Source organism: Megachile rotundata, chromosome 4, assembly GCF_050947335.1.
Source record: "Megachile rotundata isolate GNS110a chromosome 4, iyMegRotu1, whole genome shotgun sequence".
Classification (NCBI taxonomy): domain Eukaryota; kingdom Metazoa; phylum Arthropoda; class Insecta; order Hymenoptera; family Megachilidae; genus Megachile; species Megachile rotundata.
The window spans coordinates 4,976,323-5,120,501 of record NC_134986.1 but is presented as its reverse complement, the minus strand read 5'-3'; the positions used below and the strand labels follow the sequence as shown (position 1 = coordinate 5,120,501).

Sequence of the window (144,179 nt, the reverse complement as noted above, 5' to 3'; positions counted from 1 at the left end):
ACATTCGCAGATTAAACTAGGTTATCACTTCATCTACTTTTCAAATTTTTATGCCTAGAAATTTAGCCGTAATAATAGTTTATTTGTTAAAGAACACTGATATTTTTAAGTCCTATTTTACGTTAACTGCCTACCTTCATTTTCTGAGTTCACATACAGTGGAGGACAAAAGTATTCGTACACTTGAAGTATAGAAATAAAAAGAACGATATTTCCTTATTATTAAGTATATTTAAACATATATAGAGGTATATTATGCATAACACTTACAGTAACAAACGACCCACAGCTGAAGGCCATAACATCATGTAGTAACTTGAAATGACTTGAAATTCACGAGACCGTAAGAAATCGGCTAATACACTTTGACACAAAAGTTACTCAAAATGTTGTCATTTGCAAGATATTTCAAACCGACCGAAAATTAGTCCAACTTATATTTTGTTTAATTTGTATTATAATTTAAATAATCGACGACGTCTTTCGAAACAACAGTCAGTGGGAAGCGAAACGACCTCGATTCGAGCACTCGAAAACAGTGTGGATGATAATTGAAGGAAGACGGGGAGGCAAACGATCTGAATTTGCAGTAGTCGGTCGATGATGCCGGATGTGGACTGCGGTCTGTGTCATGCATCAGCAATTCACATCTCTTTCGCAGCTTCGTTGTTTGTGTCAAGGAAATCCTGGAATCGCGCGTCAACGAGGTCCATCAGCGGCTGGCAGTGAAGGCACAGCTCGAGATTCGTCCCATTCCGGAAATGCGTTTTTACGATTTTGCACGTGAACGCTTGTCGTTCATTGTTTCTCGCCAACACTTTGTATCCTTCGTCTCGTCTTTTCCGTTGCTTTTATTGCCCGAACGTTTTTTGCCGCTCGCTCGAGTAACGAGTCGATCGAAGAATTTCAGAACGAACGGACCTCACGCTCGCTTGAAAAAAGCCGACTGTAATTTCGCTTAGGCATTAGTAGAAGGTGTGCTCGTAAACTTCGAAATCGATACAAAGAAACGTAATTAAAGAGAAAAAAATATGTTCGACATATTCGTTAGATAAGAGAAAAACCGTGATAGGGAACTAGCAGACCAAATTAATTTTGAACGTTTATCCGAGCCAGAAAATGGTGGAAATTTTCGACGAGAATTAAAAATAAAAATGAGGCAAACAAAAACAGTGGCGCACGGGGGATACTTTTGGTAGGAATACAGCATAGTAGCGGTGGCAGAGCAGGACGAGGATAAAGAGGTGAAGGAGGAGGAGGAGGCAGGGCCAAAAAAATTCATGTCATACTCGAGTGGTTTGCTCGAGTCGAATGCTCAGCGCGTTTTACTGCGCTCTACTGGGCTCTGCCTGGCTCCACTTCGCCAGAACAAGGAAGGTCTCGGTTAAATCCAAAAGCGACTAGCACGCTTCTACTGGCCGCACCAAAGCGAGCGTATTCCGCCACCAAACAGTCAGAGAAACGCCGCTCTACCAGACTGCACAGATCGCTGCATTAATGCCATTCTTTCCTGGCCCGTTCATATTTTTTCCCAACGTTCACCTTTTCCTACCTTCCTTTATCTCTGTTCCCCCGTTTGTTTTTATTTTCTGCTTTGCTTTCGAATCGAACTAACCGTGATACGACAAATTGCACGCTAATGCTGAATATCTCGGATGATAATAAAACCTTCGCTACGCACAGATCTGAGGAATTATCGATATCGATCTTCTGCACGATCGCCTCTTGATTTTCAGGGTTAGGAACCAGTTTTCTTGCGGTTTGTTGAACGTGTGATCGGTTTTGCTGAAATGCCGTTTGAAATGGGCGAACCATGTGATTTTTGGACACTTTGTTGATAAAGAGAAATCTCGAGGTAATATTAACGCTTGGACTGAGCGGTGTTAAGATAGATTTAAATCTTGTTTTTTGCAAATTTGTTATGGGAGATTTGGTTATATGTGAGGTGGTACACTTAAAGATTCATTCCTACAATAGATGCAGTTATATATGGTATGAAACATTTTGAGACGTTTAAGCAGATGCACTTATGTGTGATAAGTCACATGTGGTAGGGTTAGAAATACACGTATTTCGTGTGGAATATTTTTAAATCTTAATTGCTATAGTAGAAATGAACATATGTGACGTTGTATACCTTCATATGTTAATAACGACAGCAGAAATGATCATATGTGACGGAGTTAATCTTCATATGTTAATAGCTGCAACAGAAATAAACATATGTGACGTGGTATACCTTCATATGTTAATAACGACAGCAGAAATGATCATATGTGACGGAGTTAATCTTCATATGTTAATAGCTGCAACAGAAATAAACATATGTGACGTGGTATACCTTCATATGTTAATAACGACAGCAGAAATGATCATATGTGACGTAGTTAACCTTCATATGTTAATAGCTACAGCAGAAGTGATCATATGTGATGTGATTAATCTTCATATATTAATAGCTACAGCAGAAGTGATCATACATGATGCGATTAACTGTCATGTATTAATACCTATAGTAGAAATTATCATATGTAATGTGATTAACTCTCATATGTTAATAGCTATAGCAGAAATGATCATATGTGACGTGGTATACCTTCATATGTTAATAACAACATCAGAAATGATCATATGTGACGTAGTTAAGCTTCATATGTTAATAGCTACAGCAGAAGTGATCATATATGATGCGATTAACTGTCATGTATTAAAACCTATAGTAGAAATTATCATATGTGATGTGATTAACTCTCATATGTTAATAGCTATAGTCGAAATGATCATATGTGACATAGTTAACCTTCATATGTTAATAGTTACAACAGAACTGATATGTGATGTAGATAATCTTCATATGTTACTAGTTGCAGTACACACGATCGTATGTAGCATGGCAGGTATTAATATATAGACTGCTTCATTTATAATTATCATATGAAATATAACACATCTTTTATCGTTAACTGCTATAGTAGGGACGATCACATGTGATATGGTGTTCACACATTGACTTTTACAATAGAAATGAGCATATATAATACAGTATAACACACTATTTTAATAAAGATCACAATATATGTATGGTATGGTACATGATATGGTAAACATTGAATTAGTTGTCAATGCAAAAATGATCATATGTAACGTATCATGTGTAAATACATTGTCCACTACAGTAGAAAAGAATATATATGATATGGCCCCAATTAAAACACTGACTGTTGCAATAGAAGCAATATATGTCAGATAATTAAACATCAGCTATTACGATAAAAATCATCACATTTAACAGCACAATGAATACGTTGACTACGAGAGTAGAAACACGTCTCATACGACAGGATCCCTATTAACCCTTTGCACTCGAAGATAATTTTACTGTTTGCAAACAGCAACTTTAAAATATTAATTAAAATGTTAAATGACTTCTTTTGAAGTTATTATTTCTCTACTAATAATTTCCGCTATTGTCTATTTCACTATGTTTATACATCACATAAGCACTATTATAGAATTAATTAAATAATGCTTCTTTTAAATTATTGTATTAAATCGGATGGCGCCTAAGAGGCGCCTCTCGAGCGCAAAGGGTTAATACAATCAACTATTACAATAGAGGTGTGATATATCATATAGAGAATCTAACATCAGTAAAAAAGATGATGTGTAATATAACACATATGAGTACATAGACTGCTACAGTAGAAACATACGAATATAAAGAATCATACGTATGAAACATGCTAAAATAACTAACGAATAAATACATGCAATATACAGAATGACTGGAATACTATAAATTCCATCTAAAATATTGATAATGGATCCCAAGGGGTCGGTCACATGAATTCGGAATCGTTGACCCAGGGACAGGCTATCCTCGTGATCACCCTGTACGGACTACACACTTACGTGCATCCAACACACAATTCGAATCATAGGGGAGTGAGAAGCAAGTCCGTATGAGAAATACACACCAGGATACATCGGAAGGTTGTAGAGAGGAACAACAGATAGAAACAGATACCGATAGAGGGATAAAGAGGGAATGTAGAAGGGGTTGTAAGGAGGGATGAAATGCTACACAGTACGCGGACGGTCTTAGCGATATCTTGGCTCCCTCGCTGTCCTGGGGGCGAGCGGCTAAATACCTCAGGATTGTTACTATTGCCACCCCTTTTGCACCCTCTCCTCGTTCGACCACCTCACCCCTTTTGATAAGATGGAATGGGTTAATGCTATTGATTCACGTGCACAAGGTGGTTGGATAGAAGCGCCACTGTTTGACAGTAACGGATCTCTACCTCTCCTTTCTTCGTGTCTTATGGTTGTGCTTTATCTTGGTCCCTCTTGGGGTGGCGGTGCCACAAAATATTACTTCCGAATTGTCCTTCAGAGTTTTTTTACATTTTGCTAAATATTTCAGATTTTTTTCAGATTCTCTATTAAATATTCACTCGGAAAGTATTTATACAATTTAATTCTGTAACGAATAAATAGTTATCTTTGAGAAGACGAATACTTTGTGATGAAATAAGGAAGTAAACGAAGATCTTGAAAATTTGTAAGCTTTGGTAATGTAAAAATAGAAGCTTAGAATAGAAACTTGTTATAGAAATCGAGTATCTCAGAAAAAAATTAATTATTATTCCTTTTGATGTGTAGTCTGAGAATCTTCTCTTTCAGATATGCCAAAAATACCGTCGAGCATGATATTGCGTGACATAACCTTTAAGAGAAGCAGACGATCACATAACCTCAAATATTAATTGAACAATAGTAACGTAAAATAATAATAAACAAAACAGTAATAAATGACTTTGTGACAAAACACAAAATATGTGAATTTCTGACAAAACTCGAAGTAATCGAATTTATAAAGTTTGAAATAGTAAATGTGACATAACCTGTAAAAAATAATTAACTAAAATGCAAACAAACCTTGAATACAATATCATACAATATTTAGAAGAAAGTCTAAATATTTAGAGAAAGTCTAAATATTTAAAGTTAACAAGGTATTAACAAGGTTGTAATGTTTCTGTAAATGGTAAACATTAACAGTTCGAATGCATTTCTCTTTCTTCCGTCGCATTACCAGATACGACTATCGAGAGACACCCTTGTACTTTTCGTTTGTGTCGTTGGGAAAGTTGGAAAAGTAAGGATAGGACACCACGTTTAAGTGTCCAATGGAATGCTTTTGGAAAGGGGAAACGGCTAGCACTTTGACTTTTATCCTGGACCTCGGACGAGAAAGTTTTAGGCAACTGTGTTGGGTCGTTGGCTTGCGGATGCGTATCGATTTAACGAGGGAGATTAGAGGGCAATAATGTTCGACCATACTTTTATAATTGATTTTTATCCTAATGAAGATTGTGCGTTTCCTTGAAAAATAGTTTACATATTTTCCAAATTATCAAAACTGAGATACAAGTTTATTATTTACGTTACATATTTATCTGTGTATGTACATATGTGTTCATGCGTGGACCACATGTGATACTGTTAGAACAATCTGATTTAATATTTAGTATTTTTAAGATATATTTAATAAAATATAACATATATTTCAAAATGTATTTATAAAATTATCTAACCTAATCTGATAGTCGAATTGAGAACTTACATAACTTTTTTTAAATTGCTTCAATGAAGTTTCGGACGTTACAAAATAACTTGCACTTAACAATTTGGTGAGATATTAACCCAAATGTATTAGGAAGCCATTGAACTATCGTGCATTTACAAATTCGTTCAGTATCGGGTTAGAACTATCACAAAGTTGCAAATTCGGTCAGTATTAGTGTAGAACTATCATAAATTTGCAAATTCGATCGATGTCACTGTAGAACTATCACAAAGTTACAAATTCGATCAGTATTAGTGTAGAACTACGTTACATTTGCAAATTCGGTCAATGTCACTGTAATACTGTAAATTAGATCAATATTAGAGCAAAACTATCACTTTGTACATTCAGTTGTCTTTGTACAACTATCACAAATATGCAAATTCGAAAAAGTATTAAATTGCATAATAAAAAAATTACGAACATCATTAAATTATAATTGTATAATAGCATGCACTATCAATGATTAAATAATTAGCCAAAGGTATGCATTAATGAACGTCAAATTATTTGAGTCTATAATTTTTTATACGTATTCTGTTACGATTTGATAAAAACTTTAAAAATGATCGAAATTGACCTGCAACGACAGACACGCAGCTATGTAAACGCTATAAACGCTACATTAAACGCGTGGTGCGAATATCAGCCGTTCAACCCCTTGTACTCATCACCCCATTTTGGTACTCTTGAATCAGAACTCTCTCCTGCTGCAAGCGATATCTACTTCCCGTTCGCTGTTCAACTGTTACTTCGTTAGATTATATTTTCATCGATCTGTCAAACGTTAAATAGCTGTAACTCTCATTAAAAATTCAACGAATGTACTTAACATTTATAACTCGGCATATTTCATTTGCATAAAATTCTGTAACTTTGTAGAACTTTCGATTGGTAAAAAAATTTTATTTTTGAGGAAATTGAAAATATGTTATTGGAATTTTTAGTTATTTACTGTCTTTTCGATGAATAAATACAATGATGTAGTAATATGTAATTATAGTTGTATTTAAATAAATTAAATGAATATAAGAATGAAATAATATACAGCTATAACTGTGTTTATATAAATTAAATAAATATAATAATGCATTAATGCACAACTGTAACTGTGTTTATATAAATTTAATAAATATAATAATGTATTAATGTACAACCATAACTGTGTTTATATAAATTAAAAAAATATAATAATGTATTAATGTACAACTATAGCTGTGTTTATATAAATTAAAAAAATATAATAATGTATTAATGTACAACTATAGCTGTGTTTATATAAATTAAATAAATATAATAATGCATTAATGCACAACTGTAATTGTGTTTATATAAATTTAATAAATATAATAATGTATTAATGTACAACCATAACTGTGTTTATATAAATTAAAAAAATATAATAATGTATTAATGTACAACCATAACTGTGTTCATATAAATTAAAAAAATATAATAATGTATTAATATACAACTATAACTATGTTTACATAAATTAAATAAATACAATAATATACAATTATAGCTATGTTTATATAAATTAATTAAATACAATAAGATTGTATTTACTACGTTTTATTGACGTAGACGTTATTTGAGAATGTCATACGATAAGGCAGCTGTAACAATATAGAACGTAGAAACCTGAACAAGACAGAAAAGGACGTGTCAGTGGAGGACAAAAAGAGCAGAATCCAAATATAATAAAGCCTTTATAACCTTGACACAAGGTCATTCATGTGATAGTTACAGAAAAAATTGTGTAAAATTCTTTTATGGGATACCAGTAATAGATCATGTGGCCAGCAAAGACGGACAGGTGTAAATGTGCCTACTCTGTGCAGTTATTATTCAGTAACGTTAGATGCAGATTTTAATAAGGTAATAATATACGACTATAGCCATATTTAAAAAATTAAATGAATTATGTTCTATGCATAATTGTAACTATGAATTGACTCTGAACTTAAAACCGAGAAATTACATGTATTTCAGAATTCTACAAAATTTCATGAAAAGATGTTGCAAAATGCAATGTCGTTATAACTAAAAAGGACAATGAGCATTTACAATAATAAGAATAACGATTGCAGCATATGTGTAAGTTCCCCTTTGCCATGGTTTTTATGTTCACCAGATATTATTCCAACAAAGTGTAAAAAGCAGCGATTGCCAAAACTGATCTCCGTCGTTCGCAATCATTTTCATTCATCCGCGACTTTAACACTTTCACGAGCTCGTCGTTTTTATCAGCACGTAGTCGTGTTCATCCTACTACCAAGTAACCAATCATCGTTTGATATAACGTCACGATTTCACCGATAAACACCGTGTAATCGCAATAACGAGACATTAATGTCTCGAAGATGAAGAGTAAATGAACCGCGCCAAAATATGAAACAATTTAACTATAGCAAAATTCATGAATTTTTAAATTGAAAATTATAGAATTATAAACACGAGATCCTTTACTAAATCACGTGTGTATTGTATAATGTATTATCAAATAATGTTTATTTTGTTTAAAAAGCATAGTCTAACTTTCGAAATTAATGATTTATTATAATTGTTAATTAAATGTTTTTTCGTTTAAATCATTCTGATATTTGTTTTCAATGAAATATTCCACAATTCGTGATTAATTTTAAACAGTAAGATTCTTAATGGGTTTTGTAACACTAAAACAGGAACTGTGTCAACTTTGTTAAATATTTACTAGAAACTGAACTAGAACTTGCAAGCTGATAATAGAAGCAATGACACCTCGCTCATATTGAGGTTATGCCACCAATATACAATTTCTAGTTTTTTATGGTATTATCCCTATGACTATTTACTGGAGCTAAATACTGTAACATATTTGAAATTAATTTCAATCTAAAGTTATACTTTGGAAATAAACTTTTGCATACCATTAATCATCCAAACTTTCATCGTCTATCAATTTACCTATCGTTTATCTTATTATTATTGTCTTAATGAGTTTTAGTCTACTCTTAGTTAGATGCGAACAGCATCGAACAAGTAAAAAACAGAGAATCCCGGAAAAAGAGGGGACAAATAGATACACGTATACATAACTATACAGCCGCGTAGTCACGTAGTAGAATCGTGAGAAAACGTAAGGATTTTACAGCCATCATTCGATGCTTGCTCCAATTCCCATGATCTTTCGCGTACGATCCGTGACGCTCTTGTTGATACCAACAAGTGTCCAGAAAAACGAGGAACAAGTGACATGCGACGGAAATATGGAAGTCCATCAAAATACTAAGATGCTGATAAAATATGAGTAGGATGTAACAAAGGTTCTTTTATTGACGTAGACGTCATTTGAGAATGTCATATGATAAGGCAGCTGTAACAATATAGAACGTAAAAACCTGAACAGGACAGAAAAGGACGTGTCAGTGGAGGACAAAGAGGAGCGGAATCCAAATATAATTAAGTCTTTATAACCTTGACACAAGGTCATTCATGTGATAGTTACAGAAAAAATTGTGTAAAATTCTTTTATGGGATACCAGTGATGTCATGTGGCCACCAAAGATAGACAGGTGTAAATGTGCCTAGTCTGTGCAGTGATTATTCAGTAACGTTAGATGCAGATTTGAAGGTTTGAATTTTGGAAATTTCAGTATTTGAAAGTATGAAAAGGGATTTAGGGATTTGAACTTTTGGGGATTTAGGTATTCAAATTTATTTAAGAATTTGAAATTTTTCATATTGGTACAACTCTAATCTGACACCCAGCAGCTCAACGGAACCGTGGATCCAAGCTATAAATAATATGTGGAACAAATGTACAGCACATTAATCCAATATAATATTCAGATATCTGCAGCCTGCACATCAAGTCATTTCATCAAACAAAGTCGCATACAAGGTCCAAATCTAAGAGTTGATAAACGTCATTATATCTAGCGCATCCAAAGGGATGAGTGCCAGGCTAGATCCAAATCTGCTACCCTAAACCGATCCTCGGGTTATCGAATAAACAATTGATCCAGGCTATAAATAAAATGTGGACTCGATTGTCCAACAGTATACACGTTTTGTAATGCAACGTTCAAATAATTGCCTGCATATCAAGTTGCATCTTATTGAATAAAATTATGTTGTACCAAAGTCCAAATCTAAGAGTCTTTATCTTCATCTTATCTAAAGGGATATCGAATAGTAGACTAGGTCCAAGATATCCGCTACCCTAAACTGGTCGTAAGGAGATTATCGACGGAACAATAGATAGGTCCAGCCTGTAAGTATAATTTGGACTCGGCTATCCATCATATTTTGTAATGCAACATTCATGTAATTGCAACCTGTACATCAAGTCACATTTTGTTGAATAAAATTATGTTGTACCAAAGTCCAAATCTAAGAGTCTTTATCTTCATTTTATTAAAAGGGAGCGCAAGAAGTAGACTAGGTCCAAGACATTTGCTACCCTAAACTGGTCGTAAGGAGATTATCGACGGAACAATAGATAGGTCCAGCCTATAAAATGTGGACTCGGTTGTCCAATATGTTCTGTAATACAATATTCATACAATTGCAATCTGCACATCACATTTCATTGAATATAATCATATTATACGAAAGTCCAAACCTAAGGGTCTTTGTCTTGATATCAAAAGGGATCGCAAGTAGTAGACTAGATCCAAGATATCCGCTAAACTGATCGTAAGGCGATTATCGACGGAACAATTGATATGTCCAGGCTATAAGTAAAATTTGGACTCGGATGGCCAACGGCGTACATTATCGTGACGTGTAATACAATATGCAGATAGATATTTGCAACTCTCACACGGAGTTCCCGCAGGCAGGCAGGCAGGAGCAGCAGCAGCAGCAGCGGCAGCAGCACTGCCCCATACTGCTCTCGGAAGTGCGATTGGAGGGAAGGAAGATGCCTCTGTTCGTCTCTGTTGGGCAGGCCCTCCTTGTCGCGCGTTCTGCGGCCGGACACGAAGAGCTGGAAGGAGATGACGGTGTTCGTAGCAGAGAAAGAAAGGGACGGTGATGCAGGCGAACCGGAGGGGGTAAGAAACTGTGAAATATCGATTAAGTTTGCCACTAAGACAAGGAACGTCCGCGAGGCGAACCTGCAAGGTGGGAGGGACGTTTGGAAGGTGGCGTCGGTGGGTGGTCAGGAAGAGGGGAAGGTGATATGAGCATTGTATCGGGGAATTAACGGTACTCCCTCCCGTTTCTCTTGCCCGAACCTCCACCTCCATCCGCCTCTTCCTTCCACCTTGCCCTTCTCTTACCACGAACTCCTTGCCCGTCTTTCTAATTGTGTCTCGTTCTCTCGTCGTTTCTCTGTCTCTCTGTTATATGTATGTACGTGTACATGTACATCTTTCCGTCTTTCTCGAGGGTTGCTTCTCGCTCGACGTCTTACGATTTACCCCGCTACGGCCACCTTCGTATTCGCCTCTGCCCAGCAGCACACGTCCCAGATCGGCTCCCAGAGCAACCCTCTGTATCCCGACACTGGTGTGCACAACACAGCCACCAGGAACGAGGGGGGCTGGCGCGGGGGTGGGTCGTTTTAGATAGAGGGATGCAACGGGTTGAGGAGATGCGAACGTACATCCGACTCGCCTCGTCTCCGCTCCTTTCGTCTCCCTTTATCGCCTTTCCTTGGTCATCGGTGCATGCTACTCCTGTACTCCGTGGACACGTCCCTCTGTTATCTGGACACTCGGCCAGGGTGGTGATCAGGAATTGCATGTCGAGTACATGAATCACGCGAGGACCGCGGATCGATAAAGTTTCGGGGAAGGATTTTGATTGTCGTGTCCCGTGGCGAGCTTCACCCTCCTCGACGGATAAATTCCTTCCGCGAGATACGGACGATAATCCTCTGCACGGCCGGCTCTTTTCCCCTCCGTCTGACAAATAGACTCCTCTATTGGCTTAGCCGGGCGTTCGTGTCGGGAAAAGAACCAGTCCGCGATGAAGATTTTAATTAGTACGCTGCCCGCCGAAATCTAGCGTGCTTAGGTGTTAACTTCTTATCTTTACCCGGTTATCCGATTGAGCGTGAACACGTGCTTTCTATTCGATTCAGGGAATTTATGACCGTGTTATATTTCGATGAAAATCGTACGTATCGCTTATTTACTCCGAACGGTCAACGGTAGGTTAGGTTAGTCCGGTACCGAAGTACTTGTCACGTTATGCTCCATTTGCTGTGGGTGCACTTGAATTGCTTAGATCGCGCTCGCAACGAAAACCTTAATTAACACGGAGAAGGAATATGAAACAATTGTTTTTGAAGAAATCGAACACTCACGTTGGACGGAGATTTATGACCCGTTGTGAATGGAGGACTATGCGGTCTGATTCGTCGACGTGTTAATGTATTAAACTGGTATTTGACATCTTTAGACCAATTGTCTTTTAAAATACATTCAAGGATTATTTAAGTGAGATATTAGGACCTGTCCGGAAAGTCGGCGACGCAACGAGTTGTATCGAATCGCGTTAAATTAAATTGCATCGAATTGAATCGTACCAAATTATATCGCGTCAAATCAAATTGTGCCGAATTGAATCGTGTCAAATTATATCGTTTCGAGTCAAATTGCGCTCAATTGATTCGTGTCAAGTCAAATTGTATCAAAGTGTATTGTCTCAAATTATCAATTATTATATTTTCAAATTTTGTAATTTTTGATTTTGAATTTTTTAAATTTGAAATTTAAAAAGGTTTAAATACTAAAATTTCGAAATTTTTCAATTCCTTGATCTCTAAGTAATCAAATTTTTCATGGTACCAAATACTCTAGATTTAAAAATTCCTAAATTCTCAAATCCCTAGATATAAAATCCTTAATACAAAAATCTTCAGATCATAAATTATAAAATTCCTGAACCAGATCTCTAAATTCCTAGATCTCCAAATCTTTATATCCCCAAATCCCTAGATATAAAATTCTTGGATTTCCAAATACCTGGAACCACAAGTCCCTAAATTCAAAAATCTCTAGATTGCAGATCCTAAAACTAAACCACTAGATCCTCAAATTTCTACAGTAAAAAATTCCTAGATTCTAAAATTCTCTAGTTCCCAAGTCTCAAAATTCGTAAATTCTTAACTCTCCAAATTACTAGCCCCTCTTCGATAATTATCAAATCCTCGAAAATCCCTAGAAATGTTAACAGATCTCTATCGCCAATATGTCAATTAAATTTAAGTTTAATTCAAATTTTTTGTGAATATCTCCAAAACTAAGATCATGTGACAATTAATTGTATAGAGAAAAGTTGTTCAGAATATCGTTCTTGAAAACATATTTCAAGGTCTTTGAAATCGGCCCGTTGTGCTCTCTGATTTTCCTAAATCTTTTTATTTTCCTAATATCAGAAAAACGTAACCAAGCTTCATACTAGATTTACGGACTTTAATGACCAGCTATTTTAACATTGAAATGAGGTACAAATGAACCAAATAATATTATAAACTAGTTTATGCAATTATTAATCTTCGCGAAAGTCGATATGCAACAAAAACTTCCCGTTACAATGACTATACATAACGCACATTAAGTACAGTAAACTTCTATCATATTTTTAATACAAGAAAAAGTGTCTGAATCTTTAGCTCAGATCTAATTATAATTTGAACAGTCATGGATCGCTGAATAACCAACATGACATTTTAACTTTCTTCATTCATTTCAACATTATAGTCGATAGTTACATTTGACACTCTAATCATAGTGCAAGGTGTCTTTGTCGACGAGTTCTAAGTCTATCAATCTGTTAGGTTAAATATCCTTCGATGTCCAGAGAAATGCACTTCTGATGTGCTGATCAGGTTTTTAACCCTGCACTTTCGCATTCGTAAACGGTGCACGGTCGCTGTTTAAAAAGCGGTCGAAAGCTCGTACTCGAGCACAATTCTCACTCTCACGGGGCAATCTTTCACATTCTACGCATACTTGCGCCCACCCAGGCTATTCTACCAGATAGGTGGTATAACTGGAGGCAAGCCTCGAGTTCGAGCTACGCCGTAGGAGCCTTGGCAGTTTCGCGGAAGCAACAAGCTGTTTATGGCTGCTCCTCCCGTATCGTCTCTCCCTCTTATCCTCTCAACGGACGATGTTGCTGTTGCCGTTGTTGTTGTTGCTTCTCTGTTGGTGCATCTGTTTCGGTATCGGCTCTCACACACACACGCACACAACGTACCCTCTCCTTTTCTTACAAAAGGGTAGCACATGGAGGAAAGAGAACCGCGGGGAGAGAAAGTAAAGCAGACGGAGCAAGAGGTAGACCATGAGAGAACCCTCTGGGGAGTAATCTTCGACGCGAACAGCGTGCCAAGTGGCTGTTTACATCAATTTTATCGCCGATTTCTGAACCGTGCTGCTGTCGGGACAGATTTCGCGCGACCGCGTCTCGTCACCGTGCGTTCAAAATGATCGGTCGAGTAAATATGGGGAATTCGGGCTCTCCACTGTCTCGAAGTGGTACAACCAAGAAAAAGGACCTACATGTATAAGTATTTTTACCTACATGGAAAAACAGATACAATTTTTCCTTATAAGGTTTTCAGGGATAATATACAAAGTTGAAATCAACAAACTGCAATCATTTTGCAAATTAACTAATAATAATATTTATAAATTTGTAAATTAAAATTGATGATATCAAGTTCGATTAGTTAGTTAGTTTATGAAGATAAACAAATTTTTGTTATAGAGATTCATCCCTTTTTGTACCAGATAATCTATTGTATAGGAGGGTTGCTGTAGAATCTTTCGAAGTCGTCTGAATCAAAATGAACGCTGAGTCTTACGTGTAGAATATTAATAGCAATATTAAATTTATCTGTAGACATTCATATTAATACTAAATCGTTTGTACATGTTAATACTAAATCTTGTCAGTTGATATTAATACTAAATCTTGTCTGTTGATATTAATACTAAATCCTATCAGTAGACATTAATAATAAATTTTGTCGGTAGATTAACACTAAATCTTCCAAGTAGACAATACTAAATCTTATCTGCCGAAATAAATAATAATCCGTAGAAGGAAATAAAACATTGAAAGGTTTAATCAAAACATAAAACAAACGGTGGAAAAACGATACACGGAACGTATCTGTTGAATCATGCAGTTCCTTTATGTACACAACGGCCACGTGTAATTGTTATGCCATGATCGTACATGAGGGTTACAGGCGGAACGAATCACTCGAGATGAACGATTTCACGATAAGTAATAACGACTTTCACGGATTTACCTCGAACCGATAGCCTCGCGCAGGTTGAGCCCGGTGATTACCATGTAAATGCTCAATTACTCACTACGTGCACCGCCGGAACCTAATAACGATCATGCGATACGCTAATTCATTTCGCGGTGTCCGATTGTTACAAATGTTTAATGATTTCGATTTTGCTACCGCTCGAAAATCATTGTCCAAGACGATCTGATAATGCGAACGTTCTGTCGGACCTCGCGGTTTACTGGGCTTGATAAAAACTGACACCCGGCAAAAGAAAATGAAATCAATGTTGCATAAGCGAGATCGGCTAACGGAAAAATGCGAAACTTACGTAAACGCTGTTTTTCACTTCGTGTACATAACACACCACGAGAATAAGATCACTGCTGGACGGAACTTCCGGTATGATAACTGTACGAATTTTTGAGGTTATGCGGTGTAACGTAAGAAAAGATATACGGTTTTTAGACGCCAGCAGTTACTACTGAATTTGATATTCATAATTAGTTGTTTTTTGAGTGATTTATTTTAAATTTATTTGTGATTTATTTTAAAGTGTGATGACTCGCTATGTGATTCATACAGGTTTGATTTTAAGATTAAAATTTTATGTTTTCTAAGTAATACTTCTTCGGATGTTAGTTTTATCTGAGATATATAGATATTTAAACATTTAGATGTTTAAGTGTTTACATTTTACAGATATTTAAATATCGTTAGATATTTAGGTACTTTTCTTTAGACATCAAAATGTAATTGTCTATAGACGTTTGGATATAATTTTATTTAACTACTACTGTTTTCAGATATTTATATACCATTTTCTGCAGGTATTTAAGTATTCTATCTTTTGAATATTTAAATGTTATTATCTACATATATTTACATATAATTTTCTTTGGATATTTAGATAATAAGGTATTACTTTCTGTATAAATATTATTTTCATTAAATATGTACATAATATATTTTTAAATATTTAGATATTACTTTCTTCTATATAGTTAGATATTATTTTCTCATACCTCTGTTTACAGTTTTAAACATAATCAGACATTTAGATAATTACATATTATTTTCGTTAGAAATGTTGTGGTCATTTTTATTGACATTTATATATATTTCTTTTAATACTCAAATAATTATTGTTTCATACAATTGTTTAAATGTATAAATATTATTTAGGTATATTTTTTTGAATATCATTTACGTTACATATTTAGATTTTTTGAAATATTTACACATTATTTTTTTTACATATCTTACTATATCTTTATTTGATATTTGGATAATTATATTTTTATAATTATAATTATAAATAATTATGTGTGTACTTTATACATATAATCACAGAAAATCATGTATTTATTTCATCTTTAAAATAGTACATAATTATATATTTATTTGAAACATTTTTACAATTACATATTTCTACCTAATTCTATCGTTTCAATCTGCAATGTGTCGTTGTAAGCACCCTTATTCTCTCAAGCATGGGTCATAATTGACCTCAGCAGAGCAACGACTTTAGAATTGGAGATGTAAACGGTGATAAAAGCGTTTAACCTGAAGCAATAGTATGAAACGTATACAAGATACTTGTAGCGTCGGATTAAAGAGAAGAACACGTAGACGGTTGTAGTTTACGTGGCTCAAAGCAGACAAACTTCTACAACACTGGGCTTAAGAACATGAAGTTAAGTGCAGACTGAAAAACTTGTTGGATATAATTCGATCGATCGATCCAATTGACTGTAAACCAATAAATTCTAGCTGTGATACTTGTACTCCTGTTGTATAACGAAATTAGAATACCTTTTGAAAAATACAGTTTAATGCACATAATTCTATTATTTTATATTAAATGTAATACTGATTTATAATAACTTTTGTGACTAAATTTTGTAACAGAACATAACTCGAAAATTCAATACAAATTGATTAAACAAAAAAGAAAATTTTTTGTCTAATATTTAGCTATGTAGATAAGAAAAAATCTTCACCTATTAATTAGGTCTTGACTTTTTTGTATTTTATTAAATTTCATATTTTATTAAATCTTAACTTTCATACACTTTATTAAGTCTCAATTTCCTTGTATTTTATTAAATCTCAATTTTCTTTAATTCGAAATTGCACATTTTTCCTAACCCCACAAAAATCGTACATAACCTCATAGATAACATTTTTCTTAACCTCAAAATCGCATATAACCTCACAGTCTTCCTTTTCAATAAAATTTTCTAAAATTAGTTAAAAATGTTAAACAAGTGCTAATTTCGAGAATTAATTCTTTTTATAATTCTCCAAAAGAGATTCCGCGCCGCTAATTTTGTCAAGGTTTAGAAATTCCAGCGGAAGAGTAACCGAGAAGTAGAAACAATCATCGAGGTGATTATAGGTCATGTGAATTTCTTCCACTAATCGTTCATCCCACCCTCGTTTCTTCTTTTTTTTACGACTGACCCGAGAAGTAGCGGTGCGTCGTTAATGACGGTTAATGATACCCGTTATAACTTAGTTGGTGACTATTAGTTTCTCGTGTACCTGGTACACAAAGGCACACGCTTCGTAATTACGTATACATTCTGGAACGTAAAGGCACGTAGCCACCAAAACAGTATTAACTTTTCTTTTTGTTATTCGAAATAACTAATAATACCAAAATATCTTTTTATGCATTTTTCAATTTCGTTTTGGTTTCAGAATCAAGTTCGTTTTGGTTAATTAAATATATAACATTATATTGTAGATAATATTATAAAAGTATGTAGATAATATATGAAGAGAATAATAACAATAATATTACAGAATAATAATACTGAATTAATGAAAATACTAAATTGCAAACAGTGTTGCAAAAATTTATATTTTTATATAAAACGACTTCATTACAATATGCAACACAAATATATAGACTAAACATATATTTGTTTAATACATAAAGTTATAAAAACGAAGTGATCTAAAACAAAATTAACAGTCCAAAGATGGCAAGTCTTAAAAATCTGCAACTGTCATAATTAAATCCACAACGACTTCATCATCGAAGTCTGACTGCTAAAACAGTATAATCAAACATAAGAAAGCCATAAAGTTCGATCGGTACACATGATCGTACTTATTATATCTGGACCAGTGTTCGATGACTGAAGTCAGCAGGCCGCCAGTTGCAAAGCGAATTTATCGTTCGCAGGACGCTAGGCCAGAGGGTCGGTTGGGTTTCTGGGGTATAGTTCCATCGTTAAGGAGTCGGAGTGGTTGTGGGTTGGATAGGAAGAGATGGTTTAGGGTCCATACATAGAAGCAGCCAGCTAGCACCAGCACGTATAAGGGATAGAACGTGTGGGGTATTGACTAGCCGGCTGGTCCCGGCAAGGGTTGCGGCTAAGATGTAGCAGAAGAGAAGGAGCACCTTGAAGAGACGGAAGGAGGTGGATAGAAACGGACGGGAAAGTGAGAAAGGAACACGAACGACGGAGAGGGTCGCGATGTGGAAGGGAGAACGGTAAGAGAGAGAACGAGCTCTCTCATTGCTAAAGGTGGTTCTAGGGATGAGACGCGTAGGGTGGTTGGGTGGACTACCTAAGACTGATATGGATTGTAGATTATTCTGGACCTCGGGGTGCGGCTTGGCCAAGGGTTAGTATCTCAGAACCCTTGGCGTTCACCTCCACCTCCTCTCATCTTCTGCCTCTGCCTCGTTCTCAAGCCGCGTTACCAAACCTCTCGGCGTCCACCCACCCACACGCTCACCCTTCAGCATCCACCGATCTCTTCGTGCTTCCTGCCAACCCTCCTCGCGTTGCCCACTACCTATCTCGCGGCTCCTTCTCGCTGAAGTTCGTCTGTTCCGACGTGGCTAGGCCTGCGGCCGATTACATGCCTTCCCGTAATCCGATGTTGCGCGAATCCCGCCGTTTCAGGTCAATTCCCTGTGTTCTGCAAGATTCAAAACCTACGAAATTCCTGCGGCTAGCTTTTACGATCGCCGAAAATTCTACCTACCGTACTTGCACTTAGCGTTAATATTTCGACATGCTACTATCCATACGTTTCATTTTGCGTACTAGTTTTGATATATTATTTATTTTTAGAATTGTAACTTATTTATTGTGATATACGTACACTACCGTCCATAAGTATCCGGACACAAGCGAAATATGCATTCGCGTTGCATGAAAGTTATTCAAGTATCTGCAACAGTAACTAAAATCGATTTTTTTTCTGCGAAGGTCAGAATACTGGAACGTTTTTCGATTGATAATTCTCGTTTGGAACTCATATCTCGATGGAGAAGCTACAGACGAACTAAACCGAAACTGTCGAGTGCGTAGCGTTACCTCCATTCTTATCTCCATTGAGGGAACCTAAACATTTACCAACAGTTTACAAACACTTGAAACATATCGAAGAACCCTCTGAATACGTTCTGCACCATAGAAATGAAACACAGTAGAAATTAAAATTTTTTTTAGAATCGAAAGCGATTCATTAGATTCACAAATTCGGACTTTGTACTTCTGGATATGAATTTTACTTTCACACTTTCATTGTATAATTTGTACTTAAAAATTAATTCTATTACGTTATGACACCTCAAAAAAGATAATAATAATTATTACAAATGATATGACAACCCTAAATACCTTTCGTACAAAGTTCAACTATGTTTTATGTAACGAAACCAAGTGTCCGGATACTTATGGACGGTAGTGTATATGAAATAGATATAATTACCACGTGCTGCCGCTTGGCTCACACCATGCTCTCTAAACGTCGTTGCGATTAATAATAAAATAATTTTAAGAAAAAAAATACGCCGATTTCGAAATGCACTAAAAAGTATAAAATAATTTCTATTTACTAATGAAGTAATTTCTATTTCATTCAATTATACAATTACGTTAGAGATATGAATGAAATCTATTTACTCGTTAGGTAGTATATTAAATACATTTCAACCTTTTCGGAGGCGGCGTAAAATTAAAAGATTTTCTTGAACATGTCAACCTTTGGGCAGCCGAACATAAGCAAAGCTTGTATAGCTATTTTTTTTTCTATACATATAACTCGACAGCACGCCGCGAAGTAGGTGTTAGTGCGTGCAGAATGTAACTATGGTCTATCTAGATTCATAGAGTATGCGACGGAAAGACTCGATCGCTGCATATACTATAAAGATAGAGCCCATCTGCCACAAATTTGGTAATTCCCGCGTCGTGAGCTCCGTTTACAGGTTCTTAGATCCATGGCTTCCACATGCGAACGAAGTCGATTCAATTTCATTTATATCAGAAACGTTGCGAAATGAAGATGCAGTCGTTACATTTACGTATATTACCAGATATATCTATAATGGTTCGTATTCTTTCTCAGGATTTATTAATTTCCAATACGCCATACCACAATCAACTGGTTATTGGCAGCAACGTTTACTGAGGTATTTTTAATTATGCGCCGCCTCCGAAAAGGTTGAAATGTATTTAATATACTACCTAACGAGTAAATAGGTTTCATTCATATCTGTTACGTAATTGTATGATTGAATGAAATAGAAATTACTTCATTAGGAAATAGAAATTATTTTATACTTTTTAGTGCATTTCGAAGTCGGTGTATTTTTTCTCTTAAAATTATTTTATTCGAAGTCGGTTAAAAACATAAGAACGCTCATATGTATACATCGCGCGATTTATGAATGTGGGGAAGCAAACTTTCATTATATTTTACAGAAAGATTTATTATAGATAAATTAATTTCTTTTTTCTTTAATATTTAGTTCGATAAATTCTTTCAAGCCTTGCTGTATTTTAATGACTTGTTCATATTCGGACTAGTCACTTTCTATTACCTTGCAGTGATTACGCTTCTCGAACTGAGGGGTAGGTGTGTTTCGTATACAGACGTGTGGAACATGATTCTAAGAGGTTGTATTTCGAAGCGTACATAATTGTATATAACTGTAGTTAAGCAAGAGGGAAAGAATGCTTTGATGAGAAACTTGTAATTTATCGTAGAAGGAAGAATACTACTAATTTTATAGTTGCAATGAAATTGTTTATATAAACACTGATTAATTTAATAATTATAATTATATAAATAATTTTAGATTAATTTTTATAAAAGGATTTACCAAATTTTATTGTCTGGAAAGAATTACATTTGATTATCAAAATTTTTAGTTTTCTTAATTTGTAAACCTTAATTTACGAAAATTTGAAATTTAATTTTTTGCTATATAATTTACATTATACTCATATTCTCAAATTTACATGTTTTCAAATTTCAACACATTTAAGTTATGGGTTATCCACAAGTTTCTAAATTTGAATTTTTTAGATTCTGTAATATAAAAATTGTTAAATGTCCACAACCCCTATATTCTCAAGTTCTAATTTTTTAAATTATAAAATACTAAATTTCCAAATCTTAAAATTCTTGAATTCTCAATTTTTTAATGGTACAGAAGTTCAAATGCAAATTTTAAAATTCTGAAATTTCCAAATCTTAAAATTCTTGAATTCTCAATTTTTTAATGGTACAGAAGTTCAAATGCAAATTTCAAAATTCAGAAATTTGCAAATCTACAAATTTTCAAATTTCGAGATCGCCAAAATTCTAAATTTTGGAATTTTTTAATCCCCAAGATCATAAACTCCCGAATTTTCAAATCCTCAAGTTTCTAAATTTTCCAATTTCTCGATACCGCAAATTTCCTAAATTTTTCAATTTTCAAATATCTCAAATTTCCTAAATTGTCCAATTCCCAAATGTCTCAAAATTCCTAAATTTCCCAATTTTCAAATATCTCAAATTTCCTTAATTGTCCAATTCCCAAATACCTCAAATTTTCTCAATTTTCCATTTTCTAAATTCATAAATTTTCAAATTCTTGAATTTTTCATCTTCCAAATCTTCAAATTTCTAAATTTTACAATTCCCAAATCTTCGCGTTCCTAAACTTTCGAATTTCCAAATCGCCAAATTCTTAAATTTCGTAACTTAAAAATTCCTGAACTTGACACTGCAGAAAAATGTTCTGAATTGACTCTAAAATACATTTTCAAAACTACTGTATAAAACGTACTCAAAACTGCTAGGTAATGTGATAAAACAACGTTACCACTACCACTTTCATCACAACATTAATACACCAGACCAATATTAACGTTTAATAAAAAAAATACCACACAGATCTACCACCAAATCTCATTTATCATTAAATACATCTAGCACTATACTTCAACTCCAACCTAAGCCATATCTACCACTCTAATTCAACCTAAACCTAAAAACTTCCTATTACAAGTTCCAATTCTAATTCTACTCCTAACTACATAACCTACCCCTAACTACACATGCACCTAACCCAAAGCTCCAAAAACCGTCAGCCCACCAAAAAGCTAAGTATGAAGAGTCATAAACCGAATATCGGAGTTCATCGATCTCAATCTTCAAAAATAAATTGTTCACGCGTTAGACACATTTGGCGAGGGAACGATAGGGGTTCATAAATAATTAAGAAGCGAATTTCCTGAGGAGGATCTCGTCGCTGGATCTATTTCAATTATCAGAATCCTTTAACGGTTATATTTGGATGGTAAGATGCTATTCCAGGTCGAGGTAGAATGGCCGATCTCATAAACATGCATAGGTAAATGATTCATAGACGAAACTGTCTGGAAACGAACGATCAAGTTAGCCGGATTAAGAAGGACGAAACGACTGTCCTAATTATCATTATTAAGAACCTTTCATTTTGGGGAAGAGATTAGAGTGGAACGACAGGGAAGGGTTGAATCTAGCACGGGAAGCCGGTAGACGAGGTATTTATTATAGCACCACTTCCTGGCACAGCTATTTCTGTCTTCATTCATACACACGGAGATGGCTACAGGGATTCTACGACTCTATGAAACGTTGCGTAGGAATAGTTGGTTTCATTCAAGGATTGCCGTTCAGCTGGTGGCCTCGTGTCAAGGTTCATTCATGAACTGCCTTTTCCCTCGAACCTTCTGCACTAGATGCTTACCGTACAGTCACCGGCAAGCAAGGATTCCCTAGGGAAAATATGATATACGAGGGCAATGAGGACAGATTTTCGTTTATTTTTACGGATTTTAGGGAATTTGAATATTTGAGCGGCTTTGGAAGTTGGAAACGTTAGAATTTGGGGATTTTTGGGGTTTGGGGATATAAGGACTTGGGTGTGTAGGAATTTAAGGAATTTTGGATTTGAGGATATATGGATTTGAGGGTATAGGAATTTAGGGACTTTTGGGATTAGGGGATATAGGGATTTGGGGGTATAGGAATTTAGGGACTTTTGGAATTTGAAGGTATAGGAATTTAGGGAATTTTGGATTTGAGGATATAGGGATTTGGGGGTATAGGAATTTAGGGAATTTTGCATTTGAAGATATAGGGATTTGGGGGTATAGGAATATAGGAACTTTTGGGATTTGGAGGTATAGGAATTTAGGGAATTTTGGATTTGAGGATATAGGGATTTGAGGGTATAGGAATTTAGGGAATTTTAGATTTGAAGATATAGGGATTTGGGGGTATTAAGATTTAGGGACTTTTGGGATTAGAGGATATAGGGATTAGGGGACATAGGAATTTAGGGAATTTTGGATTTGAGGATATAGGGATTTGGGGATCTAGGAATTTGGGGGCGTAGGAGTTTGGGGATCTAGGAATTTGGGAATTTAGGAATTTGGGGACGGAGAAATTTGGAGATCTAGGAATCTGAGAATATAAATATTTAGGGATTTTGGAATGTGAAATCTTAGGATTTGGAAGTCTAGGGTTTTGAGAACTTATAGATATTTAGGAATATTTAAGTTTACAAAGTTTACAATGTTCTAATCTTAAAATCCCTAAATTTGTAAATTTACTAATATCAAAATCCTTAAATTTTTAAATTCCCAAATTTTCAAATTCCCAAGTTCTCAAATACCAAAGAGGCAAAATTCCCAAATCCTCAAATACCAAAGAGGCAAAATTCCCAAATTCCCAAAGTCCCAAATTCCCAAATTCCAAAATTCCAAAATTCCAAAATTCCAAAATTCCAAAATTCCAAAATTCCAAAATTCCAAAATTCTAAAATTCTAAAATTTCAAAATTCCCAAATCCCAAAATTCCAAAATTCTAAACTTCCAAAATTCCAAAATTCCAAAATTCCCAAATTTCAAAATTCCCAAATTTCAAAATTCCAAAATTCTAAACTTCCAAAATTCCAAAACTCCAAAATTCTTAAATTCCTAAACATTCAACTTCTCAAATTCCCAAGTTTCTTACTCTCCACATTCTCGAATCCCCAAATTCCCAAATCCTCAATTTCCCAAAGGCTTAAACTCGTAATATACCGAATTCCTAAATTCCCAAATTTCCTCATTCAAAATCCCAAAATCCTCAAATCTGCAGATTCCCAAACTTCCAATTTTCCATACCCCAAATTCTCAAATACTCCCTACTCTAAATTCCCAAATTTCCAATCTCTCAAAACCACATACCCAAATTCAAAATCACTTGCAACCAAAAACTTGCAAAAAAACCAAAAGTTTACAGAACTAGTATAATTGATCCTTAATCGATGCAAGTTCCATAACGGGTAACATTTACCCTAGTTCCAACACTCCAAAAAAAATGTCCCGTTCATTCTACGATACTTCATCCCTAAATTATGTGTTTCATCGAACACCCTGTATAGAGATGCCGGGGGACGAAGAAGAAAGTAGAAGAGAGACGGGAAGATGGAGTGCTTAAGGATGGCCCCAAGGCCTCTTGCCTTAACCTTACTCGACGATGCAGCGCCTCGTTTCTTCTTCTTCTCTCGAACGGGGTCTACACATCCACCACGGGGTCTACACATCCACGCGCAAGGCTTTGAACCCTTTCACGCACTGCTCCCGCAACGGAAGTCGAGTGGACCGTTCTGATTCCCCGGAGTTTTTCGAATTCAGATCGCGAGTACTAAGTAGAGGAGAAGTTAATTGTGTATTTAAGTATGCATAATTGCCGAGCTTGCGAGTGAATGGGGGATGGCTAATTACCAACGGAGGTGCCTTTTCTTTCTTTCTTTCTTTTCTTTCTGCTCCTTCCTTCCTTCTTTCCTTCTGTGTTTTTTTTTAACTCCGAAGAATTATGTGCACGTGTATATTATATAATACCGGTTAAACCTCGGGGTGTATCGGTGGTGGGTCGTTTAATCATTTTTCGTTCGAAAGCTCGGCGACGAGCGTGCATTGAATCGGGATCGTTTGAAACGCGGGCATGTGGAATGTAATTAAGAAAGTCGCTAAATGAGAAGGTATCCCGGGTGAATACAGCGCCCTCTGATTGCGAATGGATTGAATTTTTATTTTCGAGGAAACGAATTGAAACTTTCAGGCATTTTATCGCTTTATGAGAATTATTTTTAGTTCGCTTATCCGAGTATCAGGGTTGAGAGCTGCGAGCTTACTGCGGACACATCGTTTTTGTGCACGCTGATTTTATCGGATTTATCGTTATTCGGTGTTTGTTAAAAGTTAACATATTTTTACTGAAAATATTCTAAGTATTGTTTGTTCAACAATATTTGATTATTTGTTGAAACAATTTAGTACTGTACATGTTTGAATATTTCTATAATATTTGAATATTTAATTTACAATGTTGAACATTGAATATTCCAATGTGTGAATATTTATTAAAAATGTTTTTGTTTACTAAATATGTTCAATAATAATTGAACATTTATTGTATTGAACATATTGACTTTGTTCAGTATCTAAATATTTGACGAAGAGACAACTATTTGTATTTAACCCTTTTATTAAATATATTTGTATGTTTATTGAAAATGTTAAATATTTTTCTTAAGTATATTCAATACTATTTGAATATTTATAGTATTTACAATAATATGAAATTACTTAAATTTTGTTTAATTTATTTTTTATTAATTTCATTCAATTTTATTACACAATTTAAAAAATTATCAAATATGGTCATGGAATCTACAGTGGTTAGGTTAGGTTAGGTTTGAAATTATGTTTTGAAATTACTTTTTGATTACTGTTTTTTCAAATTACTTTTTGTTAAATTTAGTTTTTATTAGTTTTATTAAATTTTATTACACAATGTCAAAATTACTTTTTTATTACTTCTTTTTGAAATTACTTTTTGTTAAATTTAGTTTTTATTAGTTTTATTAAATTTTATTACACAATGTCAAAAATTACTTTTTTATTACTTCTTTTTGAAATTACTTTTTGTTAAATTTAGTTTTTGTTAGTTTCATTAAATTTTATTACACATATTTCAAACATGAAGTTTGTTATGGAATCGAAAGCGATTTATTTTTATAGGTTATGTAATTTATGTTTGCATACAGTTTTACGTAGCATCTCAAAATTGAAAAATATATAAAAATATTTCAATCCTCTCGAGTATGTTTATTTAAAATATTAGTAAATTTGCACGTTGTTAGTATGAACACAGGAGAAATATTTGATTTCATAGTGGTGGTGCATCTTTGTTAGACACTGTTATTATCTGATCAATTTTCTGTCATTGAAAAGGAGCTGCCTATTATCTTAAATTCTGTAGTTAATTTAAAAAGCTATATCACCGCTGATAAAATCTTCCATTAACTTGCGGAAAGAAAGCCATGCAAGCAAAAGACTCGATGAGATATGATAATTAAATATTCATTTTCTCCTTCGCACTTCGGAAATGTGTCACGCTGACAAACACGAATATAAATATCATAAATGAGGTCCAAATATTTTTTCTCAAATATATTATGAACTAGAAAATAAAATCGTACTTGAATGATTAAATAATTTAATTTCGAATATGATAAATCACGTTTACACGATTTCATATTTTCTCAAATTAGTCTTTTTAAATTATTAATTTAAATGCTAATTATTTTACTTCAAATTATAACTGTAATTTCATTTTGAGAAATAAATATAGCGGTGTAGTTAAGTATGATGTATTGTAGATTACTTCTTAAATTTAATATTAATGCTTATTTAATAATATTGGTATTTAGTCAATATTAACGTTAAATTCTTAATATTTGCTTGTTAGTTTTCAGTTATTAATATATAGATATTAATATTAAATTATTAATATTTAGTTGTTAATGTTCAGTTATTAATATGTAGATATTAATATTAAATTATGAATATTTAATTGTCAATATTTAGGTATTAATGTCTAATTATCAATACTTAGTTAACAATATGAAAATGAAGTAATTAACGACTCTATGTTAGGTTAGATTAGGTTAGGTTACGTACATATACTTATTTCATAGTATGTAAATATTCCTAAAATTTACGTACAAACTTTCAAATAAAATATGAAATTCATACAGAAACAATGTATCAATTAAAATACACAATTCTACAACAAATTCAATATTTAACATTCTCAATTCCTTTAAAAGTTTCTCAATCACACAATAACTGTCATTCCTCTCATTTACAACCGAAACAATAAATTTCCACTTAAAAAGTAACAGTAATATTCATTGTTTCCAGCCTACAAATAGACTCCCATAACCTATAAATTTTATAACCTAACATTGTCACTATCATGTACTATAAAATAAAAACGATCAAGAATTAACACCATAAACATCTAAATTACAACAAAATTGCAGATATTTGAAAAGAGCATTATTTTTGGAACTGCTTGTAAACGAGTCGCGTACCATCGTAAACGGTGGTTAGTTTCAGCGGAACATGAAATCTAATACGGTTTCCGACTTAAGGTTGTTCGAGCAAGGTGCTTCTCGCGACAGGTAACGTTATAAACTAATATACAGCTTCTTAGAAAGCTGTCCTAAGGGTAAAAGAATTATTTCCCTATGGAAGGCACTTGTCGAGTGTGATGAAAGTGAAAATTATGTGCCCTTCGATGTTTTATACGATTGCAGGCTTTCGACGACTTGTCACTGACACGCCATAAAGTAACCTGAGTTTTATTATTTACTTCTGTTAAATTTATTGTATCTTACAAAGTATATTATTTATTGTTCCTTTGTTTCGCTGTCTGACAACTTTATTTCACGTTCTTCAACTTGTATAAATTGTACTTCTTCCTACGTTTTTAAATTTTAAAAATTCTATGTTCCTTAATGGTCAAATACTACAGTCATCACGTTATTGGATCTACAAATGTTTGTCGTCTTAAGTTTTTAGATTCTCAAATTCCTAGATTATTGAATTCATAGATTTGCATGTATGTGGATCAGAGTTACTAAATTCTTAGTCCACTGAATCTCTAGATTTTCACAACCGTAAACCTCTAAGTTCCTATGTCCTCAAGGTTCTAGATACCCAAATTCCTCCGTTCTCAAATTTCCATGACTCTAAATTCCTACGTTTTCTAAGTTTCTACGTCCCCAAATTTCTAGATCTCTAAACTTCTACGTCCCCAAATCTCTAGATCCAAAAATTTTGACGTCTTCAAATTCCTAAATCCCCAAATTGCTACGCCCTCAAATTTCTACGTCTCCAAATTTCTACATCCCCAAATTCCTACGTCTCCAAATTCCCACGTTTCCAAATCCCTGAAATTCCAACTTTCGACATCCCCAAATTTCTGCATCCCAAATCCCTACGTTCTCAAATTTCTAAATCCCCAAATTCCTACGTCTCCAAATTCCCACGTCCAAAATTCCCATATCCCCAAATACCTAAATTCCCAAATTTCTACGTCCTCAAATCCCTCAAATTCCAAATTCCGACGTCCCCAAATTTCTGCACCTCAAATCCCTACGTCCCTAAATTCCTACTTCCCCAAATTCCTACGTCTCCAAATCCCTACGTCCCTAAATTCCTACATCCCCAAATTCCTACGTCTCCAAATTCCCACGTCCCCAAATACCTAAATTCCCAAATTTCTACGCCCTCAAATCCCTCAAATTCCAAATTCCGACGTCCCCAAATTTCTGCACCTCAAATCCCTACGTTCTCAAATCCCTACGTCCCTAAATTCCTACTTCCCCAAATTCCTACGTCTCCAAATCCCTACATCCCTAAATTCCTACTTCCCCAAATTCCTACGTTTCCAAATCCCTACGTCCCTAAATTCTTTCGTCTCCAAATTCCCACGTCCTCAAATCCCCTCATTTCCAAATTCCTACGTCCACAAATCCCTAAAACTCCAAATTCCTACGTTCCCAAATTTCCTAGATCCCCAAATTCTTACATCCCCGAAATCCTAGGTCCCCAAATTCCTACTCTCCCAAATTCCTAGATCCACATATTCTTACACCCCCAAATTTATTGCTCCTTGAAATATCCCAATGTTAAAATATCAATAAAGCCATTGAACCCAACAACATCCTATTATAAACTGATTTCCTCAGCTAAATATAACAGCAGAAAGAAGTTATTCATACACTTTTAATCCACAATATTTCATCTCTAAATTAAGTAATGTATCTAAACTAACTCTTCTACAAAAGAACAAACTCTAGTCCGAATATTAACCCTTTGCACTCGAAGGTAATTTAACTGTTTGCAAACAGCAACTTTAAAACTTAGTTAAAAAGTTAAATGAATTCTTTTGAGGGTATTATTTCTCTAATAATAATTTCCAGAATTGTTTCTTTCACTATGTTTATACATCACACGTGTCATATTATAGAATTAGTTAAAAAATAATTATTTCAGATTGTTTTATTAAATGAAATGGTTAGTTTAGGTTAGGTTAGGTTCTCCAATAATAATTTCCAAAATTGTTTCTTTCACTATGTTTATACATCACACGTGTCATATTATAGAATTAGTTAAAAAATAATTATTTCAGATTGTTGTATTAAATAAAATGGTTAGTTTAGGTTAGGTTAGGTTCTCTAATAATAATTTCCAGAATTGTTTCTTTCACTATTTTTATACATCACACGTGTCATTATAGAATTAGTTAAAAAATAATTATTTCAGATCGTTGTATTAAATAAAATGGTTAGTTTAGGTTAGGTTAGGTTCTCTAATAATAATTTCCAAAATTGTTTCTTTCACTATGTTTATACATCACACGTGTCATATTATAGAATTAGTTAAAAAATAATTATTTCAGATTGTTGTATTAAATAAAATGGTTAGTTTAGGTTAGGTTAGGTTCTCTAATAATAATTTCCAGAATTGTTTCTTTCACTATGTTTATACATCACACGTGTAATATTATAGAATTAGTTAAAAAATAATTATTTCAGATCGTTGTATTAAATAAAATGGTGACTGAGAGTCACCTCTCGAGCGCAAAGGGTTAATTTAAATACCCATATACATAAATCAGAATTTATATATATAAATGTTGTTTATCAAGCTTGAAACGCCACTTCATCATTCGAAAGTGATCGAATTACCTCAAAAAGTGTATAAAAGCCGATACAAGGTGTATAACCGATCAAGATACAAGGTTTCCATGTTCGCGACCATAAAACGAGGGATTCATCATGGGGTCGAGCATTGACGGTGTAGGTAGCGTAAAACAGGTACAATTACGAGACATAAAGTGACGAGCACAAGCAGATCGTTGAAGGGAATAAGGTTGGCCACGAGAAGAGTGAAAAGATGGATGACGTGCATGCAGAATTCCGGGAAAATGAGGGGTCGGCCTAAGACAATGTTGTGCTTCTCTTGAAGGTCCAAGAGGCTGCTGAGCCATTAGCGCGAGTTCCATACTGGTGGCCGAATGCCAAGTGCCCTTCGTTTTGCTAAAGCTTCGCGAAACAGAGAAAGGAAGTACCAAAAGAGGATGAACTTAACGGGAGTATCGTGAGAGTACGGTACATTGAGATGACGAGTGAGATTCAATTCTTTTTATGTTACTTGGGTATATTGGTGTGTTGTTTATTGTATTGATGTGTGGGAATGGTTAAATATTGAACTTACTAAATTTAAAAATTACAAGTTCATTGATTATTTAATTATCAGATTTATGAATGAGTATTCTCAGATTTATGTGTCGACAAAATTGATTTATGGATTTATGGATTTGCAGATATGCAAAATTAACAATTCGCAAATTTACGAAACGAATTGTACGATATGAGATAAACAATAAGATTCACCATATTGATATTAGTCGATTCTTATACGAAAATGAAGAAATTTTAGTAATAAATGAAGATTAATTTGACAATGTGGTATCTTCGGTAATTTGTGTAGTTTGGTGATTTGCTAAGTTGCTAATTTGACAACCTGATAATTTAGGGATTTGGTAATTTGATATAGTGGTAGTTTGATAATTTGATAATTTGATAATTTGATAATTTAGAAATTTTACAAATTGGTAATTTCATAATCCTAGAATTAGGGATGTTTAAAAATTTGACATTTCAAAATTTAGAAATTTGAAGATGTGAATATTAGAAATATGGTAGTTTGATAATTTAGAAATTAGCTAATTTAGTAATTTGATTATTTGGTAATATGATAATTTAGTTATTTGATAATTTTGTAATTACATAATTTAGTAATTTGGTAATTTGGTAATCCATTAATTTCGTAATTTTTAAATTAGAAAAATTTGAAATTTGGACATTGGAAAAATTCGGAACTTGAAAACATGAAAATTAGTAATTTAGTAATTTGGTAATTTGCCAATTCGTTAATTTAGTCATTTCATAATTTTGGAATTAAAGAAATTTGCAAATGTTACATTTCATAATTTAGGAAGTCGAAAAGGTGAAAATTAAGAAATATAGAAATTCAATAATTTTTTAATTTTACAATTTGTTAATTTATTAATTTGCCAATGTGCTGATTTGTCAGAGTGGTAATGAAACAATCTGGTAGTTGGCTCATTTATTAATTTATTAGTTTATTAATTTGTCAACATGTTAATTTGTTAACTTGTTAACTTGTCAACTTGTCAACTCGTCAACGCGTTAACTTGTCAACGTGTTAACTTGTTAACTTGCTCACTTGTCAACGTGTTAACTTGACAATTTGTTCACTTGTCAACTTGTCAACTTGTCAACTTGTCAACTTGTTAACTCGTCAACGTGTTAACCTGTTAGCTCGTTCACTTATCAACATGTTAACTTGACAAATTCTTCACTAGTCAATGTGTTAACTTGTCAACTTATTCACTTATCAACGTGTTGACTTGTTAACTTGTTAATTTGTTAACTTGTCAACTTCTTAACCTGTTAACTTCCCAGCCTGTTAATATGTTAATTTATCAACCTGTTAACTTGTCAATCTGTTAACTTGGCAAGCTGTTAACTGATCAACTTGTTATCTTGTAAACTTGTCGACTTATTAACTTGTTATCTTGTTAAAATGTTATCTCGTCAAGTTGTTATCTTATCAACTTGTTAACTTGTTTACCTTGTTAAAATGTTGTCTTGTTAACTTACCAACTTATTAGTTTGTCAACTTGTCAAGTTGTCAACTTTTCAACTTGTTAGCTAGTTAATTTGACAATTAGTTAATTTCTTAATCTGAAAACAGAATTCCACAGCCAAAATCTCAGAAGCGTAATATTCAACACACTTCCCTCAACCCGCATCAGCCCCATTCAACCCTTCCATACACATCTCCCAACTCCACAATTCCTAAACTTCAAATTTAAAACCTATTTCCAATATCCTCAAAAAACAGTGTCGTACAATAAAAATTTAGCGTATCATAATATCATCCATCCCCTGTCATTTCGTCAACGGTTCATAAGATTAGAACACGGCCCGCTCGTAAAACGTCCAGCAAATTAGTGTCCTTCGTAAGAAATACCCTTGAAGAGCGCGTTCTGCTTACCCTCGAAGGAGATTACAACGTTCACGTAGGTGCAGTTGCACCTGTACGAGGAACCGTGGTTACTACCTGGTGATCGGTGATCGAACGTCCGAAAGAAAGAAACGCGTTCGACGGTCGGGAACGGAAAGAAGGGGACAGGGGGCAAGTAAGCAGAGAACAAAAGGAAAGTGGATAAAGGATAAACACATAATACGGCTGAAAGGAAGGGTTTACGTGTTCCCCGAAGACTGACCGATCCAGCAAGGCCGAACGGAATTGCTGAATCGTGAAAAACGAGCCGCAATGAGAGAAACAGCCCGAAGAGCAGGCTAAACGACCGGTAGCATGATACGCGCTTTTCTTCCGGATCCTCGATAATTGCATCCGTAATACGGACAAGTATTTAGTAAATATTTGAATGACGTATTGCGGCTCATTGGAAATGCTAGATCGCTCCTTCCTTGCAAACGAATAAACGATTCCGAGACTGTCTCCTTACAGATTAGATGCTCGAAGGCGCTTTATTTTCGAGTTTAATTATTTGCAAATGTTTATTAATAAGAGGATGTGTGGCTGTTTGAAATAAAGTATTGAATGAAACTTGAGATAATTTTATTAACTGCAAGGTTCTCTGATAGATTGAAGAGAAGAATTAAAGGAAATTCGAGATCAAAATTGTCTTAACTTCAAGGCTATGCAGTAGGTTTAAGCAAAGAACTAAATGAAATTCGAGATAAAAATTGTGTTAAGAACTGTAAGGTTATCTGGTAGTTTGAAGCAATGAATTAAATAAAATTTCGGATAGAAATTGTGTTTAACAACTTCAAAGTTATATGGTAATTTAAAGCGATGAGTTGAATGTAAGTTGAAATAACTCTGTTAACAAATGTTAGGTTATACAGTGGTTTGAATCAGACAGTTGAATAGAATTGAAGATAACAATTTTTTTAACAACTGCAATGTTATTCGTTGGTGTGAAACGAAGAACTAAATAAAATTCAAGATTGAAATAGTCTTAATCACTTCAAGGTCATGCAGTAGGTTGAAGTAAAGAATTAAATGAAATTTGATATAAAAATTGTTTTAAGATCTGCAAGATTATCTGGTAGTTTGAAGCGAGAAACTAAATGAAACTCGAGGTAGAAATTGTTTTTAACAACTTTTATGTGGTAGTTTTAAGCGGAGGGTTGAATAAAACTCGAAATAGTTTCATTGACAACTGTTAAGTTATGCTGTGGTATGAACCAGACAGTTGAACAGAGTTTAAGATAATTTTTTTAACAACTACAAGGTTAACAGTTGGTTTGAAGCGAAGAAGTAAATAGAATTCAAGACTAAAATAGTCTTAACAGCTTCAAGGTTATACAGTAGTTTGAAGCAAAGAATTAAATAAAATTCCAGATAAAAATTGTCTTTAACAATTTCAAGGTTATATGGTAGTTTGATGCGAAGGGTTGAATGCAACTCGAAATAATTCCACTAACGACTGTTATATTATCCAATGTTTTGAACGAGATAGTTAAACAGAATTCGAGATAAAAATTGTCTTAACAACTCCAAGGTTATACAGTACTTTGAAGAAAAGAACTAACTAAAATTCGAGATGAAAATTGTCTGAACAACTATAAAATTGTTTCATCACTTTAACCAAAAAATAGAATAAAATTGTAGGAAACAGTTGTAATAAATTTGTGCTGGTACAAAGATTTAAGAAAATTTTGCTATAACGTAATCTACACTAACCTCTTATGTTCGAATTATTCTTCAAAGAATAATACACGAATTTTAAATGATATTCTATATATTTTGCAACATAATTTGGTGTTGCAGGAAATCTGTCGTTGAAGTGAACCAATGAAATATCTCAAGAACGAAAATTGTTTATTCAAGAAATGAAATACAATATGTTCAATTACGCGAAAAATGTAAAACACCAAAATTCAAATTTTGTTAATTTCATTGAAATGAAAATTCAACAGTGATATTTATTAAATACTTTTTTAAAACAGTCTTATTGATTAATATTGTCACCAGATTTGAATAACAATGATACAGTGTGATCAGTTTTGGAAATTGGAGCGAGAAATAGGTACCCATCTCCGACATCTCTGAAGCGACTTGAGGATGTTCTTCAAGGAGAATGGTGTAAAGTTCTGCTAGAGACCATTCGAAACTTGTACGAGTCCGTTCGAAGAATGATTGCAGATGTATTGCTGGCAATATGTGGCTTACTACTATATTGACGCTTTACAAGTTTTTCTAATGAAATTGAAATTCGTTTGTAATAAAAAAAATTCATTCTGTACTGAACTTGAAAATAATTTAAGAAAGAGAAAATTATTGTTGCGACTCTTTAAATGCTTTAAACTTTTTAGACTTTGAAAAGTGGATTGGTATATTTTCATTTTAAATTTATTGTTATATGAAGTAAATTGGATATGTTTGTGTTATTTTGGAAATTTAGAATTGTTCAATGATATATATTTTTTAATTATATATTTAATAATAATATTAAATTCTACAATTCTAGGTAAATTCTATAATTCTATGATTCTACAAATCTAAAACTCTAAAATTCTATAATTCTACAATTCTATAAAATTCATCAACACACCTGAACGGCAGCTAACACAAATTACATTGCTGATGCGAAACACATATGTATTATTAAACTTGCATAATAGTAATATTCACTACGAGTTTTAAAATAAATTTTGAAATATCTATACTTAATTACGAATCTATAGAAACTATTTACTATTACAGTGTTCTATTTTGTTTCTCACCCATCAACACACCCGAACGCCAGCTAACACAAATTAAATTGCTGATGCGAAACACATATGTAGTCTTAAACTTGCATAATATTAATATGCACTACGAGTTTAAAAATAAATTTTGAAATATCTATATTTAATTATTAATCCATAAAAATAATTTACTATTGCAATATTCTATTTCTCACAACTAACACACCTAAACCGCAGCTAACACAAATTAAATTGCTGAAGAGAAATACATATGTAGTTTTAAACTTGCATAATAATAATAATAACAGGTACTACGAAACCGAGCCTTATATGCAGAAATCGTTTATTATAGTTGAAGCAGCGTCGGCAAATTGACCTCCGTCGTAGCTAGAACTTTCGATACATCTTGCTCGCTGGTTGGACCGTGCAAAACAATTCTCCTATATCACGCGTCGACCACCCACGTAGGAAAGCGTTACTCATTATCTTGCAATTCGCGTTTCACCGACGAATACACTGGTAAACGTTCAAAAACGTATCGATACACTTCCTCGATTATGCTACTTTTTATGCTCGAACAATTGTAATTACGTTCGAAACGTATTGAAAGGTTGATCGCTTGCGCAAATGTGAGAATGTTCGATGATGAAATGATATATTTCATAATTTTAAAGAGTACAAGTTTCTAAATTTTTGTATCTTCTAATTTACACGGCACAAATATTGTCGAAAACTGCAAATTGACGATTTATCAAATTTAAGAAATTTTTGAAATTTGTCTAATTTCTCGAATTTCTCAAATATTGCAAATTTTGAAATTCCTGAATTCCTAAATTTTTGGATATAGAAATTAGCAAGTTCTCTAGCTTTTTAGCGAATCTTACCATACGTAAATCCGTAGATCCTTTTAAGGTTTTCAAGTTTTAAAATTTCTATATCGTTGAATTCCCAAATCCTATTGTTTCCAAATTAATAGATCCACAAATTTTTATATTCTTAACGTTTTAGATCCACAAATTCATAGATCACGAAGTCCATAGATTTTCATATTTATGGATCCTCAAAGTCCCTAAATTTCTAGTCCACCAAATTCCTAGATTTTCACAACCGTAAACACCCAAATTTCTAGGTCCCCAAGTTTCAGTATACTCAAATTCCAACGTCTCCGAAATCCTAGATCTCCACGTTTTCACATTCTCAAATTCCTACGTTCCCAAATTCCTACATCCCTAAATTTTTAGATTTCCAAATTTCTATGTGCCCACTTCCTAGATCCCCAATTCCAACATCCCCAAATTCCCATGTTTCCAAATTCCTAGATTTCCAAATCCCTACATTTCCAAATTCCTACGTCCCCAAAATCCAAAAAGCCCAAATCCCCACGACCCTCAATCCCTAGATCCCCAAATTCCTAGTCCTCTAAATTCCTACGTCCCCAAATCCCCACGTCCCCAAATCCCCACGTCCCCAAATCCCCAAGTCCCCAAATCCCCACGTTCCCAAATCCCCACGTCCCCAAATCCCCACGTCCCCAAATCCCCAAGTCCCCAAATCCCCACGTTCCCAAGTCCCCACGTCCCCAAATCCCTAGATCTCCAAATCCCTATATTACCAAATTCCAACGTCCCCAAATTCCAAGATCCCCAAATCCCCACGTCCCCAAATCCCCACGTCCCCAAATTCCCACGTTCCCAAATCCCCACGTCCCCAAATCCCTAGATCTCCAAATCCCTATATTACCAAATTCCAACGTCCCCAAATTCCTAGATCCCCAAAGTCCTACGTCCCCAAATTCCTAGATCTCCAAATTCCCACGCCCATATTACTAGACCTATAAATTCATATACCCCCCAATTTACTTTTCAAATTCCGAAATCACTAAATCTCTAAACTACCATATCTATAAACCCTCAAAGTTCCTAGTCCATTTAAACCCTAAATTTTAAGAACCCTAACTCCTGAAATCCCAAAATTCCCAAATTCCTACAAAAATCTCTAAAAATTAACAAACGTGAAATGTCCTCCTCTTCTTCCTTATTATCATATTTTGACATATTTACTATAGGGAAGCTAGATTTGCTCTGGACTGTACATCGTTCATCGTCGAGAGAAAGCAACTTAGAGGATAATGGACGATTTTAAATAATGCCCGGACATTAGAAAACGCCTCGGACCTTCGGATGCCTTTTAGAAAAGACAGATATATACCTGTACGCTCGGAGACAAGAGGGTACATGGACGCTTGCACGGAGGATTATAAAATTAGTGCCTAATGCACGAGACGTAGTAACGGTGTTGCACGGTTAACAATGGCACAGGTAAAGGGACGAACAGCCTCAATAGCACTCACGAAAGGTTGAGTGCGCCCATTCGACTGTTTGTACTTATACACTAACACCTGATCACAGATGTTCCGAGTCTTACCTTCGAACTAACCTCACGAGTCCGAAAGATCCTTGTGTTCTTCGAGAAACTATTTGGAGACGCGAACAACGTGACGTCACATACTGATGCGTACACAGGGTGTCTCAATATTTCGCTAGTTTAAATTCTATTGACATATGTGGCTATTTTGAGAGTGGAGCAAGTCTCTTTTTGTCATTGGGAGATTTTAGTCCTTCTGGAAATTTTTATTTTAATTTTATTTTAATTTCATTTGAATTTCATTTGAATTTTATTTTAATTTTATTTTAATTTCATTTGAAATTGATTTGAATTTTAATTTAGTTTTATTTGAATTTGACTTGAACTTTATTTGAATTTTAATTTAGTTTTATTTGAATTTTATTTGAGTTTTATTTTAATTTTATTTTAATTTTATTTTAATTTTATTTTAATTTAATTTAATTTTTTATTATAATTGCTGACCAGCAATAATAAATAAATATATTCAAAGGCAATTGCAAATTTGTAGTTCGACAAATTAAAAAATAATTGCAAACTAGTTACAAATGAATTAAAAAATGTAAAAAAAATTGATGTTGAATAAATTCAAAAATAGCTGTAAATTAGTAGTAAACAAATTCTAAAACAACTGCGAATTACTAATGAAAAAATTCCAAAATAATTGCAAATTAATAAAAAATAAATAAATAGTAAATAAACTAAAAAATAATTGAGAACTGGTACTTTCACAATTAAGACTTTATAAATTACAAATTTATAGCGAACAATCTTCAAAATGATTCAAAACTCGTAGTAATTAAATTCAAAACTAATCATAAATCGGTAACAGTCAAACTCAAAATTAGTCACAAATCAACAAGCAATCAAACTCAAAACTAATCACCAATCGATAATAACCAAATTCAAAATCAATCACAAATTAATAACGATTAAACTCAAAACTAATCACAAATCAATAACGATCAAACTCATAACTAATTACAAATCAATATACAATCAAACTCAGATCTAATCACAAGTAAATAACAATCAAACTCCAATCTAATCACAAATCAATCACAACCGAATTCAAAACTAATCACAAATCAATAATAACCAAATTCAAAACCTTTCAGCAATAAAACTCAAACCCCAATCATCAACAAACTCAAAATGAATCACCCATCGCTATCAAACTCAAAACTAACCCCAATCACTAACAATCAAGTCCAAAACTAATTCCCAATCACCAACAATAAAACCCAAATTATAAATCAATATCAACCAAACTAAAAACCAATAACAAATCATCCAACTCGAAAATAAACAACGAATGCACAGTAAACAAATCACTCGCTAATACATACGTACACGTACCTAACCTAACTCCCGGGCAGCAACAACGGTATAACAGGTAGAAAAGGAAAAATTCCTGACAAGGATTCTGTCGGAGAGGTCGAGCTTGCTCATCAGGGTGCCAAGGGCTCACACACGAGCACCTGACCACCTCCGGTCATCCCACAGGCGGAACCTGGCTCTTTCTTGCTGTTATCCGGTTCTCCGAGTGTACACGGATGAATGTGTGAGCACGTGCGTTATTCAGGGGTTCGAGTACCGTAAACTACTCGCGTCTGTCTACCTGTTTTTCTTCAAGCAAGGTGGCGATGGTCAACCGGGACCTCCTTTACCTGCCTCTTCAATGAGCAAATTTATGAAACTACCCTGCAAAGTGCATGCCCCGTAGGCTGCGTGCTTCCATCGCGTGTTACTTCGTGTTCCAACTACCGACACGTTTATTTATGGCCACGTACTATACAAAGTACGGCGATGCTTATTTGATCGCGGAAAAATTTGTCGATTTTTCTTTTGTGCTAGGTTTCATCTATGAGGTTGTTGCATATGAAATTGCAGAGTGCGGTGCATCGAATGTCCGGTACGATTTGATGACATAAACGGACTTGCAATCGGTACGTGTACGTCGCTCTGTAGTTTGTGGTTTGATAACAGATGATTAGGTGCAATTTTTATAAGGTGCTTTAGAGTTGGTTGTTGGAAAACTGTTTCGTGTGAATTTTTTAATTGGTGTGGTGCGGATGTTACTTAGGTATTTAGTTTTTAGGTTTTGTAAATTTGTAAATTTGGGGATTTGGGGATTTAGGGATTTGGGAATTTGGAGTTTTGCAAATTTGGAAATTTGGGGATTTGGGAATTTGGGAATTTGGAGATTTGGAGATTTGGAGATTTGGGAATTTGGGAATTTGGGAATTTGGGAATTTGAGAATTTGGGAATTTGGGAATTTGGGAATTTGGGAATTTGGGTATTTGGGGATATGGGGATTTGGGAATCTGTCAATGTGGGGATTTGGGGATGTGGGAATTTGGCGATTTGTACATTTGGGAATTTGGGGATTTGGGGATTTGAGGATTTGGGGATTTGGGATTTGGGGATTTGGGGTTTTGGGGATTTGGAGATTTGGGGATTTGGGGATTTGCGGATTTGGGGATTTGGGGATGTGAGGATTTGGGGATGTGGAAATTTGGAAATTTGGGAATTTGGAGATTTGGAGATTTGGAGATTTGGAGATTTGGAGATTTGAGAATTTGGGGATTTGGGGATTTGGAAATTTGCGGATTTGAAAATTTGGGGATTTGGAAATTTGGAAATTTGGAAATTTGGAAATTTGGGGATTTGGGAATTTGGGAATTTGGGAATTTGGAGATTTGGGAATTTGGGAATTTGGGAATTTGGGTATTTGGGGATTTGGGGATTTGGGGATCTGTCAATGTGGGGATTTGGGGATGTGAGGATTTGAGGATTTGGGGATTTGGGATTTGGGGATTTGGGGTTTTGGGGATTTGGGGATTTGGGGATTTGGGGATTTGGGGATTTGGGGATTTGGGGATTTGGGGATGTGAGGATTTGGGGATGTGAGGATTTGAGGATGTGGCAATTTGGAAATTTGGGAATTTGGAGATTTGGAGATTTGGAGATTTGGAGATTTGAGAATTTGGGGATTTGGGGATTTGGAAATTTGCGGATTTGAAAATTTGGGGATTTGGAAATTTGGAAATTTGGAAATTTGGAAATTTGGGGATTTGGAGATTCGGTGATTCGGTGATTTAGGAATTTGAAAATGTGGGGATTTTGACATTTGGAAATTTGGGGACTGAGGGATTTGGTAACTTAGGGATTTAGAAATTTAAGGATTTGAAAGAGGATCTGGGGATTTGAGATTGAAGAATTTGGTCATTTGAAAATTTTTAAATTTGAAAAGGAAGAAGTTCTTGTAGAAGTGCTTAGTTTCGATATTTAAAGATCTACGAATTTTAGAAATTATGAATTTGAGAATTTAGTATTTGATATGCACACATAAGTAACATAGTATAAAGTTATTCATAAGTAACAAGAATCATATTGTTACTTATATTATAAAAATATTTATATTAGCAGTAATGAACACGTACTTATGAATAATTATTTTGTTACAATATAATAATTCTTAGTTACGAATATCTTAATACTATGTTTCTTAGATATGTTATGTATACTACATATAATAATATGTAATTGTAATTTTTATAATTGTTTGCAAATAGTATGATTGAATCGTATAACAATGATTAATGGGACAGTTTAAATTGATAGGATAATTGAATAGTTTGGACAGCTTTTTATTTGTCTTCTCTTACAAGGTGAGAAGGTACAGCGGACTTTCAAGGAATTTTGACAGAATTTTTATAGAAGTTTGTAAGTTCGCTGAGTAGTCGAAGATAAGGTACGTATTTTTTGCAACGACAGGTACTCTAGTTTAAAGGATAAAATCGTCTTGAAAATGAACTCCACGGAAGCTTATAAATAACAAACTAGCGGACGCAGACAAAGTAAGTGTGTGAATAAACTTGATATTGCAATTCAACGTTTAGATTTCCAATTTAGAAATTTGAATACTGTAAAAATTTGACAAATTTCAAAATCTTCAAGGTTACAAATTTTGAAAGATCTTTAATGTTTAAAAATAAACAAGATTTGGAAAATTGGAAACATTTCAAACTTAAAAAATGTTGAAAATATAACAAAATTTATATAGCTGGTGTTTGATGAAGATTTATATAATTGTATAAAATACTTAATCTAAACTTAACCTGACCTCATAATGAGGATATAGATTCCTCCACTTCGATTTCACATTTCGATATAACAAAATATTCAATATACATTATATTGTGACATTACAATAAAAATATCTGTTCTGTTCAATTAGTCATATATGCAAAACAGGGAGAGTTTCATTCAAGTATCATTTCATATTTCAGTATAAAAAAATATTCAATGTATTACGTTGTGACAATACAATTAAAGTATCTGTTCTATTCAATCAGTCAAACATGCAAAACAAGGAAGGTTTCATTCAAGTGTCGTTTCATATTTCAGTATAAAAAAATGTTCAATGTATTACGTTGTGACAATACAATAAAAATATAAAATCACAAGATAGGAATGTTTCGTTCATGTATTATTTCACATCTCAGAAGGAAAAAGTATTCAATGTATGTTACGTAGTGACAATGGAATAAAAATATCTGTTCTATTCAATCAGTCAAACATGCAAAACAAGGAAGGTTTCATTCAAGTGTCATTTCATATTTCAGTATAAAAAAATATTCAATGTATTACATTGTGACAATACAATAAAAATAGAAATGTATCATGTATCCTTTCATATCTCAGGTGAAGAAAGTATTCAATACATGTTACGAGAATACAAAAATATAAACTCGTAAAATATGGAACGTTGTGTCAAGTATAATCTACCCAGTGTTCTTTCTGATAATGATGCATCGGGTTGTAATAATTTGACGGCCTCGTTCGCACCCTTGATACCGGCCTTCAGGGTTATCATCGGTATCTTGTTTTCGTTCGCGAAACAGTCCCTTAGTGTCACCGCAGTCTTAGACATGCAAGGTACACACTTTTAGCCGAAGTGTACTACCTTCCAGCTACGCTAATCTCTCGCAGATCTCTCACGGAATCTCATTAGAAATTCATAACCGTCGCCTCCCCCGTCCTCTACCCGTTGGCAACCCCCCCTCCGCCGTGCTCCTCGGAGGCACGGGGAAAAAACCCATGATACGAAAGAAATAAGCAGGCAAAGTACATTAAAAATTAATTACTTTGCTGATGGAAGCTAGAAGTGCCTAGTGCGCACTACGCCCCCTCACGGCATAACCAGACTACTGCACCCTCTCCCACCCTCTTTCACCCTGAGGACGAGGTGCTGCATTCCGCCTCCTTATTTCAAATACTTTCGAGTACCGCCGGTTCGTACACTTGTTAGCGAACATTTCAACGCCGGACGAATTTCGGATCTTGGACAAAATTTGGACAACCTTCGTATTACATTGACCCCGCTACTTATTAAATATCTTGACCTAAAATTTAATTATTTTTATTACTATATGTTGTTACAGATCGATGTCGAAGATAAGTGGGTAAAATGAAACGGGAAGTTTTACTGTAATGATCATTACTTAAAATTGAACTTTTGTATTTTTAAATATTAACCGCAGGGAGGGTCGCTGTAAGGGTCACTTAATGGTCGATTTTTAGGGATTTTCTAGAATTCGAAAATGAGGGATGGTTCAAGAATGTGAGAATATAGGCGTTTGGCAATTTTAGGGTTTGTGGAATTTTGGATGTGGGATAAATTTTAAGATGCATTTTGGGATTCTAGGATGTGAAGATCCAGGAATATTAAAATATAGGGAACAGGTGATCTAGGAATTTGGAGGTATTTAAGAATTTCGGAAGTTGGAATTACATCTCTTAATTTCATACATTTTATATCTCCCTCCCTCTGCGCTGTGTTTTAAAACACAGCCGGTACCAAACTTGCTGACCCTCCACTCTACATCTACCCCACCTCGAGATCATAAGTGCAATCACGAAATCCGCCCAAATAAACTTTACCATACCCTTTCACACCTGACAAATCCCAGACCTAGCTTAATGAGTATATTTTAATACTTGCATGTATCAAATATATTCGATAAAAAGATGGAGCTGCATTAGTAGCACTGGAGGTATATTTGGTATCCTCGCATATACCAAGTATATTTTGTGAAAAGTTAGAAGCAAGTTGGTTGAAAATGATGGATGATCAGTGATAAACCTGATCTAAAGCTCAGATCAAGTTTAATGAATATATTTGGTGTATCGCATATATCAAGTAGATTATGTGAAAAACTGAAAGGAGGACGTTTGAAGTATCTCGATGATGGTCAGTGATTTTGATCTAAAGTTCAGATCAAGTTTAATGAATATATTTGGTGTATCGCATATACCAAGTAGATTATGTGAAAAGCTGAAAGGAGGACGTTTGAAGTATCTCGATGATGGTCAGTGATAAATCTGATCTAAAGCTCAGATCAAGTTTAATGAATATATTTGGTGTATCGCATATATCAAGTAGATTATGTGAAAAGCTGAAAGGAGGACGTTTGAAGTATCTCGATGATGGTCAGTGATAAATCTGATCTAAAGCTCAGATCAAGTTTAATGAATATATTTGGTGTATCGCATATATCAAATAGATTATGTGAAAAGCTGAAAGGAGGACGTTTGAAGTATCTCGATGATGGTCAGTGATAAATCTGATCTAAAGCTCAGATCAAGTTTAATGAATATATTTGGTGTATCGCATATATCAAATAGATTATGTGAAAAGCTGAAAGGAGGACGTTTGAAGTATCTCGATGATGGTCAGTGATAAATCTGATCTAAAGTTCAGATCAAGTTTAATGAATATATTTGGTGTATCGCATATACCAAGTAGATTATGTGAAAAGCTGAAAGGAGGACGTTTGAAGAATCTCGATGGATGGTCAGTGATAAATTTGAGGTAAATCTCGGATTTTAGTGAGTATACCTGGAATACTCATGTGCCAAGTATATTTGGTGAAAAGTTCCAGGTAGATCGGTTGAAAAATCTCGATGGATGGTCAATGATAAGTTTGAGGTAAATCTCTGGTGAGTACATCAGGACTACTCATATACCAAGTATGTATATTTGTTGAAAAGTCGGCAGAAAAATCGTGATGGATGGTCGGCGATAAATCTGATTGACACCGTACGTCCGCAAATCATTCCGCAACTCTGCCGGCTAGCTAAGTTAACCAACCTCCTCCTGCCCTACCTACTCATTTTAATATCAGCTTATTACCTCTAGGCTGGGATAAATAGATAAATAGATTCCGTGGAAAAGCCTCGATCGGATTTGCCGAGCGGCGGGGCACTTAAGTCGCGACCCTCTTCGCCGCGACTCCGCCAGAAGAGATAGAACCGAGAAAGAGAGAAAGATTTCCTCTTTCTAGCTAACGTTCTCTGCATCTACATCAAATTCCAGCATCCGCCACTCCCACGTCCATCGTCCTACGTAGCGGCAGGACCCGGGACTCCAGGAGTAATTAACTCCTTAACGAAGTAAACACGACGCCATCTTAGCTTCCGCTGCTACCGGTATTCCGCCCTCTCTTCTTCGTCCTCGTCGTCGTCATCGTTCCGCTTGCGTCTAGTAAACTATACCTGCGCGTCGGCCTCTTTCGAATGGGAGGGTTGCAAGGCGCGAACCGCACTCTTCTTTCTTTTTCGCTATTTTTTTTTCTCTTTCTTTCTTTATCCAACGAACCACCACCACAGCCCCACGAGATTGCAAAAGCGATTATATTTGCAGCGCATTAATGCTATTCGTGGGATGCTACGTAGGCGACGACGCCTCGGGCACCGACTTGTGCGACTTCGGTTCAAACCGCGAAATTGAAACACCGCTGACGTGGACGATCCTCGTTTGTTTTACTGGATTTATAGCGGGGATATAAAAATTTGCTATTTTTTTTTTATCAGCGGGGAACAAAGCGGTTGCGGGTTATAGGTTAGGTTCGGGTTTGACTGAGGAGTGACCTTTAATGGTCATCGCTGCGGGAATTGAGGTTAATTCATGGATGATGCTTTATCTGACTAATCGGTACTTTTGTTTTCACTGTAATTTAATGTGGAGTTTTGAGCATTTTTTAGGGGTAATTAAATATTATTTAATATTAAATGAACTATGTACAAATTATTATTTATAATATTACAATACTGTCCAATTCATATAATTTAGGTTGGTTTTTATCTGACTTATCTATATTTTGTTTTATTTTATTTATAATTAGATGGAGACTTTTAAATATTGTCTATTGAAAGGATAATTAAATGTTTTATTATTTAAAATTATTTAATATTAAAAGAAGAATGTAAAAATTATTACTTGGACATGGAAATAGATTTGAGTGATAAAATTGTGTAGATCAAATTAGATCGGATTATATTAATTTTAAAATTTAAATTGGAGTAGATATATATTAATGATGAAATGGAGCATCAAGTTAGGTTAGGTTGAGTTAAAATAAGATTACAGTTTAAATAATTAATAAAATTATATAGTTTAAATAATTTAAATTAGTGAAATTTAAGTAGAAACAAACCTGAATGATATAATTCTGCGCCAGGTTAGGATAAATTAGATTAGTATTGAAATTCAAATAGGAATAGATATATTTGAATGATTAAATCGTCTATCAGATTAGATTAGATTAAATTCTATCAAAATACACTCAAAGTTTAAATAAGAATAAATAATTTTAAAATTATGAAGGCTGTTAGGTTGATTTGAAATTTAAATGAAAATTTTTTTAAAGGATAAAATTCTGTATCAGATTTAATGTAAAAACAAATAGTTACAAGTTATGTTAATTTATAACATAATTAACATAATTTGTAGCTATACTTAATTTAAGTTTAACTGAGTTAAAACAAATTTAAAACTTAAATCAGAATAAATAAATTGAAATTACAAAATTATGAAAAGTATCAGTTTTAAGTTTAAATAATAATTAATCCAAATAATAATCATACTAATTAAATATCGTAATAATAGTGATTTAATCTTGATCAATAATTATCCTTCAGTAATTTGATTTTAATACAAAAACAAACAGTTCAAAGAACTAGTTTACTCAAATTGAACAAATATAATAAATATAATAATATATAGTTATAATTATATTTAGATAAACATTACAACAATATAATATAAAATTACAATTATATTTAAATGAATCAAATAAATACAATAATATAACAATATATAATTACAATTCTATATGAAATTTGACCTTAATGGCGAAAACTGAAGCAATAAATACAAAGAACAGTATTAATACATACAAGTATCAATACAAGTATATATACATATACAGATACATATACATATACATATGCATATACGCACACATACACATATACGTATATGGATGACACTTAAATTTTCATACAGAGCTACTATCTGCATTATTAAGAATTTGTTCACTTACCTAAGTGAAAGTACCTGTATCAATTTCTTGAAACTATAGAAAATAAATATAACAAAATATTGTAAAAATACTGTGCGAAATTTGTTAAAAATGAAAATATTACAATTTTCGACTGCTTGAGTGCAGAAATCAAGGTATCAATACATCAAACTGACACTTCCCGAAATTACTCAAACGACAAAAACAACCCAACTTTTTTGACAATCTAAGAAAAATACATGCCATAAAGGATGTACGATTGACCCGAGCCGTTACAATCCTCAGCTCGATATCCGGACATCTCCGACACCGTTCGAACCGTGTCAAGGCATGATTAATAAACGGTTCCAGTGCAATAAAGTATAATCGTTTACGAGATTCGCTATCGATCCGAATCCCCACGATCCATCTACCAATCCCGTAGCCGAATACTAAGTCGTAGTCAGCTGGACACGTGATCGCAACAAATGTATACGAGAGCCCACGACCGTATCCGACATAATTCGACTCTCGGAGCACCGGTGAAGTAACACAATCCCAAGTTGTTGCATCACAGGCGTGGATCACATCTCTGCCACGTGAGACGAGGAGAGGATGATGTCGAGGTGGTGGCCCGAAGAGGAGGATGCCTATGCCTCGGAAGAGGAGGATCGACCAAATGTCCGAGGAGGACAGACAACACTGACACGGGCACAACAGGGACAGAAAAGGGCGAAAGGGGGCCGTTCAGGTTCGTTCTTTCGTTGCTTAGTTCGAGGCACACAGGTCGAGGGGTCCGGGTCGCACGATCCTGCTTGATCTTTGCGCTCGTGCGATCTCTCGTTCCTCACGAGACCTACCAAGGGCTACGAACGTCGCCCCGATTACGTCTTGTTCGCGGGTATTTCATTTACATACGAACAATCGATGCCTTCGACTACTTCGATCGATCGACCTCATTTTCATACTCTGATCGTTGTTAGATTGCAAAAGTTGCAGATGATCGACACGTTGGTGTACAAATTTTGTTTCGATGCCTTTCGACTATCTCATTTTCATACTCTGATCGCGAATTGCTGTAAAATTTATGTTTTGATGATTGATACTTTTTCATTACTTCTATTTAAAGATTATCAGTTATATAATTTAATCGCTGTTGGGTTACTGTAAAGTTTTGTTTTGATTCAAATAATCGATGCCTCTGAGTATTTCGTTCGATGAACCTCATTTTCATATTCTGATCGCTGGATTGCTGCAAAACTTACGTTTTGATGATCGACACTTTTTGACTACTTCTATTGAAAGATCATCGATTTCATAGTTTAATTGTTGTTGAGTCGCTGCAAAGTTTTGTTTTGATTCAAATAATCGATGCCTTCGACTACTGCAATTGAAAGAACCTCAACCTTACAGTTTAATTATGATTAGGGTGCTGCAAAAATTTCGTTTTGATTCAAACAATTGATATCTTTCAACTGTTTTAATCAATAAACGTCTTGACATATTAATCTTTGTTAATTGCTTTAATTGTCGTGTTAGATTGCAACAGAAATAATTATAATTTTATAATTTTTTTTAAATAATTTTCATCCCCTTTAGGGATGATCTTTCTTTAGGTTAGAAAAATAAATGATTTAATTCCTGTATAATTAATTAGTAATATTCCATTAAATTGTTCTAAAAATTATAACGTTTTAGTTTCTTAATACAATTATAAATAATATCTTGTTAAAATTGTAACAATAAATTCTAACAAACTTTATTATAGAAGTAATTGTCCTAAAACATGTACGTCTCTAAAGACACCTGTCCTTGTAGAAAGTCATGTTGCAGGAAATACAAAGATTCATGTTTAGTTCTCAATAAAAATGCAATTATATTCTACATAGTAAATATTATTATTTTAATCTACTATAAATAATTGACATACCTAACAACCTAACCCTCAGGAATACATTTCATACACATTGCGATAAAATTAAATAAACTTTAATATGAAATAAAAATTTGAGAGGTTAAGAAATAAAACTTGAAAAATAAACTAAAATATTAACTATGGAGCACATATTCAGCATAATTGATCTTCGATTATTCAAATTTCCTTTTCGCATAATCGTTACAATCAAATTATGTTATTGACGAACATTAATCAACAAATCTAATCTTTTCTCGAGATAGTTGACACGTGTCCCGCTAACTGACTAAGAAAATGTCTTCAGTAAGATCATTGATTTTCTGTAAGAGATCTCATATAATTAAATAATTGTATCGATATCCAATATCCGGTGTAGAACAAATTACGACAGTAATCAAGAACTGACATTTCTCTAAATAATCATTACTCGTCTTCCCTATCGAATTACTATGACACGACGTTTCCTGACATTATTTATGTTAAAAATCTTGTCTGAAACCATGTAGTTGTCGCTAACTACCTAGGAATAGATGCAAGTGAATCAACGAGTGACAGATGTAAATCAGGATTGTGAACTTTAATAGACGCACTGCTTTTCGAAGCTTAAGAAAACATAACATAAAAATTAACTACTAATTTAGTACTAATTTCTGCAAATTATCTGGAATGTGTGATATATTCTATTTACTGTGTTAATTACTCTGGCAATTACTGTGTTAAAAAATTATTAATTGTTACTATTTATTATTGCTAAATTTCTGGTAGATTCTAAATTTTTAAACATCAAAAATTCAAGCGATCAAATTCGCAAGATCTGAAATTCTCACAATTTTCATGCATTGAACGTTTCGAATTTTCGAGCTTGCAAATTAAAAAATTAAAAAATTCAAACATTATTTTTGAATTTCTACATCTCAAAATTACTAAATACAAAAATTGGGAAATACTCCAGATGAATTATCAAATTTTTAAATTCACCATATTTCAAGTTTGTGAATTCCTAAATCCTGAACATCTGGAATTCTAAAATTTACAAGTGCTGAAATTTGCCGATGGACAATTTGTCGAATTCTGAAATTCTCAAATTATATGTATCAGGGAAAATTAAAATTCCCAAATTCATAGATATACAAACTCCATATCCTAGATCACCAAATTCCTAAATGACAAAATATCTAAATCTCCAAATTACAAAAATTTCACATTCTTAATTATTCAAATCTTCAAGTCTCCTAAATTCCTAATATGTACTTCGAATTCCTAAATCACCAAAATCTCATATTTTCAAGTACCTAAATCTCCAGACGTCCTTTTCTAAATCTCCAAATCCCCAAATCACAGAAAGGTCATATTCCTAAATATCCAAATAGTCTCCTAAGTTCTTATTTCTCCAAAGCCCCAAATTACCAAAATTTCATATTTCCAAATACCTAAATCTCCAAAATCCCAAATCACAAAAATCTCATATTCCTAAATGTCCAGTTCTCTTAGTGTCCAAATTCCTAGTTCTCCATATTCCCAAATCACTAAAATCTTATATTCCCAAATACCTAGATCTCCAACCATCCTTTTCTAAATTTCCAAACCCCCAAATCACAAAAATCTCATATTCTCAAATACCTAAATCTCCAAACATCCTTTTCTGAATCTCCAAATCCCCAAATCACAAAAATCTCAAATTCCTAAATATCCAAATCTCCTAGTGTCCAAATTCCTAGTTTTCCATATCTCCAAATCACTAAAATCTCATATTCCCAAATACCTAGATCTCTAACCGTCCTTTTCTAAATCTCCAAACCCCAAATCACAAAAATCTCATATTCTCAAATACCTAAATCTCCAAACATCCTTTTCTGAATCTCTAAATCCCCAAATCACAAAAATCTCAAATTCCTAAATATCCAAATCTTCTAGTGTCCAAATTCCTAGTTTTCCAAATCCCCAAATCACGAAAATCTCATATTGCCAAATATCCAAATGTACAAATGTTCCAAATCCCAAAAATGTCCCAAACCTCCAAAATATCCCAAATCTCAAAAATAACAAAAGCCCAGTTATAGAAACTCCTAACCTTCCATCTCACACCCCACCTTCACATCCAACCTTCATACCCAACCCTCCAAATCCAAAAACACCCACACCTCGAAAACCAATAAAATACCGAATCATAAAATTCCACAACTGCAGACACGTGAAAAATTTGCTCCCGACCTAACCCATCACTCTAACCCATCACTCTACAAATCTGTGGACGAACTTGCGGTGTGCATAACCCGATCTCCTAGAGGTTTAACCAAGCATCGAAGCCTAGCTCCCCCTTCGTCCCAACCCGGGCATAGGACAGCTCAGAATGTAAGGAGTGCATACCGCGTTCTGGAGCATGAAGAAGCCGATGGAAGGATGCGCTACGCGAAAGAAAGAGAAAGGAATCGATAAAGACGGACCGAGAAGGAAATAGATATCCCGAAGTAGAGGAGGATCGGATGCGATAGAATGAGATAGCGCGAGGGTTCGAGCGTGCAAGTAAAGTGAGTCGTGCATCTCTCACAATTAGTCGAGATCTATTTTATTCGTCGACCGAATTTATCGTCTGTAGTGAGCTTAGATCAAGCCACTCGGGCTCTGCTTGTACACTCGGGGGCAACGTACATCTACTTTCGATAACGAACTGCCTATTAACGGGACAGCTACCAAACACCCTCAAATTTTTTTATTTAATGATTTTTAAATGTTCGAGTATACGAACTTTCAAATCGGGCAATTTTTACATTTTTTTAATTTCAAGAATTTTTGGAATACCGATTCTCTGGATTTTTTAAATGTACATATTCTTAGATGGATATTTTATATTCCTAAATTGTAAACTTTTGGATACATGAGATTTTGGACTGGTAAATTCTTAGATTTACAAATTCCTAGACCTACAATTCCGAGACCAGCAAATCTTGACATCCCACATTTCTTAGATCTTACATTTTTTAGATCATAATTCTTAGACCCACAACTTCTTAAATATAACAATTACTAGACCCATAATTCTTCAGATCCAAATTTTCTAGACAGAAAATTTCCTAGATTCTAAATTTCATAGGACAAAAATTCCCTAGATCCTAAATAACCGAGACCAAAATTCGCTAAATCCTAAATTTCCTAGGCCAAAAATTCCCTAGATCCTTTTCCTATACAAAAATTTCCTAGATTCTAAATTTCTTAGGCACAATTCCCTAAGCATATATCAGAGATCAACATTCCCTATATCCTAAATTTCCTAGATTAAAATTCCCAAATCGTAAATTTCGTGTGCAAAAATTCCCTAGATCCCAAACATCGTAGACCAAAATTTCTTAGATCATAAATTTCCTAGATTAAAATTCTCAAATCGTAAATTTCTTATGCAAAAATTCCCTAGATCCTAAACATCGGAGACCAAAATTCCCTAGATCCTAAATTTCCTAGATTAAAATTCTCAAACTGTAAATTTTTTATGCCAAAATTCCCTAGATCCTCAAAATCGGAGACCAAAATTCCCTAGATCCTAAATTTTCTAGATCAAAATTCCCAAATCCTAAATTTCCTATGGCAAAATTCCCTAGATCCTAAATATTAGAAAACAAAATTCCCTAGATCCTAAATATCCTATACAAAAATTCCCTGCATCTTAAATGTTTTAGGTCTGAAAATCCCTAAATCCCATAACTACTATATTAAAAAAATCCATTTCCCACAATTCCCTATATTGCATAATTACTACATCCACAAATCCCTAGATCTCTATATGTATATGCCAACAAATTTCTATTTCGTGAAATCTATAATTCTACATATTCCCAGATCTGCATATCCCTATATCTCCATATTCCTATGTTTCCAAATTAAAAAATTCTCAAATGCTTATTTGTCGTCAAATTTTTGAAATTTTTTAAAATTCCTAAAATCAACAAATGGGAGCCGTCTTCTTTCGAATTCGTCCAATTTTACCTAGGAAACGTAGATTTGCTGTTGACTGTACTCGATACATGTTGCGCTCTCTTCACATTCTGTGTATGTGTTAGCATCGTGAGCCACGTTGTTTTATAGTACAGATTGCAGAGGAAAGATTAAGATGCTATTCACCACTGACGCGAAATTGCCGGCCAGTGTTTTACACCAGTTTGTCAGCACGATACACGCTCGTGTTTGAACACCTTGATTGCCATAGGGGGTTATCGATGGTCGCCGTTACCATTGTACCAGATATATGCTCGAGTTAGGTACTTTTATTACTTCCCGACAGTTTATGCAACGTTACTTACGTTATGTAAACTCTGTCGAAATTACCTGAAGGGAATTTCTATACTGTTCATGAATTGTCCCTAGGCTCTTACAAATTTGGTGAACAATACCCTTTATTGGAAGAGTTTAGGTTCTATTTCAAATTCTTTACAATTTGCTTCTAAATTTTTGTACATTCTCTGTGATTACAAAATTTTCCCCATTTTCCCTCTGTAATCCCTTAGATTCTCCCCAAATCTCTTCTAAATTTCTTCTTGCAATTAGACTTTTCTTATGTCAAATTCTTTGTCTAGGAAATTTTCTAAAATTCTGGAAAATGTGATAATTTTGTCAACAATCTAAAATATGAATTCGAAATGGTCTTAATCTTAGAATTATCCATAGATTGATATTTTATTTGAATATACGATAATTTATCATGTTTAAATGATCAAATTACAAATTTATGAAGAAGTATGTAGTTTCGTAAAGAAACAAAATAAGAGGGAGTGCATTTGGATACAAACATATTAAATTAAGTTGACATATTTCACCAGGAATTTCGTTTCATATTAACATGATTTTTAATATACCCCGTCTCTGTTTAGTTTCCCTTACGACCGACATTTTCTGGTTCCCCTTTATCTTACCCAATGTCTCGATACATACTTACCAGACGAACCAGGTCCGCAGTTTTGCGCGATATTAAATTATCAAGGGTGGCAACCCCCGCCTGTTTCACCCTCCAGACTCGAAACACATATTACATAATCCTTATTCATAATTTCCGTTGAAAAGAATTCTGTATGGGAATTTATTGCCAAGCATTCACTAATATCTTTTGAATTTCAAGGTTCGTTGCCACGTAAAATATTTCGACCATTTCATTCGATTATCTTCTATTCGATCCATTATATAAATTACATATTAATCGATATTATATAAATTAAACATTGCTGAATATTGTTTAAATTATATAAATTACATGTTACTAAATGTTATATAAATTACATAAATGTCATTAAATACCATACAAATTAATTTAAGTAATAGTTGAAGCACTGTAGAAATTATTTTATTGAAGATTATAATCGATGCGTTTTCTATTAATTTTTAAATTAATTTGATAGTTGATGCAGAATAAAAATAATTTATTATTAATTACACAGTACTAATTAATATCTAAATAAAATATATGAATTTTATAAAGTATTATTAAATTAATTTAACCAATAATTGATACCCTATAAACGTTCTTTTTTTAAGATTATGACAATATATTGTATAAAATGAATTTCTAAATTATTTCCTCGATTATTATAGTCGTTGCACAATATAAATTAATTTCTAAATAAATTATATGAATTTTACAAAGCATTATTAAATATTATAGGAATTAATTTAATTAATAGTTAATTCACTATAAAAATTCTTTTTTTGAGGTTATGTCAATGTACTATATAAATAAATTTCTAAATTAATTAGATTAATAATTACTACAGTGGAAAAATTATTTCCTTAAGTATTATAGTCCTTGCACAATATAAATTAATTTCTAAATAAATTATATGAATTTTACAAAGTATTATTAAATATTATAGGAATTAATTTAATTAATAGTTAATTCACTATAAAAATTCTTTTTTTGAGGTTATGTCAATGTACTGGATAAATAAATTTCTAAATTAATTAGATTAATAATTACTACAGTGGAAAAATTATTTCCTTGAGTATTATAGTCCTTGTACAATATAAATTAATTTCTAAATAAATTACATGAATTTAAAGTATTATTAAATATTATAAAATTAAATTAATATAGATAATAACTAACCTAATCTAACTCCACAGCAATCAAAAAACGAAATATTAAATATCCAAAATAGTTAAAACTAAAAATCCTGCAAATTCTCCTGCATAACATTTGTGGGAATCGCAGCTAGGACAAAGATATCGGAAAGAATTATCGCTGGATATTGAAGCATTGAAGTATATCGGTGATTTATTCGAATAAATACGCTGTCAGCCATGACCTAGCCAGGAATAAGTGGTGGAATAGACAGATGACCGGATATGACGGTCTCGCAAAAACCGCAATAGTTACGCTTTTCTCCATTTGCTTCTTCCCAAGAAAATTCATCTTTGTTCATCGTTCGCAGTGTCCTCTCGGTCGTCTTCGATAATTTGCAAGTGTCTCCACTCTTTCTTCACTGTTTTTGCTTCTATCTCGAACTTCCATTAATCCACTTCGATCTTTCGACGTTCTCTTACAGAAATATCGCGCATATATTTGTCTCGAGTTATGTATCCATTCGAATATTACTATCTATCATTTATTCGGTGATTTGATGGTATCTCGGTACAAATAGATGTAGAAATAAATAGCTCGCAGAAATTCATTTGGATGGAAGCCGCGTAGATAGAACTTGTCCACTTTTAATTATGGAAGACCTTCTTGTCCGAGCTTCTTCCTTTCGATCAAATATGAAAAAAGATGTGTAAACTTTCCTCGCGAACTTTTAATTGTTGACGTATAATATTACTTGATACCATTCATTTAACTTGTTTATTGAATTTTTGGTTAAGTTCAAGAAAATGGGGTACCCTCCGATTTAACTGATTTATATATCAAAAGAAAGCCCTTGACTTGGCGATTTCAACGGTGGTCATCCCACCCCTTAACCCCACCGCTCTACCCCCTAGAAACCAAAAACTGAAACGGTCCAAAAAGTGATTTTTCCACATATCTCAGCGAGTTTATTATTTCCATCCCTTTTATCTTTTATACGTTAGGTGAATCTAACCATAGAAAACTAACCTAACCTAACTGAAAGTTTATATTGCACTTAGATCTTCCTTCAGGAGATCTCGGTACCGCTGATATACAAGATCCCTTTCCTCGTTCGATAATAAGCGAATAGTATCTATTGGCGCCATTTCACTTCGTTTGTACTCGATATACTGAACGTTTCGACTGAACTTCTTTCCGAAGCGCATGAAATTCTCAGACAGCATAATCCGCAATGAAATTAAAAAAAAGTAATAGCATAAACACTGCTTACTTTGTATATGGGCCAACGCGAGCGCAATCCAAGCATGTACACTCACCAGGCAAGAAATATAAATATAATTCAAAATCTAAACGTATTGGCTACGCCGCTCCCCCTGCACCCCCACCCCATACGATATAACCTAACCAAATCTGATTATAAAAAAAAAGGGATGGAAATGATAAACTCGCTGAGATATGTGGAAAAATCACTTTTTGGACCGTTTCAGTTTTTGGTTTCTAGGGGGCAGAGCGGTGGGATGACCACCGTTGAAATCGCCAAGTCAAGGGCTTTCTTTTGATATATAAATAAGTTGAATCGAAGGGTACCCCATTTTCTTGAACTCAACCGAATTTTTATTTAACCTTTAAACTCACTGTACAACCCGTAATCACACTGGGGTACGAAACAACCCCAGTTAATTTAGCTTTTACCCACTTTATACCCTGAAAATCTGAATAAATTACCTTTTCTGAAACCCCGTATTTTTTCCCTCGAACTATTATATCTCAAGGGTATTTGTCTAAAATTTTAGTCCTTCATATTCAAATCGAAAAAAGTTTCGAATTTTTCTGAGGAAACCGTTTTGTTTTCCATTTTTTCGCTTTTGAATTTCTTTCGTACTCAAAGTTCAGATTTATTGAAATCTGATATGCAGCGTTAAAACAACTTTCAAAGATTATTTATAATTTTGACAAGTTTAAATAATGAGCTTTTTTGTAAGAAACTGTTATAATGTTTTTTATTAATTTTGCTAGTTGTTAATTTGATAAATTAGTAGGACATTAAGTAGTACTACAAGAGCTTTGGAATTAAGTACATAAATTTTATTGCATTGATAGAGTAAGAAGTAACCTAACCTCAAAATTTGTATGAATTTTTAACGAGTAATTTTGTAACTTTGTAATTTTGTAATTTTGTAATTTTGTAATTTTGTAATTTTACAATTTTGAAATTTTGCAATTCCATATTTAATTTAAAAATTAGAAAAGCTATATCATAGAGTAAGAGGTATCCTAACCTCACTATTTTTATAAATTTCCGAGGAGCAATTTTGTAACATTGTAATTTTATAATTTTTAAACTTTGAAACTTTGAAATTTCGTAATTTAAAATATTATGGTTTAAAAACTATAAAATTTTTGAAGTTTACAGTATTGAAATTATTGAATTCCCAAATTTCAGAGTTACAGATCTTCAAATTATAATACTTCACTCTAAACTTCAGAATTTTCCATTTAACTCAAACCTTAAGCATCTCAAATCTTCAAACCATCCCAATTACAGAGGTCCAAATATTTAAACTTTATAATTGAAAAGCAATTCATTACAAGTATATCATAAAATCCCGTTACCAGAGCCCTAAAAATTCGTAAATCCCCTATTTATCATATAATTATAGACCCTCCTCAAAGATTTGTATCGCAAATGATGAACGCAGTGTCAAAACTAATACAGCCTGGGGTATAAACCCGACTAAACACAAGAGGACCGTGGAAGCTCAGAATCCGACAAGGCGTTCGAAAACTGCGAGAGCCTTAAAATCCTTGAAACGTTGTATACAAACTGCGGAGTGTAGAAAGGAGGAATAAAAAAAGAAAAGAAAGTCTCGGATAGAAGCAAGAAAGGAAGGAAGGAAGGAAAGACACAGGCGATGCGAAGGTGGTAAGGAACGACGGAGGCCTTGGGGGGTTCGTTCGTCTTGTTCGCGCAATCCTGTCTGTCTCCCTCTTTGTCTATAGCATGTTCCTTCTTCATTTCGTTGGTTCGTTCGCCTCTCGTCTTTTCTGGATCTCCCGCGATCGTCCCCAGGCACGAGGGAAATATTCGTAAGAATTAAAGCGGCGGGAATTAACATTCCTCGGAGCCGTGAGGGGGCCGATGAAGGAAGGGGTCGGGTTTGGACGTGAAAGGGGGATGAGAAGAGTTTCGTCAGAAGGGGGTGGTGTGGTGTGCATGCGTGGCTCCCTTGCTCGCGAAACAACGGGAGCATTACCACCCCTCCTCTCGCCTCCGACTCCATCACCTCCTCACCTCTTGAAACTCAGCCCCCTCTGACCGTCTCCTTCGTTCTTCTCCTTCGCTCTTTTCCATCCCCCTTCTCCCGTAGTTTTTCCCTCCTCGTCCCCGACAGACTCGAGTCCCGTTTCCTTCACCCATCTCCGATTCCCGCGACCCCTTCTTTCCTATACACGAACGTCGTTCGCCGTTCCTAGGGGAGGGTGAAAACTCCTGCTTTCGCAGTAGGGGAGGCTGTCTTATTCTTTCCACTCATTAAGGCGGATCGATGTGGCAGTGGATGCGGCACCAAGGGGATGAGGCTGCCACCCTATGAAAGAGAGGAGGACGAGGAGAGAGGTTGAGGGAGCTTGGAAGAAGGTGGAGGCGAGCCAGGCACAGCATGACATGTCATGTACCCACCGACACCCCCTCGTCCTCATTCACCCTCTATTACCTTAGACTCCTGCTCTTATCACGCGTGCCTACGCGTGTGGGAAATGACGGTCAAGAGCAAATCTAACGGCCGACCAAATTCTTGAGTCACTTCTTTTTAACGGGCAATTCAAATGATTATGGATTTTTATTTCTTTTTCACACAGTCACATTGAGACGAGTGAAAAGATTAGGTAGTATTTTTATTTTCATACAATCTTACTGAGTATTTCTTTCATTTTTCTTAACAAGTTGCCACGTTCAATGAAAAGGTTAAGTATCTTTAGTTTTGTCGGTTCTTATCAAGTATTTGTTTTGTTTCTTCTTTACAAGACAGCCATATTAAAAGATATAGATATTTTTCTGTTCATGGAATTTTATCAAGTACTTGTCTCATTTCTTCTTAGCATTTGTCATACTGAAAAGGATGAAAAGATTAGATATTTCTTTTATCGAACCTTATTAAGTATTTGTTTTATTTAAAAATCTGTAAAGGGAAGTTGTGTGATCCCCTGTTTTGCTAAATAATTAGAGCCAAGAGGTTTCTTTTTAGAACTATTCGACAGACTGTAATTAATTTAATACTTTTGATATTTGATATGTTAGAATAAAAAGCGCGTTAATAAATATTCCATGTTTCGTGCCTCTGTCAATGGTCGGACGAAAACCTTGACTCCAATTTAAACGACTCGATAGATTTTTATGTATTTAGAATTGTAAATAAAAAAGACATATTAAATAATTATTTTTCCTTGTGTAATATACTGTTCGACTTATGTTAAGTGTTCAATTTTTACTTTTAAATACATGTATTGTTATCAAGAAATAATACATTGAAATATTACTATAAGAAATATCTGTTCTGTTTCATTGGTTAAAGTTATAAAAGATGGAATTTTTATTCATCTAACTTAATCCAACTTAACTTTACATGTAGAAAATTTTCGAGAAACCTAACCTCGTTTAACTTAATCTAGTAACGAGAGAATTTTGATTTGATTTCCGTTATATTTCTGTTATAAACAGCAATTTCTTTCTTGATTGATTTTTAGTTCATTATGATATTTTTTATAGAATTTTTTACAGTTTCATACAGTTATATAATTGTATAAAATACAGTCGGTACAATTTTATAAATTTCTATGAAGTTTGTATAATTCATACGATTATACAAAATTTATATAATTTATATTTAGTAATAATTCATATAATTATTAGAAATGCAATTTATACAATTTTATGAATTTCTGTAGAGTTTATGGAAATTACACAATAGAATAAAATTTATATAATTTATATTTGATGAAGATTTATATAATTATGCAAAATACAATTTTCATCATTTTATAAATTCCTATAGAGTTTATATAAATTTTTGCACAAATTTTGCATAATTTGTATTTGATGAAAATTTATTTAATTGTGAAAAATATCTATACAATTTTACAAGTTTCTTTAAAATTCATATAACTTATAAAATTACATGTAATCTATACAATTTTGTACCCATGAAATTTACATAATTTATAGAATTACATGCAATTTATACAATTTTATACATAGCCATAAAATTTACATAGTTAATACAATTATATAAAATACAATTCATATAATTTAACAATCAAGCTATCGATAACGAACACGTGTATGTTAATTAATTACGTTCATAAATACGTTCATAATTACGTTCAAATAATGTTTATAAAATAAGTTTGGATGAAGAAAAAGGTTCGAAGGTTTAGTTATTTGAAATTGATCGTCGATAAAAGATTACCAGTTTAGAATCGACGTGGCAAGGTTGTGTTTAAAAGTTTGCCACATTTTTCTTCTCGAGCGAGAGACTTTAGCTTTTCTTTGCTTCCTCTTCCATACAGATTGACGTTAAACGCGTATTTTCCTGGCAACACGTACTCGAATACATTCACTGAGAACGACGACGTCGAAGTATGAGTAAAGACTTACGTTACCTCTGTATAAATCCGATATCGGGGGTCAACGACACGGGACTTAAGATGCTAGTCAAACATTCCCTTAGATAATTTACATGTTTACAAAAAGTAACACGTTCTATTATTACAATTTTATGATTACAAAATTAATTTGTTAATTGAGTCACTCTTCGATTAGAGAAAAATTATTTTTTTTAATTGCGTTTGACAGAAGAAAAAATTTAATGTAATTTAATAAAACATGTATCGTTTCCTTACATGATTTGTATGTTCATAAAAAGATACAGATACTATTATTATAATTTTATAATTACAAAATTAATTTATTAATTGAGTTACTTTTAAATTGTACAAAAATTATTAATCTAAATTTAAGATATTGTGTTGAAAAAGGTACAAAATTATTCAGTACAAAACATGTCTATTACTTGAAGTCGAAATTCTAACCTAAAAAACAACCTTCAAGAAAATTTTAAATATTCAAAACAAATATTATGTATATTCGTTATAATTCCAAATTCAAGCACTTAAAATACGCAAATAATATACATAATTAAACTATTCAATAACGACATGCAGAATTAACCAAAATCTAATGATGACCTAACTAATCTGTCACTTAAATGACCAAAATTTTAAATATTTGAAACAATTCAAAATTCGAACACATCGAATGCTTACATTAAATTAACGCCACTCAAACAATAATCGAATTCAACTGTCAGACTAAATCATATTAAAAATTCGGGTAAGATCAATCACACTTGGGTGCGTCAAACCTGTCAAAGTGTGACAAGGGGTTGAAACTCGAACGTGATTTACTCCCCACATTTTTCGTTTCCATAAGTGTCATCCAAACATCATACTTTAAAGTAATCATTCTTCTTCACATGTTCAAAATTGCCAACGTTGATACGTTGATCATGTTGATCATACGCGACCAGCATTGTAAATTATTTGTAGCTAAAGAAAAGAACATTCAAGGACTCTTAATAGGCACTGATGTCTCTTAAATTTAAATTTTTGAACTCCAACTTTGAGACGATTTTTTTACACTATAACTAAATTTTTAGGGAACAAACAGAAAATATCGAACTGACATATATTTAGAAAGGTAGAGAAAAAACCCACTCGTTAAGTGTTCACGCTCTGCCATCTCACAAAGCTGAAATCTACATTATTAAAAATTTGTTTACTTTCGTAACTAAGTATACCTGCATTACTTGGAATTATGGAAAATATAACAAGATATGAAAATATTTTGCAAAGTTCCTAGCGTATCACATGAGACATACCTGTTGATATGTGAAAAATTTATCTGCCATCACCACGATTGAATTTCAGGTTCAATTTTAATTCCAATCTATTTAATCATGATCAGCAATGATCCGTATCTAAATATCTCTAACATCAGAACATTTTTATTTCTCTTAACATTGCAACAGTAATTAAATCTCTGACTTGGCGAAAAAATTACAAGTCAACTTAACCCCTTACCATACTTTGAGTCCGACACGTGACGCACTCGCACCTCAATCGGGCTAATGACCACAGTAGTCGACGCCCGCAACAAGAATCAATCAATCAATCAATCGCACCTCAACTGTAATTAACCTTACTCGAATTTCAAATACACTTCAATTTGGAGCCCACGTCCAACCATAATTTGCGTAGTCAAGAATACAAAACTGACAAATTAACTTCCTTTATCTGTTTTAATATTGCAACTGTGATTAGTTCTCACTGACCCTGATAAATAAATCATAAGAGGTAAAATACTACCTAACGCAACTTTCGGTTGTTTCAGCGTGGCAGTCAGTGTGTTAAGCAGGAAAAAAAGCCCGCGAAAAAAGGAGCACCGGAAGAAGTCGGGCAAACAGGTAGGTAGCGGTCAGCTGATGGGGTGAGTAGTCACGTGTCGCGTGGCCAGTCCAGTCTGTTCGGTTGGCGTCGCGTCGGCCAGCCCACGTGGTTGTAGAGGAAAAACAACGAAAAGGAAGAAAGGCTTTCCAACGGGCATGCGGTATCGTGGCGTGGCAGTATTTCAGGGGGGAGGTTGGGAACCAGGCGGGAGAGTAACGCAGAGATTTTATTGGCGTCGGTACGGGATGGTCCACTGTGTGGTCAGCTGGCGTCGGCGCGGCTTTACGCGCGCGGGGTTTCTCTTCTGACAGGGTGGAGTGGTAAGGTGGCTGTGAGAGGGATTTCGCTTCAGGGGGTGGGTTGAGAGGGTGCGAGGCAGTCGTCGGAAGGGGTGGGGCTCGGTCACCACGTGGCTGAGCACGTGGTCTTTACCCTCCGACAAGTTCTATCCTTTCTCTTTCCTTCCTGTCTCGCATCGACCACCTCACTCTTTCGCACACCTTACTCCTTCCCTCTTTGTGCCAGAGGATTCCAACATGTGTGCACCTGTTTCTAGCCATCATTCTCTCAGGTGCTTCTTTTGTGCCATCGACTTTTATTTCAAACCCGTTCTGTCATACACCCTGCTTGCTCCTTTATCGACGCTTTCGTTTTCACTGGCACGCTGGAAACGTCTATCAAAGGTAGACCGTGAAACACTAACGAACAATTCTAATTATGCGTTAGCGTTGATGCGATACATATGGAGACACCTCAAACAAGTTGATAATTTTAAATAACACACTATACTTAACAATATAGGTTTGACAGAAATATAAATTAGTTACAATGTTGTACCGAATGTATAATTTGCTGAATCTTGAAAGTTTCTTGCTATCTTTAGATACCTAAGTTACAAAATATAGTTAGGTTACAAAATATGCAATTCAGAAAACGAGGTTATGTTTTAAAATCTGCAAATACAGAATACAAGGTTAGGTTATAAATGCACATGTAGTATCTTTAAAAAATTATACATACATAATCATTTTCGTTGTTAAGATGTTAACAAAATGGCTGAAGAGCGCTTAGCAAAGAGTAGCAATAACGAGTAAGGTTAGACCCTTTAACAAAGGGTTTTTTAATAAGATAAATCAAGTGCGTTAAATATTCAACGACACACCAGGCTCGCGTTTGGGTTTTCTGCGTAAGGGTGACTCGTGATCGTGCATTAAAGAGCGAGTACAGAGGATAAAAACAGCGAGGGGTGATTTGAAGAGCAACCCCTGACTAGCATCACCTAAATCGAATCAAAATAAAACTTTCTTCTACAAAGTTATCGATCGACGCCCACGAAGTGATGACTGGATTAGGTAGGTTAATAACGGGGTTAGATGCACGTGTAACGAAATTTGATGTACTAATAGTTAAGTTAGGTACACTAAGAGAGAGTTAAGAACAATGAGATTAGGTGCTTAATGGCGAGGTTAAATGCATTTAGCAAGGTTAGGTGTAATAATGGAAATAGGTGCTCATTAGTGAGGTTAGCGAGGGTACATTAATAGCAAAGTTAGGTACAATAGCAATGGAAGTCAGTACTCAATACTAATGTTATAATAGAATCTCATAATAAGGTTACATTAATAAAATAATAAAGTGCGATACTAATGCACTTATGTACTCGATAGTGAGGTTAGGTACGTTAATAACACAAGTAATTTCATATTAAGGTTAGGTATGATAACAATAATAAGGTTCAGTAAGAATGGAATTAGATGTATTAATTACAGAATTAAATTCTTTATTAACGATGTTAGATTAATAACAAAATTGATCACTCTATTATGAAGTTAGATACTCCTAACAAGATTAGGTTAAAATAACAAATTCTAACAAAGGGTGTAGGTATACTAAAGCAAATCTCGTAACGGGTAATGATGTTAAGATTAAGCAGTTGGTTGCGTTGGTAACAAGATTAGCATGCTAATAATGTTATATATCATATTTCAGAAATGAATGATTTTTTCAATTACAGTAATTTATTAGAAATATAAAGAAGTGTGTAAGAACGTGCCATACATCAGAAAATGTTTGAGTATAATGAGAGAAAGAAATGGTACGAGGAGTCGAAGATGGATTACGTCTTACCGTGAAAGAACAGGGCAATTCTAAAAGTTTCCGGGTTTTTAAATTGCTGGTTGGCACGCATGTACGTAAATTACCGGACACGGTTGTTATCTACCGATATTAAGGTTAATGTTTAGAGTCTATTTACCATCGACATCGATATTCAATACTGATAACTTGGCCGTGCTTACAGTCTTCTCGCGCAATCGGATCTCGCCCATATTACTTACCCAACGTATCGATCTATTTATGCGAAGCCAACAAGATAACCTTCCGTGACATCGTTTAAAAGAAAAGGACAGGAGTAATTAAATATCGCCAAGTGTTATATGGTCACGCGTTACATCACCGCTCGTTGTATGGTCACGCGTTAGATAACTACGCGGTACATAACCGACATGACTCATGTGCTAGGTTGCTACGAGTTATACGTTGGATCTCCACGCGTTCCATCGGCACGTGTCATATTGCCACCCGTTATATTACCAAGTACTGGATCAGTACCCTACAGATTGTCACGTGCTAGGGTCTTACGCATTATATTGCAAAGCGTAGATTGTTGAATAACAGTGCTACGCGTTATACCGTACTTACGTTTCACGTGTTACATTATCACATGTTAGATTACTGCAAATTAGCGCACGCTACGATTACTACGTTAGTTTACTACCTGTTGGATTATTAAATTATTACGTAATAGGTTGCTGTTTAAATTATTATGCGGATTACTATGCGTTACATTACTGTACACTAGATTACAACGTACTAGATTATTACTCGATAGATTACCACGTGTTAGATTACTCCACGTTAAACCACATGTTACCACGCTTTAGATTGCCCCGTATTAAATTACTACACATTAGATTACTGCGTGTTACATTACTACACGTTAAATTACTACGCGCTAGATTACTATCCGCTAGATTACTACACACTATGTCACTATTTTGAGACTACCATGCGTTAGATTAGCACGTGTTAAATTACCACGCATTGAATTGCCACGTGTTAGAGTGTCACTCTTCAAATTACTAAATTACCACGTGTAATATAACCACGTGGTATATCACGCATTAGAATTACGATACGTTGTATCACCAAGCGTTGTGTTATCAGGTATTAAATTACCATACATTATGTTGATACATATATCACAAAGCATTAAATTACCACATGGCTACCAGGTGTTAGCCTGCCACATGTATCACCAACTGCTGTCTAGTATTATATCACCAAGTGCATCATTAGGGTATCATATGTTCAATTGCTACGCATGTATCAATAAACCGTTACTAAATTGTCATATGTCATATTGTCACGTGCTGTATCACTAAGTACATATCATCAGTTACCAGATTGTCATACGTTATATTTCCACACACTATCATTAATTAATAAACTATCATACGTTGCAACGTGCTGTATCACCAAATATCATTAATTACTAGATTACAATATGTAATATTGTCGTTCTGCATGTTACATGTAAAGGTATAGTGTCCAGTGACATATGGTAACCTCACATAAATGTCCCATTATCAAGGACATCATCGAGCATTCGTATTTTCTTAGTCTGTTACGATGGAAAACGCGGATATAAAGCGATCCCTCGTACGGCAGCTGCCCTTTAGAAAGGGGGTTTGGCGCGTCCCTGTCACGAGATACATGGCAAAGTTTTAACTCAAGCGTGTGTCGACCCATCATGCGAATTATAAGTAGAGATACGACGACGACGACGACGACGACTACGACTACGACGACAACGACGACTACTCTTACGAGAAGGGAATTCCAGAGCGTAACCGTGTGCACCTACAGAAAACACACGTGCATCTGTTGCAAACATACATATATACAGCAACTAAAGTCGTCTGCACGGATGCCTATATGTAGATTGCAGAAGAACCACGCCCTCTTCCGTGGAGGCCTGTTCCCTTCCCCCGCTCGTACATCCGCCACCCGACCACCATCTTCGCCTCATCCATCCCCAACCCCTAATGACGCAAGCAAAGCAAAACAAAGAAAGGTTTATACACCGGAGGAGAGCGGGCTGGCTCCTCTTTCCTCTTTTCGTCGTCTCTCCGTTGGAACGGCAACTGCCTCGCTCTTTCGATTTGCTCGTTTCGTCCCTGTCTCTCTTTCTCTTTCTGTTATTTCCCCTATATCTCTTTCATTCTTTCTCGCTCCCGCCTGAAAACTCCCTCTCTGACTACTTTCTCTGTCTCAGACCGGTACCACTCACTCTCACTCACATGCGCGCAAATGAAATCGATTAAAATGCTGGGCGCAACTTCTAGGCAGAGCTGCTTTACCACCCACTACGTCCACCCTACCCCCGTGGCCCCACGCGCTACCAACCGAACCTCACCCTTCCTTCGTTTGCTGTAAGAAACCGAGAAAACCCTTACGTGCGTTCCCGTTGCCTCTTCCTCGCCACCCACTCGGCACAACCGCCGGGCCACACGCTCCGCGCCGCTCCGCTCTGCTCGTCAACCATCATCTACCCTCTTATGCGTAATCTGGACTCCGGCGAACGTTGACCTTACAGATTACACTAGTAATTTACTTCTCGGATAGAATCATCATTCTCTTTCAACTTTATACAATTGATACGCTGTAAGTCGTAAGTGATCAGAAATCATCACATGAGCTCGTATGATACTAATTATCATTCGTTCTACTTATTATCAAATGTGAGTTACAGTTATATAGTTTCAGGTCTTAAGTGACCAGATACCGTTATTTATCGAACGAGCTGAGTTTCATTCTTCTTATTGTCAAATATGATCGAGCTACAGTTATACAGTTTTAGGTCTTAAGTGACCAGAAAACGTCACTTATCGAAGAAGCTGAGTTTCATTCTACTTATTGTCAAATACGATCGAGCTGCAGTTATACTGTTTTAGGTCCTAAGTGACCAGAAGACGTCACTTATCGAACGAATTGAGTTTCATTCTTCTTATTGTCAAATATGATCGAGCTACAGTTATGCAGTTTTAGGTCCTAAGTGACCAGAAAACGTTACTTATCGAACGAGCTGAGTTTCATTCTACTTATTGTCAAATATGATCGAGCTACAGTTATGCAGTTTTAGGTCCTAAGTGACCAGAAAACGTTACTTATCGAACGAGCTGAGTTTCATTCTACTTATTGTCAAATACGATCGAGCTACAGTTATGCAGTTTTAGGTCCTAAGTGACCAGAAATCGTCTCTTATCGAACGAGCTGAGTTTCATTTTACTTATTGTCAAATATGTTCGAGCTACAGTTATACAGTTTTAGGTCCAAAGTGACCAGAAATCGTCTCTTATCGAACGAGCTGAGTTTCATTCTTCTTATTGTCAAATATGATCGAGCTACAGTTATACAGTTTTAGGTCCTAAGTGACCAGAAGACGTCACTTATCGAACGAACTGAGTTTCATTCTACTTATTGTCAAATATGATCGAGCTACAGTTATGCAGTTTTAGGTCCAAAGTGACCAGAAATCGTCACTTATCGAACGAACTGAGTTTCGTTCTTCTTATTGTCAAATATGATCGAGCTACAGTTATACAGTTTTATGTCCTACGTGATCAGAAATCGTCACTTATCGAACGAACTGAATTTTATTCTATTTAATGTAAAACAAGATTGAGCTACAGTTAATAGACTTGTAGAGCTAAGTGACCAGTCAGTTATCAAATGAACTGAATTTTGTTTTACTTAATATAAAATAAAATGGAGCTACAGTTGAACAGAAGTGTCTCAGAATGTTACTTCCGGCAACATGTTCCAAGGTCATTGAAATGGGAAGCGTGCCGTTATCACTACATTAGTAACTTTGAGTGCTAAGTGAATTGAATAACTGATGGGTTCTAGGGTTAACCCTAAAGTGGCCATCGTAATCGTTCATCACCAATTAGGGAGTTCATTTATATTTGATATGGTAATAAATTGTTGATATTGTATTTAGGGATTGGTGGAATGTGGACATCTTGTAAGTGGACATCTGATTCCGTCAGTTTCTATTTTAAATGCCGATTTTGTTTTATTACTGATTCTAAAAAGGGATGACGGTGGCTATGCAAATGATGTATTTGCAGATGTAATAAGCAAGGGTTAGAGGTGTTTATTTATTTTTAGTATGGTAACAAATGGTATTTAGGGATCTTTAAAATGTTATATCTCTGACGTTGCCAAATAATTTTTGTTTTATTTATAAACCGATGATGATCCAACTGTGGAATTTACTCATGCAACTAAAAGCTATTACGGATGTTTATTTATCATAAAATAATAAATTGATTGTACAGTGTTAAATGTTCCTTAGAATGAATGTCCAAAAGTATGTAGAATATTTAGAAGAAAGAAATAATTTAAATTTGAAATAGATGACCCCAATTATAATAAATACGACTACCTTTGCGACTTCCTGCTTGTGCAATTCTGTTATTAATTATAAAGCTCAAGTTAATTACAGATAAAATCTAAATACTAACTCTTAAAGAAAATTAACTGAATAATATTAAATATCTCTGTAAGTAAACATTAACTCATAAAATCCAGATAAACACAATCTCTAAACAAAATCTGAATAAATTCTGAATAAAAACGTAACTAATAACTCTAAATAAAGAGCAAATATTAACTCAAACGAAAACGCCTCTATTTAAAATCGTCCAATTATTCAGTAACATTAAATTCGTGATGGCGGACACCATCACCTCCCACTCCCCATAACGTGTTAATCTTCTGGATGGGGGTGATTAACGCAGAACCTCTGTAGTATGTTTCTTTGAGCTGCCATGGTTGCTGTAGCTTTAGCGTGCTGCTTGGTTCCTTTGGTTCTTTAGTTTTATTCGTTTCAGTTTTATACACACATATTTGCACGAGAAGCCTGCACCCTAGGTTGGCGAGGAAACCATGAATAGACGTGGGTGTGCGTCGACCGGTTGCAATGGTGTTGGTCCGTAGAGAGTAAATGAGCGCGCGGCAGTCGCAGGCTGGTTGGTAAAAACAGTGGCCCTCTTTACCTACCCTTTCCTTCGTTACTACCCCCCTTAACCCCCTGCCCCTGCCTCGAATTTACCCTCCGTCTCTCTGACTCTCCTCGCATAACCACCCTCCCCCTCCTTCGTCACTTCTGTTTCCTCCTTTTCCTTACCTTTCCGATGTTCCGCTCCTGGCAGTCTCGCGCGTAGACGCGAGGCTCATTCGTCTTAAGCCTTCATGGAAACGACGAATTATTACGACATACAGATGCCTAACCAGTTTGACCAATATTCTATTTAGTAGAGAATTGATCAGGGAACGAAAATTTTCTTTATGCACATTGTGAACCCCGTTACGTCTTGATTCACTCGAGCCTGAGAATATTTACGCACCGCGGAGAAACAACGGGGTTTAAAATGGTTGTGAAATGATTCTGACGTAAAAATTAGGTTGGTATGGCTTGATGTCATGGTCGGGAGGAATAATGTGTGTTATTGAGTGTTGAAGTAACAGTTAATTTTGTTTTATAATGATTTAATTTGTAATTTTGTATTGGTATTGAATTGCGTCTGTTGACTCGGGATTGAACGTAGTAAATAGTGGAAAGTGATGGGAAAGCAGGTTCTGGGTTTCACATTTAACTTGTCAACAACTATCTAACCTTATTATCTCGTCTGATAACCTTGAGGAAACCTAACCTTAACACGTCTCTGGAAAATAGAGAGGGTACATTGCATGCGTTTCAAAAAAATTGATAAATAGTAATATGAATTATTCTCTTTGCGTGTACATTTAATATTAGGTAAACATAAATATTAAATTTAATATTTATCGTTCGTTGTAAATGCAAAATTACATACTCAATAAATAATGTAAATTATAAATTTAATATTAGATGTACAATATAAATTCAATATTTAATGTTTAATGAATATAAACTTAAAATTTGATATTTAATAATCATTATAAACACAAAGTTCAATATTCAGTATATAAATTTAGTATGTAATAAACATTATAAATAGAAAATTTAATTTTTAATAAACCTTATAAATATAAAAATTAATATTTACTAAATATTGTTAATTAAACAATTATGATTTAATGAGTACTATAAATTGAAAATATAACGTTTGACTAACATTATGAATTCAAAATTTAATATTCAGTGTACATTATAAACTAAAAATTTCATGCTTAATAAACACTATAAATATAAAAATTAATACTCAAAAAATAAGTATGTAATAAATATTGCAAATTCAAAATTTAATATTTCATAAATATTATAAATTGAAAGTTTAATTTCTAATGAATGTCACAAATCTAAAATTTTATTTAATGAACATTATAAATTAAAAATTGAATACATAAAACAATATTATAAATTGAAAATGTAATAATAACATACATTATAGATAAAAAATTCAATATACAATAAATGCTAAAAATAAAAAATTTGATATGTAATAAATATTATAAATTTCAAATTCAGTATCAATAGCCAAAAATATTACCAAACTTTCAGATTATCTGAGATATGGAACGAATACGGTGTCATATATTGCATGAAAAGTACCCCATAACTGGTACAATTGAATTTGAAATGTATGATAATGATAATTTTCTTCATGCATCAAAACAAACAAGCTGAAACTCTTCACGGGTGCATTTAAGACAGCAAACAAGGATTTATCGTTGAAATGAATTATTGAATTCGATTCGCATGCATATGTAACAGTAAATGATAAAGTATGTGAATTCATTGAGCGAGCCGATGCCTCTGCATTTGTCGCGACCCAGTGCGTTGGAAATTCATAAGGCACGTTCGCAAGTTCATTGAAAACAAAACTGATAATCCTCACGCGTCGCTACTGAAATATTTATATTTCGCCTGTCGGTAAAGGTATTAAATCCAATAATCACGTAACTCGTTGAAGCCTGACGAACGCAACAACGACAAGCTACAGCCGAACTACGCTTAGCTGTCTTCCTAAGGCTGTGTTTATTAATGGAGTGTTTGTGAAGTACCATTCCAACTTTTAATCAATCCGCTTTTGCGTTGCTAGATAAATCTTAATTGTATCTTTTGAATTGCTTCGCGCTGGAATCTCGACCCTCTATCTCTCGTCCCCACCTCGGAGGAACGAAAGTTCGGTGCTCCCGAACATCGACAACGGTGTTCGATTGAATTCGATGGGAAGGTCTTTATGATGAATATTATTTCCGAAATGTATAACATGAGACTCGGTAACATCATAACCTAACATAGGTTCCAAGTAGACTATTACACGATGTAATATTTTCATGAGGAGGGTGATTTTGTGTCTAATGATTTTATTGTAGGTGTTCTGCTAGGGTTGTAGCTCTGTCAAGAAAATATAAGCTAGTCTAACTTAACCTAACTCCTCTCTAAACGGATGCATATGTTTTATAATAGATCTATATCCTAGAGAGCTAACAAGGGAAATTCTATGTGTAATAATTTTATTATAGATGTACTAGTCTAACTTAACTACTAGTCTAACTTAACCTAACTCCTCTCTAAACGGATGCATATGTTTTATAATAGATCTATATCCTAGAGAGCTAACAAGGGAAATTCTATGTGTAATAATTTTATTATAGATGTACTAGTCTAACTTCACTACTAGTCTAACTTAACCTAACTCCTCTCTAAACGGATGCATATGTTTTATAATAGATGTATATCCTAGAGAGCTAACAAGGGAAATTCTATGTGTAATAATTTTATTATAGATGTACTAGTCTAACTTAACCTAACTCCTCTCTAAACGGATGCATATGTTTTATAATAGATCTATATCCTAGAGAGCTAACAAGGGAAATTCTGTGTGTAATAATTTTATTATAGATGTACTACTAGAAGTGCAGCTCTAGCAAGAAAATATAAGCTGATCTAACCTTAATTCAAATTTTAGATTCCCATATTCTCATCCTCAGATCCAAAAATTCCCAAATCCCTACGTTCTCAAATTCTTAAACCTCCTCCCATTTTCAACGCTCCTAAACAAAAAATATTGCCGTAAAAGATTTTTAAGAAACTATGAAAACAACGAAACACAAATTAATATACACATTGACCCGCCTCGATGAAAATTAACATAGACTTTAACAAAATTACCTTAACAAATTTTGTCACTTAAAATAGTGTAATTGCAAAATGGTCATTTGACAAATAATTTTATTATCAAAACCTCGCATACATGCTTATTCAATTTTATAAAAAAAAGTACAAATTAAGAAAGACAAGCCTCAATTAAGTATTAGATAACATTATCTATTACAGGGTAATTGAAACTATACTCTCTAAAATGAGTAACGAACTCAATTAACGCATTTAGAGTTTGATAATAAATGACACGGCGATAAACGCGTTAACCGGCCACTTTTTGAACATTCGCGTTTACGACGGGAAACGTTTTAATTCCACCCCCACACGGCGCGAAAACAAGGCGGATATAAGGAAGAGTCCGGGTATGTGTTTGAGCTGCAAACGAATAAGAATGTACATACATGTATATACATATATACCGAGTGTCTACACGGGAAGTAGCAGGCGTACGCGTTTTCTAACCGGCCGAGAAGGAAACGTCTGAAGGAGCGAACGACGAAGGAAATGAGACGAGCAGAGGGAAAACGCGGGCGAGAGCAAGAAGGTACGGGGGTGGATGGTAACGGAGGGTGCGAGAACGCGAAGAGGGTGGGTCGAGAGTGGATAGGGTAGCTAAGACGAGCGGTTCCCAAGTAATTATAAAATGCAATCAATACTTTACATATTTTTCACACAAGTCGGAAGGGTCGCTACCCCCTCGCTGATCCCGTACAAGTTGCCGTACGGGTCGTTTCTCTTTTTTCAGACCAAAGCGTAACGCGTGGCCGTAAATAATTACAAGCACCCGGGACAGATCTTTTTATATGGCCACGCACAAAGCCGTTGCCATCAGACATCTTCATCGTTTTGTGCAACGCGACCTGCGAACGCGTGAGCATGCGCGACTTTAATTAATGCCATTCTCCTTTTCAGAGATCCTTTTTTATACCGTCGTCGATGCTATTCAGTAATAAGCTTTTTTTAACGTTTATTTAACTACGTTGAAAATTATGCTACGCTGATTTTATTCAGTAATCGTTTCCTTCGTGAGACGCTCGGCGTGAAAATTCGTCTTATTCGAACGCGACTGATATTTATGTAATTTTAATGTAACGGATTTAATTGGATGTTTTTGTTAATAAGGATCGTTACTTTTTGTAGAGGGTGTTTCGTAACAACTTGGAGAATTGCGAATTAAAGTTCAGTGGAAGTGTATTTATGGTAAAATCAAAGCGTTCAAATTTGAAATGGGGAAGAAAATTAAATAAATTGAAATTAATTTTCAGTTTTACATTTGTTCGGTGTAAATTGATTCGATGTGAGAAATCAGTAGCAAAGTTTTTGAAGTATGTCTTTCTGTATTAAATCATATAAAAATATTTATGTTAATTAACATATTCACATAAGATATGCAATTATCCAGAATTTAATTGGATTTAAGATTATATTACAATTTTAAATTATACTTTTTAATATTGCAATGAGGTTTCCAAAATTTAATTTGCATTTATAATTGAATTATTTGATTATATTAGTGGGAATTGACTCTTGAGAAAATAATTTAAATTTTCTGATATCTTTGTACAAAATTGTTACCTTTCTGTGTCTAATAAATCTTACTAATGAACCTTGGTTTTCTAAAATGAATAATAAATAAATTTGCCATAAATAGTATCTGTACTATAGATAGGCAATTAATTGTAAACATTGTATTTTTTAATTAATATTTATTTATGAATTAATTTATGAATTTATAAGAAGAAGTTTAAATATTGAATAATGTGACAAGTCGATAAAAAGTTATGTATTTGTAAAACAACCAAAAAGATTAATAATAATACTGTTATATGTATAATTGACCAAATATAACTACTATGTACTTGTGAAACAATGAAAGTATCATTAATAATGTTATTAATATTAATAATAATATTATTAATAAATACATAATTAAAAGAAGTTAGTATAAATGCTAGGAAATAATAATACTATTAATATGTAATTTTTTAATTATGCTACTAGATATAATTAAAATAATTATTATAAAATAAATACTTGTAAAATTACATCAATACTGTTAACATATAATTCACTAATAATACTACTATTAAACATATAATTAAACACATGATTAAACAAAATTTTATAATTAAATGTAGTTTACAAAGGCAACTTAAATGCAATGAATAATACTGCATAACAATCTATTAAAACCAAAATGACTCTTAACATAAAAGAATCACCTATTCCCTAAGACCCCTAAAAATCCCCTAAATGAAAATAAGAAAGAAGTACATAGGGTTTGATCCAATACAATACACCCAAAAAAAGGACTAAACAAATATGATAATAAAGGTACATTCGTAGCACACCTTACAATGCTACCCCCCAGAAAAGAGCAAGAAAGGGGTAGGGGGCTGACTGATTTTAATTATGAAAAACGTGGTGCACCATCGCGCTGGTAATTACGCTTGTGCAAATGTATCATGAGACGCAAGAACAACGACGAATTCGTGACTGAGAATGCAATGTTACAAAAAAAAAAAAACGAGAAGAAACAAAAATGAACGAACAATGAAACCGGTCGGAGGAAATAATGTAAATTCACAGTACCCGAAACAATAACCCTTGAGCGTCGCTCGAAAACACTCTGGTTATCCCTTGCCACTGCTTGCTTCTGGGCTGAAGGGGGTGGAAAAGGAGGAAGAAGAGTCGACGTCGCGATCATCTTTGACCCTAAATCCTTGCGCCACGTCGCAAACTTCGAGGGCTGATTTACTGCTTTACCATAAAACTCCAATCAATCTATCGCTTATTACACTGTGCAAGTTTATAAAAATACGTCAACATTCTGTACACTTTTTGCATTAAATTTCATTTGTGTGCTAAGAAGCTTCAAGGTCAGAAATCTTTCAAATACTATTTTTTTCATATGGTATTTATTTCCGATTCTGAAGGATTATTTATTGCGATGTGAAAAACTATACGTTTGCTGAAGGTCCAGAGTGTTTGTGCGATGAAGAGTTTCGTTCGAGGTCACAAGAGCAGTCCAAATCAAATCTTACACTTTTAATCACGTGTATCTACAAAATCATAATAACGATTTATGTTGGGCCTAAAAGATTCTAATCGGTCTATGATTCATTAACGCACTTAAATTATAAAAACACATATGTGTATACATTATGCATATGAGTACATGTTGTATAGAACAAAATTGATTTATATGCTGAGGAATTTCAAGGTCACAATACGAATGGTGACCACACTCAGGTTGCTATCAAATTCGGTATTCATGTTACATACACACTGGATACATTTACGATACCTCAAAGTCTACAAAATAAACTGGATCTCAGAGATTACAAGACTTATTTACAGACCCCATAAAATACATAAATACCGACATGCAAGGTATATTTTATATATCATGAAATACATAAATATAATCGATATATAACATATTTTGGTTTACATGATTTGAACAAGACAGCAATTGAACAGTTGACTCCATCTTGCAGAGGAAGGATACACAAAATAAGGAGTAAAGGGTAGATTTTCTTATTTCGCATAGTTTGCATAAATATCTGTATTCTAGCAATGACCGAATGAATTCCCACTAGCTTAACATTCCCATACAAAGCTCTCCATCCGATTAATACCAGAACACTATCCTGCAGGAGAGTCAACGGTCTTCCTACCTCCCCTATGAGCACCCGTTCCTCTCCACCTCGAAGCAGCCGCGAAAGTAAGTAGTGAGTGAGCGGCATTCAAGGGTTGGTGACTGTGGGAGGTAGCTCGAACGGCAAGCAACGAACAGAAAAGGAAGAAAGATTGGGAACGAGTGTCGAGGGTAAAAGAGAAGAAAGATGGTGGAGGGTAGGAAGGTAGGGTGGGTACCGAGGGTACGGCCAGATTTTAACGATTCCTCTGCCGCGGAGTCTTAAGAGAAAGAATGGCGGGGATGGGTGAAATGAGAGGAGTTGGCGAGGGTGTCGAGGAGATGTGGGAGGACGGCGCGGAAAGAAGAGAAAAGGGAGCCTTTAGGAAAAGACGAAGAAGGAGGGCCGGAGAAGTGGGAGAAGCAGCCGGGGGGGTGAGGAGATCGCGGTGTGGCGGTCGGCGAGGGTGAGTGTGGGGCGAAGGACGTGAAATGAAGAAATTCTATCTACATTTCCAACCCTTCATGCAACGTCTTACCCCCTTCGCCGCCGAAACCTCGCACCGTCCCTCCTGGTCCGTTCTCTTCTTTCTTCCGCTTCTTCTTCTTCTTCTTCTTCTTCTTCTTCCGCTTACTTCGTTCCTTCGACTGCCTAACTCCCTTCTCCTCATCCCAACGAGTAACCCGACCAACCTCCTCGCGCTCGCTTTCTCTTCGCGATGTCCCCTCGATCCGCACAGCCCGCGAGCAACCACCCCGCTGAGACAATACCAGCAACTCAAACCCCGGCCTCGGCCCGTCTTCTTCGCCTTCTTCATCCGTCGAACTCTTACCCTGCCGTCCGTCTCTCCTTCTTCCGCGTCCGTTCATTTCCGTCTCCTTCGCTCCGTCTAACCCCTTGAAGACCGGTATCGCCACCCACCACCGTCAGCATCGCAACTACCCGAAGAGAGCACGGCAAGCAGGGATTCCTTCGGAGCTTTCTTTCGTCCCTTCTCTCTCGGACCCTTTAAACCTGCCCTCGTACCTTCCTCGTCCTCGACGATGCTCGCCGGCGCCACTTCTTTCTCTTTTCTTAAACACAAAAGCGAAAATTTTGCTTATTAGAATATTTCCAGGTGGTGTTTCCTCCCCCTCGTCTTCCTAGAAGGCTGCACCACCCACGCGACGTCCCTCTTTCCTCGACAACGTTCAAACCCTGTGCCTTTCGTCGTCATCGTTCTCCTTGGTCCGAGGAAGGGCAGGGGTAGAGCCCGTGCACTCGAGTGTGGAGCCACGGGGCTTGCGAGCGCCCGTTCCTTCCGTCCGCGCGTCTAGCCGTTCGTCGCCGACTCTACGGACGCCGTTGCTCATGGCCATTACTATGATTGTGTGCACGGGACTTTAATTATTATTATGGAGCTTTCTGTATATGACGATAACGAGCACCGACATGCCACTTCGGTTGGCTACGTTTACACGCTGTACACGTATGCTGGCCGCACACGCAAACGTTTTGTCGCTTCCTATGTTTTTGCAGCACGCATCTAACAGCGGTGCTTACGTACTCCTGACCTGCTTCGTGTTTGTTTTACTTCCCTACGATATATAGGGTGTTTCAGTTTAACTTTTTATTATTTATTTCATTATCTGTTTCTATTTATTGAAATTTCGGTAGGTTTCTAAATTTATTGTTACTATTACTTCTAATGAGAGTAGCAGGTTCATTGACAGACATGCTATTAAGCATTTTTAATTTTATATTGTTTGGGAAGGAGTAGACTTTCGTTATATTGCCAAATTTATAAGAATTTTATTCACGTTGTTATTCAAACAGATTTAAAGGGAAAAATGTTAATTGCCGTTCTGTTCTAATTGATGAATTAGATTACGAATGGAACGTTAAATGCTGAGCGTTAGATAGCCATGCGTTAGTTACCTCGCGCTATATGGCCATGCATTAGTGGAATATTACATGTATTCCATTTGTTTCATATTTACCTAACATTTTATTAAATTTTGATTAATACGTGTTTCATAATAGTTTATTTTAACATGTATTTTATTTTATTTAGATTTGTTAGTTATGTAATTATGAACTAATTATATACTGACACTAATTATTCTGTTTTAGCATTGTTCTGTATTAGTTACGTATTTCTATTTCAATGTTAGTACAATTACCGTATATGAATTTACTGTAAATTACGATTTCAAATTTTCGCGGGCTTACAACGCGGTCACGTGGTCATCCGTAGGGCTTTGACATCAGTGAATGAAACTCTCACGTTCAGCGTCCGACTGAACAAAAATAAAACACAAAGACGTACGATGTGTTATTGGGCTAACATATATTGAATACGGACAGTGATAGATAAATTTAAATTCGGTAACGGATTCATAATTGATTTCACAAATAGAGTATTGAAGAAAGGAATCGAAATCATTAAGTAGTACCTTTAATTTCAAGCACCGCATAAAAGATAAATTTGCAAGTAACAATAATATTCTAAATAATTGTATCTCAATATTTTGTCACATTTTAATGCATGTAATTTTCATATTCATATGTAATATATGTAAACAGTAAATTTTTAATTCTATTATGTGATGAATTCAAAAACATTAAATTTTTAATAATAGTCCTAGTTTTGATTAAAATTCTAAAAATCGGTATAGAAATTAACTAATTGTTTTTATACCAAATTGAAATTTGCTAAAATGACTTAAAACATCAAACTCATTTTGTATAATTCGCCCCTTCTTAAGATAAATAAATCCTCAGAAGAATAGAAGTTTCGTATTCTTGTATCGAACAATTAATTACAATAAAGTTTCCTACTTCTGTATTACTGCTGACTTCAAAGAACGAAGAGAGTTTTCTCGCACACTAGAAATTCAGTTCGCATAAACTGTGAAAAAGGGAGTCGATTCATTCTTCAAACACGTTCACCAATTTTGACTCACTCTGTAAATATCTTCCTGATCTGAAGCTAATCCCAGGATGATTACGCGATTGATTTACAAGTAGAACGCATAAATCGGAATAAGTAATTTCCAGAAGCGTTGGTGGTTTTTAGGAAGCAAAAAATATCCCGAAATATTTGCCACGAAAGACACGGTATAAAGGTTGGCGTGATGTAAGATACCGAATGATAGGGGGAGAACGTGTTGTTGAAAGAGAGAGGCGAGACTGTAACAAACAATGGAAAGGTAGTCTTGGCAGACAATAGCTCGTGTGGAACAAACACATCTTACCGTTTCTTACCCTCTCCTGTCTCCGCCAACCCCCCAATGTCAGTGTCCCCTCATGCGCAAGCCACCGCACCGTTTCGGGCTACATCCTCCTCCGCACTTCACATACTTACGTTTTTAAGCTTTAAAAGCTCTATTGCTCCGCCGTGTTCTATACACAAACGGGAACAATAGGGTGGACAGAAGAACTCTGCACGCAAACAATGATACACTGTAATTTTTGTGTAGAACGGTAATGGGCAACTGCGCGGGCGGGGGCGCACGCAATTCGAGATTTCTATGCTTTTCTGAGCTTGTGAGGAATGGATATTTGGAAGTTTGTCTCCTTATTTCTAATTTGATCGAAATTGTTATGTTTCAGTGAGAAATTTAAATTTGGAAGTTTGACGGTCTTACGATTTTGTACTTATTTCTAAAATTCTAGATTAGGGCTGTGAAAATTTGAAGGCTTGAAAATTTAAGATTTTTTTTTATTTTTGAATACTTAACGCTTTTGAATTTTTTTATTCTTAATTTTCTGGTTTTGTAATTTTTGTAATTTTTGGATTCTAAATTGTTAAGTTCTCAAGTTGTTACTTTCATAGTTCAACATCTGAATATTTCTAAAATTCCGAAATTCTAAACTTGGATACTTTTATATTTCTAAACTTGTACATCCCTAGACCTTTGAATTTAAAAATTGTTAAAGCACTAAAAATTTCCATTTTATGAAAAATAGACAAGTTTACATATTTATGAATTTAAAGCTTTACAAATCTGTCAACTTACCAATTTATTAATTTACCAATTTACCGATTTATTAATATACCAATTCACCAATTTATTTATTTATCAATTTATAAATTTACTGATTTACTAACATACTAATTTACCAATCTATCATTCTATCAATCTATCAATCTATCAATCTATCAATCTATCAATCTATCGATCTATCGATTTATCGATCCATCAATCTATCGATCTATCAATTTATCGATCTATCAATCTATCGATCGATCGATCTATCAATCTATCGATCTATCGATCTATCGATTTATCGATCCATCAATCTATCGATCTATCAATCTATCGATCTATCAATCTATCGATCTATCAATCTATCAATCGATCGATCTATCAATCTATCGATCTATCGATCTATCGATTTATCGATCCATCAATCTATCGATCTATCAATCTATCGATCTATCAATCTATCGATCGATCGATCCATCGATCCATCGATCCATTGACCCATTGACCCATTGACCCATCGATCCATCCATCCATCGATCTATCAATCCATTAATCCATCAATCCATCAATCCATCAATCCATCAATCCATCAATCCTTCAATCCATCAATCCATCAATCCATCAATCCATCAATCCATCAACCCATCAATCCATCAATCCATCAATCCATCAACCCATCAATCTATCAATCCATCAATCCATCAATCTATCAATCCATCAATCTATCAATTTAACAACTTATCAATCTACCAATCTACTATCACACTAATTTACAAGCTTTCAAATATTAAAACTTCTGAATATCGATATGTTCAAAATTCAAAATAACCAATAAACCGCATACCAAAATTTTAAACATCACAATTTTGTATTTTTCTCGTTTGTAAATATAAAACTTGATTTCAAATATATTTTATTGTAAAGAAAATTAATAAATATGTACCGAAGTTTCCTCGTTTACCAGTGGTACCGTGACAATTATTAAAACTCTCTCGGCTGTGTCGTTTTTATCGACAAAGGATCGGAAGAGAAAGATTTGAGATTCGTTAAGAAAAGAAAGAAAATGAGAATTGTTTCGCTGGTCTCGAACTAACCTTGTTGCAAGCAACCCACCGGAAGGGTATAATGTCGATACCGCTTTCGATTTCTGCTTCATCAAGACCTTTGTCACACGATGGATGTCGCGTTTCTGTGAAACACGTTTAATGTTCCGTTCGTGTCCCGTGATATTTGGCTTATTAGACATAATTATGCGTGAATTCCTATTGTGATTTTCGATAAAAGGCTCGAACAGATTCTACCCCTTTGTTGTTTAAACAGCTACGCTTCATTGAACATTAAATGCCGAGGAAGAATCTTGTAAATACTCTTTTCTTTCGGAAACACGAGAGTTTTATGTACACTGTGTTTAAGGCGATTGTGAATTCGGGATAATTATGTTTAAGGTAATTCAAGGATATTGCGTTATGTAGTTCAAGGATATTATCAGAATTGGAAGGTATTGTATATTATAGTATTATAATAACATAATTATATCATTAAGTAGCATTATGTCATATAAAGTCATATAATATTAAAATGTCATAATGTTATTCGAGAATGTATATTATAATGATATTATACAATTATAATGATTATTAAATTCAAGACATTCAAACATAATTCGAAACATCATATATCACTATGTAATACAAGGATAATATATATATACACAATTATATGTTTAATTAAGAAATATTATACATTATAATCATATTATTTAAGCATAACATATATGACATATATTACTGTTACATATGTCAAGATTATCATATGTTATAATTATACAATGCATTATAATTACATAATTCAAGAAAATTATATACCACTATACAATTCAATAGTGTTTATTATAATTATATAATTGAAGGATATTATGTATTATAATGATATTATTTAAACATGTCATATATTATAGTTACATAATTCAAAGGTATTCGATCATCGCTCCTTGACATATGTATATTAGTACTAAAAACTGCGTAATATTAAAAAAACCTAATGACAATCAGAAATAGCAGCACAAAGCACGATAAAAAGAAAAAACGAAGGAAAGTGCGTATGCAATCGGCCAACTACTCGAGAAGAAAGTTGTCAGGAAGATCCGGAAGGCAGCCTCAGATAATTGCAGATAGCTGTGTTGTGTGTGATTGTTGATGCTACACACTTTCGCTAGGGCCGGGGTTTAGATAAAGGGAGTCCACGTCGACACAGATTACCGACTGTGTGACGCAAACACGCGAACAAAGAAGGGGAAACGTTCGAGGAAAAAGGGGGTGTATTAAAGCGTAAAAAGGAGAAAAAAAATAGCTGTAACGAAGAAACAGAACATTCGATCCTTGTAGAAACAAAGTAAAGATGTTTAATAGCGATTTTCGTCAAACTTAATGTATCAAATTAATTAAATAATTTCTCTTTTTAAAATGATCACGTATCTAACGCACATAACTAAACACATTTATTACTTTTCATGTACATTTGTCCTTTTTTTAATATACAAGCAGAATTATTATTGCGTAACAAGATATTAGAAAGCAAGAGTTCATCCACAAATCACCATTTTATATTTTACCACATCTTCTCAGCAGTGCCAGTAACACCTTTGATCATCCCTTAATCCTTGAAGCGGTAAACAATTCATATCAAACAACTTCCGGAACAACCTATAAAAGCGGTAAATTATTCAACCTAACATCAAAATACAGTAAAGCCTCGATATTTTCCTGCGATCTTAATTCTTAACAGTTTCGATCCTGGAGGTAGCAGGTGCCGCTGGACCGTGACAAAGCGAAGGCGTAAAACACATTTTAAAGTCTAAGAAATACATCTTTGTACAGTCAACAACAAATCCGAATTCCGTAGGATAGCAACCAAGTTTTTGGGAGATTTTGCAATTTGATGGGGTTTGGGAATTTGGGGATTTAAGGTCGAGGATTTGGGGACTCGAGAATATAGGAATTAGGTGTACTAGTTTCGCGACACAGGTATTTGGGGGTGTAGGAATTTGAAGGTTTAGGAATTTGGGGGTACATATTAGGAATTTGGGGATTTAAGGTCGAGAATTTAGGGACTTGAGAATATAGGAATTAAGTATACTAGTTTCGTGACACAGGTATTTGGGGGTGTAGGAATTTGAAGGTTTAGGAATTTGGGGGTACATATTAGAAATCTGGGGATTTGGTGACATAGGAATTTTGGAGTCCAAAAAGTCAATCTTGAAGTTTGGGCATGCTGAATTATGACATTTGAAGATGTGGAGATTTGTCAATTTTGGGATACAGAATTTTGGGAATTTGTTCCTTTAAGTAATGGAGATATAGTGATATGAGAATCTAGGAATTTCTGAATTTAGATATTTGAAAATCTAGGTATATTTGAGAAGGCAAATTTTGGGACATAGATACTTAAGAATAGTGCGGTTGAGGGACTTCGAGGATTAAGAATTTGGGGATGAGATATTTTGGGGTCATCGAATTTCGGGATTTTGAGATTTGCTTATAATAGATATAGTAAACTAGGAATCTTTTGATGTCGGTATTTGGGAATATAGGAGTAAATCTAGGAATTCTTTGATACAAATATTTGTAGTTCCAGGTATTCGTGGGATCTTGGTGAAGATCTAGGACTTTGAAATGTGGGATTTAGGGATTTAGGCAACTAGAAATTTAAAAGATCTAAAATATGGAATTCTAAGGATTTAGTGACCCAGAATATTAGAAAACCTAATGCACATATCGTTACTCAAAAGAAGCTATTACACCCGTGTACCTAATATCAAGATCACGCATATCATTCGAGCAGGCATAAGATTCCACCTCCACATTCGCTCTCCACATCAATACAAACAAATCTAACACAACCTAAACAAACATTTACATCCTCTCCCTCCAAAAATCCCTTCCTCCACAAAATCTGTTTCAAAACACGTTCCAAGCCATGCAGCAATAAAACCCCTTCCGCGACTAACATTTACAAGCAAGCTCGATTCACCTATCAGGAGCACATCTCGCGAAACAGATCGATGACAAAGTAGAAGATCAAGAGCGAAGGGACACAAAGAAGTAGAACGAGGATGACTCTCACAATCAGCGAGCGGCGAAGCAGGGGGAGGAAGAAGAAGAAAGGAGGCTGTAAGAAGCGTCACGTTTTCTTAAAACTCGTCCCGCGCCAGTTCCAGGGAAGACACCCTCACACCAAGAGGGTAGCAGATCGTCGAACTCTCTTCGTCGTACCCTTCGTATCCGGCTGCGTGCTCTCATAGGCGCCAAGCGTTGATGAGTCGCGGCAGGAAGACGCGGAGAGGAAACGAGGGCGTGTAGAAGTCTTCGGGGCGAGGGGAGCCAGAGGTTGGATGATGTGGAGGAGTTGAAACGAGCCCGAACAGAACGAAGGGAGAGTATCAAGGACAGTGGACAGAAAAGGAACGTAGACAGAAGGGTGGAACGAGTGAGAGACGGAGGTGGCGGAGGTGGAATTAATGCACGCACCGGGCCACGCACCCAAACCCCTTACAAGCAAGCCAGCCTACTTCGTTATACGACAAGTATAAGAGGAGAGCACAGAGACTTTTATTGATCGCCTGGCAAAAACTCAGGAACCCTCATTTCGTGCTCCGTACCCCCGACTCTTTACCCGCCAACCCCCCCACCTACGCCCACCTCGTCGTTCCCTTTTTTTGACGAAAAAGTGGGCTGCCGATGGATGTCGTCGTTCCTGATACGGATGCTCATCTTACCCTAACGATAATCTTTCACGCTCTGACCCTCGGCATCCGGGAAATGCTGCAAACTTCAAGACCTATTACTTGTACGTGGAAGACGACGAATTCGTCTGATGAGGTCTGCAAATTTTTCGATTCTTCGATCTTTTAGTGTCAAGGTCTTTAGCGTAGAATCTTCTGCATTTAAATAATACATGTAATGATCTTGAATGATGCCATGAATAATTTGCCACGATATTTGAATAATATCGACGTTAGGTAGTATCTTAAATGACACTTTGAACATCTTTATGCAATATCTTGAGCAAACTTACATATTCCAGATATCCTTGAATAATACCTTAGATAATACTTTATAGCCTTAAGTAATGTTAAACAACATCAAATAATTTTGTATAACCTTCATAGCTAAAATAACCTTAAATGCTTACTAAAGTATTTAATATGCACATGTAACATGTGGAAGAATATGCAATACCTTGAACAAACTTACATATCTCAAATATCCTTGAATAGTATCTGAGATAACATATTATAGCCTTAAGTAATCTTAAACAAACTTAAATAATTTTTGAAAACCTTTATAGTTAAAGTAACCTTAAATGTATGCTTAGTATTTAATATGCATATGTAACACGTGGGAGAACACGACGAAGAATATGCAGTACCTTGAACAAACTTACATATCTCAAATAACCTTGAACAATACCTTAGATAATACATTATAGCGTTAAATAATATCAAACAACCTCAAATAATTTTTTATAACCTTCACAGCTAAAATATCCTTAAATGCTTACCAAAGTATATGCATATGTAACATGTATGAAAATGCAACGAAGAATTAAATAAGATTTAAAAATGTATTGTATGAAAATGACGAAGAAACTGACTGTGTAATACGTAAAAGAAGAGGAAAAAAATAGAATGTAAATTCGTGTTCGTTCAGTTTCTGTCTTTAGTCTTCTGTAACCCTTTCCCTTTCAAAGAATCACCCCTTATGCAACCCCTTTACCCTCCACCGTCTTACTCTGTCCTTTCTTGTACGAGCTCTTTTCATCTTTTGCTTCTGATCTTGTCTACCCTGATGCTTCTTACTCGCACCATTATCTGCCACCTGCGAGGGTGAAGAATCCCGGGGTGACAAGGGTGGAACACTTGGACAGGCCTGGGGTACACTAAACGCGAAATTGTACGTTTCTATCTTCAGGAATGTATGCAAAGCTTCCTGCATCCTCTGCATCCCTTACTGCCCCCGTTTTGCACCCCCTTCTAACCTTCTTCTCGGTAATTCTCTTTTGTTTCTGTCGCGGCTCGAGGAACTTGTGGACGAAAGGGTGAACGAGAAAATTGTATCATAATCGATTTACTGAATGGTCGCTTCTTATTGCTGTTATATTAATTTGATAGTTCAAATTTGATTACGATTAATTAACATTTTAAGGGTGAAAACAGTGAAGTTTTCGAGAACAGTTCGGGGTGTTATAGATAGGATTTTTTCAGCTAACTGTTTACTGTTATTAAGTTTTTTAGAAACATTGTATAAGATTGTACTTGTAGAATTTTCTTTTACTTTTTTAGGAATAATGGAGATATGGGAGCTGATAGGAGATATGAGAGAATATATGGAAGAGGGGTGTGAGGATTCGGTGAGATGGAAATTGAAAGAATTGGGACTTTTGGATAGTTGAGAGTAGGGATGTTTTAAACTGGAGAATTTGGAGATTTGGGGAGTTTGGAATTTAGGGAATTGAGGATATGAGAACTTTGGGATTCGAGAATTTGGGGATTTGAAGAAATGGGAAATTTTGAATTTGGGAAATTTAGAGTTTGGAAATTTGAGAGTTTCAGAAGTTGACGACTTAGGAATTTAGAAACTTAGGAGCTTAGAAATGTAGGAACTTAGGAAGGTGAGAATTTAGGAAGGTAGGAACTTAGGAATGTAGGAACTTAGGAATGTAGGAACTTAGGAATGTAGGAACTTAGGAATGTAGGAACTTAGGAATGTAGGAACTTGGGAATGTAGGAACTTAGAAATGTAGGAACTTAGGAACGTGGAAACTTACGAATGTGAGAACTTAGGAATGTAGGAACTTAGGAAAGTGGGAACTCAGGAAGGTGGGAACTTTGGAATGTGGGAACTCAGGAAGGTGGGAACTTTGGAATGTGGGAACTTTGGAATGTGGGAACTTAGGAATGTAGGAACTTAGGAAGGTGGGAACTCAGAAAGGTGGGAACTTTGGAATGTGGAAACTTAGGAATGTGGGAACTTAGGAATGTAGGAACTTAGGAACGTGGAAACTTACGAATGTGAGAACTTAGGAATGTAGGAACATAAGAAGGTGGGAACTTCGGAATGTGGGAACTTTGGAATGTGGGAACTTAGGAATGCAGAAACTTAGAAATATCAGAACTTAGAAAAGTAGAAACTTACGAATGTAGGAATTTAAGAATGTAGGAACTTAGAAATGCAAGAACTTAAGAGTATAGAAACTTAATAATATAGTAATTTAGTATAAGAATTCAGAAATTTAGGAATGTAAAAATACGAAATTTCAGAAATTTACAAATCCAAAAATATATTTTCAAAATTAAAAATTCAATAATTAACAATAACAATTAAAAAATGAAAGCGCTCCTAAATTTCCATAAACACGCATATCCCAGTTATGTCATAAACTAAATATTTCCGAAATCTTTCATACAACGCATAATTTCGACCACATTTAATATGTACAATTCAGGTGACCCAATTTACATAACCTCTCCAATAAGCGACATTTATTAGGAAATATTCTTCGCGTTTCATCATTTAGCAGCATACTTGAAAAGGAAAAAGATTGACTAGAAGGCAGTCGTATAATGTCTTTCAACGATCGTTCGGAAATGTATCGTCTCTATAATCTCGTTTCTCGAGGGTACTTTACCCATCCCTCCGCGGTATGCTCGTATCAAACACGGTAAATCCTGTTCGACCACAAATAGCGTTATTTCCAGAAAGTCGGAAACTTTGAAACGCGACCGAAATACGATGGATCAAGGATGGAGGAGGTTAAAACGTGGCGGATCCGACTAACATTTCTTAGCGCTGTTTAGAAATTCGCTCGGACACGCGAACTATCGCGATCTGATTTCGTTTTATTTCTTTCCGGCTTCTTTTTATCCCCATCTGTAATCTCAGACTTCTCGTGAACTACACCTGTGGACACTTTCTATATACGTAGATACTTTTATAACACATGACGAATAAAATGAGATGTGTTTGGGTGATGTTTGATTTATTGCATACACCGTTTTTACTGGGCTCGTCGATCTAAATTATCAATTTTATAATTATTAACATTGTTATGCACTCAGATTTTCAAACTCTATTCAAATTTTTCACCGTGTATCTGAACTCACAATGAGTATCATTCTACCTAAAAATATATAAATTTCAGCAAATAAAAGTATAAAAAATCTAAAAGTATTTAGATTACCCCAACCAGAACGTATTGTCGGTGTATAAACTCGGTATTATGAAGGATAGTATACCTAAACTAGGGCTTGATGTGATAATTAACTGTCGAAGGGTGCAACCGGGTCAACTGTAACCCAACCTTCGTATTCTTCACAAAATTATTTACACGGTTACATACTCAGATTTTTAAATAATAAGCATTTACAATACCTAAGAAAATCGCTTTATTCTATTCAAAGTTGTCATTAACTACCTGTACCCATAATGGGTATCATGGTACCTAACGCTAATTTCAATACATAAAATACAAAAATATTCATACTATATTTAATAGCCGGTTCAGGTAATTGAGACCCTTGTATGAAAATTATACATCTAAAATTATTGTTAGTATAATGTTTAACATTAATATTTGCGACGGTACATAAAAATTGTTTCATTTAAATAAATATAGCATAAAAATATTTAAATGCATGTCATTTTCCTAGGTAATTTTTACATTATTTTTCATCTCTATATTTGCAAAATTTCAAATAAATTTTTTTGTGTTTAGTTCATTGCTTATGTTGCTTTTTGACTGAATCTGTGTGATGGATTCGTGTGAAAATTTTAGTGTCAGTCAGGAGTTAAACGGACATATAAAATAGACACGCGAATTTCTCATAATAGGTTAAAATCGTGTGGACATAAAGGGTGTCAAAGGGGTGAATGTGTAATTGCACTTGTCCGGCTGCCATCTTCTCAGCTCCCAGCGGTATATTGTAACATGTGCAGGACACGGAACGGTTAATACATGTATAAACAGTTTTTTGAATTACAAAGTGATCTTAAGTTAACTGCGTTTGTCGAATATAGCCGTTGATCCAAAACTTTATTTCGAAGCGATTGACATTAAGGAATTACTCACTTTTTTAGCAAAATAAAAATGTAATTCTTTCTCGTTTTACTTCAGTTTTCCGTAAAAATAACAGAATTTGCCCTACGTTCGATGTGTGTACTTATCATTGGTTTTATTTATGCATACAAGGAGAAATGTTCAAAAGTATATTCCGTAGTTAATTGGTTTAGGTGTTGCTTAAACTTCGTCTTTCAAAATGCTTGAGTATAACATTAATCGTACACAATATTCATTGGGTACAACATACAACATTTTGTACTCTGTGCGGGCTTGGTTAAAATTTCATTATATTTCAAAATACTGTAGGGGTGATTACCAACATTTCCAATGACCAATCCACACAACTGATTTTCGACAAGTCTGTCAATCGCAAGATTTAGTTACGTACAAGAAATTTGAAAGGGAAACATCGGTACCAGTCGACCAATTTCGACAGAAAGTAAGAACAACATATTATTTATATAAATCCATAGTATCATATATAAAACAGACAATAATATTTTATTTTTGGAAGTTTGAAAATTACAAATTATCAAATTTGAGAATTTATAGATACAAACTTTGAAATTGGGAAATGCATTTGGAAATTTCAAAGTTCCACAATTTGTTTGACATTTCATACCTCTCATATCTGATGACCATAAAATTTTCGCGACATATTCCACAAAAGTTTCGCTTCAAAAGGTGTGATGACCTTAAAAATACTATAAAAGTCACTTTAATAGTATTATTTTTATTCTCAAAAAATATAAATGGACCTCATACATCCTATCAAGTTACTTTTCTTTATCTTCAACGAGAGAGATAATTTAGATTCGATTTAAAGTTAATATCCTGTTTAGTTGAGTAATTGTCCCATGATTTCTAATTGAAAGTAGTATTATGAATATAATACGACTCAATGAAGGAAAAACCAAAGGATCGATAATATATTGATTGGTGCTTTCGATTTATTCCGTTCGGTTTTTTTTCTTTCGCTCTTTCACCGTTGATCTAGATTTACTGAAGCGTCTCGCACTAGTTTCACAGTACCCACGGAACATTTTATATCTTCTAAAGTTAAACCGTGCCACTTCTGACGAACAACTTTCTTCATATATTTTTTTACCATTTTATATCTTATTAGTTTAAATTATTAAACTATGTAGGGTAAATTGCACATAATAGCTCGAGTCATTGAAACATGGAATTTTATTATGTATACAAGAATTATAATTATATCATATTAATACTTAATTGCATAAATATTATGTTCTGTTAAAAAATATTTATATTCTTTCGAATACTTATTTTATTTCGTTAATTACTTTTTAACTTTTTTATTGTGCACTCATAAATTTAATTCTGTGTTTAATTTTTTCAATGATCAAAATTAGTATAAATGCAATAGATTGTGTTTTTCTATTTTTTATTTTTTATAGCATATGTTATTATTATATATACTATATTTAAACGTTAATATTTAAAAAATATACACATATTATTACATAACTTTGTAAACGGTATTTGCATTTAATATAAAGTATTTAATTCTAATTTATCTCTTGTGAAATCAGAAAGTTTAAGCAACGATTAGGTTAAATTAATAATTTTTTGATATGTCGTAAAAATTGCTACTGCGAATAACGTTGCAAGGGTTTTAGTTTGAGGTTAAGTCAGGCTATTTTAGGTTATGTTAAATGTGAGTTAAATTGGTTAGATCATTTCTGTAATACTTCGCAATAATACTCATAATTTTCTAGAATATTGTTAAAATACCAACTTAAGTAGTATTTTAAAAGATTGAAAGTAAATTAAGTTAGATTTATTTAGGTTATGCTAAGGTAAGATCAGGTTAGATCAATAATTTTTTAAAACCTTCGCGATATTACTCATAATTTTTTCATATACTGTTAGGATCATTATTCTAAATATTATTGTCAAGATTTTGATGGAGGATAAAGTTAGATTCGATAAGAAGGGAACATAGGGTTACGTTAAATCGATCATTTTTTAAAACCTTAACAACACTATTCAGGATTGTGACCCTCACAAGCTATTAAAAAGTTATTAGAATCAGCAGTGCCACCCTGTCTGCAAACATTTACATAAAATTACATAAAATAATAAATAAAGATCTGTTTAAAATATTTATACATTACATTCGTCAGTAATTCGACCTTAATTAGATTAAATAGTTAATAAAATTTCAGATTGTTTTAAATTTTAGCTATCGACATGATGAGACTTATCCTCAACTTCAAACTAATTAATTCCTCAACTATTTACTTGTCCATTTTTTCTATTTTTTCACACGTTGCTTCACATTACCAAAATATTAAAAAACACAGATTTTTTAAACTATTCGAAACAATTAAACATGATTTATTATTCCTTCGCTCGTTTTCTAATAAACATCCCCAGACTAATTACAAAGAGTCAACCGTACCTAATATTGTAACCCAACTAAAGTTTCAAAGCCTGAATCACATTATCTTCAGCAATAAACATTCAAACAATTCAGGCATTCGATGGGTCATCGTTTACGTCCTTGAATAATCCCGTGCTACCTCCGTGTAATTAAACCCCCGTAAAAGCTGCAAGGATTTTCGAAAAGACTAATTTATGATCCTCGGGTTGATTGCAAGCACCTTTCCAATAGTACCATTTCAAGGAGATCGTATGTTGAACACGAGGAGGTTGTGTGGTCAGGTGTAGGCGCAGGTAGGCACATACCTGTGCAAACAGAAAAGAATCACCGCAATTTTGAGGAAAGCATAATTGGTGACGCTCCTTGTTTCCAGAAAAATATTTCACCGTAGCGGCATTGTTAGAACGTCAGTTTTATTGAGTTTACCTGAGTCATACGCTTATTGTGACACGGTAACATGACAATTTTAGTCGGATTCGTTACAAAAACATGAAAATACCTGGATTAGTCAGTCGTTTTATGGCGGTTGGAGAAAGTAAAGGATATGTGTCTATGTATAATAAAAAATAACTGTACTTGTCACAGGCCCGAGCCTTATTGCTGAACAAATTATTTTAACGTTTGTTTTATGGCAAAATTCGTCATTGGATTTTGGCGGGAAAACAAATTCTTTTCTGACTTGAAGTTAAGACTCAACCTTATGGTGAATTATTTTGCTGTTTGTTATTTTTTGTTAAATTAAAATTTTTAGACTTTGGAAGGAAAATTAAAATTCTTTTGCAATCATGAAATCAAGACTGAGCCTTATTAGTGATAGATTATTTTTTTGCGTATTATTTTTTGTTTAATTTAAATATTTATACTTTGGAAGGAAAATTAAAATTCTTTTGCAATCATGAAATCAAGACTAAGCCTTATTGGTAATAAATTATTTTGTTGTGTATTATTTTTGTTAAATTTAAATATTAGTTATGGAATTTGGCGGGAAAATTAAAATTCTTCTATCATGAAATCAAGACTGAACCCTGCTGGTAATAAATTATTTCGATGCGTATTTTTTTAATTTAAATATTCGTTATTCGATTTTGGCAGGAAAGTTAAAATACATTTTCTGTCGTGTAGAAAATCTGAATTAAACCTTATTGGTGTTAAAGAAATTAATTTAATGCACGTTATTTTCTGTTAAACTTAAATATTCATTATTGAATTTTTAAAACGTGTAACTTTTTAGTTTAATTTCTCAACATGTTCTACATTATTTATGTAAGGTTAAATTGATGAATAATACGTGAATTTTTAATGTAATTATTATGCAATCTCGTCTACTTGAATGTGGATAATTTATTTAATAATATATATTAATTAATTAATATTTTATGGAAATTATTCACAAAAATTGAAAATTATTTAAAAGTTTGCTACAATAATTCATAGAAATGTATGGCTGTTCAGCATAATTTTTATGTAAATTATTTTTTTAAACGTCTATTTTCAATGATAAATTTGTAAAAGTAACTTATAAATGCAAAATGTACTTTGAATATTTGCATCATCTAATAAACAAATCAATTTATTAAACTTTACGTTTTTGATATAACAAAATTGCATATAATTAACATATGCCATGAAGGTAATTTTAAAATTGAACATTTGTTACTAAATTATCAATGTTTATTTATCATATTTCGAAACCTGCAAAATAAACATAAATCGTGAAGCTCACAAAATTGACATAAATCATATAATCATACGAAATAAACATTAATCATCTGAGCACACAAAATTAACATAAGTCATCCAAAACAAACCCAACTAGCATAATCATACAAAACAACCCTAAAATCACGCCATAATACAAAACAAATATAAACTATGAATCATAATCCTCAGCTATTACATCATGTAAGTCCTCACACGTACAAATTTCTAAACACCATAAATACGTAAACATCCACAGTCCACCCCGACAAACAACATCCATAAAAACAGTAAAAGATATGCAGATAGTTCAAAAATCGTCATCAAAAGTCATCGACCTCCTCGGAACGTGCAACCGCAAGAAACATCCCCCTCGAAAAAGACGCTAGGAAGATGAGAAAAAGGAAAGAAGGAATTAGAAGGGAAATCAAGCGACGAGGTAGAAAAAAATAAAGGAACACGGCCAAGAGAAGGAGGCGGACGAAGGAAGCGTAGGAAAATCGAGAAGAAAACTCGACGGAACGATGGTAGGGGGTGGTTGCGAACGCTCCGTCGGTGTAAGCGGGGTGTGGGGGACGGAAGGGGGACGGTCGGGGGGTACAGTTGACGTCGCGAGGGGTTGGGTTGGATAGAGCGTCGCGGCGTTGTCCTCACACGTAGCGGCGCTTTCTTAATCATCATCTGTCTATCTCTCGGCATTAGTCGAGAAGAAAAAGAGGAAGGGTAGCTGACGCGGGGGTAACCTGACGGGCGGAGGAGGGGGTGGCTCCAGGGGGGTGGGAAGGAAAGAAGAAGGTGGATGGAGAAGGAGAAAGAATGAAAAGACAGAAGAAGGAAGGAAGTGGGGTGGCTCGCGAGTAAACGCGCGCGGACCGAAAGAACGAAAGAGGAAAGAGTTTGGCCGTTCGCGTCGGAGAATACCGGACGAAAGGTGAATAAAGATGGAAAGAGTGGCAGAGAAGCGAGGAGGAACGAGGAGAAGGAGGAGAGACACTTCTTACTCCGCCCAGCATCCAAGATGGCGTTGGCAGCGGCTCCCCTCGTCATTAAAATCAATAATTAAAAAATACATCCGTGGGCACCTTCGCTTTTCTAGCGCCTCGTGACGCGTGCTCGGCACCAACCGCCCCCACCAGCCACCCCCGGTATATATACCTGTACACGTTATATAGAAGGCGTATGCGCGGCAACAGGCCGACTGAGAACTACTGGGACCACTTCTTTCGCGGGTAGTGGGGCAACCAGGGGTGATTACGGGGCTTGGAGGGACAACGGGGTAGCTAGAGTGGCAGCAACCCTGCTGGCAGGGGGTGACTCGGAGCCTGTGACTCGTTTTAGGGGGTGTACCGGTACCAGGCTGCACTGCCGAGACCCTTGCAGGGACACCAGGATACTTCCTCGTGGATAACTCGTAATCTATGTTCCTCATCCTCGTACCCTCATATTGACACCGTGTATGAACACCATTGCAGCTTCCGTTACGTTCTGTAACACTAGCGGCCAGCTACCGGTTAACTCCTTGTGTTCGAAAATATTTTTGCTGTTGGAAAATGGCAACCTTAAAACTTCCTATTTGAGTAGCTTAATAAATTTCAATTCAAATAATCATTTTCCTATTATTAATTAATATTATTGTCTGTTTTATATATGATACAATGGATTTATTTAAATATGTTGTTCTTATTTTCTGCCGAAATTGGTCGACTGATATCGATGTTTCCCTTTCACATTTCTTGTACGTAACTAAATCTTGCGATTGACAGACTTGTCGATAATCAGTTGTATGGATTGGTCATTGGAAATGTTGGTAATCACCCCTACAGTATTTTGAAATATAATGAAATTTTAACCAAGCCCGCACAGAGTACAAAATGTTGGTTGTACCCAATGAATGTTGTGTACAATTAATGTTGTTCTCAAGCATTTTGAAAGACGAATTTTAAGCAGCACCTAAACCAATTAACTACGGAATATACTTTTGAACATTTCTCCTTGTATGCATAAATAAAACCAATGATAAGTACACACATCGAACGTAGGGCAAATTCTGTTATTTTTACGGAAAACTGAAGTAAAGCGAGAAAGAATTACATTTTTATTTTGCTAAAAAAGTGAGTAATTCCTTAATGTCAATCGCTTCGAAATAAAGTTTTGGATCAACGGCTATATTCGACAAACGCAGTTAACTTAAGATCACTTTGCAATTCAAAAAACTGTTTATACATGTATTAACCGTTCCGTGTCCTGCACATGTTACAATATACCGCTGGGAGCTGAGAAGATGGCAGCCGGACAAGTGCAATTACACATTCACCCCTTTGACACCCTTTATGTCCACATGATTTTAACCTATTATGAGAAATTCGCGTGTCTGTTTTATATGTCCGTTTAACTCCTGACTGACACTAAAATTTTCACACGAATCCATCACACAGATTCAGTCAAAAAGCAACATAAGCAATGAACTAAACACAAAACAATTTATTTGAAATTTTGCAAATATAGAGAGATGAAAAATAATGTAAAAATTACCTAGGAAAATGACATGCATTTAAATATTTTTATGCTATATTTATTTAAATGAAACAATTTTTATGTACCGTCGCAAATATTAATGTTAAACATTATACTAACAATAATTTTAGATGTATAATTTTCATACAAGGGTCTCAATTACCTTAAGCGGCTATTAAATATAGTATGAATATTTTTGTATTTTATGTATTGAAATTAGCGTTAGGTACCATGATACCCATTATGGGTACAGGTAGTTAATGACAACTTTGAATAGAATAAAGCGATTTTCTTAGATATTGTAAATGTTCATTATTTAAAAATCTGAGTATGTAACCGTGTAAATAATTTTGTGAAGAATACGAAGGTTGGGTTACAGCTGCCCCAGTTGCACCCTTCGAGAGTTAATTATCACATCAAGCCCTAGTTTAGGTATACTATCCTTCATAATACCGAGTTTATACACCGACAATACGTCCTGGTTGGGATACAATCGTACTCCGATTTTCTTTTTGTTCTTATTGTCGTTAAACCTATACACCATTAAATTACAAGAAGGTAAAAAGAAATATATTACTCTATGCGGAAGTATAAGTTTATTCATAATAAGTATGAAATAAGTCTGAAATTATAAGAAAAGTATGACGGTCGCAGTACACTTGATGTAATCAACGTTAAATTAAAATTTAACAATTATATAAAATAAATATTTCTAAAATGTTAGAGTGGAATTAATATTCCATAATGGCGATGGGATCTCTAAAATTAAGGAGGGAGGTCGATATAAACTTTCGAATGCTTTCTAAGAACAGTTTTTTAGTAGTAGCTATTTAATCCGATGACCCATGGCGTCCTTGAATTTGAAGAGAAACGTCGAACAAAACTTTTTGATATCTAAAAACTTTTTCAATGTTTACCATTTTCTTATTCTCTACCTTCTTTTTAAACCTGTGTATTATCGCGATAATAACAATTCATAATTATTAAATAACACTAAAAATTGATATTTTTGAAGAGTTAATCTTATCTGTGGTCGGCCGTGACTTGCGCAACAATGGCGTCCACTTCTTAACTTGTTCTTCGTTTAACCTAAAATGTATCAAACTTTATTTCAAATATTTATTACATTCACAATCGTTCTTTAAATTTAGAAATTATATTTATTCGTAACTGATTGTTAAATGTTCATAAAGTGACTAATATTTGTCATACGCACTTATCAGTACTACGCTCATGCATAGTGCCAAACGAGCGCGGTAATTTAGGAGTTGTTTGCACCCCAAATATTTATGTAAAAAAAAAAAAAATACGTGTTCCCTAATTAACTTTCCTCTTGAAGATTTACTAGATTTTATTTCGATCAGATCAAAACTGATTTTTGTGCACCAAGAAATTGGTCACTTTAGGGGTACTTCACCCCCTAATTTTCACTCCCCTTCCAACATACCTAGGCCAATTTTTGTCTTCTATCGAAAGATACTTTCATACCAAAAATCATTTAAATTACTCCATTGATCTCAAAGATATCGCAATTTTTCCATTTTACCCTCACACTTTGGGGGGTTGTTTCATATCCTAAATATGTTTTACCGCAGATAAAAAAAAATACGTGTCCCCTAATTTTCCATGGATTATAACATATCCAAATTTCAGAAAAATCGGAGAGTGACACTTCGGTAGGTTTACTTTTGAGCTAATTCAACAACGTTTTAACTTATGACTAGAATTTCCTAAAATTCCAGAAACTATTGAACTGCATCTCGAAGTAGGTTATGCTATATAGAGTTCATTTTATTAAAATTTACCGAAATGTAATCATAATTTATTCGGCGAATTTTCTATAATTGTAGAGTATCGTGTGTCGTCGAAGATATTCTATCATGGAAGTACCATTTTGTTGAACAAACTATATTTAGTTTTAGGTTATTTCCCGTCATTAGTTATGTCATATTTTTACATGAATATTTCAATATCTGACGTTCTTCATACATTTATTAATCATTTGCATATTCCTTATAATTCATTATCATAGCTCTTTTCATAAAATTACCATAGTATTAAAATTACTTTCTTACAATAATTTATGAATGATCAAAACCGTTGACTGCTGGATAACAAGTAATCTTTATCAAAGTTTACATTACTGGTTTAATTTTATATATTTTATGACGTTGATTATTTAATTTATATTTATATAATTATTGACTATTATTTATTTGTTTGCATTTGTTTATGTAGATTACTTATATTTATACAGATATCCATAAATGTTAATATATTTATTTATATATTTTCATAAGCATGTGTCAATATTTATTTGCATATGTTTATTTAAATTTATTTATATTTATAGATATATGTAAACGTTAGTTTTTTCTTATATATTTATTTTTATATATTTATACACATTTATATGTGCATTATTATTTATTTTGCATATTCAGATGTATCTCTGTACAGAGGCTCCCTCAATGTTAACATTAAACCAATCAATATAAAACAATCCAACAAACGGATAATTATCCCCAATATAAACAAGTTCCAGTAAACTGATGAACCTCAATCAGCTCGCAGATTCCAAGTGCCGACAATATCGACCCTCGTATAGAAACGCGCCTCGAACGACCCCAAACAAAAGAGGATCCCGACTTTCTTCACCCTAAGACCATAACTACACACTCTCTAAAAGAATCGTCGTATTATGTCGCATAGTCGAAGCAACCCCTTGACAACAGAACGGATTCATTCAGGCATCAAGGAAAATCCTCGGAGCCTCGATTACAAATCCTTCGAGGACTATGTTGTCCTGCGTGAGGGTCAGTAAAGGTACAGGTTGCCGAGCAGGTGTACTTCCTCAGAAACGTAACGATATTTAGGCCATAGGGTTTTCCGTGGGTAGCGTAGGACCCCTAGGTAGTAAAACCATGGTTCATTTAATCGCCTATGTGGATAATTGTCGACAGAAAATGTAGCTTTACCTAAATTTACAATTTCGAGTTTAATAGATTTTTAGAAGATTATATGACAGGTTTTTAGTGATGTAGATATATGGATTTTTATACCTAAATTTTTTTGTTAACCTCTTGGCTTATGAGATAGACGCACGTTATAGTTCAAATGTGACAAACCTAAATCGTATTTGTAGAAAAACCGAATTTTGTAATTTGGTACCAATTGTAATTTGTATAATTGCAAATCGATCGATTCAAAATATATCTAATAGTTCAAGGTTTTTCATTCATTTTAATAGTTATGTAATAATTAGATAGCTTTGACTGACGTAACAAACGAAAAACTTGTAGATTAAATTCTAGCTTTATACTCTAGTTTAAATATAGCAGTTCAAATCTCCCGCCATATGTACTTAAAAATGACTTGTTTTGAGCTTTAGGATTTGTTTGGAAAATAAATTCATCCGCCTTCACATGTAATTATATTTAAATAATAAATATAATTATTATAATTAATAGTTATTAGTACTTGAATGAATAAGTAGTTGTATTTGTTTATTTATTACGTTGCTATAAACTGTGTGACATTTTTTAAATTTTATATTAAAAGCTATTATAAAATCTGTCTTCAACAGTAGTCCAATGTTTGATACACAATGTTTTTCTTTTTTACTTTAAAATGGCCGCTTAGAGATGCCGAAGTCAAGGTTCACGTTCAAAGTGCCATTTACCGGCAACGATTATAAATAATTAAAACATGAATGCATTAAATGATTCTAAATACCGTTAAAATTACGTTAATCATATAAAATAGCAAATAACATAGAATTAATGATGTAAAACAGAAAATTGAAACAATGTATTAAAAAATTAATTTTTATATCTTCCACGATTTATTTTATCCTGTCTCACTTGATCTTGTTTTACATAAATGAATATATAAATGTTATACTTCTATATACTTTAAAATTATATTATTCATTTCATTGTTACTTTTATCTGCTTTTATTTAAATGTTACTGAAATTCTGAGGTGTTGAACGTACATCGATATTCAGTGTGGCAAATTATTTTTTTGAACCGATTTCTTATTTTTCAGATAACTAAGTGATTTTATCATATCATGTAAAATGTCTGTAATTCGTACGATGTTAATAAATAATCCTAGTTTGGTACTTTTCCCTGTAAATAAGTAGTACTAGTTTTACAATTTGTGTTCCAGATCGTACATTGCCCTCAAGTTCTTTTGATATTGTACCATTCAATTAAATGTCATCCGGTACAAACCAAATTCTTTTTCATAGAAAAAGAGATATAATATCAAAAATAGATGATAAATGAGAAAGTAGATTTAGACGAAGAGGTCCGAGTGCTTCATTTATGAAGAATTATTCAAGGAAGAAGTGCACCAAACGCAAAGATTGAATTCACGTCGAATGCATGGATCAAGAAAATATCAATCATTGGTGATCTTTGCAAGAAAGAATTTAAAATGTATCCATTTTAACGTTTAACTCTATCCTTACAAATATTATTAATCAATTACATTAGGTTCTTAATTAATTCAGGATGGCACTAGCTGTTAACTTTCATCCCTTACAAATAAACTTTTTATTTTACCTCATTGTGAAATTATCATTGTGAAATTTAAAAAATACAATTTTCTTTCTTTTATGAAATTCCACAATATTTTCGAACTTTGGGATTTGAGGATCTTTGAATTTAAGGATATAGAAATATAGGAATTTGGAAACTTATAAATTTTGTAACATTGGAATTTGTGGATCTATAGATATGGAAATCTGAGAATTGGTAAATTTTGCAATTTGGGGATCTACTAATATGGCAATTTACGGATTTGACATTTAGAAATTTCTATACACAGGAATTTCTAGATCCAGGGATATGGCAGTATAGAAATTTAAGAATGTACGAATATAGTAATTTCGGGATATAACGTCTATAATTTTCGGTACATAGGAATGCGTAGATCTAGTGATATGAGTAGATAGAAATTTGTGAATCCAGAAATATAAGAAATACAAAAACCTTGAGATTTAAACATTAGAAATCTACAAATTTGAAATTTTTAAACTTGAGAATTTCAAGATATAGACACCTAAAAGCATAAAAATAGACATTCATATATTCAAAAATTTGCACACTTGTAAACTTTTAAAAATTTGAAGATTTACAAATTAAAACACTTAAGAACTTGAAGATTTGTAAATTTAATAAATTGTAACTTTAGTAATTGAAAGATCCAAGAATGTAAAACTTACTAAATTCGAAAATTTCGAAATTAAAAAATTCGAAAGCAACTCAGTAATTCTGAGATACAAAACCCTGATAATCTAAGAATGATCGAGTCTAAGTGTCCGTATTCAAAGGAATCCCGCGTTCCAACGCAGTGTAGTTCCACGTCACAGCGAAGGGGTTGCAATGAAAATCGGGCAGTTAGGGGTCGTTCCCGGTGAAAAGACACGTAGAAACGTGTTCGAGGCAGGCCGGCGGAAGGACGGCGTGTAGCAAACGGTTGAATAGAATAAAAGAGAGAAGAAGAGGAGGGTCCGATGGGCTGGTACCCACCCGGTTGGAGGTGGCACAAGGAGGTGGGACTCTTCGCCTCGTTCTCCACTTTCAGTGGCAAGTCCGAAGAGGCAGTCACAACGCGACTGCTCTAAGAGCCAGGCCGCCCGTCGTCACTCGACCGTGTACCTGTATGTGTACAGAAAGACCCAGTGTACCTACGTGTCGCGCACACCTGTTCAACCCAGTGCACCCACACCTGTTCACCCGGTACACCCACACCGAACCGGAAGGTCGACAGTCGACGAGACGCGTCCACCACCTGCGGAATTCCACGCGTTTCGACCACGCGTCAAACCGGCTGTGATAAAACGTCCCCGGGGTGCTGTCAGTCGATTCCGCATCCGGATCGAGCTTACTTCCGCCGAGAAGTCTTCCCTTGCCGGGACCACGTCGACCCCGTGTGACGTGATACGTGCGTGTAACAGCTGTTGACAACCACGTGGATCGTGTGTGGAACCCTCAGACTTTCCTTCATTAACCTTCTATATATTTTATCGTGATCATGATTGTGGTTCGAGGAATTATCATTCGACGGATCTACGATGCGACCTCGTGCAGTTACACGTGCTCCAGGACGAGCGATGGTGAGCGTTGCTGAAGACCGTGTTCTTGTGACACCTTTCGAGGAGCGCGATTTCGCGCTGGTGATACGCATTCACGAGGGTACGTTGATTGTGAACGTTGATATTTTGTGCTGCGTTTTCTATGTTTTATTCGTCATTCTAAGATGGCAGCCGCGTCAGGCTCGTACGCCAACTTGTCGGACACGCGTTCTATGACACGGCGGTGATTCGTGTTTCGGTGAACGCTTACCTTCTTTTTGAGAATTAATTTTGCTGATTCTGTGATTGATGTCTGTAAATTATTTCATTGATGTTGAAAGTAGAAAGTATGAAAGGTTTAGTGACTGTAAGAGATTCTGAAACTATGCAAGCTTCTATCAGATCATTTTCATAAATAATTTATTGCTGTGAAAATTATTGGTGTTTAAAGTAAATGACACCTGGTATTTTTTTTGTTTTATTAGGATTTTTTTGGTATTTCTTTAAACGCGGTAAAACGTTATACTTTTATTGTGTTTTCATTCTTCATTCGAGAAAAGTTTCTTCGCTAAAATTGACTTCATAATTAGTTTTTCCAAAAACTTACTGTTTCTCGTATATTCGCACGTGGACGGGAAAATTGGTGCTTTGTATACGTTTTTAATTTTCTGAGGATTTTATTAAAATGCTCAATAAGAACAGTATACAAATGAATAAATAATTCGGATATAATTTTGAACTTCATTATTACTTTTTTTAATTTTGTGCTACGTTATATTTTTCGATTATAATTTATAAAAATTGACATTATTCTTTTGAAAATTTTATTGTTGTCTTCCATAAATTCGATCGGGTATAGCGTAGGGTAAAATCAGTATAACCAAATAATTACTAATTAAAATCTATATAAAATTATTGCAATAATAATAATTATTATAATATCTCATAGTTTGTTAAATTTTGAATAATTCTATAAGCTATTCATTATTTGTTAAATTTTGAATAATTCTATAAGCTATTCATAATTTGTTGAATTCTGAGTAATTCTATAAGCTATTCATAGTTTGTTGAATTCTAAATAATTCTATAAAAAATGTAAGTCAGCTTTTATTTAAAAATTAATTTTTACAAAACGAAGTTTCATTACGCATTCAAATCGTCGCAAGGTTAGTTAGAGGGACGTATTTAAAACAGAATAAATTTTGAGATACTTCTAACGATTAATACTTGTAATTAAAAAATGTTCAATTATATGTTACGATTTAAGTTGATTGATTTAATCATTCACCGTAGTTGGAAATTTAATTCTTTGGAAATTGACATTTTATAACAAAATATCTAAATTCCATATATTACTTGCAAACGTTAACTCTAAAAGTAAATTGATATTTTTAACCAAAACAAAATTATAAGCACCCCTCTTTAACAAGAACGATGTCGCAAAATAATACTCTTTCAACCCTTTCTTACCATCAAGGCAATTTAAATATCTTCATACATTTTACATTATTTTCATTTTTAAAATTCTACTCTATTCTTTTATTATACAAAAACTCTTGTATTTAAAGACGCAGCTCTAATTTTAATCAAACAAAATTAAGTCTGTTTCGCAATTGAAGTTAAACTTTACTGTCTATGAATTAAAATTAAACAATTTAATCAGCAACCCTTAAAACTCAAGAAATATTGCCTATCGTTACAAAAATCGTACCACTATTAGCCTTCTTTCCTTACATGGAGATGCAGATATCGCTAATATTGAAAATGCAACATTTTCATGTGCGTTCCTACCTTTTCAAAATGATCGAAATTTCATGAAACTTCACAGAACTATTTCTCCACACATTGCATTGCAAATATGTTGAATTACATTGCGCTGGAAATATATTAATTACACCGCTGCATACAAATAACGCTCCGACTTTTAATTGTAAATATCGCAACTCCTATTCTCATCATATTTCGACTTGTAAATTTTTAACTTTAACAATGACGTATAAATAATAATACCAAAGATTTTTAATCACCTAAGAAGTAATACAATTTTTTTACAATATTTACATAAATTATTCAAGTGTGGAATTTTTTCGGGGGTGCTTAAGAAGCACACTTGGCGCATTAAGTGTTAAATGTCAGTATAAAATATAAGTATAATTAAATGAATAAGTGTGAATATAAAAGTTCTGAACAAGAACATAACTGTTCCGTAACAAAAGTCTCCACAAGCCTCATTATTCAACGTATCACGAAACAAAATCGTATCGAGACACAAAGGTCCTTATTTTCTTCCCGGAACGAATGTAACAATGCACGGTTTACGTACAGTTTAAACTGCAACGTACATAATAATTTTCTTCAGCAAAAAGTTGACTTTTCTATCAAACGGACGATATCATGTTCACCAACCGTATAAATCTGTTCTTCGAAAAAGGACTGTAGCTTTTCAAGGGTGAAACTGGCAGTTTATCGGGTCGCGAAGTCGACAAGGGTCGTAAGAGTATTCGGCGGTACATAAACGCACACAGCCTCACGAACGCTCGTACACGGTGCAGAAGGGGAAACTATTTACAGTTCCTACCTACCTATGGTACCCCATCGCTATCCAAGATCCTTCGAAAGGTCCTGAACTTGGAATTTACTTCTCATGGTGCCACCTCCGTCGGCTGTCTTGATTCCTCGTCGTTCATCTCTCATCATCCTCGCGATCTTTACGACACCTGCTTCGTGTTTATCGTCTCCGCTTCTTCGATCCATCATTCATCCCGTTCACTATGAATTTTCCTACATTTTTTCGCGATGGACCATCGCTAAGTTTTCCAACGATACGAATTCCGAATACAAACTCCATTTAAACCCTAATTAATCCCTCGTGGAAATTCAATACATTTCATTATTATTAACGGTCGTACGTTAAAATGTTTTACCAAATTTTTATTTCTTTATTAATGTTTTACCCAAAATTTTAATATTTGTAAAATTTAGAGTGAAGCTGAAACTTGAACGATTCCAGCTGTTTTCTTAGCTTTGCAGAAAACGCTGCTGTTTTGGTCTGTCGCTTTCGAAACGTTTGGTACTGTAAAATAATTTTACTTTCTGATAAAATTTACCTTGGTTTCTGTATTTTTAAAAATGCAGCATTGTTTGTTTATAAATTAAGAAGAAACTGTAAGATTATCGGGAATTCAGCAGACACTTAGTAAATATAAATTAAATTTTAAACAGTTGAAAAATTCCTCAAAAAATCGAAGGTTGATTTTTTTTTAGTTACTACAAATTTTGCTCTTTACTAAGTAGACAGAACTTTACTCTTCAGTAGACAGTGTTTTAATAAATATAAAGTACTTTATTAATAAATAAACATTTATTAAATATCACTTTTTACCAAACAGTACTTCACTCTACACTAGACACAGGATGACAATTTATAAATTTTACACAGCTTAATTTGAATTCATTCGTGATAAGATAATCGAGTAGACTTCTTTCGGTACCTAATAGTCCCGTTGAATCGAGGTGCTGGTAGAAACTACCAAGAAAGCATACTCGAGACTTATGGGACGCATTTGGGAAGGGACATCATGAGGATGAGGATCAAACATTCCTCAACAATTCTAAGGATTCTATCCTGAAGCTATTGTGAGCACGTGGAACGTTTATAAATTGAAATATGAATTCCATTTCATCTCTCTCCAACTTAAATTTCTTTGATTTTTGTGCTTCTCGCTGAAATTTGAATAATTAATACCGTTTTGAAAAGCGTGCAATATGGAACAGTTTTAAAATTTGTCAAGAACAAAAATTCTTTTTTCGACAGAACTTAATGGCAAAATAGGTTTACGTTAATGGTTTTAAATGTCTTGAAATTATAATAAAAAATGTGACAAAAGTGAAAAGTGCTGAACGCAGGAAATTTCCTATTGAAGGAAATTTGTAAAGAAACCAGAGAAAATTTCATTTTTGTTATAAAAAGGGAATATTTATTTAAATCAAAATGATAGGTGAAAAAATGTCGTGCACTTTTTTCAAATTTGTCTTATGTGATCTCATTTTTCTTCGTCTGTGCATGAACACGTTGCTCACATGTGAATGTGTTGGACCCATTTTTCTCCATTATTATCACTTTAGTGTGCTTAGAATGGTAAAAGTATAATTTGTAGTTGAATGTAATATTAACAAGGAACATGTACCCAATATGGAACATGTTCCACATTACGTACACTCAACGTGCTCCATATTGCGAACCCACGTATTTCGACGAGAAAATAATAATTATCTTAAGAAGAAAATAAATTACTTTGGAAAACTCGAAAACAGGTTTAATGATAAATCGTACACAATTATAACATACTTTTGCTAAAAAATAATTAATTTGTATTTTAGAAAATTTTATGGGCTGTGAAACACACAAGAACTTCACGTTCAACATACTCTTGACTTAAGCTTCAATATTTATATGATTATATTTTTTTTATTACGAAGTATTTTACTGGTTACTACTAGTTTATTACTTATTTATTGAGATGCTGTAGTATTTCTTATTAATTATCTTATAATATATGATTGAAACAGAGTTAGCAATATTTACAATTAACGGGACATTTTTCACTCGAATAATATGAAAAATTAATTAATATTTTACTGTAACTTTCTTTCTCTTGCAATTTTTGCTGATTTTGTTACTTGAATTACAATATTACAAAAGTGTTAGGATATTATTGGAACATTTTATTTATTTTTGTGATATTACGGAATTCTTGCAATGGATGCTCAAATTTTAAATCATGCGTGGAAATTATAATAATTAGAACACAGCGTTGAAAATATTTTTGGAGGATTAAATATATATATTTAATAATTTTCAGACGCCCAAATTTTTTAATTAGCAAATTCTAAAATTTATAGAAGTACAAGTTCCCAAATTCCCAAATGTTCAAAAATAATTGATTGATACTTACTTCAACTGAAAATAAAAAATTTCAATGTAAAAAATGTGTATACATTGTACAAAACATTACGTACTTCAATTTAAGAATGTAAATACTAAATAATGTTTAAAAACAATTTTTCGTTGTATTGCACTAATAACTCCCATTAGAAAAAATAACCGAAACAAAATATCAATATCTAACTCACATACTCCATTTCCATGGTTAAACATTATATTAAACAATCATTCGACTCCAATTTCAATTAAAAGATATTTATGAATCAGCAATTTATTTATTCACATTAAATTTTACCCCGAATAACTTACAAAAATAATTAACGTACTGAATAATTGAGAATTCCGAAAATTGCATAAAACTAACAAACGAAATGAAACTTTACTTAAAAGAAAATCCTACTTCCGTTAAAACTACCCGACAATTCCTCGTCATTCCGTAATTCGTCATCATATTACACCCTCCGAGAAACCTACGAAAAACGTCAGGACCTATAAATAAGTTTTCATTCACCGACGAAAATTATTCTCGGTAACGTAATTTCATTCAAAACATCTGAAGCTTATTTCCAGCAAATCCTCCGTGACCGTAACACCAACCATATGCACATAAAAAATACAAACCCAATCGAGCACAATGTCCACACGCATCGCTAAAAAAATCATCGTCACAAATTCCGATATCGAAAATAAGAAACATATGATCACTCATTGAACCGTTTTTCAAATCCCCTCGACTTATCCTCCGAATCAGAGGCCATACATCGCGAGCAGCAAGGTGGACACGATAGAGCGAATCCCCCAAAGACAGAGAAGCCGAAGGAAACGCGAGTTAGGGCAACAAGAAGGAGCGCGTCTCGCACGGCACAGTAGATTTCTCTTCGGAAAGGAAGGAAAGGGGTAGTTGGCGGTCTGCGAATGTTGGTTGGAGCGGCAGGACACACGGCAAGGGGTGGTGGTAAGGTTTGCCTGCGGGGTGGTAAGGTGACGAAGAGGAGAAAGCAAGCACATCAGCTAAGGGGCGGGGGGTTAGGTGGGCAGCAAGATGGGAGGGGAGGTTCGTTAGTTAGTGCGCGAGCGAGTAAGCGAGGCGCGTGTATCGTGCCGGGAAAAGAGAGACACGGAACGGGGTCCGCGTCGGGTAGGCGAGGGGTGGGGGCAGCACACGCGGGGCGTGTGGGGGGGAGGGGTTTTAAGGAGCGAGAGGGGCGGGGATCTTAGGAGGGGCGCCTAACGTCACGGCGCATTCACTCACCGGCCGTCGCCGACGCCGCTGTGCCGCACACGCAACTCACACGATACGGTTAGTTTTCATCGTATATTTTAACCGATCTTCTCAACCGGGATGATCGAATATTTCACGTTCACGTATCCTTTTGTCCAATACCCGTCGTACGAGCCCAGTGGTTACCATGGTGATTCGAGATAAATAATTCGCGCGGGAGATTCGAACGTAACCTGTTTCGAAAACGGGAAAAAAAGTGGTGCTCGGTGTAACGCGTCCGAACGTGTTTTGTTTGTTTGTGCTTTAAGACGGTGTGTGAACAAGTGAGGAATCAGCTGATCGTTTAGGGGCGCCACGCTCTCTTATTCTCTCTCCCGCGCGTTCTCTCTCTCACTCTCTCTCTCTCTCTTTCTTCCCCTAACACAAGCCAACAACCACGCGGTCTACCGGCTGTGTTTAGTTTTCCCGCCAACGACCGAACCACCGGCGCTGTTTTTTTCGCTCGGTCGACACCTCTCGGGGAGAGACGCGAGTTCCCGCGTCAGGGAACGTCCTAACCTGCGGAGGAAGCTGCCGATTCTCCGGAAACGATTCCAGTGTCGTGTTGTGTTGTCTTTTGGTTAACGCCGTGTCTGGAAGACTGTGTATGAATCGACGGTGATACATGTTGACGGAAGACGTGACGGAGAACCGGCAACGTACGCGGTTAGGCGGTACGCATCGGTACGACGAAACGATCGAGTGTCTTCTTTGAAGGAACACCTGATTTCAGTCAACGCGAGGTAACAGATTCGCCGGAGAGCTGGAACGAGTGACGGACTTTGCTCGTTTTTTTTTTTTTCATTTTATATTTTGACAAGATCGGTGCGAATGTTATCGGAGTTTTCTTTGAGGTTTTTCGGTGCTGTCGTTACCGATTTATGTTTGGGGTATGCAAAGGATTATGACACTTTACGAGTAATCTTTAGTAATGATGGCTGTTTGGTTATGTTAATTGATTGATATTATTGAGTCCAAATATATATAATTCTTTTTTCTTAATCTATTGAATGGTTTTTTTTTGGCTTTTATTATAGGGAAAATTTTTATTTGGAGATAGATGTGCTCTATGGACACATAGAGTAGTATTGCTGTGTTGATGAATTGACAATGATGATCATTTTTATTAAATTGATTCTTGTATAATACAATTTGTATACAGTATGCAAATGGTTAGATTTTAGTATAATTTTTATAAAGTTTGTTTTCTTAATTTACAAATGATAAAGTGTTTTGTAAAGTTTTAATTGGAATACTGATTACTATAATTAATATATACCTGAGGTTAAAAAATGATGACAATAGTCCGTGAATTAACATGTCAATAATTCTAATGATTATTGCAAGTTCGTTTAAAATTTTACTATATTTTCAGTAAATTTGACGAAATATAGTCTCTTCAGTTTGTAAATAATAAATATTTTCTCATTGACTTCATTAAAAAATAAATTATTGTGATTAAAAAGTAGCTGTACTATAAAAACAAATGAAGCAACAAATTTATTGACAAATTAATAATAACGGCAATTATTATTGTAAAATTGTTGGAGATGCTTGCATACTTTCTATATACTTTGTAAATGATAGTTTTTTAGTAATAAACAATACGTATTTTTTACTTTTTGTAGTTAGTAAATAAATGGTTCATTTAAAGATAGCTGAGTTCCAAGAACGAACAAAATAACTAATTAATTGATAAATCGGTAATTGTAATTATTGTAAGCTTGTTAAAAGATTCGTATACTACTATACATTTTTAAAAAATGGCCCATTTTGTTGAATAACAAATATTTTATCAGTCAGTTAATAAAAAAGTTGTTGTGATTAAAAGATGATTTTACTCTATAAAAGAATCAGTCAGTGAATTTATGAATAAATAATTATAATTGTTGTTGCTGTTGGTTTGAGCTTTTTATTTGCTGCAAATTTTGTAAAAGATAACTTTGCATTAATAAACAGGAAACATTTTTTTGCAAACCAATTGTTTCAATTAAAGAGTAACTTCTGCTAAAAATTAATAAAGTAATCAATTAACAAGTAATTTTAAATGAAAAGATTAAGCCAACGTTGAATTACAATCATTTATTTGTAAACTAAACAGATAACAAGATAATAATTGCAATTATTACTATTATAAAACTGTTTAATATTCTTGTTTCTATAAATTTTGCGAATTGCATCCTTTTTCATTGATAAACAAATCTCATTATGTATTTAGTTTGTAAACAAATTATTGTGATCAAAAGATGAGCTGCAATAATCAATGAATTAATAACTTAATAATTATAATTATTCTTCTTATAAAATTATTTAATTGATATGTATTCTATAGTTGTTGCAAAAGTTTCTTGTTTTTATGTATTATTTCATGCAAACTAAATGAAAAGCCACTAAAATTGGAAAAAAACATGTCAGTAGAAAAAGAGAAACTGTATCGTACAATTTTTTATTTAAATTCACGAAGATTTACATAATAAATCAGGATATGTTACAAATATTTACTAAAATATCTCACGTTATTATTTGTTATTAATATATGAATGACAATACCTTCTGCATACCCCTAACAAAGTTTACCCGTAAAAAAATTATTATATCTTCTTCGATTTTATAATCATTATATAATGATAGATTAAAAATGGCTGAAAAAATGATTACGTAAAGTACTTTTTTCCGAGCACGTGCGAGTTTATCAAACGCAGTGACATATCAGGATCTTTCAAGACTTCATCAAATTGTCAATTCAGGACAAACTCTTGAACTAGATATCTTTGTAATTTGCGTTTTATTGAAAAAATATCACGAGACGTTTCGAATTTTTGTTCTATTGCCCCCCAAACTTTCAAAAATCAAGTTACAATAAATTATTAAGTGTAAACGTGAACTATAATTGCACGAATTGATTCCTAAATAGTGTCTTAGTTCCCATTTCCGTATTTTTTTATAGCCATGCAAAAATATTGCAGTAAAGATCTTTCAAAATAAAAGCACAGTGATCTATCGCGGTATTATCAATTTTTATCAAATTTTCGTGACAGGCGTTTAGAAACAATGATTCGAGTTAATTTTTGTATGATATCTAAGTACTTAATTCTATATTTGTTATGTTCTTGCAAAAATATTATTAAAATCCTTTAGATATCTATTTTTTCAAACTTTTGCACTTTTGAAATCAAAATTGTAAGTGTTTTCAGATTTTTGTGGATGTAAATTAATGGTAGAACGGTACCTATTTCTATATTTGATTTGTAACCTTATATATATGGTAAAAATAGTTAAGAATAAAATTCTGATCAGGCTATTTTCAATTTTTCTACAATTTTTATTGGGTACAAATTAACCCCTAAATAATATGATAGTTCACTTACCTTTGCAAAGATATCGTTAAACACTCCAAATTTATATTTCTTAAACTTGTATACTGTCAAATTGAAAATACATTGAAGTATTTCAATTTTTGTATTATTCCTGTAATTATTATCAAGTATGAATTAAAATGTGGCAAATAACAGCTAAAATCATTATTTTTTCATCTTTTACGCTAACACATTAAAAGTATGATGAACTTGAATTTTTGCATCATTTCTATAATTTTTATTAAGTACGAATCAACCCTTAAGTGGTACCCGAGCCTCCATTTTTATACTTCTTGTATTCATATACGCAAAAATATCAGTAAAGAACATTTCAAGTCTACATACTTTTTATCTTCTATCAAAGTAAAAATACTCCGATAGATTTTAATTTTTGTATTATTTCTACAATTAACCTATGACCAAGCCTCCATTTTTATATTTCTTGTATCTGCGCAAAAATTTTGCAGAAATACTCCAAAATATTTCTTAAACTTGCATGCTATTAAATTAGAAATGCAGTGATTTATTACAATTTTTCTGATATTTTTCAAATTTTTATTGAGGAGAAATTAACCATTGAGTAGTATGGAGACTCTAATATCCACATATGTTCTTCATATCAACACAAAAATATCGCAGGAAGACTGTGAATCCTTATTTTTACTATGGAATTAAAAATACAGTGACGACTTTCAACTTTTATAATATTTCTATAATTATTATCAAGTACGAACTAACTCTTAAGTGGTATCCACGCCTTCATTTCTATATTTCTTATCTTCACACAAAAATATTGCAGAAGAATACTCCAAATCTGTATTTTCTTAGATTGTATACAATTAAATTAAAAATACTGTGATGAATTTCAATTTTTATAATATTTCTATAATTATTATCAAGTACGAACTAACCCTTAAGTGGTATCCAAGCCTCCGTTTCTATATTTCTTATTTTGATACAAAAATATTACAGAAGAACACTCAAAATCTATATGATCTTAGCTTGTATACAATCAAATTAAAAATACTGTGATGAATTTCAATTTTTATAATATTTTTATAATTATTATCAAGTACGAATTAACCCTTAAGTGGTATCCAAGCCTCCATTTCTATATTTCTTATTTTCACACAAAAATATTGCAGAAGAACACTCAAAATCTATATTTTCTTAGCTTCTATACAATCAAATTAAAAATACTGTGATGAATTTCAATTTTTGTAATTATCAGTATGAATTAACCCTTAAGTTGTATCTAATCCCCCATTTCTATATCTTTTGCATCGCCAAAAAATTATAGTAAAAAAGCTTCAAATCTTTATTTTCTGATCTCATACTCTATCAAATTAAAGAATATTGTGACTAATTTTAATTTTTGTAGCATTTCTGTAATTATTATCAGTGCAAATTAACCCTTGAGTGATACCGAGTTTCTTGAATCTCGACAAAAGTACCGCAAAAAACTTCAAATCCTTATTTTATGACTTCCTAATCTATCAACTTAAAAAATACTGTGCCCAATTTTAATTTTTGTAAGATTTCCATAATTATTATCAGCACAAATTATCCAAGCCTCCATTTCTATATTTCTTGTATCTCCACAAATACATCGCAAAATCGCAACAGACCTACGTCCGAATACGTTCAAAATAAAAATACCGAAAATTAAAACTCGCCCGAGTATCAGATTGTCCGTATAAGGGTTAAAATGCAAAGGAATGTAGCCATCGTCCGTGCGTTTCCGGTGCTTTCCCTCGTCAACTTCTGTTTCGAAAACTTTGACGCTTTGTCCCGAGGAAATTTGTGCCCGTTGATAGATTAATTTTCCTTCCATCCGCCATTTAACGCGGGACAACTCTGGAATTTGACGAGTTTTATTGACGAGTCAATAAGGAATACGTACAACGTACATTGTTCCGAAAGTTGACTCGATTTTGTAAACATCGGCAAGGTTAGACGATGAACTTTCAGAGAATTTGGTAAATCGTCGAAGAAAGTGTTGGTACATGTTCTCGTCTACACGTGTGAATTTTGTTTGGATAGTTTCATTCAAGATTGAACGATGATTTTCAGTATGAATGTAGACACTGTGTTGTGTTCGGTGATAGAGAGAGTGAAAAATGGAATGATGTAGCGCGATATGTTTTTATTTAGTAAGGATATATTTGTTTTATTTTCTGATTTGGTACTTTGAGTGCTATTTGGTTTATTTTGCAATTTGATACTTTAACTGTAAATTTAAGTATGTTGTAATTTGATACTTTGAGTGTGGTTTGGTTTATTTTGCAATTTGATACTTTGAGTGTGAGCTGGTTTATTTTGCAATTTGATACTTTGAGTGTGAGCTGGTTTATTTTGCAATTTGATACTTTGAGTGTGAGCTGGTTTATTTTGCAATTTGATACTTTGAGTGTAAGCTGGTTTATTTTGTAATTTCATACTTTGAGTGTGAGCTGGTTTTTATTGCAATTTGATATTTTTACTGTGAGCTAGTTTATTTTGCAATTTGATACTTTGACTACAATTTCCTTTATTTTGCAATTTAATTCTTTCTCTGAAATTTGCTTCATTTTACAATTGATACTTTGAGTGTAAGCTGGTTTATATTGCAATTTCATACTTTGAGTGTGAACTGATTTATATTGCAATATGATATTTTTACTGTGAGCTGGTTTATTTCGCAATTTACTTTGACTACAATTTCCTTTATTTTGCAATTTAATTCTTTCTCTGAAATTTGCTTCATTTTACAATTGATACTTTGAGCGTAAGCTGGTTTATATTGCAATTTCATACTTTGAGTGTGAACTGATTTATATTGCAATATGATATTTTTACTGTGAGCTGGTTTATTTCGCAATTTACTTTGACTACAATTTCCTTTATTTTGCAATTTAATTCTTTCTCTGAAATTTGCTTCATTTTACAATTGATACTTTGAGCGTAAGCTGGTTTATATTACAATTTGATACTTTGAGTGTAATTTGGTTTATATTGCAATTTGATACTTTGAGTATGAGTTGGTTTATTTTGTAATTTGATACTTTGACTGTGAGCTGGTTTATTTCGCAATTTGATACTTTGACTACAATTTCCTTTATTTTGCAATTTAATTCTTTCTCTGAAATTTGCTTCATTTTACAATTGATACTTTGAGAGAAAGCTGGCTTATATTGCAATTCGATACTTTAACTGTAATTTGATTTATTTCACTATTTGCACTTTGACTGCAACTTTATTTCTTTTTTGACAATTACACTTTGATCACAACTTTGTTGTATTTTTCATTTCACATACTTACTGCAATTTATAATGCTTGTTTGCAATTTAACCATTCGCAATTTGGTTTATTATACAGTTTAGTGCTTTGACTGCAATTTTATTATATAATTTAAGAGGTGGATTTAAAAATTATTATTTACATCACTGATTGAAATGTGAATATCAAATTTGTACGTTCAAATTTATCTGATATTATCACTATAATAATATTATTATTATGTATCTTTTTCTCGTTTTTGCCATGTGAACATATAAAAGCGTTAATTATTAATAACACAATCAATTAATTATCAAATTAAAAATTGAGTACACATGTGTTATTAATATCATTACAAGCCTGTTTATCGTCGAACAAGTATTTTTCCTCTAATTTTGAAATTTGCTGTTTATTAACGTTGTATGAAATACAAGAATTTAATTTCTAACATATTTACAGCAGAATGTAGCGACGTATTAATACGTTAGTGTTTTCTAACATTTTATTAATTCTCAAATATGTTCCTTTTCATTGTATTAATATGCATATTTTTATCTTACATTATTATAAATCGTTATTACTATAATATTAATCGATATTTTTACGGATAGATTTATTTTTGATAATAATTAAACGAATCAATGAAATTTCATTAGAAAATAAAAAATAGTAAACAACTAAAAAAAATCTCTTTAATCTTCTTAATAGCAATAAAAATTGATATTAATAGTTGTACTATTTAAAGTATTTAATTTGAATGTTCCAAATTTCAAACCTAAAATAAATTTGTGTCACGTTCGCCAGGAGACGAGAAATATAAAAATACGGGAGACAATTTATATAAATAAAAATGTAGGAAGTATTAAATAAACCACGATACATCACCGTAATGATAAGAAGAGATAAGAATTTCATGCGTTCTAGCGATATTTCCGCAAAAATACAGGAATAGATATGTATATGCATTACAAAATTAGTTCCAAGAATTACACGATCGCGTAAATCAATAAAAATTTTGGGGAATATAAAAATATCGCGTTACGTCTCTACCATTTCAATTTAATAGCGTATAAATTAAGAAGATGCAAATTTATATAATTTTTTACTGTATTTTTGCAAGAATATAACAAACTATATAAAAAAATAATGACATATTATTTGAAGATCTATTTTTCTTGATGAAAACGCGCAAAAATAACAAATATCGCGATACGTCACTGAAATTTCATTTTAAACGCGTATAACTCTAAAAATCCAAATTGAAGTCGTATTTTATGGTGTTATAACAAGAATACAACAAATACAAATGGCTGTTTAAATATCAACATATACCAATTTAATGAATAAAAATGATCAATTTCTATGAATAAAAATCTAAAAACAATTATGGACATTAATACCTTACTTCAACGATGTTTTAGGAATAGAAATTTGCAAAAATACTTCAAACTTTTTTGCACTAATTACCTTTTCAAATACCTTTCAAATTTTAATTAATCTAATTTTGAAATGGCAGAGTTAGGTCTCTGACATGCTATATCAAAGATTTATTCAAACAATTTTAAAAATATACTTTCTAATATATTAGTAACATACGTATAAAATTATACGCAAATCTAAGTATATTAAAATCTGCTAAATTTATTTTTACAAGAGTATATTTATTAATTTATTTTTACTGAAGTAAATTTACTAATGTATTTTTACAAAAGTAAATTTGTTAATGTATTTTTACAAAAGCAAATTTAGTAATCTATTTTTACAAAAGTAAATTTAGTAATGTATTTTTACAAAAGTAAGTTTATTAATTTATTTTTACAAAAGTAAATTTACTAATTTATTTTTAGAGAAGTAAATTTTGAGAATCTAAGGTGCCTGTAGAAAATCCTAATTATAATTATTTTTTTGATTCGTTGAAGCTTTAAATTTTATTGAAACTGACCAAATTCTTGTTAAAAACGAATTTTAAGAATTCTATCGAATTTGGAACCGTGATTTAGTAATTATGAGGCTTTTTCTAGTTTCTATGTGAATTAAACTACTGAGCGCCGGTCAGGTCTTACCACTGGCGTCCATTTCTACTGCGACAGTCGTTGACCGCCATAATAGAAACAGCCATTCTGTAATATGCATCTAGGCACTAAAAACTAGCTTCTTACTTTCAAATTTCCGTTTATAGTATTTACAATCATCGATACAGTTTCAGAAGTTTCTTTCATTCCTTATTTCATAATCTTTAACGCTAAAACCATGAGATCGGTTCAATCAGCTCAGCAAATTTCTTATTTTGTTCTGATTTAATTTTATTTACTTTATTTTTATTTGCCTAATTCAACTTTAATTGTATCTATTTTGTCTTATTTTAAAGTGCGTAATTCAATTTTAATTCTCTCTATTGAATCTTAAATGATTTGATAATTATTGCAGTTACTGTTTTGAATTACTTAACAATTGCTACAGTAACTGTTTTAAGTTATTTTATGATTATTTAATTGTATCTATTTTGCCTCATTTCAAAGTGCCTAATTTTAATTCTGGCTATTGAATTTTAAATTGTTTGATAATTATTACTGTACCTATTTTATTTTGTTTGAACTCAATAATTATTACAGTAACTTAATTACTACAGTTTTAAATTGCTTAATTCTAGTTTAACTCTATATGCATAGTACTATCTTATATTATCTAATACCTGTTCTTAAATAAATAGCTTCATACAAATGACTTTGCATGTAAAAATTGTTGAAATGTCTTTCTTAACGTGCGAGTTTATTTTCTATCGAAATCAAGGATTAAGGATATATTCATTCATGTTTTATAGTTTCTCTTCAATATAAAAGTTACTGTATCGTGTACATTAACCAAGAGTAGGTTTGGTACCATAATCTGATTCGACTCTGTCATTCAGTTTTTGTTCTGTAATACCAAAAAACGCAATAATATAAATATTGTAACGTGCTCTAATATTCAGGTTGCGTTAAAAATTGTCAAACATTTAGATATCTAAAAACATTTATACAAATACTTGCGGAATAATGAAAATTATTGAGTCAATGAGTCTTAAGAAATTACTAGTCCCTAGATCGGAAGAGATTAGTTGATAATTTCAAAGCTATAATTTTTTTGTTTGAAACGAGTAACTTTCACGCTTTCTACTGTGCAGAAAGAATTATCTTTCTACGCTACACACATGTAACATAGAGCATATATCTTCAATAATCAGCAAAAGACGAAATAATATATTGTTTTCACATGGTATAGTTCCCCAAGGGAAGAAGTTAAAACCTACCCTTAACAGAATTAAAAAATTGTTCACAACAAACGAACCATCAATTGATTTTTTCGGTCTACTATTTTATATTAATTTTTCAATTTGTGTTCAGTAGAAATTGAAATTCATTTGTCAAGTTTCATGTGCTAAATTGGCACGTGAAACAATGGGATTCACATTCTTTCTAGCTACCAACTTACTAGACTGTTTTCATCAAGTATTTACTAGTTTGAAGGTTATAGTATTTTTTTTTTAACATGTATAATTTTGTTGCATTCAATTTATACAGATAAACAATGACTGTCAGGGCAAAAATACCAGAACGGAATTGGAAATATATTTTCTTTCGAATTATTAATTAATTTTCTGAATTTTGATCTCTAAATTTTTTGCATTGTTTTATAATAAGTCCAGAAAGTAACTACACCATACATAATATATTATTTGCACGTTATACTGCAATTTTACTCTCATTTACCAAGTAAGGTACAATTCGTTGCAAATAATATTTACAAACTTAATAAAAAGTATATACAGTACAACACACGAAATAAGTTACCTTAATTAAAATAGTAGCAGAATTATTGCATCCAATAATTCTTAGCTCCACAAAATGACATGCTCCTAAGAATTGTATTACAACAAATAGTATTGCAACATTATTTACATAGATCTCATACAATATTCCTAAATTAATCAAAATAAAAAAACGTAAAAATTGAAGTACTGTCTTTTATGGATGATGCAAAAACCAGTCTATATTTGCAAATAATAAAAATTATCTCTGCTTTGAAATTTCTTTACAAACAAACCGTGCTATGTTCGTAAAATTTGATAGAACTAATACTTTAATAATTATACAAATTTCATTAAAATTTGTACATGGCGATATCAAAATGTGAAAATGCATTAACTTTCACAGTGGAGAAGTATGTAGAAAGACACGTTGAAATACTTATTAAAGATACTATTCTATAATTTTCAAACTTCGCCATACATTTTTGTTATCTTACATTAATAAGACTGTGATTAATCCAACATATTATACCATTAATAATCTTACGTTAATAATACCACTTAAGAACATCTTTACCCTCTTTTATATTAACTAAATATTCAAATTAGCTTTCAATATATTTTCATTAGCAATCAATTTGCTAACATAATCCTGCAAATTCAATATGGCGCACCTAAATCTCCCTTGCAATACTATTTAATTTAAGCTTCAGTTTTTTATTGTAATTTGCATTCTTAACACGTTGACTGCCACATCACCCATATATGGGCGACACTTAAGTATCTATACTGATTTAACATGTATATTGTTAAAAATTGATTCTCTTTCCTAATCGAAAATTCTCGCAGTAATTACATGGATTTATGGAAAATAAATGTAACAAGATATTGTGAAAATATTTGGAAAAATTGATTAAAAATTAAAACACTACTGGAAGCAATTGAAAATTGCTTTAGTGTGGTATTCAGCGTAGATTCGATAATGTAAACTAAAATATATATTTTAGTTTTATGTGAACTTGTATAGTTTGTTTATATTAAATAAACTCTCAGTTTATTACACAGTCTTACTCAAACTGGTCGAAAGGATCTGAAATATTTAAGTTAATATCGATTATTTATACTTCTGTTAGCTGCTCAAAATCAGACAGATCATAATTATGAGATCATCATATCAGATGATCAGAATTATCAAAATGATTTATACTTAGAGGTCATATTCAAGTATAATATCTTGCAAATAGGTTTTAATTTTAGTCCATGGTTTCATAAAAGAGAAATTAGCAAGTAAACTTTTAGGCTCACTTGAATTTAAATTAGATAGATTCGCTTATGGTCATCTTTGATAATTATTATTATACTGCCATAACACTTTTATTGCATTATATTACGATCATGTTATTGTCGAGTTAGAAAAGAACGTACGCATTGAGGTTAAATGCAAATGTCAGCTTAGATCTGCGAAGTTTTCTGTTGAAAACATTTCAACAGAATGGACGATCCATGTTTTAAAATAGCATGGCATGTTTAGACATAAATGAAGATTTTAATGAAGAGTAATTCTCTTTATATATTAAAAAGACAATTAATGTATTGTGTTAGAAGATTTTATATACATTTGTTGGGTTTGTAATTCAATTCTTCCTTAAAAAATGACAAAACCCAACTGATCCAACTAAGACGATATTTCACTAACCCAAGAAAACTATTTATTTTTGTATTAAAATCAAATTACTGCAAAATTATTATTAGTTAAGGTCTTCATAATAATTATCGTTTGGGGGAATTTTTATTTAAACTTTATAGCTAACCTAACGTTAACTTTATTTTATCTCAACGCAATCTAATTTAATGTATAACTTTATCGTTAAAACACATCTATTCTTATTCGAACTTCAAAATGTAATGCAATTTAACCTATCCCGGTATCGAATTTTACTATTTAAGTCAATTTTCATTCAAACTTGAAACTGAATCGAGCATGGTTCACGATTTTACCATTCAAATCCACTTATTCTTATTTAAACATCAATCTCTCGTTCTGGTCTAACCATCTAATCCAACACATAATTTTATCGTTCAAACATATCTACTCTCACTTGACCTTTAAAATTAACCTTAATGCAATTGAACATTCAATAACAGACACTAGAAAAAAAGAAATGAACATATATAATAAAATTTACATGCACACGTTACATTTTTATCTGAATTTTTTCTTAAAAACAAAAACTTTTTAACAAATTTTCAAAAATCAAGAGTGGTTCTCCATAATCTGCTTCATTAGATTCCCAGTCAAATCTTTCCCTTAATTCTAGATTTACGACCACTTAATGACCATTTATGTTCAAAATGAAACAAAATTAAAAAATAAACAATGGATACATAAAATAGCTTATACAATGATTCTTTATCTCGATGAAAGGTACACATTCTGACAACAGGTTAACTAAACCAAACCGGTCATTTGACCCGTTTAAAAATTTTCTTTTCTAAATCACAAGATTAAGATTTCATTGAAATCTCTATTGACTTTTATCGAAATAAACAATTACGGTTTATTCTTAAGTTACATTTCTATTATACGCCAGTAAGTTTAGTGTTAATAGTTTTCGTAATTGAGAATAAGAGAAATCCGCCATTTTGACGGGTACATCTAGTGTTATGAGTTAGTGTTCAGAAAATATCTTCTATACTCATCCCTCATGATGAATGCAACATAAGTAAAACAAGGTTGCAAAGCTTATCTACCAGAGTTCTAATTTTCTAGCGGATGTCCTAAAAATTCCCAGAAATCATACTCGGAGTATTTGGTGCTCAAACTTGACCCTTCAAGGTTAGCGTTTAGATGCCAAATATCTATCCTTGCATCTTATAACCGATGCACCATGAAACACATAAGGATCCGGAGCTTACTACTTTTCTGCTAGAGGCTCCAAAAATCCTTGAAAATAATACTCTGAGTATTCGGTCCCCAGACTTGACCCTTCAAGGTTAGCGTTTAGATGCCAAATATCTATCCTTGCATCTTATGACCGATGCACCATGAAACACATAAGGAACCGGAGCTTACTAATTTTCCGCTAGAGGCTCCAAAAATCCTTGAAAATAATACTCTGAGTATTCGGTCCCCATACTTGACCCCCTAAGGTTAACGTTTGGTAACCAAATATCTATCTCTGTCTCTACTAACCCATATACTATGAAGGAATCAAGGATCTAGTGTCCACTAATTTTCTGCCAAAGGCCCCAGAAATCCTCAAAAATAATACTCTGAGTATTCGGTCCTCAGACTTGACCCCCTAAGGTTAACGTTTGGTAACCAAATATCTATCTCTGTCTCTACTGACCCATATACTATGAAGGAAACAAGGATCCAGTGTCCACTAATTTTCTGCCAAAGGCCCCAAAAATCGTACTCGGAGTATTCGGTCTTTAGACTTGACCCTTAAGGATCAGCTTGAAAGTTTAATTTGAAAACCAAATATCTACTACCTTTGTATTGACCCATACTATGAAGCAAACAAGGAGCCTACTAATTTTCTGCTAAAGACTTCAAGAATCCCCAGAAATAATATTCTAAATGTCCGGTCACCAGAACTGACCCCACATTTTGTATTTGCCTCTGTGAGATCTATAGATTTACAGAGATTTAATAGAATGTCATTTTGTGGATATTTCAGGAGAACAGTGCCGTTCAAGATAGTGTCGAAGGGAAGAGATCGTTCAGGATACGTGCGTGGTCACGTGCGTGCGTGCATGGAAGAGAGAAACGAGAGGAGGAGCTCGTGGTACGAAGGAGAAGCAAGCGGAGCATCAAGGTGGCTCCGCTAACGGCACGTGCGGCGGTGAAAAAATGTCGAGCGCCGCGGACAGTCCTGATGGGATGGCTTTGCAGTCGCACTATTCCTTACGATGGAACAATCATCAGACACACATACTACAGGCTTTCGAGGCGTTGTTACACGCGGAGATACTCGTCGACGTGACCCTGGTCTGCGCCGAAACCAGCCTCAGGGCGCACAAGGTCGTCCTTAGTGCCTGCAGGTACTATTTTCTTCATTATATCATCATACAATTACTATAGTAAATCGGAAACGAAAGAATTAAGCGGGCGATTATTATTTATTTTAAATACTGTTTATACTTGTTTTTAATGGTAACAAGCTTTATTTTTTGAAAATTGTAACACTACGAACTGTTTTTAATAGAGTTTGATTTTAGAGGAGTCAAAGAACGTTAATATCAGTACATGCGTATACTAATCTCCATTTGAGGTGTTAAATTAATATTTTATGGTCGAACTATAGTTTATTTCTACTGTGCAAAAATCTGGAATAAAAATTGACAGCTTACTGATGAACTTTTCTGCCAGTCTTTTTATCAAAATTCGTCCTCAGTATTTCACACGTAACCGATAATATACTCAGTGCTTATTATTATACTCTACAGTATTTTAACTTTACAGTAGTTAAATAAAATCATTTTTTAATCGGTTCTACCTTGAATGACTCAACCTTTACTGTATTAGTCATTTTTACTTTTTAAATTTCCCGCTATGTTTCAGCAGATTTCATACTTTTGAAATTCTATGCTCCTAAATGTTTTACTTTCTTTTAGTATAGAGAACCTTATTACAATTTTCATATTGCAGTAAAATGAAAAATAAATTGATACACATATAATCATTTTTCTTATTTCTGAAGTATGACAATATTAGTAATTTTTATTTTTTAAATCTACCGCCATTTTTCAATAGATATCGCATTTTTGTAATTCTTATATCTTGAAATGTTTTATTCTTTTTCTCTTTAAAAAATCTTAATACAATTTTCATCCTAGAGTAAAATACAAATAAATTGATGTATATAATCATTTTTCTTATTTCTAAAGTTTGGTTATATTAATAATTTGTATTTTTTAAATCTCCCGCCATCTTTCAATAGATATCACATTTCTGCAATTCTTATATCTTGAAATGTTTTATCCTTTTTCTCTTTAAAAAACCTTAACACAATTTTTACCCTCCAGTAAAATACAAATAAATTGATGTATATAATCATTTTTCTTATTTCTAAAGTTTGGTTATATTAATAATTTGTATTTTTTAAATCTACCGCCATCTTTCAATAAATATCGCATTTCTGCAATTCTTATATCTTGAAATGTTTTATCCTTTTTCTCTTTAAAAAACCTTAACACAATTTTTACCCTCCAGTAAAATACAAATAAATTGATGTATATAATCATTTTTCTTATTTCTAAAGTTTGGTTATATTAATAATTTGTATTTTTTAAATCTCCCGCCATCTTTCAGTAGCTTTCGCATTTTCTCAACTTCTACACCTCAAAATGTTTAATATTCTTCTTTCTAAAGAACCTTCCTACAATTTTCATGCTACAGCACAATTTATAATCACCTTTTTATACTTCACAATGCTTTTGAAGCATTTAAACGTGAAAAATCGTATCTAATCATTCTACCACCGAGTTAATTAACCATAGAAGAACAATATCGCCCGATGACGCGAGAATAGGTGATAAATGACTTGATAAAATTTCAATCCACAACTTTCTACATCTGTTCCGTGTACAACAAACGGAAAGCTTATACCGCTTCTTCATTTGCCCCATATATTCTCCATTATCACAACCTTTTGTCGATATGTTGGCTGTTAGACGATCATGGTGTTTTGTTCTTTGACGTCCGTGTTTACCATCGGCTCTCTCTATTATGGGGATGATCTGTCGACGTGCGGTTGATGCTTTTTACCTACCTCTTCTTGAAACATGATCGATCGATTGAGAACATAGAAGATTTATCGAGTACTTTGATTTAACAAGGAACATTCGCGATCACTGTTTTTTACTTTGCTACAATTCCTTCGACTTCTAGAAACGTTCTATCTTGTCTGAAATGTCAGGTAATCGTTGCTTAAAAAGTGCATAAATAGCCGTTCTTTGTGGTGCAATCTTCAAAATAGAAAAACAAATTCTTAACGAGTTTTACTATGTTCTCTGGTTATATTACTCTTTTTCATGAAAATTCTTTCAGAGATCCGTAAACTAAAAATCATTTCTTATATTTTGCAAAAGAAATAATATATCAGATATTTGTTAAAAAAAATTACAGAAAGTTCTTTTAATTTTCAAGAAATCCAGAAAAATATGTAAAATGTTTAAAAAAATATAAATTATAAAATCAGTATAAAAAATATGTATATTGAACGTAAAACGTACACAAAAGTTTCAGTAGAATGTGTTAAAAGAAGCTTGGATTTTTTTTGACGATGATAACTCAAAATAATCTTAAAAATCATTGTCGTGTTAATTAACGACGCGATGTACATATTGGTTAAGAAATGCAATAAAAATTTTCGAATTATCAACATGTTTGTACACACTGATATCACATACGTGTTGACATATAATAATCAACATGCGTTATCGTTCTTGTTTTTGATAATGATTCAACAATTTTATATGCACCAGGTATGCAACAATCTTTAACGAGAGTTTTTCAAAGCGTTCTTCGCATTAAAAATTATTGGAACATAATTTTTTAATGACTATTCTAGTTTTATTAATGTTCGGTATATTTCTATCACTTTTACTAATTTTAATTTTATTATTTCTTCACTCATTTTTTTTTATTAATATTTTTAAATATTTTGTGCTAGTTCTGCTAAATTAAAATCAATTATACGTCCGCATTGTCATAAAACTTGTTCAAAGACAAAAAGATATTAAATAAACTAAATAGAAATAAACGTAGAAATTAATAAAAGGTTCTAGTAAAATTAGTGAAACGAATGACTAAATGCGATAAGGAATTGTCTGTTAACAAAAATAAGAAGATGCAATATTCTCTATCTTGATGAGATTTGGTTGTTTCGCTGTTAATATACTCTATGAATATACAAGTTTCGTTTGTATAGTATTCAAACTCCTTTCCTCAGGCATCATAAAAATTATGCATACTTGGTTCCCGTTTTAAGCACGGCTTGCGTGTTAGAAAATAGCCGAGTAAATCAAGCGTAATTGTCTTATAAGAAATAAAAGAACGAGCAAGGATAGCAGAAAACGATGCTTTAAAACGCATACGAGAATACACGATAATTTCGTTATTCTATTTTATTTTTAATGTTTAAAGTATACCGACTTCAACAATTACATGAATTACATTTCTCACAAAAAAAACTCTCCGTTATTATACAATTAAAATCAAGTTTAACAATTACCCTTAATTTAAAACATTGAATACAGTAAACTGTCGTTATATCGCCAATTAATCCTGAATAATCATATTCTGAATAATTTAAATCAGAAAAGTTGTAGGTGCAAAACATGACCTTTCTATCATCTATAAATAATCCTCTTTCATAGTAGGATTAATAATAACAGCAAATAAGTAATAATGATAAAATTAATGTATAAATACGAAGTAATAAATTAAAACCCGAGAACGAGACTCTTAACACCTTCAATCCCAACTGTGTTGTAAAGCACGTTTCATATAGACGGCTATCTTTGAGTCATAAAATGGCTTCAACATAAAACTATACGAAATTATGAGATTTAGGGGTGATAAGAACTTAATATGCCAGGTCAAGGTCGTCCAAATATGTATTTCATAGGCTCGAGGACATTTTTTGCGCCTCCGCCGTGTCGCAGTCGAACTATCATTACCACAGGATTGGAGGTGTTAAGACATTCCCTGAATTTATCCAAAAATAATGACCAAACCATGTTCAAATCGAAACGTTTGCGTTACAGTCCCTTTTTCGAGAGGATATTTGCGGAGCATCCCTGCAAACATCCGGTGATCGTGCTGAAGGACTTTCCGGGCCACGAGGTAGCGGCGTTGATCGACTTCATGTACCGTGGCGAGGTGAGGGTCGGTCGCGAAGAGCTTCCAGGACTGATGAGAGCAGCGGAGAGTTTGCAAGTGCGTGGATTAGCGTCGTCGGAGCCGAGGCCGGCGTCCCCGCCGGATACACCGACTGCGGACCTACTCCTTGGAGAGCCGTCGACGCCCGAAGGTGCCCGGCAAGGCACCCCCGAAGAGGACGACAATGCGTCGGAGAGTACGGCGCCGCCGTCCACGCGGGAACCATCGTCGGTGACGACGACCACTATATTTCACCCTGCGAGGGACCATCGCGACAGGTTACCGCACATGGGTCATTTGCACTTCGGTATGCGTGAACTGCGGGAGACCTGCGGATCGCCGTTGTTACCTCGACGGAAACAGGCTCGACCCCGAAGAAGATCCGGCGAGTTAGTGCCGCAGGACCTTAGCCGACCCCACGCGCCACCGAGCCTGAGCCCACCGGCTAATGGGCTGAATTTGAGCAGTGGTCAACAACAGTCGCAACAGCAACAACAACAACAGCAACATCAGCAACAATCCTCGACGAGCCAACAGCACCAAGAGGACATGGCGGAGAATCTCTCGATGAAGAGGTCCCTGTCGCCGAGCGGAGCGGACCAACACCATGTGAAGGCGGAGAGCAGCGAGACGGCGAGTAGCCCGAGGGCGTCCCCGTTAACCGGCACGAGTCTGCTGCACCCTGACGGATCTCTTCAAGATATTCCGTCTGCGGCGGCAGCGGCGGCGGCGGCGGCGGCGGCGGCTGCAACTGGCTTGCCGGCCATGTCGGCTTTGTCGTTGACGCCACCTCATCATCACAGCGAGTACCTGACGAGCCTGGGCCAGTTAGCGGCTCAATGGTTACCGAATCATCCGCAGAATCAACTGCCACCTCCACCTCAGGGTCACCATCCGCGGGAGGGCAGTCCTCATGGGCCTAACAGGACGCACCCGTACCAACAACAACAACAACAACAGCAGCAACAGCAGCAGGACTCTCCGTTAGCGCCACGACGTACATCCGTCACGGCGATGTTCCCATTGGACGGAGTTGCGTCCCTAGGCGGTGGACTGTTCCCTCACGCGGGCGCCCTTGATAGGGGATCTCTTCTAGCGGACCTGCACGATAGCTTTAAGCCGGAAACGTTGCACGGCCTGTTCGGCGCGGCGGGTCTCGGAGGACATCACCCGGGGAAAAAGCCAAAGAAACACAGAGGCGACGGTGACGCACCGCGCAGGTGGGGCGACCATGGGAGCCGAGGTTTGCCCGTTGGAAGACCAAAGGGTCAACACAGTGCGCCCAGAGGAGGACCACCTAGGTCGTGGACGAACGCGGAGCTAACTGAGGCGCTTCAACACGTGTGGAACAAGAAGATGACGACGTCGCAGGCAAGTAGGATCTTCGGCATCCCGTACAACAGTCTGCTGATGTACGTGCGAGGGAAATACGGGAAAAGTTTGAAGCTCGAGCAACTGAGGAGGGACTGTACGGGTGCGACCACCGGGGAAGTGGTAATGAACTCGCTGAACAATAACGTCAAGGCTGTCCAACCGCCTACGCAAATGACCCATCCTCTCGCCGGCCTACCGCCGCATCCAGGCGATGACGGGGGATTCCCTCATCATTCGTTGTTGGCCGGGAATCTGCCGCAGGGTTTCTTTCCCGATTTCGCCGCTGCTGCGTTCCCAGTGCCCGTTAGTATGGTGCATCTGCTACCACCCAGTGAACAGAAACCCTTCGAGTCGCCCGCGAATCCTGGTGGCGGTGCTGGCAGTGGTGACCTGTCCACGACGCGGAGTCGTTCGCCCTCGCCCGTCGATCATCATCATCATCATCACGAGTCGCTGCAGCCGCAACCGCCCCAGTCGGCGCCCGCGCTACTTCAGCAAAACGGCTCGGATTAAATGAGACGTCGTAGGTGCTCGTCATCCTCGTTGAAGGACCACAGACGCGTGGGCGTCCGACTCGACTAAAACGCTCCCTCGACACGCATACGAGAGACACGTCTACACCGAACAGAACACACCTAACCTACCCCCGATTTTTCCGCGATATTCTTCTCTTCTCGCAAGACTGACTATCACCGTTTACAAAAGGGCGAAACCTCGACGGACACACGACTCCGGCCTGCTCGATCCGCCACACGCTTAAGCCGCACGCTGTCACCGCGCTCCATTCCTTTTCTCTCTATGTTCCGACATCCTTTTTGTCCGTGTTTCGTCAGCAAAAATATTGACGTCGCCTCCTTTGTCCGTCGATCGCGAAACGCCAGACTCAGTCGAGCGTGCCGGCGAAACTCTTTCTAGCCGTCCCGTTTTCTTCGTCTCGACGCGCGGATTCTTCTTCTTCGGTTCAAATTAGTCACTCGAGCCCTCGACACGGGTTCAGTGGCTGGTTTAGTACGTGCTCATTGACGTAACTAGCATTTTTCTCTAGGATCAGGTTCTCTAGCTTAAGATGCGTTTAGACTAGTCAAGTGGCCAGGCAAGTACCTAAGTGCGAGCGAGAGGCTTGGCAGGATATCTTCCTCGCTCTTAGCTACTGACAAGATTAGTTACTTATCTAGTCTTAAGGCATCTTTAAGGCTTTTTTAAAAGAAATAACTGTCACCGGTGAGTAATCAGGTCCGCCCAGATAAGCGGTTACCAGATTACTTGAACTACTTGTTTAGATTCTGGTCACTTACCTGCCTTGTGTACGTAAATGCCTCTCTATTGAAAATGTTAACTCACGAGCTACATACTACATTTACACGATACATTTTACATCGTATACCACATACTCTACACTGGAGTCTATACTGTATGTCATACGAGCTACATTTGTTTGAACCTTACCATATTCTATGTTCATATCCACGATGACCTACCCATTTCATATAGAAAGTCTGTATTTTGAGAGATGCAGATTCTGGTTACGCCAATGTTCACTCCGTGACCTAACCTTAAAGCGAATCCCGCGTCGACGAAGAAGATGGCGCTGCAAACACAGACTTTCGCCGGCGTCCAAGACTCGTAATCATCACTATAAATAGTTCCTGCTACAAAGAGCGATCATACCAAATAGTACAGTAAATTGGAGGAAAAGCTGATGCTCCGTTGCTTGAAATCGCAGCAGACCCCACTCGTCGAGAAAGTGACGTGCTATATAGAGAGACGCGCTTTCCGCACTCGAACATCCTCGTGGCCTGTGATGTACATGAGGTAAGATTGCAAGACTTGAACACAATAGTTTAAACGCAGATCGTTGAGATAACTATAATATGTTCTGACACGCACGCCCGGTGGCAGCGGGACAGCGTTTAAACAGGGATCGTTGTTGTTCGTTTGACAATATTGTTTTCTACTTTCGCCGACGTATTTTTGCGACGTATATACATATATGTACATAATATCAGTGCCGAGTATCGTTACACAGTTTATTGCCGATGTTGCCGTATCAGCAGACACTGACCAAATAGTTGTTCCGATCATGTCCCGCTGTCCCCGGAGACGCGTCGATACGAGCTTCCAATTGAGCATTATTTTACGATTAACTCAGTCGTGTTGAACCGAAGATATTGATTTTAAATATGCGTCACTTTCGCGCGAGCCGTTTGCGTTGCTCCCTGATTGGGTACCGGAAGCGGACAGAAAGCCCGCCAAATTTTCAACAGAATCAGACGCCGACTCGACTCGATCGACGTCACGGGGGTTTCACACGTACAGGGTGGTGTCAAGAGCTTGCCAAGATTTTTCGTTCTTCCTGTTTTAACCCCGGAAGTGACGCGGTTACGCGTGCACGGGTCACTTCTTAAGCTCTGTGCAGAGTATCCAATCAATGGATACCTTTCGATTTGTACATAAAACTGCTTTTGTAAGTTTCGTTCATTTTTCCTTTGGATGTTCTTGACCAGCTCCGGACGTTATCTTGATTGAAAGAGAAAAAAGTGACAAAAAGAAATTTTAATCGTAGACCACAATTTCGCAAACAATATTTCGACAACCAGACGGAAGCGCAGGGTAACTAACACATCAGGGATAGCCACAGACAAATCTACGATAGAGAAAAAAAAGAGCTAACGTATTAAACTTGTAAAGGTAAAAAGATGAACAAAAAAAGAAAAAAGAAAAAAATTAACGTAAAGCTATAATAACATTTACGATGATTATTTCGTTAATGAAAGAGAAAGAAACACAAGAGTGGCGAGGATACCGACACGAAAGGAACGGTTAATTCCGGTTTATGTCATAACCTTGCTGCAGTTAGCGAGAGCGAGATTAAAGTATATTATTTAAAGAAATAATTAGAGTGTAATGGGTACTTGAAGAGAGAGAGAGAGAATGTGTGGGTACGAACAAGGGGTTTAAGTAAATATTAGAGAGACCACAGGCTTTCAGCCCCAAAATAGCCTGTACAATACAAACTGATATTATTGATTATTAATATTATATATATATAAATATATATATAAATATTATATATACAGGGTGTTTCAAAAGAGTTTATAACTGCTTCGATGGGTTGTACCACGTGTTCAGTATCGTCTTATTTATTTTTTTTTAATTTGTTTCATGTAAAACTTGACAATAGCTTCTGTAGAAACTAGCTGGCATCTTTTTCGTATGTCTCGTATTCCAATGGCGTTTTGAGGTTATCTCTATTTTTCAATTAATTCCATAAATTAGTTACCATTCTACGAAATCGGTAAATAATTTACTTTGCAATGTTCCACAGCTTGGTTTATGTATTTGAGTGGTATTTTGAGATTAGCTTTTCTTTTAAAGGTTCCGATAATTTCCCAAGGAAATTTCTGAATTTCATGTGTGTTCCAGGGAAATTTGCAACTGTTTCATAATTTCGTGAAATAACATGAAATTGCGTAACTTTGCAAATAGTTACATCAGCAGTAAAGCATGTGTAACACTTGAAGCTCCAGCTGTGTAATATTACACACTGCATAAAAACAGCGACCTTGGAACTAAAAGTATTCAACTAAAATTTGAACTTCTAAGATTTTCCTGAATCACGAAACGCAATAATTAAATTAAATATGTACTTGTTTTTACAGAGAATCTCTGTATTTAACCGATCTAACGCCATTAGAATATTTTCGCGAACTTACTTTTGTAAGTTTATCACGTTGATTTAAATTGAAACGATTTATTTTGTCACGATCGATCGATCAAGAATCCGAGCTGTCCAACGCGGTACAATCGCATCGAGAATGGTTTTAACAATTTTTTATCCACTCTGTTGACGAGAAGGGGAGCGAGATAATCTAGAGAATGAGTGCAAAGTGCGAATGGCGGCGAGAATGTGGGGGAAAAAATATCAAACGTTTTTCCCTAAACCAGATTAAAAAAAAAATGTATGCGTGAATGGGTATGCGTGCATGGACGATGAGAACGATCGCGAGAAAGAGACTACGTAATAGACATAATGTGATAGGCACCATGTGCAGACTTCAGTATTATTTTGCAGTTAACAAACGGGGTAAAAAACAAACAAACAAACAAAAAATGAAGTGGATCTGTACGTCAGTTAGAAAACTTACGCCTGTTTCGTTGTTCGTGAGCCATTATTTTAGGAGAAACGACTTCTGGACCCACACCCCTGATCGCGACACACTCGACCAATCCACTCGGGGTCATTTACGAGCTGCGAGCATTTTTTCGGCTCATTGGACACACGGGATACGCGACGAACGATCACCGGAAGTATGATTGGCCGCGCGAAAGAGTGAGACTCAGATTGCTGTGTGAAAGAACAAGAACACACATACACACACGTACTCGCATACTCACACATGCACACTGAGATTAATTATCATTGCCACATAGGTTGTAGGTAGAAAGAGGGAAACGATGGAAAGAGGTGCGTGTCGATTGGTCACTTTATTACCACTAAATGCATACGCGTGGTTTGCTCCGGATATAACTAGATCTTTATAAAATATTTTTATCGAGCATTGATATATCAAAGTCACGGGTACGTGATATTAACCATGTGTTAATAAAATTAGAAGGAATAGGTTATGTTTGCATATCAAGTAATAATACTCATCTGGTAATAATACTCATTTCTTACATTTTGTGTATTTGTGTTTTGTGTCGGAACAGCACTACATAGTAAAATATTACCGTTACTAGGGATTTTTTCTTGGGGTCTCAAATTCCCTGTTATTTGTAATAAATAACACACGTATTTTCATGTTGCCCTCTGTGACATTTTTTCTACTTAATCAAAAAATTAGATTTACTAGAAATAACATATTTTCATTTTGAACCATATGGTATTTCTACTATTTTTATTGTAGAATGATATGTTGTAAATTGAGAACCATACTAGGATTTCCTTGGGAAAATGGCGATGTAGAAGAAGGCTCCGTTCATACTACATCATGTATACTTGAAAGTTACCATTATGCTTGCAATTACCTTTTTAGATACATTTTCCAATTCCACAGGCAATCAAATATTTTCTTTTGTGAATGTACACAGATGAATGTTAGGTTAAAGAAAATGGCAATATGAGATGGAAACCTCAAAATAGGTACTAGATCACATTTTTCTCTCGAATTCACGTATAAACGTTTATCACAATTTAATACTCATTTCAGTATTACTACTTTTGATTTACATACCAAATTCTAGTAATTAAATATTTAATATTTAAAAATTATATCGATTTCTTACAAATTAATTTGAAGGTATCAGAACATGTATGTGTACCTTAAAGAAATTAGGAATATTACATGGTAACTGTTGAGGTGAGATGCTCCTTTTTCCCTAAGGAAAGTCTAGTGTCTTCTATGTTGCTCTACCATTTTCGAGACATCTACTTATTTATTGAGTTAACAAAAGTTAGTTATCTGCGTATAAAAATCTCGTCAGATTATATATATTAATTTTATGATCAAATAGATGGATACTTGTTTTGTCTATCAGTGCTACCAACCTTAGTTATATAATAAAAGATCTTATTATTTTTGGAACAAACCACGTACGCATATGATTGCACGTAGTACAAGTTAGTTGAATTATTGAGGGGTCGTGTAACCGTTGATAAGGGTTGGTCGATAATAATTAATTCGTTGTTAGAGATGTCGGACAGACGCGTACGACGGTGAAAAATGGGGGAGGGGGGGGAGGATACGAAAGGTTGTATTCGAATGGTGGTAGAAAACAGTAAATACCAATCGGACCATTGTGATTTGTCGTGTTGTTAAAACGGCGCAGTTACTGATTTCTTACTTGGGTCGCTATTAATTATTATTATCGTAGTATGATCATTACTATTAGCGTTCTTTGCGTTACGATTATTACCTAATATTATTATTACGAATTAGTTAATGAATTGATCGAAAGCGATCGATTGACTCGCGCCACTTACGGTCGCTTCGTTTAAAATGCGACATATCATTAGCTCTATCGAATTATTCGTTAATTTTCTTCATAAGTACAAAGACTCTTGTTATATTGCCGATTTCTCTTTACGCGAATTTTCACGCGCCGTAATGACACTTTATATAGCATTGATACTACTTCAAATTTTTGCTCATTCTTTTCCTCACGTTATATTGCCGATTTCGCTTGACCCAGATTTTCACGCATACTTATAGCACTTTAATCATATGGTATTAATACTATTCAAAATTTTTGTTAATTCTTATTCTCGCATTATATTGCCGATTTCTATTGACTCGGATTTTTACGCACACATATGTTACCTCAGTCATATACTATACATTCTGTTTACAATTTTTGGTAATTCTCTTCCTCGCGTTATATTGCCGATTTCTATTTACTCGGATTTTTGCGTACACATATGTTGCCTCAGTCATATACTAGTAATATTATTCGAAATTTGTGTTAATTCTTATTCTCGCATTATATTGCTGATTTCTGTTGACTCGAATTTTTATGCACACATATGTTACCTCAGTCATATTATTCTTAATACTATTTAAAATTTTTGTTAATTCTCTGCCTCGCGTTATATTGCCGATTTGATACATATTTACACGTGCACCCTGTCATATAATATTAATAATGCTTAAAGGTTTTGTTGACTATTCTCTTATTACATTGCCGATTTCTCTTCACTCTAATGACGCATCTAATATATAATTCTTATACTTTAATTCTTTCCAATTATCGTGTTATATTAAGTTTATCAACATTCCGTAATTTCTTTCATTTACGGTGCGTGATTCTAGGCTGCATTTAATAGCACACTGACAAGTAGATTTACATTTTGAGTTCGTCTCAAAAAAGGTAGATCTACGATTTTCGAGTGCAACGTATTAAATATGGGTTATATTGCAATAATTCGATAGAATAAAATCGATAAGACACATTACAGTTAAAAAAATTTGTCGTCGATGGCGATATAACGAGAGTCCGTTGTAACGCGTTTATTTTGTGAATATTGCGTACATAACGTGTAGGTTATTCCCTCTGACATGAGTTAACTTTTTAACACTTTGACTGACATGAAAGTGTCGCTGTAATGTTCCATTAAGATACGATTTTATTTTTAATTAATTTGGTATATCATATTTATTTATAGCTCGTTTTCTAGTATTTAATAAAGTCGTTGATGATTGTTGAAATTCGCATGGCAGTCAAAGTGTCGAGAGGAACACATGTGAAATGGTGCGAAAGAAAAGGTGTTTCGACAAGTTTGCTTCGTTTATTATGCATACAAATTATTGACGATCTTAAAAATCATTGTAGAATGATATCCTTATCCAAATAATCTAATTTAAGTCCATTTTCAAAATTTAAAATCATCGGAATTAGTGTATCTGCAATATCATCAATTAGAGATTAGTATTTGCAATATTTTAGAGTTGCTTGGAGCATCTCTAATCATCGCTAATAATTAAGCTTCTTATAATTATATTAAAATGGTAATCTTCAAATGTCGAATAAAATGGCGGTCGTTGAATAAGATTCAAACTTCGACGAAAGTTTTGCAACATTCGTCACCTGTAGATATAAAGACACCATTTAACACTTTCAAACCCAACCGTGTATTATTACACGTTTCAGAAGGGTAACAATCTGTGCAACTGTTACCCCGGGACCGAACGTGTTAAACTATTGTCCCAATGACGAGGACAATAGTCAGTGTTTTTATATTTATACAAAAGCGCAGACTTCCAAACGCCATTTTGAAGTCTCTGCTTCATATAAATTATCTACCATTGGCAATATTTGAACATAACTTAATTAAAATCACAAACTGCCCTATAGTCTCAAAGTTTCTATCTGTGATATGTGCTTTGGACACGATATAGCGAGATTGTGAAACAGGAAGTTTACGATCTCGCTATAGCTGAACGAGAACTGTGCTTCAAGAAAATAATCAAAGTACTTTTATCAATTTTTGCGAAAGAACGAAGCAAACTTGCCGAAATCTCTTACGTCACTTTTTCGTTTCCAGAAATACCATTTCTCAAATTTTTATCGCGACACTCTTCCGTGAAATGTTGCTCGTTATCCCCTAATTCGTTAGCCCTTAAGTAGGAATTATCGTCATTACTGTTATCATTGCATCGCCGTCATTCTCATTTGTATTGTGGTCGTCAATCGTTGTCATTATCATCGAGATCGTCACAGCCGTTACATCCACAGTTTAACGAACACACGCATCATCGTTACGATTAACCACGCTATATTGTATACACTGTTGAACACTGATTATATAGTCTCCGCCGCTATATAGCGAGGTCGTACTCCTCGGAAGCTTTGGTTTCACAAAATCCAATCATCGAACTTAGCGATCGGAAACTTCGAATCGTGTCATTCTTGCTGAGATATAGCATGGTCGTAAATTTTAAGTACCAACGTTACTGAACGCGTTTCACCCGACATTTACGACCACGCTGTACCTCAACGATAATCTTGCGAAATTTTTCGCAAACCGTGGATGTACTCTGAAACGAAACACGATACCGGGAGTTTCGACTGTGTCGGAAGCCTTTTGAAGGGGATTCGATTTACGACCTCCCTATATCGCAGCGGGAATTATACACCGTATGGCAGAAACATAGGACAGACGAGATACTTTGATTTTTCTGGGACTCCGTAACCGAAGTCACCATCTTAAGTTCCTACAGTGCGAGGATGAAATAGTACGATTTTATCCGCTGAACAAAGAATGAAAACCGGTAAAAAAGAAAAAAATGAAAGAAAATGGAAACAAAACAGAGGAAGAACGAGAAGAAAAAGTATTATTTACTTGTTGAGAGTGAGCGTGAGAGAGGGAGAGAAAGGTCGAGCGCGCGAGATATATGATACGCCGGCAAGAAATAATTATTTTTAATTTACGTGAAGCTGAACACTTGTACATAGGATCCAAAAGAGCGAGCAGTCGATTATTTATACGTAATGATATACATACATACCGAATATATATGTATATAACTGTATATACATATATATTTAACGATAATTGTGCAACAAGAGCATTGTTCTTCGGATACAACCTTCAATCGAGCGGATAAGGAGAAAAATTGGAAGTTGGAAATGAAAAAGAAACTGCGTGAATGAGTGAGTGAGAGAGAGACTGGGGAGAGACTGGGAGAGAATGAGTACACAAGACACGCGGTTTCTTTGTCGTCGTGCAATATCTAACGAGAGAGGTATGCGAAAGTTTCCGAAGTTCCGTGTATCGAGTGTAAAAAAAGTGCATCCGTGTATCGGGGGTGCGAGTCGCCGTTCACAGATGGCGATTCGAACATTTCCATCGTTCTCTGTTCGCGATATTATCGACCGTCGGTGATTCAGGCGGACGTCGATAAAGCAGATTCGCTTGCGACAGTTCGTAAATTCGATACGTCATTTGGTCCAACTCGGGAATGTTTGCAAGTTCTTTTGTACTCGATTCGATCCCAAACGCGTTTTTTCACTCGACACGGACAAGGTGCATTCCGTCGGTCACTTTTTGACCGGGTTCCAATGGTCGTGACATAGAAACCGTCAAATTCAACTGTATAAAAGCGACAGAGGAAAATGAAACCAGGAAATAACAGATGAAATAGTTACTTGCATCGGTTGTGCTGTCACGTAGTTCCTAAATCGCCCTAGCCTCGCCCCGAGCGCACGAGAGAAAAATAACTGAATTCAACGCTGTTTTATTCGTGGTACGGTAAACGCTGCGCCTTCGATGCTCTTGGTTGAAGGAATAATTAATTATCTTTATTAATATCATTATAATATGTCGTGTTACTCCTGCAACGATTGCGAGTTGTACGTCTTCCCTAAGGGAAAATGAGGATGCACGAAAAAGTCTTCAATTATAAAATTTTGCTTTTAAATAATGACAATTTTTAAATTTGGCATATTTAGATATATTCTATAGTGTAGTATGTGGGAACCATTTTTCTCTAGGGAAGCTTACCTGAGAATGTACATTAGTACTATAGAATTTCATAGGGAAAAATAGATCCTACAGGCGAAGCCCAACATTCGCTTTAATACTCAGACTATTTAATTTAGCAATCAGTTTGAAATAAAACACGATTAAAATATACGAATTTAGGGAATATTAACACGAGTGTAGGGTTTTCTCATTGCCTCAATCCCTAGGGAATGTCCATCTCTATACTGGTACTGTAGATTTTCGCAGAGAACGATATAGAGAAAGATACTCGAAAGTTACTAGCGGTTACTGTCTCCATATCGTTATTCCCTAGAAAAGACTACAATACCTGTACGACTCAATATCTAGCCGGACTAATAAGGCAGTAATGGAGATTTTTGTTCGTTAAACGCTGCGCTGAATTTAATCTTATCAGAGTATATCCATCGTTATTTAGTTGTCTCATCGATTTAATTTTTTACTAAATGTAAAATATATGGAAACAGGATTAAAGGGACGGGAAATGAGACTCGTGTATTAAAGATAGTTTCACGCAGTGTTTAAGATGAAAGGAAATTCGTTCACCGATAATACAGGAGCAAGGAGAAACACAGTGGCGATATACGGGAATAACGGAGTGATATATGGTTCCATAACGTGTAACAGATATTGGTATACGTGAAACGGTGCTTAGCCGTATTTACCGTACAACGAACGGAGGCGCTTATAAAAAGTAATTAAACAGCAGAACGAAATAATAGTACCGGTGACCGGTTGTCGGATACGCTGCCGGTTTTGTACGATGCACACGGTAGAAGCAAAACGAAAAAGAGACAAAAATAAGATCGACAGCGAGATAACGGGAAAAAAGCGCACATCGCAGAAATATAATATAACGATATATTTATACGAATTACAATTGTACCATAATGATTATAATACTACTTATTATATTATACAGAGCCGCCGCCACCCAGTATATTTTTTACAGGTTTACATTGTATTACAGTTTATAAAAGTTTGATATACAATAACAATTACCTAAGGCGCAGGGGCCCATGGTGTCACGTGGGCCATGCAAATGCACTTATTCGTTATAAGTGACGCTGCAATACGGTTAAAAAAAGAGAACACCATGGACACTGCGCCACTCTATTAAACTACAATAACTTCCGAGTGTTTGGGAATCGACGTTTTTCGTGCTCTTGATCGAACATTAACCTGCTTTATCGATAAGATGGCGACCACTCGAGTCACGTGACTCCCCGAATGCGACAGGACTTTTTTTCGTGCCGAACGTTTTAGCCACACATAGATATTATATATGTATACACAAACGATATATATATACATATGTATAAATATAAATATATGTATACAGAATGCGTGTCGCGCATTTTACGCACAACGAGATTACAAATAGGAGCGATATAGCGAAGTTGTAAAACTCTTCGGTAAATGATACGTTCCGGCTATATACTCTGGCATCATGAGAACCGGTGATCTATTCCCACCGTGAAGGAATGTGCTCGCGAATTCTTCTGCGGGCAACCGTATAACGTATCGAAAGGCAGATCTTGGAAACGCCGATTGCACCGGGCAAAGGGTTTAACTTATGACCTCGCTATATCGCGGCGGGACTATACAGTTTAATTAGCATCGATCTACGTTCACGCCAAACTCCAAGGATAAAGATAGAACTAGAAACAGAAGAGGTGTACACTCGCAGAGCTCGTTGCCTTGCGACCAATCGAACTCGTTTTCTTTTTTCTTTCACTTTGACGGCCTCACATTTCATAGATTCTTGCGGTTTGATATTTCTTATTACATTGATGCAAAATTACTTTGCTTACTAATTAATTTCTTGACTGTAATTGGTATATAGAAACGAGAATTAGTAAAAGGCATCGTGATGCCGGCTGTGAAAATGTTAATATAAGTATTTTTGACGGACTCACGTCTTGTAAAGTGTGACTCGATAGATTAAAATCGGAACAGTAAAAGATTAGACATCGTATTTGATGTCAAAATGTCAGACAAGGGTGCAGATTGCTTCTTGCTGTTATACGACCTCATACTTCACGAAATGTGACTAGTAATCCAACAGATTAAAATGAGAACAGTAAATGAAATTGGACATTATACTTAATGCCAGATGGTGAAATATGAAGGCACGAGTGCAATGGTTGTTTTATCTTTCGTTCTGATGGCCTCATATTTCATGAAATATAGTGGTTCAACAGAGTAAAATGAGAACGGTAATAAATAAGATTAGGTATCACACTTGATGCCAAATATCAAAGTAAAAAAGGTAGTTGATTTTTACTTCGTTTCAATGACCTCAAGTTTTATTAAATGTGATTACGAGAAGATCAAATGAATGATTATGAGGTAAACACCAGATGACGAAATATCGAAGTAACTGTGCACTTGTCTTTTAATTTCAATCGTCTCATTTCATTGTGTATAATGGCTCAGTAGTGAAGGTTAGGAATATTTGATGCCAGATCTCAAAGGAAACAGAATAGCTTTTTCTTCAACATTGGCCTCACATTTCACGAAATGAACCCCGCAATTTTTGCTGTAAAATTTATTTTTAAATTGTAATTTAAAGTAGATCGAAACATAGCGAGAGGTTAGGTGATGCCAACGATAGCATCACGAAGTGTGACTAAGACTCTCAGTTTGATATCATTGATGCAGAATCAATTTTAAAGTATCGAGATTAGATGCCGGCTGTCAAAGTGTTAAGACAAGAAAGTATATGTTGTTGCCGTTCGGTGGGATTGACAAACGTGAGGACGAATACGACCTCGATTCTCGAACACTCGTGCCGACAATGCATTAAATGAATGCTGCATAACTTGTGATACGTTTACCACTGGTTACTACAGAGACTTCCTAGCCGGTCCTACGACAGGATCGGCGCCACTAGTTCACTCACGCACACGATTCAACGTTTATACCGATTTATTACGGATTTATTGATTAATCGAATTATTACGTACGTAAATTAAATTAGATGATGTATTTAAACGGACGAACGAACAAAACAAATAACGGTCATTGTGAAACATGCGACGAAAACATGCTGCAGACTAATTAACGGTGTGATGCGCACACGAGGCTAGGACGAGGCTAGCTACCTAAATCCCACGTTCACTCTTCGGACTAAAAGAAAATGAAATAAAGAGAACACACTACACGCGTACACACATACACAGACACACACACGACCCAATCGTATTCACCCGCCCTGATAATGAGAATTACTATATTAACCCCAATAAAAACTGTACATACAATTGCAACGTTCATGGTGTTGTTTCTTCACCCCTTTATCATTCCGTCAGATAATTCCCCGTAACTATGTACAATCCATAAGTATTAAGATTATTATCAAATTCATTCTGTAGACTTTTGTTTGCCCGCAACAGTGATGGGCGTGAACAGCTTGTGGGCAATAAGGGCACAGTTGCTCCGAAACTACATAGAATTTTTTCTTATACTATTAGCGGGAAATTGTGTGCGACGGAGAGCAATTGTGCCCATCGCTGCTCTACAGATTTTGTCCAAAGCTATTTTGTTTGGGCACATTCGTTACCACGGAGAAAGGAGCCCCTGGACGGCCCTGGTTTAAAAAGAACGCTGCCCATGGGCACTAATAAGACGAGTACAACGCCCGCGGGCTACTAATTTGTGTCCACGAGTACGTTCTCGAGAGCGTTTCCTGGAATATTTTTATTTATATTATTGTATGTAGTTAATTTATCGTTTAGAATTTATTATGTTGCGATTTTTAGGTTAGACGCGTTTTTATCGTTTAGCGAGATCGACAGTATTCATGGAACCTAAACGGTTTCGATTGGATGAAGGATGAAACAAAATGGTTGTCAAGGAACATTGAATAAATGAATTTTTGCAAACCATTTATGATCGTTTTGTACATTATAGTGACCCTATTCTATCGCTTAGTTTAATTATTTAAATTTTAGACGAGGTAATGAACAATTTCTTCGTTTTTTGAGTTCGATTGAATATTAGTGTTTTAAAATGGAAGTGTGAGGAAAATGCGGTGAGTATACTGAGATAGAAATAATAAGCCAAATAAAATTAATATTGTGATTTTGGTCTATTAAATAAGAGACCTAATCTTAATCGAATGGACCTAACCTTAATCGAATATTTTGATCAGTATTTTTAATTTGACTTTTATTTGTGGGATCAGTGAAGAAAATGGCAATATAGGAGGAGAATATTTCTACATTCGACAAGTATTAAAATTAGAGGTTTATAGGAAAATTATGATAAAATTTTCTGAAGGAATGACAGTGAAATGTAGGATTCCTGAAATAAAATCACTGTTTTAAATACAATCAATTATATTAAATTAGTAGATTAGGGGAAAGAAAACCTATCACTAATTGTAGTTTGTAAATCGTGTTGAATCTAGGGTTTTTTAAGGAAAATCACAACAGATAGCTTCCTAGAGAAAATCAAGTGGAAATATTATCCAGGAAAAATGAGATGAAAACGTAGACAAAATTGCAACTTAATCTATAGTTCCCTAGAAACTTACCAAAACTTAGGATTTTATAGATAAAATTGCAGCGAAATATCTTTATGGTGAAAATAGTTATTAGATAAAAGTAAACTGCTTCTTCTATACATTCGTTTTAAGTTACCAAGTCTGAAACAATCTAGAGAAATTAGCAACGATACTTAGGGATTTTTTAGGGGTTTCTTAGACAAATACTTAAAGCTTTCTTAGACTCCGTAGAAAAAAATTGCTACTGCAATAAAAATGGCCGACTATATGCTGTAATATTAATTTGTAAGTTATCAAGTTTAAAATTCCCTAGAAAAACAAAGATTAAGTTTTAGTAAAAAAAATCATAACGAAAATTAATTTACCTAGAAAAAGATAACAATTATGACAAAAATGACCATTACTCGCTATAGTATTTATTTGCAAATTACAATCTCTAGAATTTTCCTAGAAAAAATGAAGACAAAGCCTAGAATTCCCTAGATAAAACGACAAGGAAATCTAAACATTCCTGTACAAAGTAACAATTGGTGCAAGGAACATTAGTATTATCATATTACTAAATTATTAACTCTAGTATTCTCTAGGAATAATAGCAAAGAAATCTAGGGATTTCTAGATATAATTGCAACGAAATCTAAATATCCCTACACGAAATAGCAGTCAAACGAACAAAGATTCTCGACTTGCTACCATATTAGAAAACTATAAACTTTAATATTTTCTAGGAATAATAGCAAAGAAATCTAGGGATTTCTAGATATAATTGCAACGAAATCTAAATATCCCTACACGAAACAGCAGTTAAACGAACAAAGATTCTCGACTTGCCAGTATATTGGAAAATTATGAACTCTGATATTTTCTAGGAATAATAGCAAAGAAATCTAGGGATTTGTAGATATAATTGCAACGAAACTTATCCCTACATGAAATAGCAACCAAACGAAGAAAGATTCTCGACTTGTTACCACATTTGAAAATTATCAACTTTAATAGATCTAATAACGATGAAATTAAAAATTCCCTATATAAAAATCTAACCTAACCTAAATTGCCCCAGGAAAATTAGGATTTATGAAACAAAATGTCCACCGCTCGTTGTAATTCTCAAAAGTTACAACACGTGTCTAATTTTCACAACATTCCTTCGCATCAATTTCCCTAGCGAAGTCTATTGTGTTATCGTACCAGTGAAAATAGGGGTATGTATAAGTATTCGAAATACCTAGAAAAAAATGCTAGTTACGCCAATGGCCACGTGTGCCGTTGGTGCCGATAAAGTTCGCAAAAGCAGAGATAATTTCAAGTTCTCCTAAACCTACCGCATTCTGATCCGTATCCAAAGGTTCGGTTAACGATGGCTACACATAGCTGCCGGCAACCGGCTGTCACACGGATTGATGAGTAGTCGAAAGTTCCGAAACAATTATTGTTATTCTGATTACATAATAAACCGAACGTTAACGTCTGCCGGTTACGGTGGGAGAAAGACGGACGCAGGGACGTACACTCGAATCCCTAAATCAAGTTCCTACG

General features: G+C 34.4%; 2 protein-coding genes across 5 annotated transcripts; one reads left to right on the top strand and one right to left on the bottom strand.

Annotated features, from left to right (window-relative positions):
- Window positions 1-75,069: 75,069 nt before the first annotated feature.
- LOC143264405 (uncharacterized) lies at window positions 75,070-133,601 on the bottom strand. The gene is made up of 2 exons (XM_076531434.1): window positions 132,276-133,601; window positions 75,070-77,536 (listed from the first exon to the last, which is right to left on the bottom strand). The coding sequence occupies exon 2, from the start codon at window positions 77,330-77,332 to the stop codon at window positions 76,970-76,972; it is 363 nt and encodes a 120-aa protein (XP_076387549.1). The 5' UTR covers window positions 77,333-77,536; window positions 132,276-133,601; the 3' UTR covers window positions 75,070-76,969.
- On the top strand, window positions 101,755-141,402 carry lov (BTB/POZ domain-containing jim lovell protein). Of its 4 annotated transcripts, none has more exons than XM_076531432.1 (3): window positions 101,755-102,378; window positions 122,549-122,912; window positions 126,642-141,402. In XM_076531432.1, the coding sequence occupies exons 2-3, from the start codon at window positions 122,722-122,724 to the stop codon at window positions 128,641-128,643; spliced, it is 2,193 nt and encodes a 730-aa protein (XP_076387547.1). In that variant the 5' UTR covers window positions 101,755-102,378; window positions 122,549-122,721; the 3' UTR covers window positions 128,644-141,402. The 4 variants fall into 4 exon arrangements, with proteins under 4 accessions (XP_076387547.1, XP_076387545.1, XP_076387548.1 ...); XM_076531430.1 differs by lacking the exon at window positions 101,755-102,378 and adding an exon at window positions 108,415-108,502; XM_076531433.1 differs by lacking the exon at window positions 101,755-102,378 and adding an exon at window positions 108,515-109,206.
- The last annotated feature ends 2,777 nt before the right edge of the window (window positions 141,403-144,179 follow it).

Coding starts and splice junctions, on each gene's coding strand:
- LOC143264405 (XM_076531434.1), bottom strand. CDS start 77,332: ATGAACGGACGCGGAAGAAGGAGAGACGGACGGCAGGGTAAGAGTTCG.
- lov (XM_076531432.1), top strand. CDS start 122,722: ATGTCGAGCGCCGCGGACAGTCCTGATGGGATGGCTTTGCAGTCGCAC. Junction 122,913..126,641: donor GTCGTCCTTAGTGCCTGCAG/GTACTATTTTCT, acceptor TTTGCGTTACAG/TCCCTTTTTCGAGAGGATAT.